A 144,179-nucleotide genomic window follows, 5' to 3' on the forward strand; every position below is an offset into this window, starting at 1 on the left:
GCAGTTATGTCAATTTTAAAAAATTCATTCTCGGGATGTGGATATCGCTGGCAAAGCCGGCATTTATCACCCATCCCTAGTTGCCCTTGAGAAGGTGGTGGTGAGCCTTCTTGAACTGCTGCAGTCCATATGGTGAAGGTGCTCCCACAATGCTATTGGGTAGGGAGTTCCAGGATTTTGACCCAGTGACAATGAAGGAACGGCTGACATATGTCCAAGTCAGAATGATGTGTGACTTGGAGGGGAACTTAGAGATGATGGTGTTCCCGAAAACCTTCTGCCCTTGTCCTTCTCGGTGGTGGAGGTCGCAAACTTGTGAGGTGCCGCCAAGGAGTCCTTGGCAAGTTGCCGCAGTGCATCTTGCAGATAATGTACACTGCAGCCGTGGAGGGAGTGATTGGGTCATACAGGAGAAGGGAAAATGGATCAACCAAAATTAAATAAGCGATTATGTCCATAGTTTTAAGCTATCTTAGCTATGGGGGATAACGTGGCACCGTGAAAGTATAATGGGGAAAACTATAAAGCCATTTTTTAATGCAGGTAAAGTCAACCTATCCTATGTGTTTAAATGTATTTCAAGGATTTGATGGTACCATCATCCAGAAAGGAAAACCTATAATGACTTGAACCTTTTGAGTATATGTTTGTGTACCTTTTCTTAAAAATGATATTCCACAAAAAACTTTTGTTGAATGTTAGCAGAATAAAATAATGAACAAAGTATAAAATGTATTGATGCAGCGCATGTCTCTTGCATTCAAGAAGAAATGGCTGGTTCTGGTTTGTATTTCTCAATATGTTGTAAATTTTATGCATTTTTAAGAGAATTATTTGCGATTGCACCTTTCTTAACCTGAATAGTCGTGTTTATTTTATGAGAGCTTTGAGAGTATTATAAATATAGTGTTTACAAAAGTATGAGTAATAAGCTTGTGTAAAGTTTTTGAAATCTGTTGGCTTCTACCCTCGGTACCCCTTGGTCAAAGTATTATTCGTAAACATTGAATAAGACTGATGTAAATACATACAGAAACTTAAGTGCATATTGATCTTGCCTAATCAGACCTCACTTTGAGTACATGCCACCCTCTTTAAAAGGTTCTCCATTACAGTACTGCTCTTCTAAAACTCAGCCCATGGCTTCCCAATTTTTAATCACACTGCATTTTATGCTAGTTATGCAACAATTACAGTATACCTCTACACAAAAACTTGCTTCCTGGGAAATAAGTTCCAGTAAAGGTGAAATGGAATTTGGGCCGTATCCTCTTATATTGAAATTATAATGAAAAATCGCTATCTATTTCCTCCTTCGAATTTGAGAGCTGTACTCTGATTCAGGTCTGCAATTTCAGAGATTCCTTTTGTATTTGGAAACTATGCACTAAACATATTTAGCTGCCCTTTTGTATGTGGAAAATATATGCACAGTAAAGGCAGACCTTTACAAACCAATTTGTTAATTTTAAAAAATGTTTTATTGAAAAGTGAAAATATTGAGCACAAAATCTGTGATTTTGATAAATGAATGTCAGTGCTGCTGCAATGTTGTGAAGTTTAATACATAGAATCATAGAATATGAACTCTATGGCTTCCTAATGTTTTAAGAACATAAATTAAGGATGAGAAAGTCTATTGAGCACATAAAATCTGATCCTTTTAGTAGTTTAATTCCAGCTTTGCCTGGAAGGGTACACCAAGCATTTATCACCCATTTGAAGATGTTCTCCCTATGTCAATTTTAAATTTACATTTCTCTTTTACTCATCTGACTGACTTTAAAGTAATATTCTGGATTTACCTAAACCTCACTTCAGTGAGGTCACCTTTTTAACCTTTTTCTTTCGACACTGTGGAGTTTGAGCTTCTCTAACCATTCCTCCTCACTCATCACCCTTACATTTCAGATCATTCTTGTTGTTTTTCTCTACACCCTTTCCAATGCATGCACATCTTTTGTGTGGTGTGGTGATTAAAACTGAACATTGTATTCTGGTGGTCTGACCAATGTATTGGAAAGCCAGACTCATTAGTCTTGCATTATCATGTAATATAATTGAATTCATTAACAGGAGTAAATTTGAGGAATATCTGTATGATAACCTAGTGAACAGCAGCCAACATGGATTCAGAAGGGGAAGATCCTGCTTGTTCAACTTTATTGACTTTTTTGAGCTAGTGTCATAACAAGTGGACTGGGTACATTGACTTCCAAAATGCATTTAACAAAAGCTCCATACACAAAGATGTTTGAGCTTAGTGGTGGGTTTTAGGATAAAACCTGGGATTCAATAGACATTGGCTGACGGGTAGACTGTGAGGAATTGGCGGTGAAGTGCAGTAAGGTAAGATGCCTCAAGGATTGGTGTGGAGACCCATATTGCTTCTATATTAGTAACTGGGATTAGGAAGTTCAGTGTACATTAGTCAAATTTGCAGATAGTATCAAACTCGGTGGGGAAAGGATTGGGGGACAGTTGAATCTGAGGAGATAGCTCAGGGACTACAAAATGAGTCAGACAAAATATTTAAGTGGGCAGAACAATAGCACATGAAATTTTAATACTAACAAGTATAAAATACTGCTCATAGGGAATAACCAAGCAACGTAAGTACTCAATGGAATGGTGCCAAAATAGCTGAGGATGAAGCTGAAAGAGATCATGGGGTTTTGGATTCAACAGGGACGATCTTCAACTTCCAGTCAAAATGGGTGCGAAATCAGGGAGCAGCCATGCAGCCCATCCAAGCCTGGTGCTGTGAGGCCTGAACCATTTTAAAGGGCTCCGTTGCAGCTCGCTGGGGTGGGTGGTCAATCCCGGGGCCAGAATTTTTTGTAGGCTCAGGACAAGCATGTCTCTCCCTGGTCCCACAAAAATGAAAATTGAAAATTTCCTTGTCTGTTTTTTGAGCAGCCTCCAGTGGTCCCTTTAAAAGCACGCTCTGCCCGTTTGTACCTGAAAATTGCAATTACAGTCCTATAATTGGCGTAGGACCCTGATTTGTATATTTAAGCATACTCCTGCCAGGAACAAGCAGGTGGGCAGCTTGCCTTAATTGAGGTGTATAAAATTGAGGGGTCCAGATAGCATGGATATGGAAGACCTATTTCCCTTAGAGAGGTCAATAACCAAGGGACATAGATTTAAAGTAATTGGTAGAAGGATTAGAGGGGAGCTGAGGAGAAGTTTTTTCACCCAGAGGGTGGTGGGAGTCTGGAACTCACTGCCTGAAGGGGTAGTAGAGGTAGAAACCCTCATTGCATTTCAAAAGTAGTTGGATATGCACTTGAAGTGCCGTAACCTACAAGGCTATGGACCAAGAGTTGGAAAGTAGGATTAGGATGGATAGCTCTTTTTTGGCCGGCACAGGCACGATGGGCTGAAAGGGCTCCTTCTGTGCCATAAATTTCTGTGAAAAATTGCATCAGGAGGGTCTCGGGTGTCAATGGGGTGGCTGAGATATCTCCCTGCTGTGCGCCCCACTCGGCCCCCCCCCCCTTCCCGATTTTCAACTGCCAGCCACCTATTTTTCAGATAAGAAGCAGGCAGCCGGGAGTTGAAAATTGCCCCCAAGGTTCAACCTCTCCAATCAAAGCTAGTAGAACAGCAGAGTACAAGTTGGAGGAAGTAAATCATGTAGTGCTATGGCCTTGACCACTGTGTCCAGTTCTGGTCATTGAGACACACAAGGGAGCCACTTAAGCTCTGCAGGCAGTTCAAAGTGGCATGAGTCTGATCCCTAGCATCAGAGAATTGAGTTATGAGGACAGGCTGGGGGAAATTTGGGTTTTTTGTCCTGGGAAGACTGATTATGCCTTTATTGAGGGATTGTAAGATAGTAAACACTAAAGAAATGGTAGATCTGGAGCACCATTTAAAACTAAACCATGACAGGACAAGAGGATGCAGGTTCAAACTAGTAAACGGCATATTTAGGACCAATGTAAAAAAGCTCTTCATGCACAATGATAGGAACGTAGGAAAGTACAGAACTATGCAGTGCATCTAGACAGCCCTAAAAACCAATAGTGAGTTGTCCACTACCTCAAATATCTATCTGATTCTGCATCCCTGGGCATTCCTTTCACATATTCACCACTTTTTAATCAAACCAGTCTGCCTACCTTCCCTCTTCTAAGCATGAGAATGTTCCCTGATTCTAAAGTTTATGGCAACATCGAACATATTACCAGGATTCATTTTATCTATTTCCTTGAGAAAATTGAATATAGTTTCCCCCAAACGTTCTCTTTTCCAGAGTAAACAAACCTATGCTCGTCATAGCTCAGGATCTCTTGTCATTCCAACTATATATCCCAAAATCTAGCTCTCTTTCCTTACTGCTGTACACTGGTGTTGATTTCAGTAAGCTGTGCAACAATACCCCCAAATTCTTGTGTTGTGCCCTAGAGTCTAGACGGAACCATTACATTTATCTTCCCACTATTTATTTCCCTTCTCTAGCCTTATTACCTTGCATTTGTCCACATCAAATGACTTGCCACTCCAATTCACCTTGGCAACCTATCCAGAACACTTTCTATTTGGTTTGCCTGTTGCTGAATTCCCAGCCTAATTTGGCATCATATGCAAATTATAGTTTTTAGGCCTACCAGAAATAGCCTTAAGTAACCCCAGGGAAGTATCAGAAAAGTTTCAATTAACTAATTGCTGACTGGGTTGGCCTCCCCCCTTAACTAGATGGAGGAGGGGAGGCACAAGATAAATTAGATAGATTAATACCAGCCAGCTAAATTAGACCTCCCCAAGGAATTTGCCAGGAGAGCTGTAAATTGTTATAACTGGATTTTTGCAGCTCTTGAAATAGACTTTTGCTTGAGGCAAGAAGAGACTGGAGTTGGGGGTGTGAACCTGCTAACCCCAGCAAGGGAAGAGGTGTTTTCAACAGGAGGATGGTGTAAATGCAGGTAGTGGTGGGGAGGAGGAATATTATCTTCACCCAGGCAGGAGAACTACTTGGACAGTACAAAACTCCACATTCCAGATGATCTCTTCACTCAGGCAATTCTCCGGAAGGTGTGTTTTTTAGACAGATTATGCCTTTGATTTGATTCACATTCATGCCTCCCCCTGCCCCTGTTCTGTCTTCACCCCTCCTTCCTCATCTAGGACAGTACAGGCAGCATGCAGCAACAACCAGAACAATCAGTTATGAAACAATTTCCTTTCCTACCCCACCCCTCCCTTCCAAGCCACCACATGTAGGAATGTTTGAGATGAAAAAGATGAGTCCTAAAAGTCCAAAATTAAGGAGTTCACCCACCTCCTGGAACCTCTTTGCCTTTTCCAACTCTCCTTACAAGTCAGATATCAATTTTGTTTCTGTCCTCTGCTCCAAATAATTGATGTACACTTTAACCAGCAGTTATCCATGTGGCATCCCATTAGAGACCCTGAATGTCAGTACTGCTCCCTTTTTTACTGATGCAGCATGTATGAGCATGATGCACATCAACTCTTGTTCAGCATGCTGTCTTGTGCAGTTAGTGTCAATTTTATTTTACTTGGTTTTGATCCAAATTTTTTTCTTGTGGTTGATTTTTTTTAATTTTGAACATATTCAGAGAAAAGAACAAACCTGAAAATCAGAAGGCCTATATATGTCGCCCATTATCCAACGCAATGAGTTAATGTACAAAGGTTCACGGGGATGAAATTGGTCTTAAGTGGAAGTGCATAACGGGTGAAAATGAATCAACAGCCTGTTTCACACCCCACCCGATTTTCTTTTCCATTCATTTCAGTGGTTGCCCATTTGCTATTGCCTGTTTTGCGTTTCACCAAAAACCGATTTTTTTTTACCCCCTCATCCATGTTAAATTTAATTTGCCATTTTTCTGCCTGTGTATTTGCTGGAAATTTAACCTTAGTCAATTTCAGTATTCAGATCATTTTTGTGTGTTGGAAACTACAGGGTTCTAAAGTAATGACCGCTGCAAGACTCCACTCAGCACTTCCTCTTAGTCGGATGCTCGTCCCATTATATTTAGCTGTTTTCTGGGTATTTTTAAATCAATCTTGTCCTACCCTGAATTCCCTTGGCTTCCTGGTCGAGTTTTTTCTGAGGGATTTTGTCAATAGTTTATTTGGACTTAAAGAAAGCTATCATAAGTAGTTCCACCATCAATTTTATTTGTAGCATCTTCAAAGGTGCTTCCCTTCTGACTCCATGCTGGCTGAGGTATTTCAGTTTGATTAATCAATAACACAGCTATTTGAATTAATGTTCAAAGATCAAAATATATGTAAGTTGAACATTGCAAAATTACATTTCACTTTCTATGGTGGGTTCTATTTCAAACAAATGCAAAGAATCAACGAACTTGATTGCAGTGAGCTAGTTTATTTTTCATAAACTAATTTTAATCCCAAATTCATCTCAGAACAGTCTAAATCATGACTATTATTTAGTTTTCTGCTTAAAAAATTGAACAAATCTTATTTCTATAAAAACTATTGCTGAAGAAAAATGAGGTACGTGGTGGCATGTGTAATCTTGGGTAGAAAAAAAGCTTTAATTTCTAAGTGTATCCACAAGTTATTGTAGAAAACAAATGCAACTATATAATTGCTTACTTAAATAGAAGTCTGCATTGGTTTTAACAAATGGTGTATCTTGAAAACTACTTATGAAATAATTTAACCAAAGTACTTAAGAAATAGGAGCAGGAGTAGGCCATACAGCCCCTCGAGCCTGCTCTGCCATTCAGTAAGACTTATCATGGCTGATCTTTGACCTCAACTTCACTTTCCAGCCCGATCCCCATATCCCTTGTTAAGTTTAGAGGAAATGTTGAAAGATTTTAGGAGCAAACAAAATGGCTTTAAGTTTCACTCTTTTAATACTTAAAAACATTTTTAAGTTGCTCAGGAATGCATTTGCAAGCACTGGCTCATATATTTCTCAAGGTATTTTGACAGAACAGTGTCATCCACAGTAATCTAACAGGCTCTCGGCATATCTTTTCAAAATCTAATTTTATGTCTGTCCATTTGAAGTGACCTGTGTCATAAAATGCTTTGAATGTATTTTTATCTTTTTTGCTATCTGTGTGATAATAGTTCATCTTCCAAAAAAAAAATTAGATAAATTCTTGATAAAGAAAATGAAACTGGCTACTATTAATATTATCAATAAAAATATATATATATATAATAGAAGTTAATATTTTGTCATTATATCAGGGGAAAATGTGTGAGATGGATTTAGTTATCACAGCTTAAATATGAGACTGTTACAATGTTTTTATTCCTTGTGCAAACTTTAATGAGAAAATTATGGAACCCTTTTATGAATGTATTGGAAATGTATTATAATCTTGTAAGCAGAAGATTTTTCCATTAAAAGGGTTTAAATAGTGTATGATGTATTTAAACATTTTGATACTTTGTCTTACTGATTAAATTTCCACTTTTATATTGGCTGCAGTTTAATCATTTAACCACATGTTTGGGACTGAGAAGGGGGAAACGTTATGGTAATGTTTCACACATAGTTAAACATACAACTGTTATCTGGGGATATTTCACTTGCTACCTCTTATTTTCCAATATTTTCTCATGATTGTGCAGAATCTTGCTTGGCTATGGTTCCATGGGTACTGGTAGGCCTCTGGTACCTCACCCATGTGCCGTTCATTATATGTGAGCCTGGTAACTGCCAGTAGTCTATTTGACATCACAACCAAGCTACATCCTGTCGAGACACTTTTGCACTTTCCAGCCAGGATCACTGGAGCGCTTGCCTGATTTCCCCCCCCACTTGCCTTGAAATGCTGAAGTTAGTTGTTGCATCTCAATTGCTCCCTTGGTTGAGATTAGCTAACTCTGGTCAGTACAGCTCACTACATCATATCGGATTGTGGTCAGTTTGGTTAACTGCCACTGATTGGAGTACATTTGCCATCTAGGTCATTGGACAGCATGTGGTGCCAGCCTTAACCTCAGATTTGTGAAATTTATTTATTGTGTGTTTACAGAAAATGCCTCTCCTGACAGGAGGCACCAAATCTCAACAAAAAAAATCCAAAGCATCAGTGAATTCTGTCAAGAAAATAACCCCCTTTAAAATCTTCAAGCAATAAGCAAGCCCATATTATAACATAAAGAAAGTGCTTTTGAAGTGTTGTCACTTATGCGGACAAGCACAGCAGCAAGGATCCACAAACAGCAGTGAGATAATGACCAGTTAACCTGTTTTTTGATATTGATTGAGGCATAAATGTTGGCTTAAACACTGGGAGAACTGCTCTTTGAATAGTGACATGAGATCTTGTATGTTTACCCGCACAGGTAGATAGGGCTTCAGCTTAACATCAACTGAAAAACGGCTTCTCTGACATAGAAACATAGAAAATAGGAGCAGGAGTAGGCCATTCGGCCCTTCGGGCCTGCTCCGCCATTCAAAATGATCGTGCTGATCGTCTAACTCAGTACCCTGTTCCTGCTTTTTCCCCCATATCCCTTGATCTCTTTAGCATTAAGAAATATATCTATCTCCTTCTTGAAGCCAAGTCATTAGATGTATTTCACTGCCTTCTGTGGTAGAGAATGCCACAGGTTCATCACCCTCTGAGTGAAGAAATTTCTCCTCATCTCGATTCTAAATGGCATACTCTATCCTGAGACCGTGACCCCTGGTTCTGGACTCCCTAGCCATCGTGAACATCCTCCCTGCATCTAGTCTGTCTAGTCCTGTTAGAATTTTATATGTTTCGATTTGTTAAGCATGATTTCCCTTTTATAAACCCATGCTGATTTGTCCAATCCCGTTAATGCCCTCCAAGTGTTCTGTTATCACATCTTTTATAACAGACTCTAGCATTTTCCCCACTACTGATGTTAGGCTAACTGGTCTGTAATTCCCTGTTTTTTCTCTCCCTCCTTTTTTAAACAGTGGGGTTACATTTGCCACCCTCCAACCTGTAGGAACTGGTCCAGAGCCTATAGAATTTTGGAAGATGGTCACCAATGTATCCACTATTTCCAGGGCCACTTCTTTTAGCGCTCTGGGATGTAGATTATCAGGCCCTGGGGATTTGTCAGCCTTTAGCCCCATTAATTTCCCTAGCACTTTTTTTTTACTAATACTGGTTTCCTTCAATTCCTCCCTCTCACTAGACCCTTGGTTCCCTAACATTTCCAGAAGGTTATTTGTGTCCTCCTTTGTGAAGACAGAACCAAAGTATGTGTTTAATTGTTCTGCCATTTCTTTGTTCCCCATTATAATTTCCCCCATTTCTGACTGTAAGGGACCTACATTTGTCTTCACTAATCTTTTTCTCTTGACATATTTATAGAAACTTTTACAGTCAGTTTTTATGTTCCCTGCTAGTTTTCTCTCATACTCTATTTTCCCCTCTTAATCAATCTCTTTGTCCTCCTTTGCTGAATTCTGAACTGCTCCCAATCCTCAGGCTTGCCGCTTTTTCTGGCAATTTTATGTCTCCTTTTTGGATCTAATACTATCTCTAATTTCTTTTGTAAGCCACGGTTGAGTCACCTTTCCTGTTTTATTTTTGCGCCAGACAGGAATGAATAATTGTTGTAATTCCTGCACACGTTCTTTAAATATTAGCCATTGCCTATCCACCGTCATCCTTTTTAGTAAAGTTCCCCAATCTATCATAGCCAACTCACACCTCATACTTTCGTAATTACCCTTATTTAGATTCAGGATCCTAGTTTTGGATTCAACTACTTCACTCTCCATCTTAATGAGGAATTCTATCATGTCATGGTCGATCTTCCCTAAGGGACCCTGCACAACAAGATTTGATAATTAATCCTTTCTCATTGCACAATACCCAGTCTAGGATCGCCTGTTCTCTAGTTGGTTCCTCAAAATATTGGTCTAGAAAACTATCACGTACACACTCCAGGAATTCCTTCCCCACAGTATTATTGCTAATTTGGTTTGACCAATCTATATGTAGATTAAAGTCACCCATGATTATAGTTGTACCCTTCTTGCATGCATCTCTAATTTCCTGTTTAATGCCCTCCCCTACATCTCCACTACTGTTTGGGGGCCTATAGACAACTCCCATCAACGTTTTCTGCCCCTTGGTGTTTCTTAGCTCCACCCGTACAGATTCCACATCGTGATTTTCCGAGCCAATATCCTTCCTCACTATTGCATTGATTTCCTCCTTTACTAACAACGCTACCCCACCTCCTTTCCCTTTTTGCCTGAACTTCCTAAATATTGAATACCCCTGGATGTTCAGTTCCCATCCTTGGTCACTCTGCAGCCATGTCTCCGTAATCGCAACTATATCATAACCGTTGATATCTATCTGCGCTGTTAATTCATCTACCTTATTGCGAATGCTCTGCGCATTAAGACACAATGCCTTTAGACTTGTCTTTTTAAGATTGCTAGTCATCTTAGTTTTATTTTGTACTATGGCCCTATTTGTTTTTCGCCCTTGTTTTCTCTGCCTTCCACTATTGCTTCTTCCCTTTCTGTCTTTTGTTTCTATCCTTGTTTCCCCCTCCTCTGTCTCCCTGCTCAGGTTGCTATCCCCCTGCCATTCTAGTTTAAACCTTCCCAACAGCACTAGCAAACACCCCTGCGAGGACATGGTCCCGGTCCTGCTCGGGTGTAACCCGTCCCACTTGTACAGGTCCCACCTTCCCCTGATCCGGTCCCAATGTCCCAGGAATCTAAATCCCTCCCTCCTACACCATCCCTGCAGCCTCGCATTCATCTGGTCTATTCTCCTGTTCCTATACTCAATAGCATGTGGCACTGGTAGTAATCCTGAGATCACTACCGTTGAGGTCCTGCTTTTAAATTTATCTCATAACTCCTTAAATTCACCTTGCAGGACCTCATCCTTTTTTTTTACATCTGTCGTTGGTATCGATATGGACCATGACTACTGGCTGTTCACCCTCCCCCTCCAGAATGCCCTGCAGCCGCTCCGTGACATCCTTGACCCTAGCACCAGGGAGGCAACATACCATCCTGAAGTCACGTTTGCGGCTGCAGAAACACCTATCTGTTCCCCTTACAATTGAATCCCCCATCACTATAGCCCTGCCACTCTTATTCCTCCCCTCCTGTGCAGCAGAGCCACCCGTGGTGCCACGATCTTGGCTCTTGCTACTTTCCCCTGATAAGCCATCCCCCCAACAGTATCCAAAGCAGTTTATCTGTTTGAGAGGAAGATGGCCGCAGGGGACTCCTGCTCTACCTGCCTAGTCCTTTTACTCTGCCTGGCGGTCACCCATTTCCTTTCTGCCTTCGTAATCTTTACCTGCGGTGTGACCACCTCACTGAACGTGCTATCCACGATAATCTCAGCAACGCGGATGCTCCACAGTGAATCCACCCGCAGCTTCAGCTCTGAAATGCAGTTAGGCAGTAGCTGCAGCTGGACACACTTCCTGCACACCCTCCGTACTGCACCGAAGAGTCAGCCTGGACTTTGTACTCAAGTCCCAGGAGTGGGGATTGAACCCACATCCTTCTGATGCAGAGGTGAGAGTGCTGCCAAGGAGCGAAACTGGCACTAATTGAGTTTGGACAGTTGATTTGGTTAACTGCCAATCATAGAATGATAACAACACAGAAGGAGGCTATTCAGCCCATCGTGCCTGTGCCGGCTCTTTGAAAGAGCTGTCCAATTAGTTTCTCTCCTCTGCTCTTTCCCCATAGCCCTGCAAATTCTTCCACTTCAAGTATTTATCCAATTCCCTTTTGAAAGTTATTATTGAATCTGCTTCCACCACCCTTTCAGGCAGTGCATTCCAGATCATCTTAACTGCGTAAAAAATGTTTACCTCTTGTCATCTCTGGTTCTTTTGCCAATTACCTTAAATCTGTGTTGTCTGATTACTGTCCCTTCTGCCACTGGAAACAGTTTCTCCTTTTTCTTATCAAAACCCTTCATGATTTTGAACACCACTGTCAAATCTCCCCTTAACATTCTCTGTGCTAAGGAGAACAATCCCAGATTCTCTAGTCTCTCCACGTAACTGAAGTCTTTCATCCCTCGTATCATTCTAGTAAATCTCCTGTCGTGAGCTGAGGGTGGGTGGAGTGGAAGAGGAAGAAAGAAGCAAAAGAAAAACTTGTTTTGGCAGCTGCTGGCCAAGGTTGTCCTGCCCTCAAAACATTTGTTTGGCAACAATTTAGTTTTTGGGGAAGGCCTTTTTTGTTTAAGAAAAAAACCCACCAGATTATGTAGTCTTTGCTAATATCGTTAAACAAGTAGGTGCAGAAAGTGAATTGTGATGATTAAGTGATCATCTTACACCCTCAATTATTTTTAGTCTTGTGTCCCCTTGATATTTGAGATGATGCTTTAGGACAGATTTGCTTCTCTTGTTCTCAGTTGAAAGAATGTCATCTGGCATGTATTTTTGGTCAGAATTTTTAAAGACAAGTAGTTTACCAATTTTTCATTGGTGATTTTCAAATGGTAAGTGGATCAGAAAGTATCTTGTGCCCAGAAGAGACAATTGCCACTGTGACCCTAAGGGTCAATTGTTAGATGCTTTGTAGTGGTATCTGTTCTTTATGTGGGGCAGGACTTTCTTCTGGCAAAATGTTTAGCCATTACGGGACCTCTTGAAACACTCCTGAAAGTAAGAGCAAGCTGGCTTAAAGAAGCTTCATGCAACTCCCCTGATGTGTGAATGCAATGCAGAAAGTTTGGAAGGAGATCTCTGTTACGGGTGAAAGGATCCTTAATGAAATGATTTTTAGGCAGTTTGATTTCTAGATCACAGTGGCCACTTGTAGGCTAGGGAAGAACAGAGGTAGCTTTACTCTGAATCTAACAAATTATATACCAGAGCTATGAACATTGATGGTGGAACTGGGTGCAAAATAGATTATATTAGCAACCATTAATGAGCACACATTTTTAAAAATCATTTTTCTATGTTGCTTTTTAGATGGAATTAGGAAATAATTAAAATTCCAAGTTGAAGGATAAAGGACGGTGTAAATGTATTGAAAACTTTCTAACAATCAAATGTTGGAACAGGCCTCTCGTGATCAAAGCCTTGAACAAATTTAATTGCTTTAACTTTGACTCGCAAATACGTTAAACACAGATTACACTTCCATGCATCCATGATCACAATTGTGAGGTTCAAAGTAGAACAGTGGAGTCACACAGTTGTCGGCAGAGCCGAAGAGGATCGCTTCAGTTACACTGACATTAAACTGGAAGATATTGTCTCATCCAGGCCTTAATGTCCGATAGCCAGTTGGAGAGTCTAGCAACAGCTTTGGATCAATGCATGAGGTTGAAGTAAGTACTGTATCTTTTTTGACTCATTCTGCTCCTCAAATTGGAAATAATTGGTGGTCATATTCAAAAAGATCACTAGGATGGCTGGTGTGAAAAGTCGAACATAGCAACATGTAGAATGAGCAAAGAGCATTGCGGTCTATCTGTTTTGTCTCCAAGTTCAAAAATGACTGTACTGTGGTCTACCTCTTGTATCTTCCCCCCCAAAAAAAATTTCAGCTCCTTCCTGAATCTGCCAACACCATCTGCTTCGCCTAACTACTGGGCAGTATATTTCACATACTCCTAGAAATGCATAGAAGTTACAACACGGAATAGGCCATTCAGTCCAACCAGTCCGTGTTGGCATTTACCCTCCACGTGAGCAAACAGTCCTGACCATATTTACCAATTCTTCCCATATCCCTTCAATCCCCCTTCATCCATCTATCCAATCTAATCTTGAATGTTGACATAGTTTCTACCTCAACCACTAAACCTGGAATGAATTCCACAGCCTCAAATCTCTGTGTAAAGAAGTTTCTACTGTTCTCTGTTTTCAAATCTCTTGCATATAATCTTGCATCTATGGTCATGCTTTCTTAACCTCTCAATTACTGGAAACAGTTTGTTCCTATCTACTGTGTCCCATTCTATCACGTTGCCCCGTAATATGTGTTGTCTTCACGTCTGTCTTTGTATTTATATTTCCTCATTCCAGGCAGCGTCCTGGTGAACCTGTGCTGTACCTTCTCTTAACCTTCAGTATCCTTTCTATAGTGGGGAGCCCAAGTCTACTAACTTATTGGAAATTGTCCTTTTAGATATCACCACCTTCTTTGTGAGTAATTAATAAACTCCTTATTCATCTTCCCTCTTCAGTATCACACTGGTACAGTAAAAGGTGCCTTTCTAGGTTGGGCATTAAGATAGGTTATTGGGGAAGGAAAGGAGCAGCTTTACCCTGAATCTAAACAATAATATAGCAGAGCTGGGAATGTTTGGTGCTGATATTGGGTGCAAAAGTAATCTTGTAGGAATGTTTAATTGCAGATAATTGCAGTCTATCTAGCTGGTCCAAATATCTTTTAAAAAAAATTTTATATTGCTAGTATTCCTCACTCTTTTAGCAGAAAACTATCTAGGATGTTCTTGATTTTCTGACATCATCCACAGTCAGTCTGTTCTGCAGATTTATCATCCTTTGTGTGAAGTAGCTATAATGATATAGTATGACATTTATAAATGTACCTGTTCTTCAGTTTGCATGAATAAATGCAAATCATTAAAAAAAATACATTTGACACTTTAATACTGAATAAATACAAATGGAAACCAAACTAAAATTCCAAGAAGAATAAAAGATGGTAAATAAACAAGATATAACCTTTCTAACCATCAAACATGAACAGGCTTCACATGAGAATTAAAGCTTTGAACAAATCAAATTAATTTTATCTTGAGAAAATATTTTGAACACATTACACTTGCAGGCATCTATGAGCACAACAACTGTGAGGTTCAAAGTTGGATGATTGGAGGTCTCTTTGTAGATCAGTGGGTAAGTATAACCTGTAGTATGGTGCTGAGCCACAGAGAGCTGAAAATCCTAGGCTTGATTACTGATGCATGCTGAGTTAGCAGGTCTAAGTAAGGGAGGTCTCTGAGCAAAAGGCGGGCAAAAAACAGCCATGATTACTCCTCCAGATTTCTATCCATTGAATGATGCTAGAAGTGCATGGGTGTTTGGTGAGGACAGGATCAGGGTTAGTTGTGATGCTTGCCAAAATTCAATAGCCTGTTGCCACTCACTATCCAGGCTCACACATAAAGATCATCTAGGTGATGAACCAGAGGGCTGCTAGCATCCATGGACTGTACGAGTAGTATATAACCTTTCACATTCTCAGGGTGTCCCAAAGCATTTCACAGCTGCTGAATTTATTTTGAAGTGAAGTCACTGTTGTTATGCAAGCAAGCACGGCAGCCAATGTGCGCACATCAAGGTCCCACAAATGCCCATGAGATAAATTATGGTGTTGGTTTATTGATACATTAGAGTGGGAGAATTCCCCTGCTATTCTTCAAATAAAGCGATGGGATCATTTACATCCATTTGATCAGATTGGTGAAAAATACTCAGAGGTGAAAAATAGTGGCAGGTAAATGAAGAAACAGCACCTTAAGGAGAGGCAATTTATTCTGGGGATATGGGCGCTGATAGTAAGGTCAGCTATTATTGTCCATCCCTAGTTGCCCTTGAGATGGTGGTGGTGAGCCATCTTCTTAAACCGCTGCAGTCCCTGTTGTGCAGGTACTCCTACAATGCTTTTAGGCAGAGTTCCAGGATTTTGGCCCAGTGACGATGCATGAATGGCAATATGTCCAAGTCGGGATGGTGTGTGACCTAGAGAGGAAGTTGGAGGTGATGGTGTTCCCATGCAACACCTTTGTTCTTCTAGGTAGTGGAGGTCGTGGCTTTGGGAAGTGCAGCCAAAGAAGCCTTAGCAAGTTTCTGCAGTGCTTCCTATAGATAGTACACACTGCAGCCACGGTGCACCAGTGCTGAAGGGAATGCTTGTTTAAGGTGGTGGATGGGCTGCCGATCAAGTGGATTACTTTGTCCTGGATGGAGTTGAGATTCTTGATAGTTGTTACAGCTACATACATCCAGGCAAGTGGAGAGCATTCCATTATGCTCCTGACTTGTGCCTTGTAGGTGTTGGAGAAGCTTTCAGGAATTAAGAGGTGAGCTACTCGCTGCAGAATACCCAGCCTCTGACCTGCTCAAGTAGCTGCGGAACTTATGTGGCAGGTAGATTGGTGAGGATGAGGTCAAAAAGTTATTCCCTCGTGTTGGTTCTCTCTCAACCTTTTGCAAGCTCAGTCTGACAATTATGTCCTTCAGGACTCAGCCAGTTCAGTCAGTGGTGGTACTACCGAGCCAGGCTTGGTGGTAGACATTGAAGTGTCTCTCCTACTTCAGTGAATGAACATTGTGTACAAATGATGGGGCAGTGATTTGTTACTGCATTTTCACTGTCTCAGGACTTTTTATGCAAAATTATGGCATTCGGGCAGCAAACTGCACTATATGTGGCAAGTGTAGCAATCTGTGGGATTTGCTATGGGATGTTGCAGTGTGCTGAATCACTTGCCCTACCCGTGAGTACATTATTACCTTTCCAGAGTTCACCAAGAAATAAAAATGCTGCCCATTTACACATGTCAAACAGATGAAAATGCAGACACAGCAACAGCAAAATGATGAAATTGGTAAATTTCTATAATGCAGTCCCAGGATCTGCTCCTCATGATATTGATTGACAGTAGGAAATGTGGACATCAGCAATCTTATTCTGGGAGAATGAGTCAGTGAACTGCAGGTTGTAAGCCTTTTTGTGCAGGGCTATAAAGTACTTGTAGAGTATTAACTATCAAGGCCAGTTTGTGAAGAAGGGCTTTTTTTAAAATTACAAAACTATGGCAATCATTATTTTTATTCTTCCTCTGTCATGATTTCTCCATGTGGCCTTTCAGTGAGAAACCAGAGCATTAAACTCATCCTGTGCTCTGGATTTATCTTTCTTAACTTATTTGCCTTGCATCCTCGTTCCCCGTGTTCAGAGCCTCCTCAAAATGTACCCTTTTGTACTTTCAGTAATCTCCCCTAGCTTTTCTATTTCCTGCTTGGTGTCCACTGCTCCCTCTATAAAACAACTCTGCATGTTCAATAGAATCATAGAATTTTACTGTGCAGAAAGAGACCATTCAGCCCATCATGCCTGTACCAGCTCTCTGAAAGTGCTATCCATTTAATCCCATTCTCCTGCCCTTTCCCCAAACCATTTCAATTTTTTTCTTTTTCAGATATTTATCCAGTTTTCTTTTAAAAGCTATTATGCATTTTGCTTCCATCATTGTTTCATGTAGGACACTCTACACATATAAAAAAAATTCTCCCAACATCTCCTTTCATTCTTTTGTTGGTGATCTGATTTACTAACCTGTGGAAATAATTTGTCCTGATTTACTTTATCAAAACCCCTCATCATTTGGAACACCTCTAGCCTCTTCTCATAACTAAAGCCTTTCATTCCTGGTGTCATCTTAGTGTATCTCTTTCACACTCCTCCATGGCCTTTATCTTCCTAAAGGAAGGCACCCAAAGCTGGACACAATATTCTAATTGTGGCGTAACCAAAGATCAGTGTAGGTTTAGCATTACCTCCGCTTTTCTACTCTATGTCCATATGTATAAAATCAAGGAATTCATATGCTTTTTTATATATAGTTTTATCAACTTGTCCTCCCATTTTTAAAGATCTGTGTGTCTGAATCTCTAAGTCACTTTGCTCTTCCACTCCTTTTAAAATGTTACCAGTTAGTGTATATTTCCTCTCATTCTTCCTCCCAAAATGTATCACCTCACATTTCTCTGCGTTAAATTTCATCTGACATCTCTTTGCTAACCGATGTCTCTAAAAGTCGCTTACAGTCCTCTTCACTGCTAACCAAGCTCCTTATTTTTTGTCATTTGCAAATTTTAACATTGTGACACCTATACCCAAGTCCAGATCAATGGTGCTAACACCAAACCTTGAGGGACATCACTGTTTATACCCAAAAAACAACTCTGTTTTCTGCCCTTTAACCAACTTCCTATCCTTGCTCCCTTTATTACCCCAATTCGGCATTTTATCAAATGCCTTTTTAACATCCATGTGCATAACATCAACTGCATTTAATTTATAAATCACTCCATTATTTCCTATTAAATTTGTTAGAATTTTTGATGCCTATCCTTATTTAACCCATGTCTTTCTGCGTAATCATTTATTTTAGCCTTTAGAAACTTACTACCCCTATTAGGTTGACTGGTCTATCATTACTTGGTTTATCCCTTTCCTTTTTTGAACAGAGGAGTTATATTGGCAACCCTAAAGTCTTCTGGCACAATGTCTTGTATAACTTTAAATTTATAAAAATGCAAGTTGTCAGTGATCCAAAACTTCCTTTTACTCTGTTGCCCACAACAAAAGTCTCTATAAAAAGGACTCGCAATGGAAGAGGTTCATTCTTTGGTGTTATGACCAAGGCTTCAACCCCATTTTGTATAAGGTTTCTCCAGTATTGGCAAAATTCCAGCAACTTAACCCTGGATTTAAGCCAAGCTCCATATCAACCTATGTATTTGTGAAAGCAGGTTTTCACCTTTCTGTGCCGAGAGTGTCCCTGGAAGAACATATCCTTGTTTCCCAATTCATGAAGATGTCTGGGAACCAATCCAAATAGACCACCAGTGGTATCTTTTTGGATCTAAACTTGCTTCCACCTAAGTGAATATACTCTTGTCATTGTACATATGCATCTTAAAGTTACTCACCCGAAAGACCATTTTTTTTGATAGATTTGGTGCTTGCAAAAGGAATGAGAGAGTTGCAGATGCCGTTGGTGAAACAACCCTATCCCATTTATCACAGGATATCTGCCATCAGATACAGTACAGAGGTCTCAGGACAAATTTATTCCCAAAAGCATGTTGCTTAGACAATTTTCCCTATTGATTACTTGGGTTTATTCCTGTAGTATATGGAGGATGCTTTCATTTGAAGAATGATCCTAGCTGGTTGGTAAAACATGTTTTGTCCCATATTATACATTATCTAGAGTCTTCTCTAAGTCTATATTCCATATAAATGTACGTAAAATGGTACACATAAGAACAGCATTTACTGGACAATAGAAAGATCTGAATTGCAATGGGATAACATTATAGCAAATCACGTGCTTGACATTATATTTGGTTCTATTAATGCCTGACATTCCAATCTTATCAATCTGATAATTAGGTAGAAATTAAAAGGCAAGTCTTAACTCAATTGGGTGCCAAATTCTTCCAAATAAATAAATTGAGACAAAATGTAGGCCATTGATGAAGCTAGTGGCACATTCTAGAAATAGATTTATTGGAACATAATATTGATTTTGTACTAAATTATGGCATTACTTCCATTAGGTGCTTGCCTTGTTACTGCACAATATTTTCAAAGTCTATTTCTATGGGGGCAATTATGGATCTTCCTTGGAATGTACCACTTGCATCAGCATGCAGCAGATTGAGTGAGATGGTTTGCTTAATTATTCTTTTCTCCTAGCACTTTATGACTATGAGCCACTCCAGCAGCCTGGCTGAAATGTGGGTGAAAGTTGCCTATAGAATCTGGTGGAGCTTGATTGACAATTCTATGAATTGAGATTTCAATTGGGGCTTCTAAATGGGGATTGACTAATGTTGTTATTCTTAACAGAGGCAGTACTACATTATCAGAGTATTTTGGATAAGACATTAAACTAAAGCCCTATCTGTCTGCTCTTTTTTTTAAAAAAAATTATTGTACTCCGGATTTGAGCAATGTTGGCAAAGTTGCACTTATTGTGCATCCCTAGTTGCTGTAAGAAGGCCTTCTAATGAGATGGTGTTGGTGGCCTTTTCTGCTTAGTAATCTTTTGTACAACAAGACATTAAGAGTCAACCACATAGTGTGGGATTGGAGTTATTTGTGGGCCAGACTAGCTAGGGTGGTTCCCTTCTCTGAAAGGCATTAGTGAACCAGTGGGTTTTAACGACAATCTAGCAGCTTTAATGCTCATTTTTCCTGGTGTCAGCCCACAATTTATCAAACTTACTGAATTCAACTTGCCATGGTGGGATTTGAACTCACAACCTCTGGGTTGCTTGTCTAGCACCATAACCACTACATTTACTATGTTAAAGATGCTATATAAATGCAAGTTGTCATTACTGTATGTAAAAGATCCCATTGCACTATTTGAAGAGGAGTGGAAGAGTTCTCTTGGTGTCCTGGCCAACATTTATCACCCCGTCAACATCACCAAAAACAGATTAACTGGTTGTCTCATCTGATGTTTGTGGGAACTTGCTGTGCACAAATTGGCTGCTTTGTTTGCCTACAAAACCATAGTGACTATTCTTCAAAATTAATTACTTATTAGTTGTGAAGCACTTTGGGATGTCCTGTGGATGGGAAAAGCACTATATAAGTGCAAGTTCTTTCTTTACAGATCGGTGATCAGTTTTATGCAGGGCAGTATGCACATGGGTTTTCATAAACTGCTATGTGATTTACGTGCTGACTGCGTTTGCAAGATAGAGGTTCTACAATGTGAGAAAAAGAGTATTACAATTGATTGTGGCATTCATTGTGAGAATCTCAGCATCGGGTGACAGATACTGTGTTATTAGTGTTGTTTGTGGTGCTTTACATATTTGATCGACCATATATATATTGTAACAAACAGTAAAAAGTCAAACACCGTTACATGAAGCTGAAGGACAGATTATCCGTGACAGCAATATTAATGGGACAGATGGAGAGAACCTAATGATAGAACCAATGGACCAGCTCAACTCGCAGATAACTTAATTACACGCTCCACTCCTGAGGATCAATTGTGTTTCCACTTATTTTGCAACTTGCCAGTAATTTATTTCATTGACAACCAACTTCTGCTGAATGGATATAGCACTTGGCAGCTGACACAGAGATTAAAATTACTAGTACAGCATAGGCAGGAAAGGTCTCTATTTTACCACTAATAGCTCTGTGGGGATAAGAACATAAGAAATAGGAGCAGGAGTATGCCATACGGTCCCTCGAGCCTGCTCCGCCATTCAATAAGCTTCTGGCTGATCTTCAACCTCAACGCCATTTTCCCACCCGATCCCCATATCCCTTGATTCCCTGAGAGTCCAAAAATCTATTGACCTCAGTCTTGAATATAGTCAATGACTGAGCATCCACAGCCCTCGGGCAGAGAATTCCAGATATTCACAACTCTGAGTGAAGAAATTCCTCCTCATCTCTGTCCTAAATGTAAGGCCCCTTATCCTGAGACTATGCCCCCTAGTTCTCCAGCCGGGGAAACAGCCTCTCAGCATCTACCCTGTCAAGCCTTGTTAGAATCTTATATGTTTCAATGAGATCACCTCTCATTCTTCTAAGCTCCAGAGAGTAAAGGCCATTCTACTCAATTTTTTCTCGTCCCGGGAATCAATCTAGTGAACCTTTGTTGCACTGCCTCTAAGGCAAGTATATCCTTCCTTAGGTGAGGAGACCAAAACTGTACACAGTACTCCAGATGTGGTCTCACCAAAGCCCTGTACAATTGCAGCAAGTCTTCCTTACTCTTGTACTCCAAAACCCTTGCAATAACAGCCAACATTCCATTTGCCTTCCTAATTGCTTGCTGTACCTGCATGTTAAGTCCTGTGTTTCGTGACCAAGGACACTCAAATCCCTCTAAACACCAACATTTAATAGTTTCTTACCATTTAAAAAATATTCAGTTTTTCTATTTTTCCTACCAAAGTGGATCATTTCACATTTCCCCACATTATACTCCATCTGCCACCTTCTTTCCCACTCGCTTAACCTGTCTATATCCCTTTGCAAACTCTGCACCCTCTTCACAGCTTACTTTCCCACATAGCTTTGTATCATCAGCAAACTTGGATACATTACACTCGGTCCCTTCATCTGAGTCATTGATAACTATTGTAAACAGCTGGGGCCCAAGCACCAATCCTTGCGGCACCCCACTAGTTATAACCTGCTAACCTGAAAATGACCTGTTTATTCCTACTCTCTGTTTTCGGTCCGTTAACCAATCCTCAATCTATGCTAATATATTACTCCCAATCCCATGAGCCCTAATCTTGTGCAACAATCTCGTGTGCGCGACATCACAGGTGAAGCAGGAGAGTCCGAGAGTATAAAAGGAGAGACCTAGAGTGGGAGGAGGGTCTGAGTGGTGAATGCAGTGTAAATCTAAGGCAAGTCATGGCAGCAGAGCTCACACCCGTGATATGCTGCTCCTGCACAGGGAAGTCATGGACACTACCAGTGTCCCTGGTGACCATGTGTGCAGGAAGTGTGTCCATATGCAGCTACTGGCTAACCGCATTACAGAGCTGGAGCTGCGGGTGGATTCATTGTGGAGCATTCGTGATGCTGAGACTATCGTGGATAGCACGTTGAGTGAGGTGGTCACACCGCAGGTAAAGATTACGCAGGCAGAAAGGAAATGGGAGATCGCCAGGCAGAGTAAAGAGCACAAGTCCCCTGGGGCCATCTGCCTCTCAAACAGATATACCCCTTTGGATGCTGTTGGGGGAGATGGCTTATCAGGGGAAAGCAGCAAGAGCCAAGTTCGTGGCACCACGGGTGGCTCTGCTGCACAGGAGGGGAGGAAGAAGAGTGGCAGGGCTATAGTGATAGGGGATTCAATTGTAAGGGAAACAGATAGGCGTTTCTGCGGCTGCAAACTTGACTCCAGGATGGTATGTTGCCTCCCTGGTGCTAGGATCAAGGATGTCACGGAGTTGCTGCAGGGCATTCTGGAGGGGGAGGGTGAACAGCCAGTAGTCGTGGTCCATATCGGTACCAATGACATAGGTAAAAAAAGGGATGAGGTCCTGCAAGGTGATTTTAAGGAATTAGGAGATAAATTAAAAAGCAAGACCTCAAAGGTAGTGATCTCAGGATTACTACCAGTGCCACGTGCTAGTGAGTACAGGAACAGGAGAATAGACCGGATGAATGTGTGGCTGCAGGGATGGTGTAGGAAGGAGGGATTTAGATTCCTGGGACATTGGGACCGGTTCTGGGGAAGGTGGGACATGTACAAGCAGGACGGGTTACACCCGAGCAGGACCAGGACCAATGTCCTCGCGGGGGTGTTTGCTAGTGCTGTTGGGGAAGGTTTAAACTAGAGTGGCAGGGGGATGGGAACCTGAGTGGGGAGTCAGAAGGAAGTAAAGTTGAGAGCAGCAAGAGAGGGAAGACCCAGGGAAAATTTACAATACAAATAGTACAAATAGTTGTTCAAGAACAAGTGAAAGGGAAAAGCATAGAGCAGCAGAAAGAAAGTGTACTTTAGACAATACAGATAAAGTGAAAACTAGAAGGCGTAAGGCAATTAACCCAGCATCAAAGCTGAAGGTCAGGCTTGGGTGTGTGGCCCAACTAAGAGTTCTATATACAAATGCACAGAGTATAAGGAATAAATTAGATGAACTACAGGTTCAAATTCAAATTGGAAGGTATGACATGATAGCTATTACTGAGACATGGCTGCAGGATGGTCAGGATTGGGAATGAAATATACTGGGTTATAAGGTCGACAGGAGAGATAGGGAAAATGGAAGAGGGGGAGGAGTAGCCATAATGATTAGAGATAAAATCACTTCAATGATAAAGGGGGATATAACGAGAGGTAAGCAGCCAACAGAGACCTTATGGGTTGAATTGAGAAATAGGAAAGGATCTAAGACTATAGTGGGAGTTGTATATAGGAGCCCTGGCAGCAGCTCTGAAGTGCTAGATTGTATAAATGCAGAGATTAGACAAGCGTGTAAGAAAGGCATAGTGGTCTTAATGGGGGACTTCAACCTTCACATAGATTGGGAAAAGCAGACTAGCAACTGTCAGAAAGGTAGTGAATTTCTTGAGTTTGAATGTGTCCGGAATAGTTTTCTGCAGCAGTATGTCCCAGAGGCAACAAGGGGGCAAGCCATATTAGATTTATTAACGAGTAATGAACCAGATTTAGTTAACAGCTTAACTGTGCGTGAACATCTATCCAATAGCGATCATAACATGATCGAGTTCAAGGTAGTGTTTGAAAGGGAAAAAAGTGAATCAGCTGCTAAGATTCTAGACTCGGGTAAGGCCGACTTCAATGGAATGAGACAGAGACTGTCCACAGTAAACTGGGCAAATCTGTTAATGGGTAAAATGACTGATGATCAGTGGGAAATGTTTAAAGAAACATTTAACGTGATACAGAATCCCTGAGGGGCAAGAACTCTACTTGCCAAAAAAAACAGCCATGGACAACTAAAGAGGTAAGTGACAGGATAAGACATAAGGAAAGGGCATACAAAAGGGCAAAAAATGGCACAGATCCTGGCGAATGGGAAAGATACAAAGATCAACAAAGGGTCACAAAACAGATAGTAAGAGCTACAAAAAGAGAGAATGAAAAGAAACTTGCAAGGGATATCAAAACCAATACGAAGAACTTTTATAGTTATATTAGGAAAAAGAGGGTGGTCAGGAACAGTGTTGGCCCCTTAAAAACTGAAAGTGGTGATATTGTCATTGACAATGGGGAAATGGCGGACATGTTGAACAATTACTTTGCGTCAGTATTTACAGCAGAAAAAGAGGATAGCATGCCGGAAATCCCAAGAAAACTAATATTGAATCGGGGACAGGGACTCAATAAAATTAACTTAAGTAAAGCAACACTAATGAAGAAAATAATAGCACTAAAGAGTGACAAATCCCAAGGACCAGATGGTTTCCATCCCAGGGTTTTAAAGGAAGTAGGTGAGCTCATTGCAGATACCCTAACTATAATCTTTCAACGTTCTTTAGATTCAGGAACTGTCCCTCTAGATTGGAAAATTGCATATCACTGCACTTTTAAGAAAGGAGAGAGAGGGAAACCAGGGAATTATAGACCAGTTAGCCTAACATCTTTTGTGGGGAAAATGCTGGAGTCTAGAATTAAGGATAGGGTAACTGAACACCTCGAGAATTTCCAGTTAATCAGAGAGAGCCAGCATGGATTTGTGAAAGGTAGGTCGTGCCTGACAAACCTGATTGAATTTTTTGAAGAGGTGCCTAAAGTTGTGGACAGGGGAATGTCAATGGATGTTATTTATATGGACTTCCAGAAGTATTTGATAAAGTCCCACATAAGAAACTGTTAGCTAAGATAGAAGCCCATGGAATCGAGGGAAAAGTACGGACTTGGTTAGGAAGTTGGCTGAGCAAAAGGCGACAGAAAGTAGGGATAATGGGAAGGTACTCATATTGGCAGGATGTGACTAGTGGAGTCCTGCAGGGATCTGTCTTGGGGCCTCAATTATTCACAATATTTATTAACGACTTAGATGAAGGCATAGAAAGTCTCATATCTAAGTTTGCCGATGACACAAAGATTGGTAGCATTGTAAGCAGTGTCGATGAAAACATAAAATTACAAAAGGGATATTGACAGATTAGGTGAATGGGCAAAACTGTGGCAAATGGAATTCAATGTAGACAAATGTGCGGTCATCCACTTTGGATCAAAAAAGGATAGAACGGGTTACTTTCTAAATGGTAAAAAGTTAAAAACAGTGGATGTCCAAAGGGACTTAGGGGGTTCAGGTACATAGATCATTGAAGTGTCATGAACAGGTGCAGAAAATAATCAAGAAGGTTAATGGAATGCTGGCCTTTATATCCAGAGGACTAGAGTACAAGGGGGCAGAAGTTACGCTGCAGCTATACAAAACCCTGGTTAGATCGCACCTGGAGTACTGTGAGCAGTTCTGGGCACCGCACCTTCGGAAGGACATGTTGGCCTTGGAGGGAGTGCAGCGTGGGTTTACTAGAATGATACCCGGACTTCAAGGGTTAAGTTACGAGGAGAGATTACACAAATTGGGGTTGTATTCTCTGGAGTTTCGAAGGTTAAGGGATGATCTGATCGAAGTTTATAAGATATTAGGGGAACAGATAGGGTGGATAGAGAGAAACTATTTCCGCTGGTTGGGGATTTTAGGAGTAGGGGGCACAGTCTAAAAATTAGAGCCAGTCCTTTCAGAAGTGAGATTAGAAAACATTTCTACACACAAAGGGTGGTAGAAGTTTGGAACTCTCTTCCGCAAACAGCAATTGATACTAGCTCAATTGCTAAATTTAAATCTGAGATAGATAGCTTTTTGGCAACCAAAGATATTAAGGGATATGGGCCAAAGGCAGGTATATGGAGCTAGATCACAGTTCAGCCATGATCTTATCAAATGGTGGAGCAGGCACGAGGGGCTGAATGGCCTACTCCTGTTTCTATGTTCCTTTGTTCCTATGTGTGGCACCTTATCAAATACCTTTTTGAAAATCCAAATATACTACATCCACTGGTTCCCCCTTATCTATCCTGCTAGTTGCGCCCTCAAAAAACTCTAATAGATTTGTCAAACACCATTTCCCTTTCATAAAGCCGTGTTGACTCTGCCTGATTTTCTAAGTGCCCTGTTAGTATGTCCTTAATAATAAATTCTAGCATTTTCCTTACTACTGATGTCGGGCTAACTGGCCTATAGTTCCCTTTTTTCTCTCTCCCTCCTTTCTTGAATAGCGGGGTTACATTTGCTACTTTTCAATCCACGGGGACCATTCTGGAATCTAGGGAATTCTGGAAGATCAAAACCAATGCATCCACTATGTCTGCAGCCATCTCTTTTTAAAAATCTACAATGTAGGCCATCAGGTCCAAGGGATTTGTCGGCTTTTAGTCCCATTAATTTTGCTAATCTAATCTTAATTACTTTAAGTTCCTCCCTCTCCTTAGACCCTTGGTTTCCCACTATTTCTAGTATGTTTTTTGTGTCTTCTACTTTTTTTTTTATTCGTTCATGGGATGTGGGCGTCGCTGGCAAGGCAAGCAATTTATTGCCCATCCCTAATTGCCCTTGAGAAGGTGGTGGTGAGCTGCCTTCTTGAACCGCTGCAGTCCGTCTGGTGAAGGTTCTCCCACAGTGCTGTTAGGAAGGGAGTTCCAGGATTTTGACCCAGCGATGATGAAGGAACGGTGATATATTTCCAAGTCGGTTTGGTGTGTGACTTGGAGGGGAACGTGCAGGTGGTGTTGTTCCCATGTGCCTGCTGCCCTTGTCCTTCTAGGTGGTAGAGGTCGCGGGTTTGGGAGGTGCTGTCGAAGAAGCCTTGGCGAGTTGCTGCAGTGCATCCTGTACAAATTGCAGCCAAAGTGCGCCGGTGGTGAAGGGAGTGAATGTTTAGGGTGGTGGATGGGGTGCCAATCAAGCGGGCTGCTTTATGCTGGATAGTGTCGAGCTTCTTGAGTGTTGTTGGAGCTACCCTTATCCGGGCAAGTGGAGAGTATTCCATCACACTTCTGACTTGTGCCTTGTAGATGGTGGAAAGGCTTTGAGGAGTCAGGAGGTGAGTCACTCGCCACAGAATACCCAGCCTCTGACTTGCTCTTGTAGCCACAGTATTTACGTGGCTGGTCCAGTTAAAATTCTGGTCAATGGTGACCGGCAGGATGTTGCTGGTGGGGGATTCGCCGATGATAATGCCGTTGAAAGTCAAGGGGAGGTGGTTAGACTCTCTCTTGTTGGAGATGGTCATTGCCTGGCACTTGTCTGGTGCGAATGTTACTTGCCACTTATGAGCCCAAGCCTGGATGTTGTCCAGGTCTTTCTGTATGCGGGCATGGACTGCTTCATTTTCTGAGGGGTTGCGAATGGAACTGAACACTGTGCAATCATCAGCGAACATCCCCATTTCTGACCTTATGATGGAGGGAAGGTCAATGATGAAGCAGCTGAAGATGTTGGGTTCTAGGACACTGCCCTGAGGAACTCCTGCAGCAACGTCCTGGGGCTGAGATGATTGGTCTCCAACAACCACTACCATCTTCCTTTGTGCTAGGTATGACTCCAGCCACTGGAGAGTTTTCCCCCGATTCCCATTGACTTCAATTTTACTAAGGCTTCTTGGTGCCACACTTGGTCAAATGCTGCCTTGATGTCAAGGGCAGTCACTCTCACTTCTGGAATTCAGCTCTTTTGTCCATGTTTGGACCAAGGCTGTAATGAGGTGTGGAGCCGAGAGGTCCTGGCAGAACACAAACTGAGCATCGGTGAGCAGGTTATTGGTGAGTAAGTGCCGCTTGATAGCACTGTCGACGACACCTTCCATCACTTTGCTGATGATTGAGAGTAGACTGATGGGGCGGTAATTGGCCGGATTGGATTTGCCCTGCTTTTTGTGGACAGAACATACCTGGGCAATTTTCTACATTGCCAGGTAGATGCCAGTGCCATGTTGCTTCCGCTGTTTAGCATGCATGTAGTCCTGAGTTGTAGCTTCACCAGGTTGGCACCTCATTTTTAGGTACGCCTGGTGCTGCTCCGGGCATGCTCTTCTACACTCCTCATTGAACCAGGGTTGATCCCCTGGCTTGTTGGTAATGGTAGAGTGAGGAATATGCGGGGCCATGAGGTTACAGATTGTGCTGGAATACAATTCTACTGCTGATGGCCCACAGCACCTCATGGATGCCCAGTTTGAACTACTAGATCTGTTCTGAATCTATCCCATTTAGCACGGTGATAGTGCCACACAACATGTTGGACGGTGTCCTCAGTGCGAGGACGGGACTTCATCTCCGTGAGGACTGTGCGGTGGTCACTCCTACCTACATTGTCATGGACAGATGCATTTGCGACAGGTCGATCGGTGAGGACGAGGTAAAGTAGATTTTTCCCTCATGTTGGTTCGCTCACCACCTGCCGCAGGCCCAGTATGGCATCTATATCCTTCAGGACTCGGCCAGCTCGGTCAGTAGTGGTGCTACCGAGCCACTCTTGGTGATGGATATTGAAGTTCCCTACCCAGAGTACATTCTGTGCCCTTGCTCCCCTCAGTGCTTCCTCCAAGTGGTGTTCAACATGGAGGAGGACTGATTCATCAGTTGAGGGAGGGCGGTAGGTGGTAATCAGCAGGAGGTTTCCTTTCCCATGTTCGACCTGATGCCATGAGATCCAGAGTCAATGTTGAGGACTCCCAGGGCCACTCCCTCCTGACTGTATATCACTGTACCGCCCCTCTGATGTCCCACCGGCTGATACTCGTTTTTTTTTAAGTCCAGATTTTATTTAATTAATTGAATTTAAATTCCCCAGCTGCCGTGGTGGGATTTGAACTCCGGATTATAGTCCATTACTAGTCCAGTAACATAACCACTATTCTACCGTACCCTGTGAAGACAGATACAAAATATTTGTTTAACATCTCTGCCATTTCCTTATTCCCCATTATAATTTCTGCTGTCTCTGCCTCTAAGGGACCCATGTTTACTTTCACTGATCTCTTCCTTTCTATATACTTGTAAAAGCTCTTACAATCCGTTTTTATATTTCTTGCTAGTTTACTCTCATATTCAATTTTCCCCCTCTTTATCAGTTTCTTGGTTATCCTTTGCTGATTTCTAAAACCCTCCCAATCCTCAGGCTTACTATTCTTTTTGGCAACATTGTAAGAATCTTTTAATCTAATACTATCCTAAGCTTCTCTAGTTAGCCACGGTTGGATCACCTATCCCGTGGAGTTTTTATTCCTCAAGTGTATGTATATTCATTGGGAATTATGAATTATTTCTTTAAATGTTTGCCATCGCTTATCTACAGAAATATCTTTTAATCTAATTTCCCAATCTACCTCAGCCAACTCGCCCCTCATACCTACATAGTTGGCCTTGTTTAAATTTAAGACCCTAGTTTCGGACTTACCTACATTACTCCCAAACTCAATACGAAATTCTATCATATTATGATCACTCTTCCCCAGGGGATCCTTTATTATAAGATTATTAATTAATCCTGTCTTATTACACAGTACTAGATCTAAAATAGCCTGTTCCATAGTTGGTTCCTCGACATGTTGTCCTCGAAAACTGTCTCGAATGCATTTCATGAACTCGACCTCTGAACTACTTTTACCAATTTGGTTTGCCAACTCGATATGAAGATTAAAGTCCCCCATGATTATTGCATTACCCTTGTTAAATCCTCCTCTAATTTCCTGATTTATACTCTGTCCAACACTATAGCTACTGTTACAGGGCCTGTAAACTATTCCCACCAGTATTTTCTGCCCTTTGTTATTTCTTAGCTCCACCCATACTGATTCTACATCCTGATTTTCTGAGCTAAGATCCTTTCTCACTACTGTCTTTATCTCATCCTTTATTATCAGGGCTACCCCTCCCCCCCCCACCTTTTCCATTTGCCTATCTTTTCTATAAGTCAAGTACCCTGGGATATTTAGTTCCCAACCTTGGTCACCCTGCAACCATGTCTCAGTAATGCTACTAGATCAAACCCATTTGTCTCTATTTGTGATGTGGAGATGCCAGTGATGGACTGGGGTGGACAAATGTAAGGAATCTTACAACACCAGGTTATAGTCCAACAGTTTTATTTGAAAATCACAAGCTTTCGGAGGCTTTCTCCTTCATCAGGTGAGTGTCGGATTCCTTGAAAATTACCGCATATATAGTCACAGAACAATGCCTGGTGATTACATATAATCTTTCCAACTGCCCGTTATCAAGGCAATCAAAGGAATTGAATAGTGTTCAGACAGAAAAACATTAGATACCAGACTACTGAATATACAAACGGCCAGAACCAAAGACAGGGAGGGAGAGAGAGAGAGAAACATCCGAAAGGAAGAGAAAGAGAGAGAATGACCAGTTGTATTAAAAACAGATAACTTTTTTTTCCCGCTGGCGGGGTTACGTGTAGTGCGACATGAACCCAAGATCCCGGTTGAGGCCGTCCTCATGGGTGCGGAACTTAGCTATCAATTTCTGCTCAACGATTTTGCGTTGTCTTGTGTCTCGAAGGCCGCCTTGGAGAATGCTTACCTGAAGATCGGTGGCTGAATGTCCTTGACTGCTGAAGTGTTCCCCGACTGGGTGGGAACCCTCCTGTCTGGCGATTCCTTGAAAATTACCGCATATATAGTCACAGAACAATGTTCATCCGTTGTCGCAGTGTCTGCATGGTCTCGCCAATGTACCATGCTCCGGGGCATCCTTTCCTGCAACGTATGAGGTAGACAACGTTGGCCGAGTCACAGGAGTATGAACCATGCACCTGGTGGGTGGTGTCCTCTCGTGTGATGGTGGTATCTGTGTCGATGATCTGGCATGTCTTGCAGAGGTTGCTGTGGCAGGGTTGTGTGGTGTCGTGGACGCTGTTCTCCTGAAACCTGGGTAATTTGCTGCGAACGATGGTCTGTTTGAAGTTGGGTGGCTGTTTGAAGGCGAGTAGTGGAGGTGTGGGGATGGCCTTAGCGAGGTGTTCGTCGTCATCGATGACATGTTGAAGGCTGCGGAGAACATGGCGTAGTTTCTCCGCTCCGGGGAAGTACTGGACGACGAAGGCTACTCTGTTGGTTGCGTCCCGTGTTTGTCTTATCAGGAGGTTTATGCGATTTTTCGTTGTGGCCCATCGGAACTGTCGATTGACGAGTCGAGCATCATTTCCCGTTCTTACGAGGGCGTCTTTCAGCGTCTGTAGGTGTCCATCGCGTTCCTCCTCGTCTGAGCAGATCCTGTGTATTCGCAGGGCCTGTCCATAGGGGATGGCCTCTTTGACGTGGTTAGGGTGGGAGCTGGAAAAGTGGAGCATAGTGAGGTTGTTCGTGGGCTTGCGGTAGAGTGAGGTGCTGAGGTGCCCGTCTTTGATGGAGATTCGTGTGTCCAAGAAAGAAACCGATTCTGAGGAGTAGTCCATGGTGAGTTTGATGGTGGGATGGAACTTGTTGATGTTATTGTGTAGTCTCTTCAGTGATTCTTCGCCGTGGGTCCATAGGAAGAAAATGTCGTCGATGTATCTGGTGCAGAGTTTTGGTTGGAGGTCTTGTGCAGTGAAGAAGTCGTGCTCGAACTTGTGCATGAAAATGTTGGCGTATTGGGGTGCGAATTTGGTCCCCATGGCTGTTCCGTGCCATTTGTGCCATTAATTCATCTACCTTGTTACGAATGCTTCATGCATTCAAATAAAGTGCTTTCAATTTTAACTTTTTAACTTTTTTTTTCCTGATGTGACCTTAGTAACTAATTACTTTGTTAAACTCTCTGTCCCTTCCTGACACACACGGCTTGTTTTTACCCAAATCGCTACTCTGGTCTACCACCTTGACTTTTCTTTTTAGATTGATAAAATTACCCTTACCTGAACCCTCCCCTATTGTGAGAAGCGATGACTTTAAGTGGCTTGCCTGCCTCACAGACATAGATACACATATGATATGCAGTCTACTCCAAGGGCACAAATGGCAGAACTGGGCCAGAATCTGGATATTTGGTACTTTTACCCAGATCTGCAAAGGTTTTAAAATATAAGCTTAAAGGAGCTAAATGCCATAATCAAATTCACTAAAACTTTAGTTATTGATATCCAGATCTTGCCTGAACAATCCATCCTAATTTTTAAAAACTTTATGTGGTGCCAACTTTTAGATGTGACATTAAACCTACCTGTTGAGGTGAACATAAAAGATGCCATGGCACTATTCGAAAAGCAGGGCATTATCCAGGTGTTCTGGCCAACTCAATCAATACCTCCAAAACAGATTAACTGGTTATTTATCTCATTGCTTTTTGTGGGACCTTACTGTCTGCAAATTGGCTGCCACGTTTGCCTACAAAACGTGGCACTTCATTGGCTGTGAAGCATTTGGGACATCCTGAGGATGTGAAAGGTGCTATATAAATTCAACCTCTTACTATTTACCAGATTTCTTCCTAACTTTGCTGAAAGCAGGGATGTTAAACGGTTAGGCTACCCTTTGTGAATTTAGAGGAATCCCACTATAACTAACACTTAAAAAAAAACTTCAGTGTCTTTACAAAGATAAACATTTGCCATTGCTTTAAAATGATGGAGGAGGCTCAATGGGCTGAATGGCCTACTCCTGTTTCTATGTTCCTGTAGATCATACACACATTCTGTCTTGACAACATTCATTCAATCAACTTATTCTTTTTAAATTCAGGTAATTAATTGAGATTTCAGAACCAAGCCCATCCCTGACTCCTTGGGTCTCTACACACTGTTGTGGTGCTTTTATAGCAAGAGTGTCCTGCTGATGGCAAGTTGAAAGCCAGTTGTTGCTGGTTTTGTGATTAAAGGTCTCCAAACTCTGAGTTCGGCTGAATGGGATCAACCTGAACCTGCTTGCACCTGTCCAAAACAAAACAGAAAATGCTGGAAGCACTCAACAGCACGGGCAGCATCTGTAGAGAGACAAGTTAACGGTATAGTATGGAACCTTCGTCAGAACTGGAAAATATTACAGATGAACAGCATTTAAAAAGGAACAGAACAAGGGGAGGGGGAAGGAAAAAAAACAAACACACACAGGTAAAGAAATAGAATGACCTGTAAAGTGGGAGATGACACTCCTGTCGGGTGAGAAAACAACTTTTAGCTGCCATTTGCACTGAAGAAATTGGAAGCTGCTTGCTGGCGATACCATCTGAAACCCATTGCCGTTCTCACTCACGCTACCTTCTGGGCATCCTGCCTCCGGTTCCCCTTGGCTGATCGCCACTCTTCAGGCACTGTCTGACATATTTGCTCTCGTCCTTTGGGTCACGTTGAGCTCCAGGTAATCAGGTGCTGCGTTCTGAAGGTATAGCTGAAAAACGCAGTCTGCCAACCACATCACATTTACAGAGCTCTATCTCCAGTTCCACAGCAGGATTCCTCCAAGACCAGAATCCTCAGATGACCCTCCACAGGCCCTTTCAAACTCCCCTTACTCAGTGAAGATCAGCAACTCCCTTCTGGATATATGGTCGAGAAAGCATTTAGGCCCCCACACGCCACCTGGGCCCTGGTCAAGGTTGCCAGCTCCCCCTGCCATGCCCTCTCTAGCTTCATGCTCCTAGCTCTTCCCCCGACTGCCCATTTCTAGGTTTGACCTGCAGGTTTGGGACTGGGTCTCAGAAACCACTCTTTCCCAGGCAAACGCACCAGCCCGCCCGGCATCTCCTGCTCCCCACATTGCCCTACAGCTTAGGCAATGTTCAGCAATACAAAGTGGACCACTGCACTCCAGTATTCAGTCAGTAATCTGAGCCATTGGCACTAGGAGCAGAAAAAGAGGATGTGGGGACAGTCTAATGCATTAATCATTCAATTTGGGTAGGAGTAGGCGGGGGATAGAGATCCTGTTTACTCTAATTATAGGAGTCATATGGTTTTGGACACCAGATAATCAAGCTCACAACAATAATGATTTTATTAGGAGCACTGCAAAATACAGAAAGAGTGTAGTTACCCAGTTCCAGAGAACTGAGATAGTACAGTGGCTTTGGAGTTCCCTGCTACTTAGGTTTGTTCTGCCAGCTCCCAACTATGTTTATACTCTTACCTTTATACTCAAACATGTTTATTACATTTATGTCCTAACCTTGCTGCCAACCGTAACCACAGGAAGTCTATTCATTGTTCTAACTAGATCCCCAAAGCTACTCTGTTATCAGACACAGATACTGCTTCCTTGGTTATTTCTCCATACAAAGACCATCTGTTGATACATCCACTTCTATACAATTGTGACAGACACGAGCAAGGATGTTTGGTTCTTATAAGATACACACGCACATTACTCACCTTAACAATGCTGACATTCTGACACTAAAAATGCAAATTTTCAATAATTCTCTATTGTAAGCAAAAATACACAGCAGTACAATAGCATACTGGCCAACTCAGCAACATCTCATCGGCTTACCCCAGGGGAGGGAGGAAAATGTATGGGAAGGGGTGCGGGGAATAGAAGAGAGTGGATGGAGCAAATTGCAAGACAAAAGGAAGGAAGGGGGCTGAATTCATGGTAAAGGGGATATAGATCAGGCGAAGATAGGGTAAGTGGATATTGAGAGGACCAGGTGGATGGCAGTATCATGGAGAGGAAAGGGGAGAAATGGAGAAAGAAGGGGAATATCGCCGGCAATGAAAGGAGGGGTAAATAAATGGCAATAGACAGAAGGGGAAATAGATGGTAATGAAGGGGAGAGGGAAAGGGGCAGAGGCCGGGAGCAGTGCTTTGGGGTGGGGATGAAAGAGAATACCAAGATTAATCGAGATAGAGTTGTGGGGGGGCGGGGGGGGGAGGGAGAGAATGTCAATGTAAACTGGGGGAGATAAAGAGTGCAAGCATGAACTCTGGCGGGGGGGGGGGGGGTGGTGGTGGTGGGGAAAGTACCAACTTGAACACGGAAGGTTTGAAGAAGGGTACCGGCTTAACTAGGCTGGAGGGGGAGAAGAGTGCCAGATTGAATTGGCGAGGGAGGGGTGAAGTGCCAGTATGAATTGGGGGGGTCGGAAAAGAGAGTGTCTGCGTGAAAGGGTGGGGAGCTGAATATGGTGTAGTGTCCCTTTGAATTGGGTATGGAGGGGGTAGAGTGCCTTGGTGAACTGGAATGGTAGAAGAGTGACATTTTGAAAATATTTAAACGTTTACTTGGTGCTCCTATCTTATTATTTATTGAATAATTGTTATGTTTTTCCCTCAGTTTAAGTGTGATGAAACGTCTTCTTGCACTTGAGTGCTATAGAAATAGAATTGTAAACAATTTTACAACACCAAGTTATAGTCCAGCAATTTTATTTTAAATTCACAAGCTTTCGGAGGCTTCCTCCTTCCTCAGGTGAACGATGTGGAAATGAAATCCTCGAAATGAAGTCGCATTTATAATTCACAGAACAATGCTTGGTGAGTACAGACAGTTTTTTCAACTGCCCGTTGCCAAGGCAATCAGTGTGCAGACAGACAGGTGTTACCTGCCAGGTCTCACAGAATATACAAATCACCAAAAAAAACAACAAACAAAAAAAAGAGATAGAGAGGTAGAAACATAGAAAAGACAGCAACTGACCTGTTATATTAAAAACAGATAACATTTGTTCGCTGGTGGGGTAACGTGTAGCGTGACATGAACCCAAGATCCCGGTTGAGGCCGTCCTCATGGGTGCGGAACTTGGCAATCAATTTCTGCTCGACGATTTTGCGTTGTCGAGTGTCTCGAAGGCCGCCTTGGAGTATGCTTACCCGAAGGTCGGTGGCTGAATGTCCTTGACTGCTGAAGTGTTCCCCGACTGGGAGGGAACCCTCCTGTTTGGCGATTGTTGCGCGGTGTCCGTTCATCCGTTGTCGCAGTGTCTGCATGGTCTCGCCAATGTACCATGCTCTGGGGCATCCTTTCCTGCAACGTATGAGGTAGACAACGTTGGCCGAGTCACAGGAGTATGAACCATGCACCTGGTGGGTGGTGTCCTCTCATGTGATGGTGGTATCTGTGTCGATGATCTGGCATGTGTTGCAGAGGTTACCGCGGCAGGGTTGTGTGGTGTCGTGGACGCTGTTCTCTTGAAAGCTAGGTAATTTGCTGCGAACGATGGTCTGTTTGAGGTTGGGTGGCTGTTTAAAGGCGAGTAGTGGAGGTGTGGGGATGGCCATAGCGAGGTGTTCGTCGTCATTGATGACATGTTGAAGGCTGCGGAGAACATGGCGTAGTTTCTCCGCTCCGGGGAAGTACTGGACGACAAAGGGTACTCTGTTGGTTGCGTCCCGTGTTAGTCTCCTGAGGAGGTCTATGCGATTTTTTGCTGTGGCCCGTCGGAACTGTCGATCGATGAGTCGAGCGTCATATCCCGTTCTTACTAGGGCGTCTTTCAGCGTCTGTAGGTGTCCATCGCGTTCCTCCTCGTCTGAGCAGACCCTGTGTATTCGCAGGGCCTGTCCATAGGGGATGGCCTCTTTGACGTGGTTAGGGTGGAAGCTGGAAAAGTGGAGCATCGTAAGGTTGTCCGTGGGCTTGCGGTAGAGTGAGGTGCTGAGGTGCCCGTCTTTGATGGAGATTCGTGTGTCCAAGAAAGAAACTGATTCTGAGGAGTAGTCCATGGTGAGCTTGATGGTGGGATGGAACTTGTTGATGTTATCGTGTAGTCTCTTCAGTGATTCTTCGCCGTAACCCTAACTTCTAGAAATAGAAGTTAGGGTTACCAATTTCTGGTTCAACATATCTCTGGACATTTCATCGCATGACCTGTCGCCTCCAACCGCCCCGCCCAGTCAAACATCCTTTTTTTCTCCATCTCCAATATTTTTATAACTAATAAATAAAAGTGTTCAAAGAAAATTTTAAAAATACTCATTTTTTTTAATGCCCCTATGACTTTTCTCCTGGGTTGCTCACAGCAGCGTCCTGGAGATTAATCTTCAATTCCTGAAGACTCCAGGGCATTCCTGGAGGGTTGGCAACCCTAATAGAAGTTATGTTCTTTACCTCAATGCTTCTTGCATTAAAATAATCTCTATTATTTACGTCTCCTTCAATAATTTTTTGGTGTTGCAAGTAAGCCTACAGACCATTATTATCTTTTTCAGCAATGGCACCTGCAGACATGTAGGTCTGCTGCGTTATACTCACTGAGTACTGACTGCCAGTGGTGCCCTGTTGCTGATGGAAATTCATGGAAAACTCTAAGAATTTTAATGGTTAATAACATCTTCACATCTTGAGACACAGAGTAAGTAGGAAAAAATAGACTTTTTTTGAAAACCAGATTTGGTGTCCGGTTTACATTTTGGAAATTTCTCGGCAGCCCACTCGAGAAAAGAAACAGATGGGTGGCAACTCTAGTGAAAATTCAGGAATTATGGTAAACAGGATGATTACTGTTTCTCTGTACAATCTCTAATCACATGTGCACTCTCAGATCAGCCATCGATCTGTTGATTCAGCTCCCTCGTGATGGTGTCACGCTGTCTAAGCAGGAAAATAACACACACAACACTGCTTTAAATGCTGTGTAGAAGTGAATGATAATTTCAATCTGGTTCCACTGAAAACAATTTGTACCAGAATGCAACATTTAGAAATATAAACAACAATTGTCCACAGCAGCATAGGGCACCATGTGAAATTGCATCTAAAAGAGGGCCACATTTGAAATTATTTCCTGTTTCTCCTGTAAATCTGCCAGAGCCTCTTTTCCCAAGGCTGGCCTCATTTAAGGAGTTTTTATTTTTAAAAAAATAGAAGGTAACACTGAAGGCAGAACAAGCTTTGTCCTCCCTTTATCAACAAAAAAATCCTACTGATGCCTTAAGGGTAATTATGGCTCTTAATTCCTCAATAAAAGTACTCTGAGTGCTTCAACTTGGATACCATGGCAACGGAGCATTCTTAGCCTGTTTCTGGATCATGTTACACTAGGCCTCAATTCATCAAAATGCATAAAATGTTGCATGGGTCACATGATTTTAAACAGCCAATAAACTGCGGCTAAGTAAATGCCCTTGACAAATATAGGCGACTGCACTAGCCTCAGCAGCAGTCTGCAGCTGGCTGGTTTGTGTGAAGCAGAGTAAGCTGGAATTTTTTTTTTGTTGCTGCGCACTGCTGATAACCTTTGCCCTTATTAATAATGGCAAGGAACGAGCTTTCAATGAAGCAGAAAGTGGAGCTTATTCTTCAAAGTGAAGGCAAAAGCCAGAGGCAGCTGGCTGAGCTGTTCAACATAGGGAAAACCCAGGTGCAGACCATCCTGAAGAGAAAAGCAGAAATACTTGAAGCCTATGAAGGCAACAGAGATACTGCTCGTAAAAGGCTATGTGTCCGTATGGAGCACGGTTACCTCAACCTGATAATGTGTCGGTGGTTTCAGCATGTCCAGTCTCAGGGTATACCGGTCAATGGGCCTATCATCCAGAAAGCAGCGCTGCACTTTGCCAAGGAGCTGGGCATCAAGGATTTTAAGGCTTCAAATGGGTGGCTGAGAAGTTTTCGCAGTCGCAACAACATCAGCTTTGAAACCTTTTGTGATGAAAGTCCTGGTGTTAACCAAGCCTGGGTGAGTAAGACTAGCTGTTAACTATCGTGTTATGAGGAGGTGGGCAATACCATCAGATGGCATTTTAACTCATGAAAACATTCCGTTATGTCTCATCTGTAGGGTTTTTCTTATTCTTGAATGAAAAATCCTACGTATCCTGGTTGCAGACCAGATATTTTTTATAAAGCAATTCTTAATGTGTGAAAATATATGTGCTGTAGGGCTTTTACACCGCATTAAATGAAAGCTTGTCAGCATCTGTGGAGACAACAGACAAGTTAACGTTTCAGGTGTGAACCCTTCATCAGAACCTGAAACACTAACTTGTCTGTTTCTCTGTCCACAGATGATGCCTGACCTGCTGAGTGCTTCCATCATTTTCTGTTTTTGTTTCAGGTTTCCAGCATCTGCAATATTTTGCTTTTTGTGTTAGCTGTGCTAGATATCATGAGTTTTACCTCCTTTACATTGCATAGCAAAAGTCTCGTCATGGTATGGTGGAACTGTGCACTGAAGCACTGTGCTGTGGAATTGTAGGGTGCAAACTGCTGGTTGTAGTTGGGTCTTTAGGGAGAGGTGGTGGTGAGGAAGGGAAGAATTTGGTGGCAGGAGAGGGCGAATCCACTCTGGGCTATTCTTGGAGGTGGCTTCTAATGGCTAATTCAAGAGTAGAACAAACAGAGGCTCACGAGTGGGTTGTCTGCCCTATCTTCTCTGTCAGGGAACAGCTTATTTCACAGGAATCCCAAACAGGAAAAAGATAAGTATTGAGGTTTTAATGCTGGATATATTCCTTGCATTCAGTGTCACTGGCCCCTCTCATAAGCAGATCTCTGGTCCCCTACGAATCAGTGTGTACCTTTTCCCGTCCAATATCTAGGTAAATGTAGCAAGCCCAGAAGGTTGAACAGAGAACCTTTATCACCTGACATCATGGGCCTCTGTCCCTTTTGCTCTCTGTTGTGCTGGGAAAAGAGCTTTCCTCAGGTGCTAGGGAGAGCAATAGCAGAGCCATTATCTGGCCATTCATTGATTTACAGTTTAGTGGGATCTTGCTCTGCACACATTGGCTGCCTTGTTTGCCTACATAACCGCAGTGACTGCACCTCAAAAGTAATCCATTGGTTGTGAAGTGTTTTGGGACGTCCTGAGGATGTGATAAGGTGCTATAAGAATGCAAGTTCACTTTTTTTCTTCCATTCTATTCCTTCCTTCCTTCCTTCCTTCCTTCTTTCTTTCCCACTGGAAAGTGCATGTGTGGACTTTGAGTGAGGATAGCTGCCTGTGATGCCCCCCATGGTGGAACAACCTGCTAACACTCATGTCCTTACTAACATTTCAAGAGGGAATGGAGAAATGATTGCACCCTTGGAACATATCCCAGCATCAATCAGCACCATCAGGGGAAAATAATAGAAAATATTGTGACAATGAGGTCCTTACTTCTCTCTGTTGTAGACTCCATATGTACTGGTACTGCTCAGTGTACTAGCAGTTACTGCGTGTTTGGCTCAATAGGAAAGCAAAGGTCACTTCAAATGTAGGTTTTCCACCCATTGATTATAATGAGCAGAAATCTATTCCCATATGTAAACTCCCAGCATTGTGGGTTCAAGCCAAAGATTTGAGCGCTTAATCTAGGTTGACACCTCAGTGCAGGACTGAAAGAGTGCTTCGCTATTGGAGATGCCATCTTTCAGATGAGACGTTAAACCATTAAATAAGTGTATTGTATAAAATTAAATCTCACTGGATTTACTGTGACTTTTCCTGTAATAAATTAGTACCAATAAAACTAGTGACAATACAGATTTTCTGTTTATTCACTTTCAACAGATTGTATCAGTCAGAATTATGAACTGACTGATACAAAACTATGTAAGATTCTCAAAATTCACAGATCCCCCAAAACTCGGAGAAAAACCCTAAAGAAAAGGACTTTGGACTCTTTTCTAACCATTTCAGGGTGATGAAATATTGGGCCTAACAGAGGGTGATTCAAGGTCAAAACCAATATTTGGTATTTTAAAAAGGCATGTTTGGGCTTGTAAAGGAAAAAAAGGCTGCAACAAGAGTTGGGATCAACCTCTGTAATAGACAGTTTGAGTATTGGAGTTAATCAAACTGTCTGGGGAACTGTGTGACCTCACTCAGCCCCTACCAGACATTTACATTTAGACAATAGACCCACGGAAGAGCAGTCCCCATCCAAATTACAGGACCCATCCAAAACATACATAAAACAAATCCAATCAGCCCACTCCATAGAAATCTCAGGCCCAGTCAGGAAACTCGAAACCTGAGCACAATGACTACAATCAAGCAAGAGCTCAACAACTCATGAAACTATCCCGAAGCCACTTCACACATTTCATAAACAAGTTACTCTTAACGAGCCAGCCAAAATCTTTCAATAAACCGGGTCAGATTTGGCGCGCAGATAAGGAGGCTTCAATTAGTATAAATGAAGGTCCATTTTCTCAAGAAGTTCAGTTCAGCCAGGAGTTCGACAGCTTGGGAGACAACAGTTCAACAAGGCGAGGGGGCAACCGAAAGAAGTTCAACAGAGAAGGTCAGCAGCTCTAGAAGCAGGCTGACACACAAGAAGAAACCAGAGCAACAGCCCCAGTGACCATCGGACACCTCGCGGCAACAAGGGCCTTACGAAACAACCAACCGAATATTACCACCAACCAACTGGGTAATATCGAGCCACCGCGACCAAAGAAAACCAACTCGGGAGAAAACCGAAGATCCGCAAAGTTTCCACTCTACAATCTATTCCTGACTTACCCCTGGGTGAGTTTTCTACTCAAAAGACTCTAAATCCTATAATTTTACGAAGAAAAGTGGGTACTCACCCGATAGATCCAAGACGCACCCTACCGTATCAGCGGACTCGCGAAGACTGACCAGTTGAAGTCCTCTACCGCGTCCGGGGTACGGCAGACACCAACCAACACATACAGCGAACCCCGAAATCGCGAACCAGCTCAACTGTCAAGGATTCGTTTGGTGAGCATTATCTCTGGTCCTTTAGAGCCCAACTTAGCTAGTAAAGTGGGATTGGGAGGGGTGAGGTATCTTTCTACTGTAATTTCCCTCGTGTGTACCGAAGTATTCCCCATTTTATTAGAGTGTTAAGATTGTTGTGTTGTATTTCCTCTCTTGAATAAAGATCAAAGTTTCTTGCACCAAAACCAGTTGTCTGCTGCACTTTTGTCACAACCCCCAAATAAGTCCAAGGTCTAGAACCAAGGGAGTGGGAGCGATTCGAACCGCTCCCACCCCCTACAACTGCAGCAGAAAGATATCCTAAAGAGCTGTCAATTTGTTGCAAAGTCACATGCAACTGATGCAATATTTTCTGACACGAATGGTGTCAATGTGTTGTGTGTTCAGAAAACAACATAAACTCACAATTCTATAGCACTTTTTAATGTAGAAAAATGTCCCAAGGCACTTCACAGAGGCGTAATCAAAAAATGGATGCTGAGCCAAAGAAGGAGACTGAAAGCTTTGTTGTAGAGCTTTTAGAAGCAACAGAGAGAGGTTCGTTAAAATTTTTCTCACCAGCAAATGCATCCTTTTATTATCTGCTGTACAGAAAGGTATCAAAGAGGAAAAAACATTGTTAGTTTGCACTGCACCTCCCCCTGTGAGTCAACAGGACATTTTTGGGATCTGGCCATTCCAGGAAGTAAATGTTCCCTAATGAGTCGATGACCCCTCTCTTTAGCCAACTCATCAGCTGCACCGTTCAGAAGTTCAATGTCATGTAAACTATCGGTGTCCGTGAGAAACAGGGATTACTGCCTCTGGAAGTCAGTGGGCAGAATGGAGACTTATACTAATGAGTTGAGGGCTTCACTGGTTAAAACACAAGAGCAAAAGACAGGAAAAAATGACTTGGAAATAGGAGAGTTATTGTGGCATTGCAATTGGCTTTACGAGATTTAATAGGCTATTATCACCCTTGTGAAATTGCATGTTAAGATTTTTGCCTACAGTTTGTAAATGTGTGACATGTTGGTGTGATTCACATCACAAAGATGTAATGCCATTGTGAGGAATATGATTCTGGTTCTTCTGGGCCCTTTCCTGTAATGGTGTCAATCCTTCCTTAATGCTGGGAGTGAAATGATACTAATTAGTTTTGTTTTTGAAGCATCACTGAATAAAACCATTAGATTGCATGGTACATTATCTCTCTGTACCCTGATGTACAGTAATTGCTTACAGTTATTAGGTAGTAATAGGCCGCAGCTATAACAGAAATCAATACTGTATATAAATTTAAAATTAAAATCAGAAACAGTTGAGTGCCTGAAACATGTCACAATCCAGTTTAATCTGTTAAAATTATTGGCAGTTTGGTGGATGCTTTGATAGACAAATTTAATTTTGAGAAATTTGAATCATACAGCACAGAAGGAGGCCATTTGGCTCTTTGACACAGCTACCCAATTAGTCCCATTCCCCTGATCTTTCCTTGTAGCCCTGCAAATTTTTCCTTTTTAAGTGTATATCCAATTCCCTTTTGAAAGTTACTATTGAATCCACTTCCACCACCCTTTCAGGCAGTGCATTTGAGATCATAACAACTCGCTGCATAAAAAAAATTCTTCTCATCTCCCCTCTGGTTCTTTTGCCATTACTTTAGATTAGATTGATTGTTTTTCTATTTTTTCGTGATTGATTGTGTTTTTTTTCTTTTCACAGAAGTTTCAGGCTAAGTTGTCAGGACATACGAGTTACTCGCCAGTGGTGCTGCCCTCGTCTTCTCCTAATGCAGGTCCTACTCTTTGGGTTGTGTCTGGCAATGAGGCAAGGCCTGTCCCAGCCAGTGCAGCTGTGGCATCAGATGCCCGATCTACCACCACGGCACCCAGCAACCCACAAAACACCAGAATGGAGTCGCATTCACCACTCAAAGCTGTACCCACACCAGCTAGCTCCAACTGCCAAAGGTCAGTAAAAGAGATACCACAATGGCACTATTTCAGTGGGGGCATTGAGATCCTTAAATGGTCATTTGGAGTTATTTTGTTGCCCGCCTTACTTATAGAATTGCCCAATAACTCGATCAATCTAATTAAAGGTCTTGTTGTCAAGCAAGTGCATGTCAGACCTGCCTGAGTGGTTCAATTATATTTATAAAAAAAGCAACAAATCACTGTTACCTGAACATGGCCAATTGTTTGAAATCTTATCGAACAGTTAGGAAACCAACTAACGATGATTGAACAAACAGCCAAAAAAAAAATCTACAGTAAACCACTGATAAGTAGGGAAAGGAGAACCGAAGGGAGGAAAAACAGAAATGAAGTATCTTGTGTCATGAAATTATCAGCAGAGAGAAACAGGGAGATTGACTTGCTGGGCAGGAGAAAATCAACAAATTAAAATGCAGCGCACGAATCAATGCACAAGAATGTTTTTATTGTGATGCTTTGAGAATAAAGTGAGAGAAAGGCACAGTCACATGCTGTGCAAGAATAGACACTGCTTTGCTAACCTGTCTAAATGAGACTGTTATGGGGACTGTTTCAATGCCTCTTGTTTTCCTATAGCTTCTCATCCTGGTGTATGTGGTTCAACAAAAGAATTGACACTAATACATAAATTCTGATTTTGCATTTTAATTTTGGTGAACGTTTTGCCCATTTTTCTTCTCTTTCTCTCCTGGTCCCTTCAAAGTGCTAACTCATCTGGGATATAATTACTATGGGTGTTAGCAGTATGCTGGTACCTTACACAAGAGGCCATCCTTTTGTGTATGAACTTAGGCAGGATGTTCAACCATTGGGAAGGTGGAGGGCAGGGGCTTAAATCACAACCAAGCCAAATCATGTTCTCAACCAACATATACACACAGGAGTTAATGGGTACCAGTCAGGAGTGAAAATTTAATCTGGGGCCTCTGTGGCTTACATGGCTCAGTACCACACCGGTCGATACATTTACCAACTGAGCCATCAGAGGCACTTCTCCCAGACATCTAATGTGATAACTGTACATCACAAGATACAGAGACAGACATTCTAATAAAAAGACATATTCATGAGCTTTACTTATTGTCAACTGGCAAGTGTACTGAAGAATTTTACTAAAAGAATGACTACTTTATAAACAAGAACTTCAACAACAGCTTGCAGTTCTGTAACGTTCATTATGTACAGAGATGTCTTAGAGTGCTTTACAGGTCGATGGTTAGTGAATGGACACCGACGGGGGAAGGAGTAAGGGAAGAGGGTCAGGAGGAGGGAAAAACATGGTCAAAGAGAAAGGTCCTCATCAGGTTTTTGAAAGCAAGGAAGGAGGTGGCAAGGTGGAGATGTTAAGGGAGGGAGTTTCAGAGGGAGAGGGCAAGGTGGAGATGTTAAGGGAGGGAGTTCCAGAGGGAGAGGGCTAGGTGGAGATGTTAAGGGAGGGAGTTCCAGAGGGAGAGGACAAGGTGGTTGAAGGAATGACCACTGGTGGTGGAATGAAAGGAGTAGTGACTGGGAAATAAGCTGGTATTGGGTGACTGGAGAATGTGCGCAGAGACGTAGGGCTGGAGGAGATCTCTCGACTTCTTTAATAGTTGGCCATTTAAAGGTGTTAACCTCAAAATTTGTTTTAAGTTTTAACATTTCAGCTGGGCTGTGTGGGTTGACTTTCCTTACAGTTTATCCCTTCTTCCATTTGGAGGAGAGTCTCACTTCCTTGATGGGCAGGAACTTGTCCCATATGAATTCACGCCCCAGTGATCTGTGGTGCTGTGTGTTATTACACCAACAATCCATGCTCCTGTACAGCCTTCCGTTGATGATAACTAACATCTTGCTTTATTGTTTTTTTGGAGGGAGGGGTGAACGCAGGGTAGGGGGAGAGCATCAGTCCGGAATCCTTCCCTGTCCTTTCATCTAACTGGCTAAAGCTTGCCTCCAGTATTGGCACGCTGCCTGTAGCACTTAAAAGCTGCATTCTGTAATCTAAGGATTCTCCCCCCTCAGTGACTTAATAGGACAGTAATTCATTTTGTTTTTTTCCTCTCAGAGAACCAAATGATTATCACAAGAATATTTTACAGCAAACAAAACAGGTAAGTTTACAAAAAATCTTCCTGTATTTACCTTTTTTAAAGTATAGTATCATTGCATAACAGCAGGCCAAGATAGGACTTTAAAAGACAGGCTATAGTAGTTATTTCAAATGATCCTAAAATAGGGAAGTGATGTTTTATTTCTCAAATCTACCCATAAACTGGCATTTTTACTCCTTCTGAAAGCAAATAAAAAAGGGTGTTGAACAATATTAATGCTTACTGCCTTAATAGTGATTTCCCCCCCCCCCCCCGCCCCCAAACTATGGTACCATCAATATGCTAAATAAGCCTGGTGAAGATACTGGATTGTGACTTATCTCCCAACAGAACCCCCCCCACTCTCCTTTTTAATTACAAATTTCTCAAAGGTGACGATGGTGCTTCAAAAGAGAAAGGTAAAATAAAGTCAAGAAAGGAATCGTCCGCGGAGAGACTGTAGATGAATTGAAATTTATTTTCTTTCACCAGCCTACCTCACAGGAAGCTTATCAAATTACAGCTCTTCAAGAGCTTTTAAAACAGATTAAGCAGGAAACAGAAGCACTTCAAAAGGAACAGGAGACTGTGAGACAGAAGCTTGGTGCACAGGTAAGACATTCCCACAGTAAACTTAGTATTTGCACATTTAATTTGATGGTGGCCAACAGGCCCTTTGCAGCTGTACTGTAGCTCAAGTGTTCCAAGTATGGCTCTTTGACTTTTGGATGAGGCCTCGGTAGGTTTGGCTCTCCAAATAGCCTAATTCAAACGTGCTGCACTCACGCATGCTGTATTTCGGGAGCGGGAAGCGACATTTTATGGGAGCGGGACAGGAGCAGAACCGGGTCTGGGATCCGGAATTCGGGAGCACGGCTAGCGTTTTCTGAAGGGAAGCAGCAGGCATCGTGGTGAGCAGGCAGCAGCATTGAGAGGAACAAAACCTGTGGATCAAAGATAATGTTACCTTCCTAACTATCAGCTTCTAACTTGATAATGGATTGTAAGGTGTCAGACTTAATAACCTTAAAATTTCTTCTTTCTAATTGGTTCATGCATTGTGGAGTGGAGAAGTAAAGTGAAACCTTTCTGAAGTTCGTTCCTTAAAAGTAAAGATGTTGAAAAGTCAGCTTGAAAAATAGAGGCTTTTGAGTAAATTTACAAGACAAACCGAGGCCGTGACTCAACCTTTCCATCAAGCTACATGGAAAATTGACCACGCAAAAGAGCTTCACTCTGAGGGTAATGTTATGAAAATGTGTGTCAGTGATATTGTTGGTATCTTGTGTCCAGATAACAGTCAACTGCAAAAGCAAGTTTCAGATCTGCAATTGCCTTGTCACACTGTCTCCTGGCGAGAAGAGCTGGATAAGAAATTGCAGGCTGCAATCCCCACGATTTCCCAACTAGTGTTCCCTGTGAACACCACTCCTCACCTGCTTCGGGAGTCAGCCCACAAAACTGCATATAGCCATCCAGAAGTGTGCGTAATTAAATCTCGCATTGGACAACCTCAGCTAGTAGTCTTTTGGAGCCAGACCAGGAAGATCCTGTACTGTATCTGATGACTGCACTGTGGAGAAGGAACTGCTTCATATTGCCACAGGAGCTGCCTTTTCATTGCAATTTGGGCTTTGGGAAAATGAGCTCACTGAACCACAACCATCCCCCCTCCCCATTCCTGTGAACTGGCTGCACTGTGGGAGATCAGCAATCCTTGTGTGCACAGGCTGACTGACTGACATTTTGGCCAGCATGCATGGGCGGAGTATGGGCATTATGAAGTCATGGCGTGACGTCACCATGCTGATAATAGATTAAAAAAATGACTAGCACTTTGTTGTCACCATTCTAACTCAATAAAATGGTGTGCTGTGGATTACACTGCATAATATCATTAATAATATTTTACGGCACTTTTTACCATAATGGAGTACTATGGATTATGGTTCTCAAGCTGACAGCAGTACTCCTGAATGCAAATTACACAACCTCTGTAGTGCTGATGTCAGCAGAGACCCACATTTGGTGCCGTTTTCCCAGGACTCGAGAGGCTGAACACTAGCGGCTCTTTGTCAGACACAATCATTTTCTTTTTTCTGCCCCTTGAAATTTGTACAGTATAAGCAGTACAAGCAAAGTGATGTACGTGCTTCTAGGAGGTACAGGACCCCATGTTGTGAGGTTTCCAATGACTCATTTAGGTGTCAGCCTTGGCTCAGTGGTGGCACTCTCACCTCTAGGTCAGAAGGTCATGGGTTCAAGCCCCACTCCAGAAACTTCAGCACATAATCTAGGCTGGTACTGAGGGAGTGCTGCACTATTGGAGATGCCATCTTTTGGATGAGACATTAAACCATCTGCCCTCTCAGGTGGACATAAAAGATCCTATGACACTATTCAAAGAAGAGTAGGGAAGTTCTCCTGGTGTCCTGGCCGATATTTATTCCTCAACCAGCAACTATAAAAAACATGATTGGGTCACTGATACAATTGCTATTTGTGAGATCTTGCTGTGTGCAATTTGGGTGCCGCGTTTCCTTCATTACAAGAATGTCTACACTTCAAAAGAATTTCATTGCATGTAAATTGCATTAGGACATTGTGAGGTCGTGAAAGATGCTATATAAATGCAAGTTTGTTCTTTCTTTCAATCAGTAAACGCTCTACCTAGTGTGGACCCGCACCATACAGACCAGAAAGATCCTAAGCTCAATTCCTACCACAATTGGCCACAGTACCCCTGGGCTGGGTGGGGTAAATAAGCCATGGTCCTGATCTCTGTCCAACGACCCTTAATGGACATCAGGTAAAGACAGGCTAAGGCTCACATTTCCCCGAGTCAAATAGTTTTCCGACGGTCACTCTCTGGGTTAATACATGAAAAATGGCCACTTGGGTGACGTACCAGAGGACTGCCAGTACCTGTGGAACCATTTGCCCCCTCCCCACTTGCTTTAGTCAGTGCCTTTAGGAGAGGAGAGAACGAAATTGGAAAATTGATGCATGTATTTGTAAGTGAGAAGCAGATAATCCTGAAATCTTGAATTTTCAAACAGATTGATATGTATTTTGACCTCCAGTGACTTCAGGTAAATAACCTGACTGTAATATGTCACTTGTGTTTTTCTTTCTGTCTCAGACATTTCATATTACATTGTTTGGTCAGCCAAGTCCTACTCAACCTGAAGTGGCGTCAACTCCATCGATTGCAAAATGGGCAGTCACCAGGAAGGAGATTGCGCCAGTCACGGGCAACAACCCAACTACAGCGGCACCAGGTGCTTCAAACTCAGCATTCACAGGGCGGGGGAAAGCCAGCCCAAATCATCTGGTATCCTCTGAGAGGGCTCCTACCAGGTTAGACATTATCTACAGTTTAGTAGATAAAGGATGTATCTCGCTGCACCTGCAACTTATTCATATCATCGCAATGCAATTAATGTTAAGTCAATTAAAAGTGAGTCCAGAAAAAGATTCTTCACACAAAGGGTTGTGAGAATCTGGAATGCATTGCCTCAGAAGGTCATGGACACAGAATCAATTGCAGCATTTAAAAGGAAGATAGATACTTAACAACAACAACGAGTTGCTTTTATATAGCGAACGTCCCAAGGCGCTTTACAGGAGTGTTATCAGACAAAATGTGACACTGAGCCACATAAGGAGATATTAGGACAGGTGACCAAAAGCTTGGTCCCAGAGGTAGGTTTTAAGGAGTGTCTTAAAGGAGGAGAGAGAGAGGCAGAGAGGTTTAGGGAGGGAATTCCAGAGCTTAGGGCCTAGACAGCTGAAGCAGACATACACATACACACACACACTCCAACAGGGTCACAGATGGGTGATCAGGAGTGGGAAACCTAGCTAGCTGAGGTCTGTTGCAGCACCCCAATTGCTACTGCTGAGATGTACTAACTCAAGACACACCAAGAATTCACCAGGATGATACCTGGCACTAAGGGACTAAGCTATGATGAAAGACTGGGTAAATGTAGCCGGATGAGTAACAATGTAGCATGGCATCATGATCATTACTTCATCATTACTTATTAGGCTGCTGTGGGAGCTGTTGACATTGTTATTGATACATTGGTATCCGTCTGCAAGTGAGAGAACCTTTGTTTACATAATGCCTTATCATCTTTCTCAGGAGCAGCCTGAAACACATTATAGTGAAGTCGCTGTTTAAATGTAGGCAAATGTGGCAGCCATTTCAAACACAGCATGGTCCCACAAACAGCATTGAGATGAATAAGCAGTTAATCTGTTTTTGATGGTGTTGGTCGAAGGAAAATGTTGGCCAGGACACCAGAAGATCTCCCTTGAATAGTGCCATGAGATCTTTAATATCCACCTCAATAGGCAGATAGGGCCTTGTCTAATATCTCACCCAAAGGATGAATCTGACCATTCAACATTCCTTCAGCACTTCACTGAAGTGTCATAAGAACATAAGAAATAGGAGCAGGAGTAGGCCAATCTGCCCCTCGAGCCTGCTCCGCCATTCAATAAGATCATGGCTGATCTGATCCTAACCTCAAATCTAAATTCATGTCCAATTTCCTGCTCGCTTCCCGTAACCCCTAATTCCCTTTACTTCTAGAAAACTGTCTATTTCTGTTTTAAATTTATTTAATGATGTAGTTTCCACAGATTCCTGGGGCAACAAATTCACAGACCTACCACCCTCTGAGTGAAGAAGTTTCTCCTCATCTCAGTTTTGAAAGAGCAGCCCTTTATTCTAAGATTATGCCCCCTAGTTCTAGTTTCACCCATCCTTGGGAACATCCTTACCGCATCCACCCGATCAAGCCCCTTCACAATCTTATATGTTTCAATAAGATCGCCTCTCAATCTTCTGAACTCCAATGAGTAGAGTCCCAATCTACTCAACCTCTCCTCATATGTCCGCCCCCTCATCCCCGGGATTAATCGAGTGAACCTTCTTTGTACTGCCTCGAGAGCAAGTATGTCTTTTCTTAAGTATGGACACCAAAACTGTATGCAGTATTCCAGGTGCGGTCTCACCAATACCTTATATAACTGCAGCAATACCTCCCTGTTTTTATATTCTATCCCCCTAGCAATAAAAGCCAACATTCCGTTGGCCTTCTTGATCACCTGCTGCACCTGTATACTAACTTTTTGATTTTCTTGCACTAGGACCCCCAGATCCCTTTGTACTGCAGTACTTTCCAGTTTCTTGCCATTAAGATAATAACCTGCTGTCTGATTTTTCCTGCCAAAATGCATAACCTCACATTTTCCAATATTGTATTGCATCTGCCAAATCTCCGCCCACTCACCCAGCCTGTCTATATCCCCTTGTAGGTTTTTTATATCCTCCTCACTCTCTACTTTCCCTCCCATCTTTGTATCATCTGCAAACTTTGATATGTTACACTCGGTCCCCTCCTCCAAATCGTTAATATAGATTGTAAAGAGTTGGGGATCCAGCACTGACCCCTGCGGAACACCACTGGCTACTGGTTGCCAGTCCGAGAATGAACCATTTATCCCAACTCTCTGCTTCCTGTTAGAAAACCAATCCTCCACCCATGCCAGAATATTACCCCCCAATCCAGTGATTCTTTATCTTGAGCAATAATCTTTTATGTGGCACCTTGTCGAATGCTTTCTGGACGTCTAAATACACTATGTCCACTGGTTCCCCTTTATCCACCCTGTACATTATGTCCTCAAAGAACTCAAGCAAATTTGTCAGACATGACTTCCCCTTCGTAAAGCCATGCTGACTTTGTCCTATTAAATTATGTTTATCCAAATGTTCTGCTACTGTCTCCTTAATAATAGACTCCAAAATTTTACCCACCACAGATGTTAGACTAACTGGTCTATAATTTCCAGCCTTCTGCCTACTACCCTTTTTAAATAAGGGTGTTACATTAGCAGTTTTCCAATCTGCCGGGACCTTTGCCGAGTCCAGAGAATTTTGGAAAATTATTACCAAAGCATCCACAATCCCTACTGCCACTTCCCTCAAGACCCTAGGATGTAAGCCATCAGGTCCAGGGGATTTATCCGCCTTGAGTCCCATTAATTTACTAAGTACCAATTCCTTAGTGATTTTAATCGTATTTAGCTCCTCCCCCCCCCCCTGGAGTCCCCTGTTTGTCCAGTGTTGGGATATTCTTAGTGTCCTCTACCGTAAAGACTGAAACAAAATATTTGTTCAGCATTTTTGCCATGTCCATGTTTCCCACCATTAATTTCCCGGTCTCATCCTCTAAGGGACCTACGTTTGCCTTCGCCACCCCTTTTCTTTTTATATAACTGTAGAAACTCTTGCTACCTGTTTTTATATTTTTTGCTAATTTATTTTCATAATCTATCTTCCCTTTCTTAATCAATCCTTTAGTTACTGTTTGCTGTCTTTTGAAGACTTCCCAATCTTCTATCCTCCCACTAAGTTTGGCTACCTTATATGTCCTTGTTTTTAGTCGGATACTATCCTTAATTTCTTTACTTAGCCAAGGATGGCTGTCATTTCTTTTACACCCTTTTTTCCTCAGTGGAATATATATTTTTTGAAAGTTGTAAAATAACTCCTTGAATGAACACCACTGCTCATGTACTGTCTTACCCTTTAATCTATTTTCCCAGTCCACTTTAATCAATTCCGCTCTCATACCATCATAGTCTCCTTTATTCAAGCTCAGTACGCTTGTTTGAGAACCAACCTTCTCACTCTCTAATTGGATATGGAATGTAACCATGTTATGGTCACTCATTCCAAGGGGATCCTTAACTAGGACATTATTAATTAATCCTGGCTCATTACACAGGACCAGATCCAAGGTTGCTTGCCCCCTTGTAGGATCAGTTACACACTGCTCAAGAAATCCATCCCTAATACACTCAATAAACTCTTCCTCAAGGCTGCCCTGCCCAATTTGATTTGTCCAGTTAATATGATAGTTAAAATCCCCCATAATTATAGCTGTTCCCTTATTACATGCCCCGACTATTTCCTGATTAATACTTCTTCCAGCAGAGTTGCAACTATTAGGAGGCCTATATACTACGCCCACTAGTGTTTTTTTCCCCTTATTATTCCTTATTTCTACCCAAACTGTTTCATTATCCTGATCCTTTGTCCCAATATCATTTCTCTGTATTACAGTGATTCCTTCCTTTATTAACATAGCCACCCCACCTCCCCTTCCTTCCTGCCTGTCCTTCCTGATTGTTAAATACCCTGGCATATTTAATTCCCAGTCGTTGTCACCCTGCAGCCATGTTTCTGTAATGGCCACAAGATCATACCCATACGTAGTTATTTGTGCCGTTAACTCGTCCATTTTGTTACGAATGCTACGTGCATTCAGATAAAGAACTTTCAAATATGTTTTGTGACACTTAGTTCCTGCTTTTTCCTTTTTTAACACTTTACCTTTTACTCCATACCTTCTGTCCCTTCCTGACACGCTTTCCTCTGTCTCCCTGCTCAGGTTCCCAACCCCCTGCCACAGCTTTGATGCTGAGTTAATCGCCTTACGCCTTCTAGTTTTTATTTTATCTGTCGTGCCTAAAGTACACTTTCTTTCCGCTGCTCTACGCTTTTCCCTTTCACTTGTTCTTGAATAACTGTTTGTACTATTTGTATTGTAGATTTCCCCTGGGTCTTCCCCTCTCTTGCTGCTCTCAACTTTATTCCCTTCTGACTCCCCGCTCAGGTTCCCATCCCCCTGCCACTCTAGTTTAAACCTTCCCCAACAGCACTAGCAAACACCCCCGCGAGGACATTGGTCCCGGTCCTGCTCAGGTGTAACCCGTCCCGCTTGTCCAGGTCCCACTTTCCCCAGAACCGGTCCCAATGTCCCAGGAATCTAAATCCCTCCCTCCTACACCATCCCTGCAGCCACGCATTCATCCTGTCTATTCTCCTGTTCCTATACTCACTAGCACGTGGCACCGGTAGTAATCCTGAGATCACTACCTTTGAAGTCCTGCTTTTTAATTTATCTCCTAACTCCTTAAATTCACCTTGCAGGACCTCATCCCTTTTTTTACCTATGTCGTTGGTACCAATATGGACCACGACTACTGGCTGTTCACCCTCCCCCTCCAGAATGCCCTGCAGCTGTCAGACTAGGTTATGTGCTGAAGTCCTGGAATGGGGCTTGAATCCACAACTTTCTGACTCCGAGGTGAGAGTGCTACCAACTGAGCCAAGCTCACGCTTGTATGGTGGTAAAAGCATCACAAAAACTTCCAGTGATCAGTTATGGAAAGTATAAACTATTAAACTTGTGTAACAGGTTTAAAAGTCACAACTATTGGTGAAGTTAATTTATATTGAGTACTTGGGTGAAATTATCTTTATTTTATGCTTCCAGCAACATGAATCCAAATCTCCTCTCAAAGCCCAAAAATCAGAGTTTGAAAGGACTAAAGGTGGACGATGCCGCCCAGGTTCTATCTACTCGTGCGGTGGCCACAACAGGAGTCTCAAATGGACAAGGAGAAATCAAAATGACCAATTCATCGGGTGTAGGGTGCATGGAAGAACATGAGAGAATGGTCCCTCAAGAAAAGCACAAGCAGGAAAGACTTGAAGTGGATATTGACTTGTCAAGGGTGAAATCTGAAGTTGAGGATCGTTCCAGTGCAGGTTTTGTTCATGATGATGAAAGCTTTCCTAGTGGGCCTTTTCAGCAACCATTTAATGCAGAGCCCAAGGTGCTACCGTTCTGTATAAAAATAGTAAAAGAAGACCCAACTGATTTTGATGATGAACGAGACCCTCACGCCGGCTGCCTGTTCCAACAGGAACAAACACAGCCACTCTTAAAGCCCTCTTTTAAACACAATGATCTCCACTCCCCACCATTGGACAAGTTGGCCACACCAGACAACAGTCAACTGGAAATCCTGAAAACATTGTTAAAACTAACAACTAAAGAAAGGGACAGTTATAAAACGCAAAATGACACTTTGTTGAGAAGAATACAAGATTTGGAGAAACAGCTTTTAGAACTTACTCAGAAGAATATTAAGAAAGATCTTTGTCATAATTGGACACAGTCTGACTTTGAACTAATTAGCAACAATGCAGCCACTCCAGATGAAATCTGTTAGCAAACAAAAGGATTTGTGGATGTTTGAGGAGTTTCTGTGTTGCCTGCTGAGTTTTCATATACTAATTACTAATATTGGTCCTTTTTAAATATGTCAAAAACAGGATAGTATTTTTATTTATTTAATTTTTTTAAAAATAAAAAGGACTAACTTCCAGTTTTGGTAAGATGAGGATAGAGGAGGAAGATTTCCACTAATCATTATTTATAACAAAATCATAACCAAGTATATGAAGAATGCATTTACAATTATAGATTAAATAATGAAGAGCAGAAATCTTCTAGCGTAAAGAGATGCTTTGATGAGCTAGTCCAAAGTGTGGCTGGTTAGCATAACAAAGGAAGATCTTTCACACAGTGTTATTTGTAATTTGAGTTCCAGAAAGAAATCAGAATGATCACCCCACCTCTTTATCCAGGAGTGCGGGCTGTTTTCTCCACATATGGCACTAATTTGTGTTAATTTCCTAAAAATACTTCTGATTTGAAAATAGCACTAATTCTAGCTTTTGAAATCTGGGCTAAAAAAGGAGATAATGCCTGACTACTCCAGTTTAACGGGGAGAGGAATTTTGTTTCAGCTTGTTCCTACTTGCAATATTGGGTTGCTGTCATGTTTTAATGTGTAAATAATTGGCGAGTGCTGATTCTTAATGTGTCTTATTGATACCTTGTTAAAGGATAACTTGCCACATTTTGTCATTCTGGATAAACTGGAAGGTCATTCATTGATATTTTTGGTTTTTGAACTCAAAAGTTTGACCCAGCCAAGTGGCTGGTGTGAGAAATGACACAGAACTCAGTTAAACTTTACGCAGAGGAAATGTTAGGAGTGAGGTTTAAGAATACAGATTGCAAATTAAATTAAATGGAGCTGTTTTTACTTTTTAGCAGTGAACCACATCAAAACGGGTTACAATGTGTAGCCTTGAGTGAGTGTCATTCTGAATGAGTGAGACTTAACCGGTCTGCAGGCTTTTGCATGGTGTGGAGTAAGGAAACATTTTACTTTTATTATTTATAACCATGCCCCGAAGAAGTTCCTTTTGCATCATTTAATTGATTTTTGTAAGTCTGTAATAAACTCCCATTGTACATGAGCAAAAAGTAACAATATTCAAAGATTCCTAAAAATTCACAGATGTTTTTTGTTGGTTAAATTCCTAACACAAGAATTTAAGCAAAGGAACTTCCTTGTTACACTTCTGGAGATGAAGGACAAAATTGTGAGCCCCATTTGTTTACACTTAAGCAACGTATGTAGGTTTTGATACCAGGAAAAGGTAGATTAGAATTGAGGTGAAAAATGTCTTATGAAGTACAAGCATAGGACTGGACGGTGCAAAGATATCTCTGGGACTTGAGTGCCAATTCAGCCTAGGCTGAAGACTGTAAGTCTCCTTTGTCTATTACCTATGAGGATCCTGTATGAAATGACTTAGGGCATTCTCAATCCAGTTACTCATGGGCATGGAACTGCAGAACAAAACTGCCCCTAATTTGGTACTAACTGACAATTTAAATCAGAGAGGCCACAGAACGGTTGTTGTGGGAAATAGATGTCACATTGCTGCAATAGTGGGTGTTCTTTCAAGGTTGAGCCCAGAGCACATAGTTGGGGCAAATCAGATGGCGCTCTACTCTGTATCTAACTGTGCCACACCTGAGCTGGGAGTGCTTGCGGTTCGTACTGGTTGCTTGGAATGGAAAAACGCTCCATTTCCCAGCACTAACATCCTTCATTAGCACAAAATTTGCAAGAAGAATAAATAACAAAAAATACAAACTACAGGAATTTAACATGAGTACAAGTAAATATTTATCAAATTTCTCTGTGCATTACATACGTGGATTACGTTAAATTTAAGTATTTTGGAGCACTTTTTCTTACGATGATTTTATAAAAACATGTCTATTATGTATTTTTATGCTAGGATAAATAAAACATGTCAAAGGTTAATTAAAATATTTTGACAGTTGAAGTTTCACAGGTCCAACTCTATGTTTATTTTGTGCATTTGGAAGATTATCAGGAAGTTATCGGGTTGCAGATTTCTGTAATACAGCCATATATTATTGTGTTCATTGGGAAGGTTCCCTGATGGCTGGTGAGTATATCTAGTGCGTTGCTGAGTCATACAGGCCAGTAAAGACCCAGTTTTGATCCCCCTTTTGTGCTGAGTTAACTGACCTCAACTGTAGTGGCAGTAGGAGCCTCAGTGCACCAGGGTTAGGAATGGGTTTCCCACACCTAATCACCACCTAGTGAACCCTGCTGAAACTGCACATATGTAGCCATTGAGTGATGCCCCTGTAGTCGAGTAGCCTGCTGCCAGTCACTCAAGGCTGACATGATTAATGGCCACTTTAAGGAAGGACCAGTGGCTTCTGTGGAACTGTACTTCAGCAAGGAGTTAACGCCTTGAGAAGAGACAAAGGGGAGGAAAAAGATTGTAACAAAAACAATACACAGTCCGCTTGTTCAAATTCTGACATATCAGAAGATACACCAGTCAACAAAGGAGCACTAGAAACACTAACAATACCACCATTATTTCCTCCACCACTGGCTGCACAGGACCAACACATCCAATATTTCACACATTTTAACAGCTCATTTTCAATACAGTCACTACAGTTGTTAGATAGAACATGCGGGTAAGTGAAACTAACTCTAAGAACAGGCAACTTAATGACACGAGCAACACAAAGTCTAGGAAGCTATAGCTTTGCTAGTCTCTCTGGTGTGGTATAGTGCTACAGACAGAGGTATTCTCCTTTCTTGAGACATGGTTAAGCAATCTTTCTGTCCACAATTTAGGAATTAAATTGACCAGGAAAATTACATGGTGGGGAAAGTGCCAGTTTATGTTGTTTAGTTAATGCATTCATTAGAGCGAAGTAAGTTGTGTGCATTGATTTTGTGCATGGACAGATGTATGTGCTATCAGTGAAAATCTTACTTGTCACATACTGACACTGCAAAATAAATTAGAGCATGTAGTGACACCAATTACATACATCAATGGGAAACAGCGCAAGGAGTTAAGAGAAGAATAATATTGACTCTTTAATGTTTTAGAGGTTTTTCTATGTTTAAACAAATGAAAAGCCTTCAGCTAGGACATTATTTTCAATTTATGTACTACCCAACTGAATTTAAAAATTACAATTTTTTTTTGCTGTAACCCAAATGAAATTTTGCAAGAAAAATAATTAGGTTAATTATAAAATCCTTCATGCAGCAGCAATCTCATTGGAAGTAGCATATCGTATCCCCCAGGGGGATGTTCTGCAGGCTATTTAATTTCAAAGCAATCAAAATGTTAAAATTATTCCAAAAGGCACTTGTGAATGAGCAATAATAATAAAAAAGACATTCAACTGTTTCCACCTCATTAGTGCAAAATGAATTATGAGGAGATGAGGTCAGGTTTTAAAGGTTTTCAGAAATAAATCAGTGGATTAGATTTGATGCAGTATTTAATTTTTTTAAAATAAGCACAATAAGTTGACTGCACAAGGTTCATGCTCTTTTCCATTTTGTATTGTGACATGTTGAATTCCAAAAAGATTTATCTTTTGTCTTGCCTTGTAATGAAACAATGAATTTCCTGGTATGGAAGTTGTTACATTTAGACTTCTTTAATATTACATTCATAGGCTTAAGCTCAGGGGATTTGTATAGAGGGTACGGACTTTCTGACTGCAAAAAAATAGTTACTGCAGCGCTTTTCAATTCTGGCAGTGAGAGCCATGCTGAGATATGGTTCCATCGGTAGCAGTCACCCTCTGATACACTGCCCCAACTGACCATACCTCATATGTACCTAGATGGAAACTGTTGGTAGGTTATTTAACCATGGGGAGATATCACAGCTGAGCCCAATCCTGTCCTCACCCAATGACCAAACACATGCACTTTCCAGGGATCACTGGAAAGTGATCAGGAGCAAGAACCGTGGCTAATTTTTCCACTAGCTAACCCCATTGCACTGAGGCCAACGGTATCAACCAAACTACTGTCCTGGTCGAGATCGGCCACTGCAGCACAGACAGGAGATTGAACTGTGGTCTGTGGCTGCGAAGTGGACTGGATGGTGCATTTTTCTGCTGACACATTGGGAGCCTCGAGACCTTGTATTCAATTTTTTTTTCTTAAAATGAAAAAGGAAAATCTGGCCTGGTGGTGAAATGGGGGCTGGATATTAAAAAAAAGCTTAGAATATCTTTTGAAATCCACTCCCAGTTGCCATGGAAACTTGAAGCTCACCCTACTGAGGAAATGACTCCAGCTGTCTTCACAACAAAAGAAAATCAAGAAGAATGAGAGTACATTGAAAATGACTGGCTCTATATTTGGACTGTCGGGCACCTTTGACAGTTAATGCGGTGTTAAGTGTATATATTTACCAACAAGCCACAATCGCTGAATATTCAGTGTTGGTTATTTATCCTAATTTACCTCCCTACCATGGTCAGTTAGCCTATGCAAATAAACACAGCTTCTAGCACTCAGGCAATGAAGGGTGATGAATGACAACTGCAAGGCACAAAGAAGAGCACATTTCATTGATACTGAACTTATTCCAATGAAATACATCAATACAGAACAGTTACATACTCATAGGGAAGAAGGGTAACTGAAAGAAAAGACTAATATGGACAACAATGGAAGCAACGGGGGAATAGGGCAAAAAAAAGGTTGTTCCTAAAATGTGAAGCTACGGATAGTGCATAGCACCAAGATGATTATAAAAACTAGGCAAAGAGGTTAAGAAACTGATCAAGAAAGGAAAAAAAAAGAAAAATGGTTAAGGTGGCAGGGAATATTAAAATAAATGTTAAATACTTCTATCAATATCTTAACAGCAAACAGGTGAGAAATGAAATAGTGGGCCATTGGTAGTTACATATGGTAACATGACATTGATGGTGCAAGGAGTAGCAAATATACTAAATGAATTCCTCTTCACTGTGCTTACGGACAAGAACGTGGCTAGTCCACCCAGCAGGTCCTTACCACTATCTTTAGGGAATCGTTAAAAAGGAGTCACAATCAGGGATTGAACAATATAGCTAATGTAGCTAATACAGCTCTAATCTTTAGAAAGGGACACACATAGTTGTCTGTTGTGGTTAAAGTATTAGAAGGCATCCTGAAAGAGGGGATAATGAAACACTTAGGTGTGGCATGGTAAGAGGGGACTAGCAAGAAGTAAGTCTGACCAAACAAACTTACTGGAGTTCTACGAGGAAATTATAGCAATGGAAGTTTTGTTGATGTGATATATTGAAATTTTGGCAAAGACTTTTGATACTGTGCTACAAAAGCAATTAGTCCACAAGATAGGTGGGCAGGAAGCTTCCAAAGTGCACTGCAAATTGGCTAAACCGAGGGTGATTGCAAATGGAGCTGCATGGACATGGCAAGGGTTACTAGCACGGTGCCACTGGGATCAGCACTGGGCCATTGTCGTTTACAGTGTCTATGAATAATTTGGAGCTGGGGACAGAAACAATGCTGTCTAAGTTTGCAGTTTACATAAAATTGGAGATGGCTTTCAAATAATAGGGAAAAGGCAAAGCTAATACTAAGGGATCTGGATAGGTGGGGAAGGTAGAAAGATGACTGGCAAAAAGCAATTAATGTGGACACATGCGAGGTAATGAGATTAGGGAAAATACGTAAGCAGTGGGAATATAAACTAAATGTCTCTAGGCTACAGGCCACAACACAGGAGAGGGATCGGGCAGTATTGATGGATGCATCACTGAATCCAACAGTGCAGTGTGCAGCAGCAGTAAGGAAAGTTAACTGGATCTTGAGATGTCAAGCCACAGGGGTAGAGCACAGATCCCAGGAGACTACAATGAGTCTGTACAAGGCATTGGTACAGCCACACCTATAGTATTGTGTACAATTCTGGTCACTGTACAACAGCAAGGAAAGCCAGGCACTAGGGACAATGCAGAAAAGGGCAACTAAACTGATATCCAGTTTAAGGCAGCTTTTCAAAATGTAATTGTTCTCGGGTTGTGGGCATCCTGCCACCTTCAAAGATTTGTGTACATACACCCCCAGGTCTCTCTGTTCCTGCACCCCCTTTAAAATTGTACCATTTTGTTTATATTGCCTCTCCTCATTCTTCCTACCACAATGCATCACTTCACACTTCTCTGTGTTAAATTTCATCTACCATGTGTCTGCCCATTTCACCAGTCTATGTCCTCCTGAAGTCCGTTACTATCCTCCACGTTGTTTACTACATTTCCAAGTTTCGTGTCATCTGCAATCTTTGAAATTATACCCTCTATACCCAAGTCCAGGTCATTAACATACATCAAAAAGAGCAGTGGTCCTAATACTGACCCCTGGGGAACACCACTGTATGCTTCCCTCCAGTCTGAAAAACAACCAGTCACCTCTACTCTCTGCTTTTTGTCCCTCCATACTGCCACTGTCCCTTTAATCCCGTGGGCTTTAATTTTGCTAACAAGTCTATTAAGTGGTACATTATCAAATGACTTTTGAAAGTCCATATACACAATATCAACTGCATTACCCTTATCAACCCTCTCCGTTACTTCATCGAAGAACTCAATCAGCCATTTTCTTTTTACACTAATAATTCTGCACAATTTCAATTTTTTTTCAATTCAGCTTTATTGAGGTGGATTAATTCAGAACACTTTCTAACACCTTCTCAGTGAATTACACTTTTAAAACCGTTAGTAAAATCACAAAAAATGTTATTCTAGCTCTAGGACCATACTGTGGCTCAGGAAATTAATCTCAAACAAGAAGAACATTTGTGTCAGTTGGATTTCTCCTGGTATCCTAGTGGGCCAGTACATTACAGTGTCCTACACCATCCCTTACACAATTTTTTTCTTTGTAAAGCAGGTAGGGCTTGCCCCTTACAGTGCCAACATTTAATTTTCTTCCACTGCCTGTGGGCAAACTACACACAGATTACGTGAACACACATTTCTCCAATGTTAGCAAGTGGACTGCAGTTCCCATAGAAATAGGTGTTTTGCCATCAGTGTCCACAGTTGGTTTACCTAACCATTAAACTTACAGAATTAAAGTTAAAACTTGAAAAATGATCAACTGCCCTGGGTCCTTCATTATAATGATCATAATTTGTGTACACAAAGTAAAAAAGATGCAAAGGTGTGGGCAACAAGCTTGTAATATTTCATATTGGTTATAACAATATGCAATGGGTTTGTGTTGTGCATGTAGACGGATTTGTACACATTTGTGAGCATGAACACATTTTTTTTTGAAAAGTCCATCCCCATTTTAAAAACATTCGTTATATTGTAACCAGTTTGTTCCAAATATAATCCTAACAGGATAAGTTCTTTTTGTGTCATATAATCACTGCAAGGTGTAAGATTATTGAAAAACTACATCGACCTGTATAAGTCTTGCAGCTAATGTGCATCTGTCGCACTTCAGAATGTCACATTTCAAACTGTCAAAATTATTAAATAAGGAGAAATAATGCCAGTAATTTATTGAACCCTAAGGACTGGAGCTGAGGATTTACAACCAGTTGTCAATCTACAGAAATTTATCGCAGCAATTGGGCACTAATTTGACTTCAGAATGCACCTATTTAGACTACTTCCCTACAGGGAATATCTGAACAGTATTCTTAAAGGGAAATGTAAGAGATAGACGCAGAGTACATCAGTACAGGAACATATGTAAGAGCCACACAAAGACACTGAAAACATACAAACAAAAGAGGAGATAAAGGAGGAAAGACTTGCACAAGAAAAGAAACAATAGGAAAACAGAACTAGACAGAATGATAGACACCACAATGAGAAAAGTGTATCAGAGCTTTACATATAGAGAGTGCAATAGGGAACGAGAAAGATCAAGAGGGAGAAGGAATGAGAGACAAAAAAAAATGACATAAATAGAACTAGAGAACAGGAAAGAGCCAGGCAGACAGGTACAGGAAGAAACATTTTTTTTGTGCATGAGCAATGCCACAGAAGGTTTTACAGTGTATAATGCTCAGGTCACAAGAAAAATAGCATATCCTCTAAGTCAATAAGGGGAAAGGGGTGATTGGTGCACGGGCAAGACATCAGCAGAAAGATAGGGACGAGCACATAGTGGCCTCATGGCCTTTTCTCATCCTGGAAATAGAAACACTAACACATATCTAAATATTATTAAAATCGGTATGTCCTGTCCTTGCTCCCACTGAAATGTCCCGTGTCACCCTTTTGCCTGTGATACCTGTAGCAAATACTAGAACAGGATTTTCCAGTGTCAGTGTGACACTCTGTTCTGTGACTGTTTTGAGTCTGCATGTGGTTGTAGGCTCTGGCCGCCAGGTGGCAGTGTGGAACAATTTTCCAATCCTGAAGAGGAACTGTCAGCCATCTTCATTTACCTTACACTCAGGTTAAACATTAATAATTTATTACTATCCTTTAAAAAAAACATTAAAACAATAATGACACCTTCTGGCTTTTGAAACACACCAAGTTACATAAAGCTTACTTCAGCAGCCGGATAATACTCTTGTTCCAAAAACACACAAGTGAGCCAACGCACTATTCATTTCATCCATGGCTTAGCAGTTGCACAAACCGAACTGTACAATTAATGAAAAATAACATTTCACCGCCAAACCTGGCAAGATAATTAAATCAACCCCCACCACAGACGCCTTTTCACAGCAACTCTCTCCCCCCACGGGCCTGCTGAACTGTGACTTCCTCTCCTGCTGGTGGCGCTGTCGAACACGCTCTTTTTTTTTGTCAGCACGGTAGGGGGCCCATCTTGGCGTCTCGGCCACCGATTCTCGTTGGTAATCATGAGAGAGAGAAAAAAAAGTCAGCTTGGAAGCGCGCGCGGGAAAATCGCTTGTGGCAGAAAATTGGAACGTTGACCCGGGAAAGGTATTGTTCTCCGAACTTTAAAACAGTCAACAGATTCCCGGGCTCGAGCCCATGGCACGCGGGTTACACAGCTTCTGTATGTAAAGATTAATATTTAAATTAAATAATAATTTTTTTTTAAAAGTTGCTAATTTTGGGATGTAACTAAAAGCGAGCAGCAGGGCTTGTAGCTCCCCTTGTCACATAATGGATCAGTTCAATGGACCAAAGCGGTGCTACAATTTAGCAGGGCTTGGTTTTTATAGTTTCCATTATTTCTCCCCCCCCCCCCCTCACAGTCATTTACTAACAGTTTGTAGTAAAGTCCGTTCTGACTTTTAAAAATGTTTTTATATATCAGTGCAATGACACCTTATTCTGGAGTGAGCCCTTCTTGTTAGTTTTGTAAATTAAAACAGCGTTCCAGCTTTATTCTGCGAATGACCTTTATAGAATTCTTAGAAAGTTGTGGTTGTATTAAAAATGTTCATTTTTTAAAATTCGGTTGTTTGAAATAAGTTGATGGATAGGTCATTGTTGATAATATACTGTTCATTTCTGGCTTGCATGAGGTGTTTCCCTGTTCTCAATGGGCCTGATCGTTTGCAGAGTTTGAAAATGTTAATATGCCATTGAGAATTGTGGCCTGAAAATTGGCTGACATGATGAATGCTAACTGAAGGGCTGCACACTGAGTATTGACAGCCCTGTGAAGGTTGAACAAAATGTAATTGGAAATGCTGCATCAATAAAGAGAAACTACAGGTTACTGCTTGGGCTGTAACACCCTTAATTGTATCTCCTGAGAAAACTGACCATTTTTAGCGAGGTGGTCCTCAAATGATTAAAAGTGCTGTTGGAAGGAATGAGTTAAGGATGCATTAGACAGTGTCAGCAGATGAAGCGTTTGGAATGGATGTACTGCTGAGTTCAATAGTGCTGTAATAGACCTGATTTTCGAAACTTGCGCACTTGCCAGGAGTGCGTAATGGCAAATATATTGGGCATGATGTCCTAATGTACTTGCTTGACGGGTGGGATTTCATTCAGGGAGAGGAAGAGAATGTTTAGAAAACAGGTCCTTCAATCTAGTATTTCTCAGGCTGGTTAAGAGCTTCTTCCCTCCCCCAGTCATCCCTCTGCCCCTGCCCTCCTTCCAATTTTGTCCTTTTTTTCTCTTCTGCAGGTGATGATACCTGCTGCTGTATGGTTCCACCAGCATTGGCAATCCTCTGGTGTCTATTCTGGGTATGCCTTCTTCATGTGTGAATCTAGACAGTGACTGTCAGTGGGCTATCGACTGGGGAGAGGGTCACAAGCTCGACATTCTCACCTGAAATCCCAATGCCACACACACACACACACACACACACACACACACACACCCCTCCTAGCAGTGGGGTGTCACTGAGTAGCATTCAGGAGCAGGAACCCTGGATGACTTCTCGCTTTCCCCCTCCTTCCCTATGACCCCGGGGATGGGGGGGTGCACTCTAAGGCTGATTGTACCCTAACTGTTGCTCCGGCTGAGGTCAATTAACTCAGCTGAGACCATGAATCAAACCTGGGACTTTCTGGTCTATGTGGCTCAGGATCACACTGGGTGGTACTTTTATCTACTGAGCTATTGGGCTGCCAGTATATTTAAAGAAGCTCAAGATGTCTGATGTCTTCCCTTGAGAAAGAATTGAGCAATGTTTCAGTCTTACTAAAACCACACAAAGATCCAATGACGTGCTCCAGCCTACATCTCCATACTCTCTCCTCATTGCCTAGTTTGAGGTTCTGACAGTGAGGGTGTACCGCAAGAAATAATTCACTCAGATTAAGCGAACTTTGTAAAAGTCTGCTGTTGTGCCAGCTTGCAGATATTCACCTTCACATTTGGTGTTAGTGAGGGAGGTGACTGGAGGATGACAGAAGGATCTCCAGATGTGGAGGAGGTGTCCTGTCAAATCGTGGCGCTAGCCCCCCTCCCCCACCCACGCTCGATTTGAAAGTTTAGACAATACATAAGAAGTGCAAAAATGAAAAGTGAATCTTTTGTCAGCCGAGCAGTATAGCAAAAAGATGCTAATGAGTGATGCAGAGTGAATGTGGAAGTTAATGGAGGGATGCAAACAGATTAAGGCCAACTGTGAGAGACAGGAAGTTATGGTGTTAGCTCAGGATATTTGGGAAGAGATGGATCTAAAGACTTGGATGTTGAGCTGATGAAAAATGGGAGGGTGGGATGGGATAGCTCAGGTGTGCAGTTGGTCCATTTGAATTTAGGTAAAGGGACTGTCTCTCAGCACTTTGGTTTACACTGGCTGCGGTCTGATTATGACTGTGAAAAACACACTGTTAAAAAGTGAATTTCCTGAGAATTTAAACATTTTCATGTTAGCAAAGAACTGCCTGGTTTGTATACCTGTAAAATTACTGAGGCCTAATATTGGAAATGCATTTAAAATAGCATGAAGCTGCAGTTAACTAACTTTTACAATATCTTGCTGGCACCATTGGGAATGGGAGAGCAGAGAGAGTGATGGGTAAGAAATCTATAGGGTGCCAAAGAGGTAAAGAAAGAAATTGTATTTATATAGCACCTTTCATATTTCAGGATGTGCTTCACAGCCGGTGAATCACTTCTGAAGTGTCGTCACTGATTGCAATGTGGCCAAACGTGGCTGCCATTTTGTGCATTGCAAACAGCAACTTTTTTTTTATTCGTTCATGGGATGTGGGCATCACTGGCGAGGCCGGCATTTATTGCCCATCCCTAATTGCCCTTGAGAAGGTGTTGGTGAGCCGCCTTCTTGAACCGCTGCAGTCCGTGTGGTGAAGGTTCTCCCACAGTGCTGTTAGGAAGGGAGTTCCAGGATTTTGACCCAGCTTGAGATGAATGACCAGTTAATCTGTTGTCAGTGATGTTGGGAGGAATATTGATCAGGACATCAGGTGAGCTCTCTGCTCGTCTTTGAACAGTGCCTTGTGATCGTTTACATACACTTAAGCGGGAGGATGGGGCCTCAGTTTAATGACTCATCTGAAAGACAGCACCTCCAACAATGCAGTACCCACTCATTACTGCACTGAGGTGTCAGCATGGATGATGCATTCGAGTCCTGAGGTGGAGCTTGAACCCACAACCCTCTGATTCAGAGGCAAGAGTGCTACCAACTGAGCTGAGCTGATACTACATCTTTTTCCAGCCAAAAAAATAGCAAGTCCAGCAGTATGAGGTTCAGCAGCTCCAAACCTGTTAATGGTTTAAAGCTGCAGTACTGAAGGTCAAGACATCCTGGGTTTTTGAAGTCCAACATGGGCAGTGAGTCTTCTGAAAACAAATATGCAGATGTCAAGGATTTATGGTCTGTCACTTGAGATATGTAAAACCTCACTTGTAACTGGAAACTAAATGTAAATATAGAGCAAATATGGTGACAATGGCAGCTACGATTTATACTGTAATGTATAAGGGGTGTCACTCTACCACAAACTCTTTTCTGAATAACTCACAGTATAGCTGTCAGAGTATAATTGCCAAAAAAACAAAATACCACAGATGCTACAAATCTGGAATAAGGACAGAAAATACTGGAAACACACAGCACACATCTGTGCAGAGAGGAAGGTGGGGTTAACGTTTCAGGTTAGTGACTTTTCTGAGTGTTTCCAGCATTTTCTGTTTTTATTCCAGAGTGTAAATGCCCGTCTGTCTACAAGGTTTGTTGCCAATCTGAGACTCGACGCTCAAAAAATTGGCAGAAACCCCGAACTTGCGTAAAACTGTTATTCAGTGTTTGCAAATGCAGCATCTCGCTGAAAACTTTGCGTGGAGGGTAGGGCTGAGTAGAACGATCTTTACTCTGCAGTTAACCATGGGCCCGGGAGTACTTGATGCTCACACTGGGAATGTCCATCATTTCCCAGTGCTGATGCCCCTCACAATGAGGACACAAATACACCAAAAATCAAATCTAACAGGTTCCTTTGCCATTTTTGAAATCTCTTTGCAAGAATCCAAAGGCTAACGTCATTCAGCTTCACAGAGGTTGATTTGGAGTTCAAAGGAAGCTCGCTTTTTTTTTTCTCTGTGTTAAATGACCACTGAAGTGTAACTTTTCTCTCCCACCCCCAACTTTTCTTTCTGCCTCCCCCCCCCCCCCCCCCCCCAATCGCTCAGCTTGAGAAGCATGAAGTTCGTCACCTGTGAAATAGCGTGGCATAACAAAGAACCCGTGTACAGTGTCGACTTTCAGCATGGACCAGATGGAAGGATTGATCGACTGGCCTCCGCAGGAGTTGACACCGCAGTTCGGGTAAGTACTTTCAGGGCGTAGATTTTGTGAAGGTGGGAAAAGCAACTCGGCTGTTTAAAATGGTTTATATGTTTGCAAAAAAAACCAAGTTGGTAGCGGTTGGAACAATTTGGGATGTTGGGCTGTAATTGGATGGGTTTGTATGTTGGATATTCAGCCCCCACTCCCCTTTAAATAAGGACAAGATAAACACATTTAAAGAAAAAGGATGACAAATTCTCTTCATCTCCTCCCTCCTTTCTCCATGTTGTCTCCTTTAATAAAAGTTTAATCTGCAGCATCACAGTTGAATTATGATGCAGCTTTATTGAAACAACCCTGTTGGTGGATCAGCTCAAGTGCGTTGAAGACCAATGCAATTGGTTCTCTAACGGCTCGGCTAGCATAACGCTAAGGCTTCCCATTGGTGCAGGCCTTTTTGTTTTCCGGCTCTCCTGAAGGTGCCAACTTGATGGGGTAGTGGCCCGTGAACAGAAGCAGCCTCTAATCTTTACTTGAGTTGCCATTGTTCATGTACAAGTACACACAGAGAATGCCGGCAGGATATTTGACTACAGCAGATGGCATTGCAAACTTTGTTAAAACCAAGAACTAGCTGTATTATTTAATTAATTAAAAAAAATATGTTTTGTTTTTTTTCTCTCCTTGACTCCCTGCTTAGGGTATGGTTTTTTGGTGTGTGGTCATCCTCCAGTACCATGCCCAAGTGGCCATTATTCATTTGTGAGCCTTGACAGTTAGTGTTGGCAAGATATAACTGCCCTTGACATCAAGGCGGTATTTGACCGAGTGTGGCACCAAGGAGCCCTAGTAAAATTGAAGCCAATGGGAATCGGGGGAAAACTCTCCAGTGGCTGGAGTCATACCTAGCACAAAGGAAGATGGTCGTGGTTGTTGGAGGCCAATCATCTCAGCCCCAGGACATTGCTGCAGGAGTTCCTCAGGGCAGTGTCCTAGGCCCAACCATCTTCAGCTGCTTCATCAATGACCTTCCCTCCATCATAAGGTCAGAAATGGGGATGTTTGCTGATGATTGCACAGTGATCAGTTCCATTCGCAACCCCTCAGATAATGAAGCAGTCTGTGCCCACATGCAGGAAGATCTGGACAACATCCAGGCTTGGGCTGATAAGTGGCAAGTAACATTCGTGCCAGATAAGTGCCAAGCAATGGCCATCTCCAACAAGAGAGAATCTAACCACCTCCCTTTGACATTCAACGGCATTACCATTGCCAAATCCCCCACCATCAACATCCTGGGGGTCACCATTGACCAGAAACTTAACTGGACCAGCCACATAAATACTGTGGCTACAAGAGCAGGTCAGAGGCTGGGTATTCTGCAGTGAGTGACTTACCTCCTGACTCCCCAAAGCCTTTCCATCATCTACAAGGCACAGGTCAGGAGTATGATGGAATACTCTCCACTTGCCTGGATGAGTGCAGCTCCAACAACACTCGAAGCTCGACACCATCCAGGACAAAGCAGCCCGCTTGTTTGGCACCCCATCCATCACCCTAAACATTCACTCCCTTCACCACCAGCGCACCGAGGATGCACTGCAGCAACTCGCCAAGGCTTCTTCGACAGCACCTCCCAAACCCGCGACCTGTACCACCTAGAAGGACAAGGCAGCAGGCACATGGGAACTACACCACCTGCACGTTCCCCTCCAAGTCACATAGGAAACATAGGAACAGGAGTAGGCCATTCAGCCCCTCGTGCCTGCTCCGCTATTTGATAAGATCATGGCTGAACTGTGATCGAACTCCATATACCTGCCTTTGACCCATATCCCTTAATACCTTTGGTTGCCAAAAAGCTATCTATCTCAGATTTAAATTTAGCAATTGAGCTATTATCAAGTGCCGTTTGTGGAAGAGAGTTCCAAACTTCTACCACCCTTTGTGTGTAGATATGTTTTCTAATCTCGCTCCTGAAAGGTCTGGCTCTAATTTTTAGACTGTGCCCTCTACTCCTAAAATCCCCAATCAGCGGAAATAGTTTCTCTCTATCCACCCTATCTGTTCCCCTTAATATCTTATAAACTTTGATCAGATCACCCCTTAACCTTCTAAACTCTAGAGAATACAACCCCAATTTGTGTAATCTCTCCTCGTAACTTAACCCTTGAAGTCCGGGTATCATTCTAGTAAACCTACGCTGCACTCCCTCCAAGGCCAATATGTCCTTCCGAAGGTGCGGTGCCCAGAACTGCTCACAGTACTCCAGGTGCGGTCTAACCAGGGTTTTGTATAGCTGCAGCATAACTTCTGCCCCCTTGTACTCCAGTCCTTTAGATATAAAGGCCAGCATTCCATTAGCTTGACTGATTATTTTCTGCACCTGTTCATGACACTTCAATGATCTATGTACCTGAACCCCTAAGTCCCTTTGGACATCCACTGTTTTTAACTTTTTACCATTTAGAAAGTACCCCGTTCTATCCTTTTTTGATCCAAAGTGGATGACCTCACATTTGTCTATATTGAATTCCATTTGCCACAGTTTTGCCCATTCACCTAATCTATCAATATCCCTTTGTAATTTTATGTTTTCATCGACACTGCTTACAATGCCACCAATCTTTGTGTCATCGGCAAACTTAGATATGAGACTTTCTATGCTTTCATCTAAGTCGTTAATAAATATTGTGAATAATTGAGGCCCCAAGACAGATCCTTGCGGAACTCCACTAGTCACATCCTGCCAATGTGAGTACCTACCCATTATCCCTACTCTCTGTCGCCTTTCGCTCAGCCAACTTCCTAACCAAGTCCGTACTTTTCCCTCGATTCCATGGGCTTCTATCTTAGCTAACAGTCTCTTATGTGGGACCTTATCAAATGCCTTCTGGAAGTCCATATAAATAACATCCATTGATATTCCCCTGTCCACTACTTTAGTCACCTTTTCAAAAAATTCGTTCAGGTTTGTCAGGCACGACCTACCTTTCACAAATCCATGCGTGCTCTCTCTGATTAACTGAAAATTCTCGAGGTGTTCAGTCACCCTATCCTTAATTATAGACTCCAGCATTTTCCCCACAACAGATGTTAGGCTAACTGGTCTATAATTCCCTGGTTTCCCTCTCTCTCCTTTCTTAAAAAGCGGAGTGATGTGCAATTTTCCAATCTAGAGGGACAGTTCCTGAATCTAGAGAACTTTGAAAGATTATAGTTCGGGCATCTGCAATGTGCTCACCTACTTCCTTTAAAACCCTGGGATGGAAACCATCTGGTCCTGGGGATTTGTCACTCTTTAGTGCTATTATTTTCTTCATTACTGTTGCTTTACTTATGTTAATTTTGTTGAGTCCCTGTCCCCGATTCAATATTAGTTTTCTTGGGATTTCCGGCATGCTATCTTTTTCTGCTGTAAATACTGACGCAAAGTCATTGTTCAACATGTCCGCCATTTCCACATTGTCAATGACAATATCCCCACTTTCAGTTTTTAAGGGGCCAACACTGCTCCTGACCACCCTCTTTTTCCTAATATAACTATAAAAGTTCTTTGTATTGGTTTTGATATCCCTTGCAAGTTTCTTTTCATACTCTCTTTTTGTAGCTCTTACTATCTGTTTTGTGACCCTTTGTTGAACATAAGAACATAAGAAATAGGAGCAGGAGTAGGCCAATCGGCCCCTCGAGCCTGCTCTGCCATTTAATAAGATCATGGCTAATCTGATCCTAACCTCAAATCCAAAGAACACAAGAAGTAGGAGCAGGACCCGGCCACTCAGCCCCTGGGCCCGCTCCGCCACCCACAGGGCCTTGACCGATCCGAACTCAGCTTCATGTCCAATTTCCTGCCCGCTCCCCGTAACCCCTAATTCCCTTTACTTCTAGGAAACTGTCTATTTCTGTTTTAAATTTATTTAATGATGTAGCTTCCACAGCTTCCTGGGGCAGCAAATTCCACAGACCCACCATCCTCTGAGTGAAGAAGTTTCTCCTCATCTCAGTTTTGAAAGAGCAGCCCCTTATTCTAAGATTATGCCCCCTAGTTCTAGTTTCACCCATCCTTGGGAACATCCTTACCGCATCCACCCAATCAAGCCCCTTCACAATCTTGTATGTTTCAATAAGATCGCCTCTCATTCTTCTGAACTCCAATGAGTAGAGTCCCAATCTACTCAACCTCTCCTCATATGTCCGCCCCCTCATCCCCGGGATTAACCGAGTAAACCTTCTTTGTACCAACCTCGAGAAGAAGTATGTCTTTTCTTAAGTATGGAGACCAAAACTGTATGCAGTATTCCAGGTGCGGTCTCACCAATACCTTATATAACTGCAGCAATACCTCCCTGTTTTTATATTCTATCCCCCTAGCAATAAAAGCCAACATTTATCCCAACTCTCTGCTTCCTGTTAGATAACCAATCCTCCACCCATGCCAGAATATCACCCCCAATCCAGTGATTCTTTATCTTGAGCAATAATCTTTCCCATTCGCCAGGATCTGTGCCATTTTTTGCCTTTTTGTATGCCCTTTCCTTATGTCTTATACTGTCCCGTACCTCTTTAGTTGTCCATGGCTGCTTTTTTTGGCAAGTAGAGTTCTTGCCCCTCGGGTATAAACCAATTCTGTATCATGTTAAATGTTTCTTTAAACATTTCTCACTGATCATCAGTCGTTTTACCCATTAACAGATTTGCCCAGTTTACTGTGGACAGTCTCTGCCTCATCCCATTGAAGTTGGCCTTGCCCAAGTCTAGAATCTTAGCAGCTGATTCACTTTTTTCCCTTTCAAACACTACATTGAACTCGATCATGTTATGATCGCTATTGGATAGATGTTCACGCACAGTTAAACTGTTAACTAAATCTGGTTCATTACTCATTACACTAAATCTAGTATGGCTTGCCCCCTTGTTGCCTCTGGGACATACAGCTGTAGAAAACTATCCCAGACACACTCAAACTCAAGAAATTCACTACCTTTCTGACAGTTGCTAGTCTGCTTTTCCCAATCTATGTGAAGGTTAAAGTCCCCCATTGAGACCACTATGCCTTTCTTACACGCTTGTCTAATCTCTGCATTTATACAATCTAGCACTTCAGAGCTGCTGCCAGGGCTCCAATATACAACTCCCACTATAGACTTAGATCCTTTCCTATTTCTCAATTCAACCCATAAGGTCTCTGTTGGCTGCTTACCTCTCGTTAGATCCCCCTTTATCATTGAAGTGATTTCATCGCTAATCATTAAGGCTAATCCTCCCCCTCTTCCATTTTCCCTATCTCTCCTGTAGACCTTATAACCTGGTATATTTAGTTCCCAATCCTGACCATCCTGCAGCCATGTCTCAGTAATAGCTATCATGTCATACCTTCCAATTTGAATTTGAACCTGTAGTTCATCTAATTTATTCCTTATACTCTGTGCATTTGTATATAGAACTCTTAGTTGGGCCACACACCCTAGCCTGACCTTCAGCTTTGATGCTGGGTTAATCGCCTTACACCTTCCAGTTTTTACTTTATCTGTAGTGCCTAAAGTACACTTTCTTTCTGCTGCTCTACACTTTTCCCTTTCACTTGTTCTTGAACAACTGTATGTATTATTTGTATTGTAAATTTCCCCTGGGTCGTCCCCTCTCTTGCTGCTCTCAACTTTACTCCCTTCTGACTCCCCGCTCAGGTTCCCATCCCCCTGCCACTCTAGTTTAAACCTTCCCCAACAGCACTAGCAAACACCCCCGTGAGGACATTGGTCCCGGGTGTAACCCATCCCACTTGTCCAGGTCCCACCTTCCCCAGAACCGGTCCCAATGTCCCAGGAATCTAAATCGCTCCCTCCTACACCATCCCTGCAGCCATGCATTCATCTGGTCTATTCTCCTGTTCCTATACTCACTAGCACGTAGCAATCCTGAGATCACTACCTTTGAAGTCCTGCTTTTTAATTTATCTCCTAACTCCTTAAATTCACCTTGCAGGACCTCATCCCTTTTTTTACCTATGTCATTGGTACCAATATGGACCTCAACTACTGGCTGTTCACCCTCCCCCTCCAGAATGCCCTGCAGCCGCTCCGTGACATCCTTGACCCTAGCACCAGGGAGGCAACATACCATCCTGGAGTCAAGTTTGCGGCTGCAGAAACGCCTATCTGTTCCCCTTACAATTGAATCCCCTATATCCCTGCCATCTTCTTCTTCCCCTCCGGTGCAGCAGAGCCACCCCTGGTGCCACGAACTTGGCTCTTGCTGTTTTCCCCTGATAAGCCATCTCCCCCAACAGTATCCAAAGCAGAATATCTGTTTGAGAGGGGGATGGCCCCAGGGGACTCCTGCTCTACCTGCCTGGTTTTTTTACTCTGCCTGGTGGTCACCCATTTCCTTTCTGCCTGCGTAATCTTTACCTGCGGTGTGACCACCTCACTGAACGTGTTATCCACGACAGTCTCAGCATCGCGGATGCTCCACAGCGAATCCACCCGCAGCTCCAGGTCCGAAATACGGTTAGCCAGTAGCTGCAGCTGGACACACTTCCTGCACACATGGTCGCCAGGGACACTGGTAGTGTCCATGACTTCCCACATAGTGCAGGAGGAGCATATCACGGGTGCGAGCTCTGCTGCCATGACTTGCCTTAGACTCTCAGACTCTCCTCCCGCTCTCGGTGTCTCCTTTTATACTGTGCTCACCTCTCTGACTCTCCTGTCTCACCTGTGACGTTGCACAGTAGTTTTCTCTTGTTGCAGGTCTGCTGCTGCTTTTATTCCCCAATCTCAGTCTTCTGCTGCTCAGGTCCAGTGCTGCTCTGGGGAAAAAGTTAGGAAAAGCAAGGCAAAGCAGCACCTCCTTCCCCCACTTCACCAAACTCTCAGCAAATCACTCTGTGTTGGCCGCACTCCGTGCTGGTTGCACTGACAGGCCCCTGTATTTCTACAGTTTGTGACTCAGATGAGTCGGGCCTGCCCCACCTTCAGGAACCAGTTTAATCTAACACATCATCCCAACTTGGAAATATATCGCCGTTGCTTCCTTGTCGCTGGATCAAAATCCTGGAACTCCCTTCCTAACAGCACTATGGGAGAACCTTCACACGGACTGCTTCGGTTCAAGAAGGCAGCTTACCACCACCTTCTCAAGGGCAATTAGGGATGGGCAATAAATGCTGGCCTTGCCAGCGACGCCCACTTCCCATGAATGAATAAAAAAAAATTTGACTGGGATGTCACAGTCTGAGTCCAGTTTTGTCCTCTCTTGTTAGCCACATGCATGCTCTTTACAGCAGGGTGACTGGATAACAATAGGTAGTGGGAGCCTTGGTAGATTTCCCCCCACTCTGACCTAGGGATGTTGAAACCCATTGTAGCACCCTTGCTGGTGCCCTGGTTGAGATCAGTCAATTTAACACAGCTCAGGGATTTAACCCAAGACCCTCCTGGTCTGTGTGGCTCTGGTACTCACTGGATAAACTTGCTGAGCAATTGGGGAGCTGCAGCTGTTTCTAACACCATAATTTTCTTGCAGATATGGAAGGCTGACAAAGGCCGTGATGGGAAAGCGGTCGTAGATTTTTTATCCAACTTAATACGTCACACAAAGGCGGTGAACGTTGTACGTTTCTCACCCAACGGTGAGATTCTTGCGTCAGGAGGAGATGGTAAGTGAAACTTATAGATCAAGTGAGTATTAAAAATGTGTATCTGAAACTGATCAAATTTGAAAGCCTGACTAAACCAATAATGCCAAGACAATTAATTGTAGCTGTTGGGCCATTACGTGGTAGTGGACACTTGTGTGGACGGAGGCTTGGTCAATGAGTAAAGTTTTGGTAATTGCTGATTGCTTTGGGACTGGGATATATGGTTCCGCTATCTGTGTGCAGCCAGAGTACCTCCTGTAGTACATCATGAATGTTCCAGTTGCTTGAGTGCATTGCAATAGGGCCGACACCTGCTGGAGTCTTTTTGGCCTCAGCTATGGAGAGAGAACAGGAACATTTTCTCAGTGATTGCCCAATCTTGCACAGCGTCAGAATCCAGCCAGGCTATTTTGGGAGTGGGAACTCTGGCTATTATTCCTCGCCCTCAAGGGCTTGGGAATTCCACGGCCACATTTATGTATACTCCCAATGTCACACTGGGTGAGTTATTGGCTACCTCAATACAGATCAAGGATTGAAGCAGGGGCGCTCCTGGGTCGTACTGCTCAGTGTGGTGCCACATGGTGCGTTTACCCACAGGCTTCAGGGGGAGATCTAAAATTAATTTCTAATCCTTCAAGTAAAACTGTTCTGAATTAATTGTGTAACTTTGTACTGTATTGATTCACTGAGATGATTAAAAGGACCCAAATGCCTTTTTGTGTTTAAAAACCAAGTTTCCGTCCTTGTACCATAGACGCTCTAATATTGTTATGGAAACTGAATGACAACAAAGACATCAAAGAATCGGAACAAAACCTGTTTGAAGAGGACGCTCAGTTAAATAAGGAGAATTGGACAGTACTCAAAACATTACGGTAGGAAGAGATCTCACATTATCCTTAGCCCTTCACTCTGGTTTCTCAGTTTACAAGAATGTCTTGTAAATTGATGTAAACTGACAGCACTGCTTCTTTATACAAGCATTTTTTTTTCACTGTCGGCCTAAAAATAAGAAATGCTTTGTGGGCGATCCTTGGAAAAACTGGGATACATTCTTACACATCTTTATTACGCAACATAACTTCATCTCGTGTCAGCCAGATGAACAGTAAATTTACTATACTAAAAAAAAAAATTTCAAACGGAATATTACAACAGGAGGGAAAGAGAGTGAGAATGAGAGAGATCTTGGCAGAACACAGAGAAGAAAAAGTGCAACAAAGGGACAAAAATCACAGAACAGGCAGCAATTTTATTGTATTTCATAATTCCCCACCCCCTCTTTGTAAGCGCTGTGTTTTCTATTTTAAACTTTCTTAACCAGTCTTTATTTTAGATTCCTGTGTTATTAGTTTAATTAGAAGTCTTTCATGTGGAATTTCGTGAAAAGCTTTCTGAAAGCCTAAATAAACTAGATCATAGAAACTGTCACTACTTCTTGATCATAAGCATGTTCCAAGTCTTAAAAATGAGTTAGGCCTGACATTCAACTATGAAGAGCCATATATATATATCTATCTCTCTTCATAGTCTCAGTTTTTAGACTTAGAACATGCTTATGACTTTTTATATATATATATATATATATACACATATATAGTTTCTGGATTTTGTTTTTATTTATCCTGTTTACCTAAATATACTTTGTTTTGTATGCTTTTCTTGTAGAGGGCACATAGAGGATGTGTACGATATCTGCTGGACAACTGATGGGAATTACATGGTGTCTGGATCAGTTGATAACACTGCCATTATGTGGGATGTCAATAAAGGTGGAAATGTAGTTATTAAATTTGTTCAACTGTAAATATTCTAAAAAGAATAAAAAAGCGATTGAGTTTTTTCACCTCCCACTTATCCTCCCTGTCATGCACCAACTCCCCTGTCTGGGAGGTTAGGGAGTCTACCTAATGACATCCTTAGGCTTCTGTTGATTCAGCTACTAAGAGATATATGGAAATAGCCAGTATTGACTGGGAAGTGGTTACTTGCAGCTTGTTGTTCCCTCTATTATTGTTACTTATTCCCACCCCCTTCTTCCACAAGTGTGACATTTTCAGCACCTATCAACCTGTGAATGAGACTACCATTTTAATGCCAAATTGTGGACGGTTTTGCATTATGAATTCACCCAACACAGCCATTAGAAACTAAACTATTTCTTGTAGGGCCTTTATAGTTGCCTGAGAGAAGAGACTTTCACCTCTTTAGTTTTGCTGGATTCAAGCCAGGCCCGAGAGGTGACAAGGTGATGGTGTAATTTTCTGTGCCAGCCATCCATCTATCCATTTTTTTTTTTACTTCCCACCAGATATTTTTCCTTCTCCCTCCCTGCGGCAATGACGCTTTCTGACAACATGGCTGTGATCAGAAGTTGGCTGTGTGAAGAATTGAATATGGCATCTTGGATAGGCTGTGTTCCCCCATTTCCCTAACATATGTGCACAAAAATGCATCTCTGTTTTGAAAATGCATGAGTAGTAAGCATACTCTGATAATCAGTTCACAAATATCGTGTATTAATTCTAAAACAATTTTTGAAATGCTTACTGTTAGAGATTAGTAGACTGTATCTTGCACTGAATTGTTACCTATAATTCAAGTGTTTGTGTCAAATTTTTCAGGGGCAAAGCTGTCAATCTTTAATGAACACAAGAGCTATGTGCAAGGTGTTACTTGGGATCCTCTAGGACAGTACATTGCTACACTTAGTTGTGACCGGTAAGATGGCTGAAATTTTCCTTATTCTTCCTCTTTCAGGTAAATTCCTGATTAAAATTCTTGCAGTAGATTACAGAGTTTATAACCCCTTTTAAAAAAAAAAAATGTGAAATTTCTAAATCCTATCCCGCTCTTCCCCCTCCCCGCCCCACCATCCCTAAAGTTCCCTCTTATTCTGGTACCATACTCAGTCACATGTGGATGATCTTGGTAACTGCACCCAAACTTCTGATATTTCCCCCCTCCTCCCTCTCTGTGAGCACCTCCCTCTGGTGACCTGGCTGAGATTGGAACCCACCATATAGGAAAATATTGGGTGCTTCTATCTTCATTTCAAAGAGAACATTTTTTTTCTTCTGTTTCTACCAATTTTCTTTACTCTCCTTTGCCTATTGAAGGCATTGACTCCTTGAAGGAGCCTGGTTCCAGAGGTATGCTGGCTCCCTTTGGTACTTAAGCTGCATGGGCACTTTGCCTGTACGAGCATTGACAACGTGGGCATGCTATTTGATTGAGTTGGGGGGCGGGAGATAACTCAGTTGAGTCTGATACTATGCTCACCTAGCGTTGTCACATGCCCACTTCCAGCAAGAAGTCACTGGACAGCCAGCAGGACTGTGGGTCCTGCTCATTTTTATGTCTCCTAACTTAAGGGTATTGAGACCAATTTTGGCCCCCCTACTGCCACCTTGGTTCAGATCACCTAACACTGCAGAATGGGGATAGAACCTAGAATAACACTGGCCTGTACGGGGATGATTGTGCAGTAAAGATATGGCAAACCACCTCGAGCTGATTAGTTAAAAGTGAACGGTATCTTGAGGATATATTTTCAACCATCCCTGTTCTTTCAGAGATTAAAAAAAAAGTTTATTTTCTGCTCCTCCTCTCCTCGTCCCTGGGTAACGCTGATATGTTTTTGATCTTCATCTTTTGGATTTGTTCGATAACTGACAAGTATGGGCATCAGCCCTCACTAGCTCGACCACAGGTACTGGAGCTCCTCACGAGCAGCATGGTAAGCAACGCAACTCGCCATAAAATGTGGGTTTATTGCCACCATCCTCCTGAACATAGCATGAATATGTACTGTACCCCCTTTGAATTATGGTTCCACCAGTTGGAGGTACAGAGTGTCATCAGCATCTGCTTGCCTCTACCAACATAACTGTGACAGGCACCAAACCATGGATGTGCGAGTGCCTGTTTCCAGCTCCAATAATGCCTTCCAACAGCTGTCCTCTCACCTCTGAGGCTTCTTTATCAGCTGTCTCAGCATGGCGGAAGAATCTATGCCTGGCAACATGTAGCATGTTAGATAGACATCCAAGTCTAAATCGCTTGTTTGTCACCAACTGCTTAATCTAGTAAGGAGGTTTGACAAAGCAGTATACTCGCTGTGCAGCTGATGTCCCTCTCCAGCGTGCTCAGTGACGGGTCGGTGTATGCTTGAGTTCTCTTTTCCTGCACCTGTTTCCCCCTTTTGTCACAAATCCACCTTGTTGTTTGTCCCTGAGTCTTCCACTATTGCAAGTCCAGGGTTGCTGAACTATGTCTTGTATATCAGGAAAATACCCTGCTATGACTGTATTCTAATAGTTAACAATGTGATCAGTTGTACTTTTCTAATTCAGTTAACACCAGTGTCAGCGAATAATTATATCCATCTGGTGTCTTAATGGGTAATGTAGATAATTTATCAGACACAGTTTTTCCAAGATTCCAGTTACTTGGTGAGTTTTGGTTTACCGTATGTAAGATCAATGTTTTCACCCTTGATGCCCAAGTATTTCCGTAATTAACACCCTGATATCAACGTGGATTAATTTCAAAGCCATATTAATGTCGGGGTAATTTTTGTGATTTTCAATAACAGTTCATGTTGATTGCCTTTAATATTTAATTTTTCTGGCTGTGGAAAGTAACAGCAGTTTGAATATATTTCTTTCTATTTCTCAGTGTTTGGGCATAAATTTTATTTTTTTTGATTTTATGCATAACAGTATTACAGTTCAAATCAATTTCTGAATAAATACAATGTATTTAAAGCATAACTTTAGCTTCCTTTGTTTAACAGGGTTATGCGAGTATACAGCACACAGACCAGGCGGGTAGCCTTTAATGTCAGCAAGTTGTCATCTGGTTGCGAAGGGGAGGTAAGTTATTATGTAAGAGAGCTTTTTTCAGAAATTCGCCATGTAAAGTCCTGTTAATAGCTAATTCTTTAAGTACATGCGTGGCACATAGGCCAGTGTTACCCTTTCTTTCCCACCTCCCCCTCTGTGGCTCCATGTGAGACTATTGGCAGTTAGCTGACTGGAAGTACATGTGGCGGGGCGGCTGAGCTACCTGTTTTATTTCCTGGTCTCAACGTAGCTTTCCAAATCTGAGATATTACCTTTTATTTCTATCCTTTGCTTTCTGCTGTCCAACTATCTCTCTATTCATGTTGCCACGTTCCGCTTAGTGAGACCGAGCTGCAGCTCCTAGTACAGGTCTCAAACTATAAATCCTCTGATCCAGTGGTAAGAGTGCTGACACAATTTCAAGGGACTTTTTCCCCCCCCTGCACTGCCCCCAAGACGCATTGCATTGCATGGAAGTTGTGGCATTTGGTTCATTAGGCCTGAGCTGTGCTATTTGTTCAGCTGGATCTATCTACTGTATCTCTTTTCCCTATTCCTTCCTGTGTCGTTATATAATAGAACTCGTTGATCTCCTGTGGCATTGCACAAGGGGAGTCGAGAGCAAGTGTAGTCTACAGGTGAAGCAGGATTAGAGGGTGGGGGGTAATTGGAGCAGGTTGTGCAGATTATATAGAATTACATAGAATTTAAACCACAGAAACAGGCCATCCGGCCCAACTGGTCAGTGGCAGTGTTTATGCTCCACACAAGTCTCCTCCCACCCTACTTAATCCAACCCTATCTGCATATCCTTCTATTCATTTATCCCTCATGTATTTACCTAACTTCCCCTTAAATGCATCTATGCTCTTCGCCTTAACTACTCTGTGTGGTGGCAAGTTCCACATTCTAACCACTCTCTGGGTAAAGAAGTTTCTCCTGAATTCCCTATTGGATTTATTTATGGCCCATAGTTTTATACTCCCCCACAAGTGGAAACATCTTCTGTACGTCTACCCTATCAAACCCCTTCATAATTCAGTCATACTTTAAAGTCAAACATTCGGTCCTTATTGTTGGGAGTATAACGACTGGCTCCCACTAATTTCGGTGGAAATCCCAGAGGATTTGGTGTAAATATAATAGAGTGGTCAGCATGGATTTCAGAAGGGAAAGTCCTGCTTGACCAACTTCATTGAATTCTTTGAAGAAGTAACAGAGAGAGGGTAATGCGGTAGGTGTAATCTATTTGGATTTTCAAAAGGCCTTCGATAAGGTACCGCATTATAGACTCATGGCTAAGGTTATAGCATGTGGAGCCCCTGATATATTACATCTACTGCATTACCCTCTTTCTGTTACTTCTTCAAAGAATTCTGTAGCAGAATGGCTAGCAAGCTGGCTACAAAATAGAGAGTAGGAGTTAAGGGTAGCTACTCAGACTGGCAAAAGGTGGGAAGTGATGTTCCACGGAGATTGGTGCTAGGACCACTGTTGTTCATAATTTACATGAACGATTTGGACTCGGGAATTGGAAGTACAATTTCAAGATTTGCGGACAACACGAAATTGGGGGTTGTAGTTAATACAAAGGAAGAATGTGTTAAAATGCAAGGAGACATTAATAAACTTGCAGAATGAGCGTGTAATTGGCAAATAATTTCAATATAGATAAGCGTGAGGTGGTGCATTTTGGTAGGAAAAATAAGGAGGCCACATACTGCTTGGATAATAAGAGTCGCAAAGGGATCTCTGGGCACCCATACACAAATCACTAAAAGTAGCGACGCAGGTTAATAAAAAAGGCAAACCAAGCACTGGGGTTCATTTCTAGAGGGATAAAATTGAAAAGCAGAGAAGTTATGTTAAACTTGTATAGAACCTTGGTTAGACCACACTTGGAGTACTGTGAACAGTTCTGGTCCCCATATTATAAAAAGGATATAGATGCATTGGAGAAGGTGCAAAAAAGATTCACAAGGATGAAGGTGCAAAAAAGATTCACAAGGATGATACCCGAACTGAGAGTATATACTTACCAGGGAAGACTAAATAGGCTCGGCTCTTTTCTCTAGAAAAGAAAAGGCTGAGGGGTGACCTGATAGAGGTCTTTAAGGTAACGAAAGAGAAGCACTCAAAGGAGGAAGTAATAGATGGGTATGCTGACAGGGATAGATGAAGTAGGGAGGGAGGAGATGCGTGTGGAACATAAACACTGGCATTGACCAGTTGGCCTGTTTCTGTGTTGTAGACTCAATGTAAACGACCGTTTTTCTGGGGTTTCTGCCGAAGTTATGCTGGGAGATCGAGGAACCCTAGCGGAAATTCAGGTGTTTCTCTGCCGTACAGGCTGAGGTGCTGGGAGATGCGAAACTGAACGAGCATGCGCTTTCATTGCCCGTAACATTTAACGAAGCTGACAGGAAAGCCTGTTAATTCTGGTGTCATTTGAATGCTGCACTATCTGCTTTTTACCACTAGAGACACTGCTGACAGTTATTATGTATCTGTGGGGACCTCTTGTGGCAGAAAACTAACTCTGGAGCACTATAGTATTGAATGAGGAGCCTCCTAATGAGTTTCAGGGCCTGTGTTGGGGCTCTCTTTATTTCCCCCAAGTACCCCTGATAAAACACACGTCACCAGGTTTTCCCATTAACGGTATAAAGACAATGGACAAGGGCTGTACAATCATATTGTGTTGCCATCTGTCTCAAGTGCACAACTACTTTGTGCTATGGCTGTGCAATGATATCTTTTTAACAATTTTGTTAAGCACTGAGGGACTTTTTTTTAATGGGATTTATTTTTTTCAATTTACTTGTCTTTGGCCCGCACCTTTGCAGGTGAAGGCTCCAGCTGAGCTTCCTTTCTAAGCTTGAGGCAGCCCCTCTGGTACTGTGCCTCAGTGGACATTATTTACACATGGGCATGAACACTGAATGTCAGCAGGCGACTCCAGCACGGGTCATTCAATAGAGACCACGAACTCTGTGTGCTATTTTTAGAATTTTTTTTCTCTTCACTGCCTTATCTTCTCCTGAGCCAAGCCCAGTTTTAGCACCTCCATGCCACCTCAGATTAAATTGACTGACTCGGTACAGACCAGACGTTGAAATTGGGCCTTTCTCGTCTATTTTGTTTAGTGTCACGCCGCGTTATGCATTTACTTACTGAACCATGGATGTCTGTTATGAATGATGCATCTTTCCTTCTGTTTGAGACTGCATAAATGTGCACCTCTGTGAATAGGATCATCCATTAAACTAGAAATACCTATGGCTGAGGATATGTGGCTATCTTTGTGCCTCTTGTGAAGCACCTTGGGGCATCTTTCGGCGTTAAAAATGCAATATAAATGCAAATTGCTGTTGTATTCTTGGCATTATCATTTATTGAAATCAAGATGATAACGGTTAGGGATTAAAGACGACGTTGAAAGTTTTTGATTTGTGCAGTCGCTGTACTAAAGCACCCATCACTCTAGCCCTTGGTAGGCTCCACTAACTCCTCGTGTCCCAGAAAATTGACTTCAAGATCCTTGCACTCATTTTCAAATGCCTCCAGGGCCTTGTCCCTCCCTACCTTTTTGTGATCTCATCTTATACTGACTTGTCGATCTCTACCTTTGTGATCTCCTCCTATTCTGGTTTATTTCTTGTTTCCTTCTCCTTTCGCTCCACCATCGATGGCTACTTCTTCAGCCACTGTGTCCCCACCCTCTGGAAGCCCTTCCTCAATAGCCCAGAAATTGCAGGAACGGGGCATCTTGTGGCGAGTGCCACGAATTAGATTTTTTTACCTCACCATTCAGATCGTATTATTCTTGCGCCGGGAGGTCAACGGGGCATCTGGGATCTCATGAACGACGGTTCCAATGGTCTATCTCCTTAACCAATTAAATTTTAGGATACAGAAAGAAACAGCAAACGACGGAGAAGGAAATAGGGTGAATTAGAGTCAGATTGGATACAGAAAGAGAAATAGAGAGGGAAAGAATGATTGGATTAAGAGAGAGAAAGAAAAACCAAGAAAAAAATGTAAAATTTAAAAAACCTCTAGGGACAATTTACTACCTGCAGGAGGTGAGACTCCACAGTTTCAATTGTTCCCTTTCTGGGCCCCCAAGGTTGAGCGGCATTGTAGGAACATAAATCACATCATTAACAGGGCCCTCACACCGTGAAATAGCAGCCGTAACTTTCTGCAGCGCAAATCCAGCAATTTCTTGACACTCGTAGAGAAGTTGACGGCGAGCTCCCGTTTTTGCAAGGCCAACAGCGGAGCGGCACATATCACCCAGCAATTTGTGGTGATTTACAACTTATGGCGTGTCACTTCCTCGCCACAAATTGCTGAGTTTTTTACTCACTAATAATGGTGGGTGCTGTGAACTCGCTGTTATTTTTCTGGCAATTTCTGGGCCATTATATGTGACTTCCCACCTTCCTGCCTTCAAAAAAAATCCTTAAAACCGTTGCTTTTGACCATGTCGTTGCCCTCCTCCTTACCCCTCGCTCCGTCCTGCTTGGTGTCCACTCATTATCCACTGTGGTTTAAGTGAACCTCTGTAAATGAGAAGTGCTATACAAATGGAAGATGTTGGTTGTTAGAAAGAATTACTTCAGGATTGTTCAGTTGCTAGAATTAGAGTTCATTCATTCATATTTTGTTGTTTTGAACTAATGGCAGACTAAGAGCTATCGAATGTTTCACGATGATGGCATGAAATCGTTCTTCCGTCGACTCACCTTCACACCGGATGGTTCTTTGCTTATCACTCCAGGTAAGCACCTCTGCAATGCTTGTTCATGCTTTGTAGAGTGATGGAAGAGCAGTTACTTCTAGAATCTATGAGTAATGCCCAAGCAACTCTTTCAAAACTAGTTGCAGTCCTTATTATTGATAGGTCTTTTATATCCATCTGTAATTTAATCCCATGTTCTTTTGTTTCATCATGGAGCTGAAGAACTTCCCTCGAAGGGTCAGTGATCAAATGCACCAGTTGGTGTGGTATTGAGCCACACCGAATAGGAAAGTCCTGGTTTCATTCCTTCCCTGGTCAGTGCTGAGGTACCTGATCTCAGCTAAGGCGGCAATAGTGGGGGTACAATCGGATCTCACCAGATGAGAGGAGAAAAATAAGCCAAGACTTCTGTTCCCAACAGCTCTTTAGTGATCTGTTTTGTAGACTGCACGTTTGTGGATTTTGGGTGATGACAGATACACTCCCCACCTGCTCTCCCCGCCCCCCAGCCTGGAGATATTCGCTGTGTGGAGTCACACGTGGAGAATGCGCACTTGGACACGGTATGGGAGGGCTACTTTCACCTGTGGAATTGTACCCCAATGTAAATCAGTGCCTCCAGGAGAGGAGAGGCGGGAAGAAAAACACTTTGCGGGGTTAAAGGGACTCTGCAGTGGGTGTCACGGCTGATCCTGCTTTGGGGCGTTACCTTGCTCAAAACGGCCTTTGGCTGACTTGCCAGTGCTATCTACAGAGTAGGAACTGCAAGCTGCTGGTACATCATCCTGCTGTCATTTTGAAGGGAGTGTACAACGTAGAACAAGGTTATTTTTAAACAAAAACTGAATGGCGTCGAGGGTCTTGTAGAGTGCCCAATCACCAATAAGTACTGTTTCACGAAAACTCAAATGCCAGATTGGAGCATTAAAAGACTGCTTTGAATTATAAAGCAGTTTTATTTACAAGCACCCTACAAAGGGTACAGAAGTAATTTTCTAAACCATAAGCAGCATTCAGCAACTATCGAACTCTCAAAAAGCAGATGCAGCAACTCAGGCTCCCTAAAAGCTGCTGCCTCACCCAGTATTGGCTTGCACCCCCAGACTTCCCTACAGAATTGTTTACAGTTTGTCACATGACTGCCATGACGCAAACTAAGTTTCTTTATAGGTCTGCAGCATATGTTACAGGACCATTAGCAACCAGCAGATGGTAGCACTCTCCTTGGCTTGTAACAGTGATGATGGTTGATGACAATACTGTATGCAACAAAATAAGATTTGTAATTCAAAGTTGGCTTAAAAAGGTGCCAGCAAAGCACTGTATCTTGTTAATCACTGGACTCACAATGCTTAGGTGACAGAGGATACATTTCCTCTTGGGAGACTAGCGATGAAGTGCTAGCAAGCATCTTGAAAGAGTCAGTGAATGTTGGTGAAAGGTATCATCAGATTGGAAGCCAGCTGCTAAGAGTACCCAAATTCAAGAAAGCAGACAAATCTAATCCGGGCAACTCCAGACTCACGAGTTTAAAATCAGTATCTGGTAAAATGATGGAATTGACTATCAGGAACAAATGTAAGGAGGCCCTGTATGAGAATAATCTAATAAATGCAAGCCAACATGGCTTTAGAAGGGAAGATTTTCCATGACTGACCTTGATTTTTTTTTTGAGGAAGTGACATCCTAAGTGGACATTGAAAGCCATATGGCATGGTGTATATCTGAAAAAAGCCTTTGATAAAGCTCTTATTGAAAGTGAAAGCAGTAAGAATTCGAGGTAAAACCTGGGCGTGGATATGGAATTGGCTGAAGGAAAGAAAGAAGTGGATACTTGATAAGGGAGTGGTGTCAGAGTAGGGAAAAGCACAGAGTAGAGTTCCCAGGGTTTGGTGCTGAGGCCCCTACTGTTCCTAATCTATAATAATGACTTAGACGTAGGAGCCCAATGTAAACTGGTTAAGTTTACAGATGATAGGGGTATAGTTGAAGGATGAAGCAGCCAGGAACCTACAAAAGAAATTAGATAAAATTAGCAGGGGTAAATCAGTGGCAGATAAAATTCAGTACAGATAAATGTGAAATACAACACATTGACAGGAAAAATGGATGTTGCATGTATACTATGGATGATAGCCAAAGGTGAAACAGAAAGGGATCTGAGTGATAGATTTGGTACTAAACATGTTAAATTACTGTGGAGCAGCATTAAACAAAGTGAATAGATTGCTGAATTCTGTTGTTTAGTCACTAGAGGATATGTTCGAAGCCATCATGGTGAAACTGCAGTGCCTTGGTCACCTTGAAAACTACGTTTAGTTTTGGTCAACAAGATGAGGGAAACATTCAAGCCATGGAGCCAGAGCAGAGAAGCGCCATAAAGCTGTTGCTAGTGTCAAAACAATTGAATTACTGTATGAGCAAAGTGTGGGGAAACTGGGGCTCTTCAGTCTTGAAAGAAATTGACTGAGAGTAGACCTTATAGAAGTATACAAGATATTAAATGGCATAGATAAAGTGAACCTGGAGCAATAGTTCAAGGTATGCCAGGATACTAGAACAAGATAGGTTAAGACGAATGAAAGGAAAGATGCAGGAAGTGCTTCATATTGATCAGAGTACGGTAATGGAGGCAAAAATCCTCCAGATGGGGAATAGAATAGTAAGGGGTAGAAATTGGTAAAATGGGTGCAAAGCATACCTGCGCAGGCATTGGTTCCGCTGCTAAATTCATGGGGCCCATTTCTTAGGTTGGCGCCTAAAACAGACATTAAGCCCCTTGAATATGTAAATTAAGGACTTAATGCTTGTTAAGGAACCCCTTTTCAGAATTAATCAGCGATGAGCGGGGCAGGCGTTGGACATCCCCTGACTGCATTGGCGTCGCAATCAGCCTCTTCCCCCCCCCCCCCCCCCCCCCCCCACCATAGCCTGCTCCAACTACCCCCCCCCCCCCCCCGCTTTCTGGGACTTACCTGAGGGCCGCTGCAGGAATCGCAGCGGCCTGACATTGACGTCCACTTTGCCGTCGAGCTGCCTGGGGGCACACAGCAGGCGTCCGCAGCTCATCTATCTAATTTAAATGAGACCCGAGGCCCAATTTCGATCGAGTCACGGACCTACCTGTTCTGGGGCGGGGATCGTTTCCTGTGCCCAGTTCGTACCAGCAGGCCAACGCTATTTCTATCCCTAACATTTCAGGCTGCCGGTGTCGGCATTGTGCACTCCTGTATCGGGTACAGCCAAGATACTGGTAGTTAAAGTGGATAACCCCCGAAAATGGGCGCGGGGATGCGGTGCGCGATTAACCGGTCGTCATGATGCAGGCAGCACTTAACATTCGTGCTGCCTGATGTTTTACATGATTGCTGCATGCAGCCTGCACCTCTTAAAGGGAAGGTTGCAGGAAGTGGTGGAAGTCAGTGGTGAAGTGAATCTGTGCTGCAGTATAGTGCAGCATGGTGATGATGGGAACTCTGGAATTTTTAATGAGCAACAACTTGGCTGCACAAAGTTTGCAGGACTCTTATATGTTCAAAATATAAGATATGGGTTTGAACGGAGAACAGAAATTGCACACATGAAACACAGATGCAGGTCCCGTCCTTATGTTTAAAAACGGTTGAATTCCTTCAAAACATTGAACAAAAGTTGCTCACAACTACATCCCACATCCTCCAATCTGCACGCCAGACCCTGCCAATCTGCCGATCTGAGTTTGTACCGGGCCTGCGAGATACAGTGCACCAAGGTTCTTTGATGATGCACTAGCGGCCTTGATGCAAGAGCTGGACAGAAGGAGGGGCATCCTATATCTGCAGGGGGGCAAGAGGCCCTCCAGACATATGCACCACAAACATGGATGCAGTGCAGGAAGAAGTACAATGATTTGACATGAGTGGTCAAGGTGAGTGAGCTGAACTGTCAAGTGGCGTCTCCTACCAACTGCACCACTAGCCGTATCAACTCCAGAGAATTATCTTTACTGGGTAGAGAATACCATGTGATGCCAGTCAGCCATTTGGGTGACGTCGTGAATTTAGATAGTGGCTGAAAACCACTGGAAGGTCCGTTCCCTGAATATAAAATGCCCATTCTTTCTTCGAAGGACATTGTAGGGGACCCTACTTCTGTTACTGGTGCTTCTGCTTTTCCAAGAACCGTTTGCTGCTGTCTTTGTTCTGCTGTTTCTTCGCCTATTCTTCAGTTTGTGATTTACTGGTTTGAATTGGTATAATTTTATATTTTCTATTTTTAAAAGGACTTATTAAATCTAATTTGTTTTAATTTTTTGCTGTGGAAGGGAATATAGGGCTGGTTTGAGCACACATTGGAGAATCTGGCATGGAAGTCAACCCTCCTGAGTTCTGGAAAATCTTGAGTTTCACAAATCAGGTGGACTGATCTCAGTCCCTCATTCTTCGAGCCGTTTGCCCGTTGAGTGAGGCTCAGTGCAGGGATTGAAGCCTTGCAAAATCAGCTCTTGTATGTGTTTGAATAATATTTCTTACAATGTTGTAAGAGGAATTGTGTCAGAGTTTACTGGTTTGTTGGTGTTTAAATTAGCATGGTATTTTCTGTGTGCATGTTCAAATTGGAATGCTTTTTGTTTTCCATCTTTTGCTCAATGTTGAGAGCTCTTTTGAATAGATGCAAATTTTCTTAGGCCCTGTTGTACAAAACAAAGTTTAGCCTCTGTTACTAACAGAATTTATTTTTAGAAGCTTGCGATATGGATAGACCTGTTTCAAAGTCCACGCCATCTGATCGCTATTGATCCAAGACTGCGCTGCACATTACTGCGCGCGCCCACCGTTAAAGAGTTTGGTGCCAAACTACAGCAGTACGGAGCAAAACTCTGCTGCACGTCATGCGATGTGGTGTTGGGTCATGTTCGCAAATCGACCACAGACCATTCGTCCTCAAACACACAAGGGAAGGGCGGCTGAGGCTCTGGAATATGGCAATAGGAAGAAGCGACATGCCGTCTCTTCAGACAATCACTGTGCCACAAGTGGAGCGGATAAACATTGCACGAAATTTTGTGAAAATGTTGTAGGAGACAGACCTTCCGTTAGAAAAGGTGGGACTGTTCTGTGCGAGCGTTTCTACGAACCCATGCCCAAAAGTAACGGGGCTGTACTGTATGCACAGTCACTGAGAAACTCCCAATGTGTATTTGGCAGAGGAAGAGGAGGTGCAATTGAAGCTTGCAGGCAAAAAAGGATGCATCCCTGTTAATGAAACAAGTGATATGGATCGTAGAAAATTTTTTGACATTGTAGCTGCATTTGCAGAGAAAGACAATACTGGATGGGTAGGTCTATTTCTCCTAGAGAAGGAGTTTTTAGCAACTATTATGTATAACTCTGTTACATAGGTCATTTGTGTTTTAATTAAATATGAAATTTCACTTGAAGATGCAATGGTTTATCATACAGACAATGCTTCATACATGAGAGGGAAAAAATTCTGATGCTGTGTAGAGATTACAGCCAAACTGTATCCATATCATTTGTCTTGCACATATTATGGACTTTGTTGCTGCTCTTGAGAAACCGGTCTAGGTAACCTGAAAATGGTTTGTAAATTGTTTGCACTGCCAAGTACCAAGAAGGGGTGATATCTGCAGCATCTTCAGGATATGGACTTCAATAAACCGGCTATAATGCCTCCAGACCCTTTTTCCACCCGTATTTTGAAGCTATTATGCACCATCAGGACCACATTGTACTGAAAAAATTACTTTCATTCAGAAGAAAATTGAAATGATGACGACCTCTTGTGAAGTGGTTATTAGCATTCAGGTGAGATTGTGCACTTTTCTGGCCAACTAACGTGAAATGCAATTGAATTTATATGATCTTCATGTGTTTTGTTTGTTCTTCATGTGATTTTTTTTGTTTTATTTTGTAGGATTTCTCTGCATTAAGCTTCATGCACTGAAGCATCAGTTGGAGTTGACCTTTCAAGCTGAGAAAAAAATCGCAGCCTGCTGGGCATATTTGAATCCTATAAACCAATAGCCACGGATGTAGTCCACATGCTTGGAGGAGCTTTTACTGAATCTGGAAATGAAAAAATAATTTGCCCCTGTTAGCTGTGGAATGTGTTGAGAATCGGTCACAGGGCACTGAAATTGCCCAACAACTAAACGAGGAAAAATTTGCAGAAACCTGTAGTTTGGCAGCAAATTAAAATGTACGCCAGGAACCGAACAGATATGGGGTATGCCTGCCTCAAGGCCATAGGGATCTTTGCTCCTTTCAAGATGGTATTCTTTTCGCACAAAAGAGAAGAGTACAGTGCTTCTCAGATGGCAAGTTATTCCCGTTGAGGGAATTGAAACTTAGTTTAAAGGAAATGTAACCAAATCATTTCACAAACCAGTGGCTGCCAAAGGCCTGGCTATCTGGTGGAGTGTGCAAGTGCAGGTGTGCAAGATCTTTTGACTCAAGCATTGGCCTGTATCAACAGTTTTTACTGATTCTGCTGATACAGAGCAAAGCTTCAGCTTACAAAAAACACTGCACTCAGGAGAAGGACCCTCTCCAAGGACAGCATTGGAATGTTAGTATTCCTTTGTTTCAACGCCGAACTAAAATATGCTGGCCTTTCGTGGGAATTGAATGATTGTCTGGCCTGAGCACAAAAAGCTGTTGAAAACATTGGCAGTGTTCAAATTGAAATCATTACAACTCGCACTTTATTATTTGATTAATATTCGATTACAGCAATGGGTGAGTTAATGTTTGATGGTAAATACAGTGGTGTGAACAGTTGGAAATATTTTTAATAAAAATTGCTGCTGTTGCACTTTCCTTTATGTTGGGCAGATGGAGCATGTTTCAGTGCGGAAGTATCTGGGGAACAGTGATCATATCGTTAGATTTAAAATAGTTATGGCAAGGACAAGGAACAATCAAATGTGAATATACTTAACTAGGGGAGGGCAAATTTCAGTGAGTTTAAAAAGGGATCTTGCCCAGGTCAATTTGGAATCAAAAATTGGCAGGCAAAACAGTGATTGAACAATGGGAGGCTTTCAAGGAGGAGTTGGGTCGGGTACAGAGTAGACACATTCCCGTGGTGGGGGGAGGAAGAAAGGACAAAGGACATCCAAAGCTAGAACTCCCTGGATGATTAAAGATATAGAGATTAAAATGGAACAGAAAAAGGAGGCATATGACTAATGTAAGGTTCATAATACAGTAGAGAACCAGGCTGAATACAGAAAGTCCAGAGGAGGCCTAGGAAAGGGAACGCGAGGGGCAAAGAGAGAGTATGGGAATAGATTAGCGGCTAACATAAAAGGGAAACCAAAAGTCTTTTATAAACATATAAATAGTAAAAGGGTAGTCAAAGGAAGCATGGGACCGATTGGGACAAAAAAGGAGATCTTCTTGAGGCAGAGGGCATGGCTGAGGTCCTAAATGAATACTTCGCATCCATCTTCACTAGGGAAGAGGATGCTGCCATTGTAGCAGTAAAGGAGGAGGTAGTAGCGATATTGGATAAAAATAGATAAACAGGAGGTACTTAAAAGATTGGCAGTACTCAAAAGTAGGAAAGTTACCCAGTCCAGATGGGATGCGTCCTAGGAGGAAAGTAAGGGTAGAAATTGTGGAGGCTCTGGCCCCAATCTTCGAATTCTCCTTAGATATGGGGATGGTGCCGGAGGACTGGAGGATTGCAAATGTTACATCACTGTTCAAAAAAGGAGAGACTGTTATAAACCCGGCAATTACAGGCCAGTCAGCCTAATGTCAGTGGTGGGGAAACTTTTAGAGGCAATAATCCAGGACAAAATTAATTGGCACTTGGAAAAGTATGGGTTAATAAATGAAAGTCAGCACAGATTTGTTAAAGGAAAATCGTGTTTGACTAACTTGATTGAGTTTTTTGATGAAGTAACAGAGAGGGTTCTTGAGGGTAGTCCGGTTGATGTGTATATGGACTTTCAAAAGGCATTTGATAAAGTACCACGTATAAGGCTTGTTAGCAAAATTAAAGCCCGTGGGATTAAAGGGATAGTGGCAGCATAGATACAAAATTGGCTAAGGGACAGAAAGCAGAGAGTAGTGCTGATCGATTGTTTTTCAGTCTGGAGGGAAGTTTCCAGTGGTGTTCCCCAGGGGTCAGTATTAGAACCTGGACTTAGGTGCAGAGGGTATAATTTCTAAGTTTGCAGATGATATGAAACTCGGAAATGTAGTAAACAATGTGGAGGATAGTAAGAGACTTCAGGAGGACATAGACAGACTGGTGAAATGGGCATACACATGGCAGATGAAATTTAACGCAGAGAAGTGTGAAATGATATCTTTGGTAGGAAGAATGAGCAGAGGCAATATAAACTAAATGATACCATTTTAAAGGGGATGCAGGAACAGAGAGACCTTGGGGTGTATGTAAACAAATCTTTGAAGGTGGCAGGACAAGTTGAGCAGGTTTTTTAAAAAAAAAATGCATATGGGCTCCTGGGCTTTATTAATAGAGGCATAGAATACAAAAGCAAAGAAATTATGCTAAACCTTTTTAAACACTGGGTTCGGCCTCAGCTGGAGTATTGTGTTCAATTCTGGGCACCACACTTTAGGAAGGATGTCAAGGTCTTAGAGAGGGTGCAAAAGAGATTTACTAGAATGGTACCAGGGATGAGGGACTTCAGTTATGTGGAGAGACTGGAGAAGCTGGAGTTGTTCTCCTTAGAGCAGAGAAGGTTAAGGGGAGATTTGATAGAGGTGTCCAAGATCATGAACGGTTTTGATAGAGTAAATAAGGAGAAACTGTTTCCAGTGGCAGAAGAGTCGGTAACCGGAGGGGACAGATTTAAGGTGATTGGCAAAAGAACCAGAGGCGAAATGAGGAAACATTTTTTTACGCAGCAAGTTGTAATGATCTGGAATGCATTGCCTGAAAGGGTGGTGGAAGCAGATTCAATAGTAACTTTCAAAAGGGAATTAGATATACTTGAAGAGAAAAAATTTGCAGGGCTTATGGTAGAATGAGGGAAGAGCAGGAGAATGGGACTAATTGGATAGCTCTTTCGAAGAGCCGGCACAGGTACAATGGGCTGAATGGCCTTCTCCTCTACTGTACCTACTATGATATATAAATATGTTTGGAATACCTAGCAGTTTGCCACAGAATTGGGTTGGGCTTATCGCAGAAGTTCTAGGAACACTGGATAAAAACGCAGGTTAGATGCAGCGTGCAAAACCACTTCTACTCTGCCAGTAAAATGCGCCATAACTCAGCCTGCAGTTCAGAAAAGCACCACTTAACTGCGTGATTTCCTGGGGAGAGGTGTTGAATTCTTCCTGTATGTCTGAAGTGGGATTGGAGCTGAAAGAATGATATTCTACCCCTACCTACTATACCATCCAGACTGACACCAGTACATTTAATTCTGTATGTTTAGTTCTTGTTGGCAGGACGTAGCTTATCGATGAACCAGTGTCTGCTGTTGTTACTGCTACCTACTGATTCTTGAGCCTTAACTTTAAGCCATAAAAATATTTTGTGCACGAGACCTAAATCCCTTCACCAATGTCATCGTGATATGCTTTGGTATTTGTTCCATACGTGGCCATACATAACTGTCATTTTGCAGCAATCAAGAAACAAAGACTGTTTATTTTCTGCTTTGCTTAAAATAAACAGGTGAATGGTGAAATTTCTGTTGCAGAATAAATAGTTAGGCAGCAGCCGGCCTAATCAGCAGTGTAATTGAGTAATGGCGTTGTAATTAAAATGACAAAGAAGTTGGTACCATTTTGGTTTTGCTGCCTTTTGCTTTTTTGAAGGACAATATTAAAGCTTAGATGTGGGTAGAGGAGAGGGGAATGCAAAATTAAAACTATGCTGCAGTTTGTTTCTTTCAACGATAAGTTTACCCATTCATAAATCTGCCATAATGAATTCATTGTGTAGTTGTTCTTGCCAGCTATTCTTCCTCCACTTTTAACGTTATCCAACATTTCAAAATATGCTGCTAATTTTGTGCAAAGTTCTCTGTTAATTAGAATGATTCCAGAACAAATAATTTCTGGAGGCAATTTCACATTTTTAGTTACTGTTTGAGTCAAATTAACTGCAGACATAGAAACAGAAAATGCTGGATATACAACAGAGAAAAGATGGGGTAAACTCTTCTGGCGGGACCCAGTTCTGATGAATAGCCCGACCTGAAAAGTTAGCGCCTCTCTTTCAGTTGCCTGCGACCTGTACATTTCCAACATTCTCTGTTCAGATTTCCAGCTTTTGCGTTTTATTTTATCTTTTCTCCGCAGAACCTGCTCACTGGTTTTGTACTTCCTCTTTCAGCTGGCTGCGTTGAAGCTGGAGAGAATGTTACTAACACAACATATGTATTTTCCAGAAAAAATTTGAAAAGGTAGGGGCTTGCTTTATTATTACAATGTTGAATGTTTGCTTGAAATTTGTACGGTAACTTCATAAATGCATTTCTTTTATTTAAAGGCCCGTAGCCCATCTGCCTTGTCCTGCTAAGGCCACTCTGGCTGTTCGTTGCTGCCCGATATTTTTTGAGCTAAGGCAAAATAAAGTAGAAGGTGAGTCTGATAAAGCATGATGTGGAGATGCCAGTGATGGACTGGGGTTGACAATTGTAAACAATTTTACAACACCAAGTTATAGTCCAGCAATTTTATTTTAAATTCACAAGCTTTCAGAGGCTTCCTCCTTCCTCGGGTGAACGTTGTTGGAAATGAAATCCTCGAAATGAAATCGCATTTATAAATCACAGAACAATGCTTGGTGATTACAGACAGTTTTTTCAACTGCCCGTTGCCAAGGCAATCAGTGTGCAGACAGACAGGTGTTACCTACAAGGTCTCCGAATATACAAATCACCAAAAAAAAACAGAGATAGAGAGGTAGAAACATAGAAAAGACAGCAACTGACCCGTTATATTAAAAACAGATAACATTTGTTCGCTGGTGGGGTAACGTGTAGCGTGACGTGAACCCAAGATCCCGGTTGAGGCCGTCCTCATGGGTGCGGAACTTGGCTATCAATTTCTGATAAAGCAGTATGAGCACTAATTGACAAGATCTGATTTTATACAACACTGCCAGCTATAATTGCAATGTGTTTAATTTTTTTTCCTTTACTGCCTACACCAACAATTTTCTCCCTCTTCTCAGTGAAGTCTGTAACTCACGTTTGGGGATGATTCGATTGGCGCCAGAAACTCTCTTGATACTTTTCATTGGCTTTCTTATTCTTGTGTAAGCCTAGACGAGGTGTATTGCCAGGCTATTCAACTTATAAAAACACTGGGATTGAGAATATTCATCAAGGGCTCCAGGTAAATCCTTAAGCCCTTCACCATAACTCCTTGTCAAGGAACTGTCTGGGGCCTTCTGTCCAGTCCGTGCCGAGGAGTTAATGATGCCAAAGTTTGACTCACCGAACTGGCTTACATCAACCAGTTTGGATTATACTAGCATTTACATTACCAATTTCCCATCAGGATCCACACAAGCTACTGAAGGAATGAATTAACCCTTTCTTGCCAATTATCAAAGCAGTCAGACAACAAAGTCATGGGGCTCAATTTTAAAACTGAGCCAGGAAGGGGGCGGGTGAGTCAAATTAAGGTCGGGAAAGCCATTAGTACGGGTTTCCCGGGCGTCCTTACGATTTTGATGTTTGGAGACCAGCCAGGGAGAGGACTTCTTCATGTAAGTCTGCAGGTAAGTCTGTCTTTGTGGGCATAGGTTGGCATGGGGGGTAGGATCGGGTCAGTCACGAGGTGGGAGGGTGCCTGGATCGGTGGTCTGCGATTGTAAGGGGGGGAAATTGGAGTGGCAGGGAGGAGGATCGGGGGCCTGCAATCGGTGGGGGGGAATCCGTAATCGTTGGGGGTTCGGTGCAGGTAGGCTTGTTATGCCTGTGGGAAGTACTCCTGCTCCTCCGGGCCCACAAGCTGTGCCTTTCCAGACACCTATCTGTTAGTCTCGGGCCTTCTCGCCTCCTTTCGCGAGGCATAAAACAGAAGGCCCGGGAATCCCGGCCCCCGGGGTTGAAATTGCAAAGTCCAGAAAAATGGTGGCCCGAAGCCTCCTTGAAAGGTTTAAAGGCCCGGCCCGCCTCCTGGGAGCAGGTTGGTTGCCCGCCCCGGTGAAAACCGGAAATGGGTGGGTCTGAAATGGTGGCAATTTTAAATGCCCCCCGCCCCCAACCCCCAACCCACCTGTTTGTCAATGTTAAAATTGAGCCCATGAATTAACATTTGTTTATTAAGTTTAGAATCACAGTTAGCAGCATTTAAACATTGAATATGCAAAGAAAGTAGCAGATAGGGTTAATTGACGAACCAAGAGGTTGTAAAGGCAGTTCAGTTGTGTCACCGTAATTCAGCATTAACTGCTTGCTGGTTTTAAAGTCACAGTTGAGATCAGTGTCTGAGATTAGTTTAGGATTAGACACTTTAGATAGCTGACAAGTTAACAACATTAGATATCCAATCTACTGAACAGATTAAAGTTTATGGAAATGAAATTCATCTTAGACAGCAAAGTAACACGGGCAGTAGTGCATTGGCAGCTTGTCTTACACTCTGACTTCAATGGAAACGAAAATCAGCAATGAAACTACTGTCTGTTCCTCAGGGATCCTCTGTTCCAGGGTAAATTCACCATCTGCGCTGATAGCTGCATCTGTACCAGCTGGCTTAAATCTCACCTGCCATGATCTCCGAGAAACTTGCACAACTAAGTGACGTACTTACACCTGCCTGTACCTGGCTAATCCAGCTGCACAGTCTTAACTTCTGTACCCTTTCTCTCTGTCAGAGATGCCCTTCTACATACACTTTCTATTACAAAGACTACTACAAGAGCTACTAAAAGAACTAAAGCTAAACTAAGAAGGGGAAAAATTTGCAGGGCTATGGGGAAAGAACAGGGGAGTGGGCCTAATTGGATAGTTCTTTCAAAGAGCCGACACAGGCACGATGGGCCGAATGGCCTCCTTCTGTGCTGCATCATTCTATGATTCTAAGAACTAACGGCTGAAGATTTTAATTCTATTGACCAACCTGAGTGACGTGTGATAGAACAGTTCAGCCCTTTTGTTGCCAGTCACCGCACACAGCAATGTTTGAACTCCTGATGACCTCCAAATTAATGAAACACCGGTAGCTAGACGTGCCAGGTCACTCGTTTACTCCCTAGTTGCTTAAGTCTTTGCTGACAAATGGTCTCGCAACGGTCCAGATTGTGTTCTCTTTAACGAGCCGTCTCCGGGCCTGTGGTCTTGCTGGCTTGTCTTCCATCACTGTTGAGGAATGTATAAGCCTTCATAGTTTAATTGCATCTGGAGAAGAGAGACACTCTATGGATTAATGTGATGGACTTATCAATAAGTGGCTCTCGTTATAAAAGAACTGATCGGCTAGTTGTGAAGCCTCAAAGGGATTTAAAAATTCAATACTGGTTGTTAATGCAGAGGTTGAGGGGAAATCTTCCAATCGTATGGTTTGGAGTTGCAGGCTCACTTTTTAAAAAAAAAACAAATCACACCACCATAAAGTGAGCCAGTGTACCCAGTCTTCATTGCAATTTAGTGACTCCCTGCTGGGAGCTTGCATGCATAGACCCCCGGGAGAGGACAGGACCAGAATTGGAAGTGATTCACCCTTGTGGTTAAATAGTTAGTTGACACTGCCAAAGCTCACATATGTGCATTGATCATTTGGCGGAGGTGCCAGAGGATGGAGCGGGCCTGTACACCCCAGCAAGGAGTTAACGTCTTGAGGGAAGACAATTGGAGAAAAACGAGGGCATAATAATATTTGTTTATAATCATGGAAACCTTTTCATGTAATTTATTATTGTTACAATTATGAATACAGAAAGTGTAAAGGTACTAATCAGCAAGCAATACAACATTCCTGGAAAGTATGAAGTAAAAACAGTAGAAGCTGGAAATGCACAGCAGGTCAGGAAGAGAAAGATATGTTAATTCCGATGATGGATCCAACCTGAAATATTAACGATTGACTGAACTGAGCACTTCTAGTATTTTCTGCTTTTATTTTAGATAGATTGAGCTTGTTTTATTTATGCAAAGCAGTTTTCTAACCCTGTCTTTACTTTATCTATTTGTAGAATACATAATATTGTTCTTCTCCCCCCAACAAAATTATAACCTAAGTTTTTGTGTTTAGGTGAGTCATCTAAGAAAATGAACCTGTTGAACTTACCATATCGACTGGTGTTTGCTGTAGCTTCTGAAGATTCCATACTCTTGTATGACACACAACAAACGGTCCCCTTTGGTTATATCTCAAATATCCATTATCACACCCTGAGTGATATAACATGGTATGGAAATGTTTACAACGGGAGCTCTCTGTATACAATTGCATATAATGTTCCATTTTGTTTATGTTGCTTTTGAATCCCAGCCCAGTGCACTTTGAGATCACAAGATGTGATTGTATTAATAAGGGTTTTCAGACCATTTCATCTCATCCTCTTGTAATACTAAACCTTCCATCTTCCCATTACAGTATTCTTAAATAAGCCCAGTGTCCTAGCCTCAACCAGCCTTCTTGGCCAGCTGGTTGATAGATTTTTGAACACTAAGGGAATCAAGGGGATAGGGCAGGAAAGTGGAGTTGAGGTAGAAGATCAGCCATGATCTTATTGAATGGTGGAGCAGGCTCGAGGGGCCGTATGGCCTACTCCTGCTTGTTATAAACTGGATAGTCCGATGTTGAAGGGTAGAACACTAGAGCCTGGTCTTGAGTTGCTTCCAAGGCTTTATGCACAGAGCTCCACGTTACCCAAACCACACCCTAGATAAGCTCTCAAACATATGGATACAAGAGAGCCCCAATTGACACACACCACCTAAATACAATTAACACTAATTGATATAAATCACATGGATACAATTAACACTGCTCCTATTTCTTATGTTTGGCCCAGCTGTTGATTGCCCTCTGTAAAGATCTATTCCTGGTGTTTGTTCAACTGTGCCCTTCACAACTCCGAACTTGTGTCCTTTTGTTCTGCTGTATCCAAGTGTTGTTATGGGTTTACTTTATCTCGCTTAAACATCAGATTCATAATACAATGGAGAACCAAGGTGAATACAGAAAGTATAGAGGAGATATAAAAAAGAAAATAAGAGGGGCAAAGAGAGAGTATGAGAATAGATTAGCTGCTAACATAAAAGGGAACCCAAAAGTATTTTATAAACATATAAATAGTAAAAGGTTAGTCAAAGGAAGGTGGGACTGATTGGGGACAAAAAAGATCATCTTGTGGAGGCAGAGGGCATGGCTGAAGTACTAAATGAATATTTTGCATCCAGAAAAGGATGCTGCCAATGTAGCGATATTGGATAGGATAAAAATAGATTAAGAGGAAGTACTACAGAGATGGAAATTGTGGAGGCTCTGGCCACATTCTTCCAATCCTCCTAGATATGGGGACGGTGCCAGTGGACTGGAGGATTGCAAATGTTACACCCCTGTTCAAAAATGGGGAGATTGATAAAGCCGACAATACAGGCCAGTCAGCCTAATGTCAGTGGTGGGGAAACTTTTAGAGATAGTCCGGGACAAAATTAATTGGCACTTGGAAAAGTATGGGTTAATAAATAAAAGTCAGCACAGATTTGTTAAAGGAAAACCATGTTTGACTAACTTGATTGAGTTCTTTGATGAAGTAATGGAGAGTGTTGATGAGGGTAGTGCGGTTACATATGAATTAAGAGCAGGAGTAGGTCATTCGGCCCTTCGAGCCTGCTCTGCCATTTGATAAGATCATGGCTGATCTGATTGTCACCTCAACCCTACTTTCCCATCTACCGACTATAACCTTTGACTCCCTATTTAATCAGGAATCTATCTAACTCAGCTTTAAAAATATTCAATGACCCTGCCTCCATCGCATCGCCACTGATGTTGAGTGTATGGACTTTCAAAACGCATTTGATAAAGTACCACACAATAGACTTGTTAGCAAAATTAAAGGACAGTGGCAGTGTGGATACAAAATTGGCTAAGGGACAGAAAGCAGAGAGTAGTGGTGAACGGTTGTTTTTCAGACTGGAGGGAAGTATACAGTGGTGTTCCTCAGGGGACAGTATTAGGAAAACTGCTCTTTTTGATATATATTAATGGCCTGGACTTAGAGCATAAGAAATAGGAGCAGGAGTAGACCATGCGGCCCCTCGAGCCTGCTCCGCCATTCAGTAAGATCATGGCTGATCTTCCACCTTGGTATAGAGGGTATAATTTCAAAGTTTGCAGATGACACGAAACTCAGAAATGTAGTAAACAATGTGGAGGATAGTAACAGACTTCAGAGGAACCTGGGAGTGAATGTACACAAATCTTTGAAGGCGGCAGGACAAGTTGAGAAGGCTGTTTTTAAAAAAAAAAAATGCACAATGGATCCTGGGCTTTATTAATAGAGACATAGAATACAAAAGCAAGGAAGTTATGCTAAACCTTTATAAAACACTGGTTAGGCCTTAGCTGGAATATTGTGTTCAGTTCTGGGCACCACACTTTAGGAAGGTTGTCAAAGCCTTAGAGAGGGTGCAAAAGAGGTTTACTAGAATGGTGCCAGGGACGAGGGACTTCAGTTATGTGGAGGTGACTGGAGAAGCTGGGTTTGTTTTCCTTAGAACAGAGAAGGTTAAAGGGAAATTTGATAGACGTGTTCAAAATAATGAAGGGTTTTGACAGAGTAAATAAGGAGAAACTGTTTCCAGTGGCAGAAGGGTCGGTAACCAGAGGACACAGATTTAAGGTGATTGGCAAAAGAGCCAGAGGCGACGTGAGGAAACATTTTTTTACGCCTCGTGTTGTAATGATCGGGATTGCACTGCCTGAAAGGGTGGTGGAAGCAGATTCAGTAGTAACTTTCAAAAGGGAGTTGAATAAATACTTGAAGGGGAAAAATTTGCAGGGTTATGAGGAAAGAGCAGGGGAGTGAGATTAATTAGATAGCACCTTCAAAGAGCAGGCACGATGGCCCGAACGGCGGCCTCCTGTGCTGTACCTGCTATGATACTATGTGAGGCCCCTCTGAGACGTTTCTTTTTGAGGCTAAAGTCCTGTCACTTATTTAGGTGTAAACCTGTGTCTACCTCTTGGTGGCTCAGTAGTTTAAAAAAAAAGTATTCCTTTGACATCTGACCCAGACTTGCCCTTCACAACCTTGAACTTATGCCCCCTCACCCTACTGCCTTGGTGTATCTGAAAATATTGTTTAGAATATGCTTTGTCTCATTAAATGTCATATATATCTCTAAGATCTCCTCTTAGATGTTGCTTGGAGTTGAGAAGAGACGAAAGGAAGTGGTCTGATAATGGAAAATGGTTAAAGAATGAGCTAGTTGTGTATTTCCTGATATTGTGGTGAATTGTTATTGTGGGCCCTATCACTCTCATGTTGATTATTTTGCTAATCATGAACGTTTAATGTAATGCAATAATAAAGGACACTGCTGTTTTTTTTAAAAAGTCACTTAGGTAAACCGTTATGAGATCCTTGACTACAGTTTCGAATACACATCCTATCCACTGGAAATGTTCAAGATTGTTTTTTCAGAATTGTTCTTTCAAATTGTATGTTGCCTGTAAATAGTCCAAATGACTTTCATCCAAGTTGGAGTGAAAGTTAACAATGAATTTTAGGATCAATTGGAAATTGTTCATAAAATCAACTCTTAAATAATTAATTTGTCCAGGAATAATTCTGAGAAAACCACTCAAAACCTAATCGCCCAAAATGTTCAACTGTGGGTAGAACTGAAAAATAAGAAGGGAGAGATCACTTTGATAGGATTGTACTACAGACCCCCAAATAGTCAACGGGAAATTGAGGAGCAAATATGTAAGGAGATTACAGACAGCTGCAAGAAAAATAGGGTGGTAATAGTAGGGGACTTTAACTTTCCCAACATTGACTGGGACAGCCATAGCATTAGGGGCTTGGATGGAGAGAAATTTGTTGTGTATTCAGGAGGAATTTCTCATTCAGTATGTGGATGGCCCGACTAGAGAGGGGGCAAAACTTGACCTCCTCTTGGGAAATAAGGAAGGGCAGGTGACAGAAGTGTTAGTGAGGGATCGCTTTGGGACCAGTGATCATAATTCCATTAGTTTTAAGATAGCTATGGAGAATGATAGGTCTGGCCCAAAAGTTAAAATTCTAAATTGGGGAAAGGCCAATTTTGATGGTATTAGACAGGAACTTTCAGAAGTTGATTGGGAGAGTCTGTTGGCAGGCAAAGGGACGTCTGGTAAGTGGGAGGCTTTCAAAAGTGTGTTAACCAGGGTTCAGGGTAAGCACATTCCTTATAAAGTGAAGGGCAAGGCTGGTAGAAGTAGGGAACCTTGGATGACTCGGGAGATTGAGGCCCTAGTCAAAAAGAAGAAGGAGGCATATGACATGCATAGACAGCTGGGATCAAGTGGATCCCTTGAAGAGTATAGAGATTGCCGGAGTAGAGTTAAGAGAGAAATCAGGAGGGCAAAAAGGGGACATGAGATTGCTTTGGCAGATAAGGCAAAGGAGAATCCAAAGAGCTTCTACAAATACGTAAAGGGCAAAAGAGTAACTAGGGAGAGAGTAGGGCCTCTTAAGGATCAACAAGGTCATCCATGTGCGGAACCACAAGAGATGGGAGAGATCCTAAATGAATATTTCACATCGGTATTTACGGTTGAGAAAGGCATGGATGTTGGGGAACTTGGGGAGATAAATAGTGATGTCTTGAGGAGTGTATATATTACAGAGAGGGAGGCGCTGGAAGTCTTAACGCGCATCAAGGTAGATAAATCTCCGGGACCTGATGAAATGTATCCCAGGACGTTATGGGAGGTTAGGGAGGAAATTGCGGGTCCCCTAGCAGAGATATTTGAATCATCGACAGCTACAGGTGAGGTGCCTGAAGATTGGAGGGTAGCAAATGTTGTGCCTTTGTTTAAGAAGGGCGGCAGGGAAAAGCCTGGGAACTACAGACCAGTGAGCCTGACATCTGTAGTGGGTAAGTTGTTAGAGGGTATTCTGAGGGACAGAATCTACAGGCATTTGGAGAGGCAGGGACTAATTAGGAACAGTCAGCATGGTTTTGTGAGAGGAAAATCATGTCTCACGAATTTGATTGAGTTTTTTGAAGGGGTAACCAAGAAGATAGATGAGGGCTGTGCAGTAGACGTGGTCTACATGGACTTTAGCAAAGCCTTTGACAAGATACCGCATGGTAGGTTGTTACATAAGGTTAAATCTCACGGGATCCAAGGTGAGGTAGCCAATTGGATACAAAATTGGATTGAAGACAGAGGGTGGTTGTAGAGGGTTGTTTTTCAAACTGGAGGCCTGTGACCAGCGGTGTGCCTCAGGGATCGGTGCTGGGTCCGCTGTTGTTTGTTATTTATATTAATGATTTGGATGAGAATTTAGGAGGCATGGTTAGTAAGTTTGCAGATGACACCAAGATTGGTGGCATTGTGGACAGTGAAGAAGGTTATCTAGGATTGCAACGGGATCTTGATAAATTGGGCCAGTGGGCTGATGAATGGCAGATGGAGTTTAATTTAGATAAATGTGAGGTGATGCATTTTGGCAGATCGAATCGGGCCAGGACCTACTCCGTTAATGGTAGGGCGTTGGGGAGAGTTATAGAACAAAGAGATCTAGGAGTACAGGTTCATAGCTCCTTGAAAGTGGAGTCACAGGTGGATAGGGTGGTGAAGAAGGCATTCGGCATGCTTGGTTTCATTGGTCAGAACATTGAATACAGGAGTTGGGATGTCTTGTTGAAGTTGTACAAGACATTAGTAAGGCCACACTTGGAATACTGTGTACAGTTCTGGTCACCCTATTATAGAAAGGATATTATTAAACTAGAAAGAGTGCAGAAAAGATTTACTAGGATGCTACCGGGACTTGATGGTTTGACTTATAGGGAGAGGTTGGATAGACTGAGACTTTTTTCCCTGGAGAGTAGGAGGTTTAGGGGTGATCTTATAGAAGTCTACAAAATAATGAGGGGCATAGATAAGGTAGATAGTCAAAATCTTTTCCCAAAGGTAGGGGAGTCTATAATGAGGGGGCATAGATTTAAGGTGAGAGGGGAGAGATACAAAAGGGTCCAGAGGGGCAATTTTTTCACTCAAAGGGTGGTGAGTGTCTGGAACGAGCTGCCAGAGGCAGTAGTAGAGGCGGGTACAATTTTGTCTTTTAAAAAGCATTTGGACAGTTACATGGGTAAGATGGGTATAGAGGGATATGGGCCAAGTGCAGGCAACTGGCACTAGCTTAGTGGTATAAACTGGGCGACATGGACATGTTGGGCCGAAAGGCCTGTTTCCATGTTGTAAACTTCTATGATTCTAACTTTTATTAAAAAAAAAATTCAACTGACAGTTGAATATGTAATTTTTTGGGACGTTCCTGTGGAATTTCAGTTTGAGCCTCTAAGCAGTTCAGGTGGTTTTTAAACTGAGAAGTTCCCTGGTTTTTTCCCCTTTGTTGTATTAAATACATTTTAAATGGACAGTTTCTGAGGAAAGTTGCTGAAATTTTTGCTTCAAATCCTTTTAACTAGGTCGAGAGATGGGACTTTCTTCACTATATCGTCCACAGATGGATACTGCTCCTTTATCACGTTCGAGAAAGATGAATTAGGTGTCCCTCTGAAAGAAAAGCCAGTGCTCTCCATGCAGACCCCGAGCATCTCCGAGAAGAAGCTGAAGAAGGGTCAAGCAAACAGGATGACTCCTGTAACCGCAAAGCAGACAGAGTGCAGCACTCCCAACAGAAATGTGGATCAAAATGACTCTGCTACCCCTACTCAGCTGAAAGCACCCGCAGCAGCAATCCCTGCTAAAGAGCCCCCCAGTACTCCTCTCTCTACCAGAGCTTCTCCAGCCTTATCGGACACAAAACCTCTCCAGGCTGCTGCTCAGGGCAACAAAACCGCTCAGTCCAGGAGGATCACTTTGAATACGCTGGAGGCCTGGAGTAAACCCAACAATGCACCAGTGACCAGGTAAAGCTGAACCGCAGCTCAAGTGAGAAAACATTAATCGTAACTCCCCACTGTTCTTACGGTCACTTCCCTCAACTTCTTTCCTACTTCTTATTGAGGTCAACTGCTCGAAAGCGCCTTGGGCGATTTTTTTTTTTTGTTATGTGAAAGGCAAAATTTTTTTTTTTATTCGTTCATGGGATGTGGGCGTCGCTGGCGAGGCCAGCATTTATTGCCCATCCCTAATAGCCCTTCAGTACGTGGTGGTGAGCCGCCATCTTGAACCGCTGCAGTCCGTGTGGTGAAGGTTCTCCCACAGTGCTGTTAGGTAGGGAGTTCCAGGATTTTGACCCAGCAACGATGAAGGAACGGCGATATATTTCCAAGTCGGGATGGCGTGTGACTTGAAGGGGATCGTGCAGGTGGTGTTGTTCCCATATGCCTGCTGCCCTTGTCCTTCTAGGTGGTAGAGGTCGCGGGTTTGGGAGGTGCTGCCGAAGAAGCCTTGGCAAGTTGCTGCAGTGCATCCTGTGGATGGTACATACTGCAGCCACAGTGCGCCGGTGGTGAAGGGAGTGAATGTTTAGGGTGGTGGATGGGGTGCCAATCAAGCGGGCTGATTTTTCCTGGATGGTGTCGAGCTTCTTGAGTGTTGTTGGAGCTGCACTCATCCAGGCAAGTGGAGAGTATTCCATCACACTCCTGACTTGTGCCTTGTCGATGGTGGAAAGGCTTTGGGGAGTCAGGAGATGAGTCACTCGCCGCAGAATACCCAGCCTCTGACCTGCTTTTGTAGCCACAGTATTTACGTGGCTGGTCCAGTTAAGTTTCTGGTCAATGGTAACCCCCAGAATGTTGATGGTGGGGGATTCGGCGATGTTAATGCCGTTGAATGTCAAGGGGAGATGGTTAGACTCTCTTGGAGATGGTCATTGAATTGGCTGAAGACTGGCTTCTATGATGGTGGGGATATCGGGAGGAGGCCGAGATGGATCATCCGCTCGGCACTTCTGGCTGAAGATGATTGCAAACGCTTCAGCCTTGCCTTTTGCACTCATGCTGGACTCTGCCTTCATCGAGGATGGGGATGTTCACGGAGCCTCCTCCTCCCGTTAGTTATTTAATTGTCCACCACCATTCACGACTGGATGTGGCAGGACTGCAGAGCTTTGATCTGATCTGTTGGTTGTGGAATCGCTTAGCTCTGTCTACAGCATGTTGTTTCTGCTGTTTAGCATGCATGTAATCCTGTGTTTTAGCTTCATCAGGTTGGCACCTCAATTTTAGGTATGCATAGTGCTGCTCCTGGCATGCTCTTCTACACTCTTCATTGAACCAGGGCTGATCCCCTGGCTAGTTGGTAATGGTAGAGTGAGGAATATGCCGGGCCATGAGGTTACAGATTGTGCTGGAATGCAATTCTGCTGCTGGCCCACAGTGCCTCATGGATGTCCAGTTTGAACTGCTAGATCTGTTCTGAATCTATCCCATTTAGCACGGTGGTAGTGCCACACAACACGTTGGATGGTGTCCTCAGTGCGAAGACGGGACTTCGTCTCCACGAGGACTGTGCGACGGTCACTCCTACCAATACTGTCATGGACAGATGCATCTGCGACAGGTAGATTGGTGAGGATGAGGTCAAGTAGATTTTTCCCTCGTGTTGGTTCATTCACCACTTGCTGCAGGCCCAGTCTAGCAGCTATGTCCTTCAGGACTTGGCCAGCTTGGTGATGGACATTGAAGTCCCCCACCCATAGTATATTTTGTGCCCTTGCTACCCTCAGTGCTTCCTTCAAGTTGTGCTTAACATGGATGAGGACTGATTCATCAGCTGAGGGAGAGCGGTAGGTGGTAATCTGCAGGAGATTTCCTTGCCCATGTTTGACCTGATATCAAGAGATTTCATGGGGTCCGGAGTCAATGTTGAGGACTCCCAGGGCCACTCCCTGACTTTATACCACTGTGCCACCACCTCTAGTCGGTCTGTCCGGCCGGTGGGACAGGACATACCCAGGTATGGTGATGGAGGAGTCTGGGACGTTGGCTGAAAGCTATCATTCTGTGAGGTGAGGTGAGAGTGACTGCCCTTGACATCAAGGCAGCATTTGACCGAGTGTGGCACCAAGGAGCCCTAGTAAAACTGAAATCAATGGGAATCGGGGAAAACTCTCCAGTGGCTGGAGTCATACCTAGCACAAAGGAAGATGGTAGTGGTTGTTGGAGGCCAATCATCTCAGCCCCAGGACATTGCTGCAGAAGTTCCTCAGGGCAGTGTCCTAGGCCCAACCATCTTCAGCTGCTTCATCAATGACCTTCCCTCCATCATAAGGTCAGAAATGGGGATGTTCGCTGATGACTGCACAGTGTTCAGTTCCATTCGCAACCCCTCAAATAATGAAGCAGTCCGAGTCCGCATGCAGCAAGACCTGGACAACATCCAGGCTTGGGCTCATAAGTGGCAAGTAACATTCATGCCAGATAAGTGCCAGGCAATGACCATCTCCAACAAGAGAGAGTCTAACCACCTCCCCTTGACATTCAACGGCATTACCATCGCCGAATCCCCCACCATCAACATCCTGGGGGTCACCATTGACCAGAAACTGAACTGGACCAGCCACATAAATACTGTGGCTACGAGAGCAGGTCAGAGGCTGGGTATTCTACGGCGAGTGACTCACCTCCTGACTCCCGAAAGCCTTTCCACCATCTACAAGGCACAAGTCAGGAGTGTGATGGAATACTCTCCACTTGCCTGGATGAGTGCAGCTCCAACAACACTCAAGAAGCTCGACACCATCCAAGATAAAGCAGCCCGCTTGATTGGCACCCCATCCACCACCCTAAACATTCACTCCCTTCACCACCGGCGCACTTTGGCTGCAGTGTGTACCATCCACAGGATGCACTGCAGCAACTCGCCAAGGCTTCTTCGACAGCACCTCCCAAACCCGCGACCTCTACCACCTGGAAGGACAAGAGCAGCAGGCACATGGGAACAACACCACCTGCACGTTCCCCTCCAAGTCACACACCATCCCGACTTGGAAATATATCGCCGTTCCTTCATTGTCGCTGGGTCAAAATCCTGGAACTCCCTTCCTAACAGCACTGTGGGAGAACCGTCACCACACGGACTGCAGCGGTTCAAGAAGGCGGCTCACCACCACCTTCTCGAGGGCAATTAGAGATGGGCAATAAATGCTGGCCTTGCCAGCGACGCCAACATCCCGTGAACAAATTTAAAAAAAAAATATGGCTATGTCAGGCTGTTGCTTGACTAGTCTGTGGGACAGCTCTCCCAATTTTGGCACAAGTCCCCAGATGTTAGTCAGGAGGACTTTGCAGGGTCGACTGGGCTTGCTTTGCCTTTGTCGTGTCCGGTGCCTAGTGATCCGAAGCTGGGTGGTCCGTCCGGCTTTATTCTTATTGTGACTTTCCGTAACAAGATAATACAACTGAGTGACTTGCTAGGCCATTTCAGAAGGCAGTTAAGAATGAACCACATTGCTGTGGGTCTGGAGTCACATATAGGCCAGACCGGATAAGGATGGCAGGTTTCTTTCCCTAAAGGATATTAGTGAACCAGATGGGTTTTTACGACAATCCGGTAGTTTCATGGCCACCATTACTGATACTAGTTTTTTTTATTCCAGTTGTTATTTAATTGATTGAATTTAAATTCGCCATATAAATGTAAGTGTTAGATTGGCATTTATGTCCACTGCTGATCTTAGCTAGAGGCAGGAGGGGGGAGGGGGAAAGGCAGGACGAGTAACAGTGAGGTTCACTCTAGCTCTGCTGCTCCAGCATGGCAGCTGCTGGTAGAAAAGCATTCGAAGAGTCCATTTTTCTTGCCTGCTTTCTCTAGTCTAGGGAGGGGAAATGACTGAAAATGTGAGAGAATGGGAGAATAAATATATTGCCAGATCTATTTGAATTTGGTTTCACAATTTGCTTGTACCATACCCGCTATACAATCATATCCTCTGTACTCTACGTAGCTGCTGATGGGAGAAGACTGCCTGTGTGTGCACGATCCACCAGAGACTAAGGGCACACCCCACCCACCACCATCGGGCTTTTAAACAATATTGTGCTGACTGGCACTTCAATCGGCTCCACATTTCAAAGGAGCAGGGCAAACGGAGCTTGGGACAGCTGCATGCAGCATAGTAGCACCGTGCAATGCCTACTGACCCATGTCTGTTTCTTAGAACCGACTGAAGAAAGGAAGTCGTGAAGAGGAGCTGTTTTGGTCTTGAAGTTTTGTGCATTTTGTGATGGTCGGCTGGTTATGCTGTGCTTTTGTATTTCTGGGTGCTTTCAGTCAAAACCTCTGACTCTTTCCTAGGCGAATCTCACTGACTCCTGTGAACCCAAGTTCATCCCAGGTGACAGCAACACCACCCTCAACACAAACAGAAAAAGTAGCACGTGGTGAGTATGTGATTCCATGGTGAATGTGATTCTCTTTGGCCAGCAACCAACCAAACTTGAAGCATGGCCTTTATCATTGAAACTCTTAAGAGCAGCTGGCTCCAGTTGAAATTCTAGCACCAGCGTGGGACTGATGAGCCAAATGGCAGTTTCCTGTGCTGTAATTTCAATGATTGTGATTTTTTTTTGTCATATGTTGATCAAAGTGGTTAAGACTATATTTAACTTTCGGAATAGTGTTCCAGAAAATGCTTTAAAATAGTCTAATCAAACTCGGGTCAGGCTACTTTGTTTTAAATCTACGGTACCTGGGTAATTTGTTCAATGCCTGGTGTATGCCGAGTTAGCTGCTTTCAGTCAGGGTAGTGGTGTATGACTGGCCCCCACTTCCCTGGACTGTGAAAGGGAAAATGAATCAGCCAGAGTTCCTCCTCCTGACCATGCTGCAACATGCTAGTGTGTGGTTCAGATGAGGACAGGCTTGGGCCGGGATGCCTGCTGACGTTCACTGTCACAGTTCACATATGAAAAGTGGCCACGTTGATGAGATACTGGAGAGCAGCTGGTGCCTGATGAGAGTCACTGGTAGTGGTGGTGGGAGAGAGAGAGAGAGAAAGAGTCGAAAGGGAGAAACTGTGGTATTGGCGGGGGCTGGGGAGGGGAAGGGGAAGTTGCAGGAATTTAGTTTTTGAGGTTGGAATAATTAGACGCGGATGCAGCAGCTCTGCCTGAACCCATCCAGGCAATCTTTAATCACGTACCTTAGTTTGGGGAGGAGCCCTTCTGTTGAAACACTTCTTACAGCTGCTGGAAGGAAATGGATGTTTCAACGGAAGGACTCTCCAAAACAAGTTATGTGAAGAAAGAATTCCTGTGTGGGTTCAAGAATAAATTTTCTCCTTGGGTAAAGCTGTCATTGAGTTTTCTCCACCACCTTGAGGGCATTATCTCCTTGCTGGGATATGGTTCCATCGATGCTGGGTGCTCTCCAGTTGTTTGCTGAAGTAGCTGTTATTCGCGTTGTGGCCTTGATGGAGAGTGTCGCCAGGTTATTCGACTGGGGAGGCATTGTAGCAGAGTTCTGTCCTTATCTGACATCGACGTGTGTGCACTTCTTTGTTGGGCCAAAGTTACACTTTATAATTACAAAAAATGTTTTAAATGTTTTAGAGAGACCTTCTCCATCAAATGATCCTTCTTGCAAGTCACCAGATGCTAAACGCTCCAGATCTGAAAATACACAGAGCCTCAGTCCCACTGCTTTGGGTAATGTGAAAACCGAATGATGATTGCGGGAAGAACAGTGTGCAATCTGATAACAAATGAACATTGCTCGGACCCTTTTTAAAACATGTTCTTTGTATAAAATTCTGTAACGTGATCTGTTTTGGTGTGATGCTTAGATGTATATGTGAGCTGGAAATTACATTGTAAGTCATGTATAGGACCTTTAATTTCCTGTTTTTTTTGTTACAGGTTTAAATGTGTCATAATGTCCTCTCCGCATTGGTGGTATTAGGCTGTTTCTGAATGTGAATAGTCCTGTTTTAGTTAATCATTGTACAAAGTATGAATTATGTCTTTAAAAAAATTAAAAGCTTTTTCTGTTTAAGTGCTGGTGGAAATGTGCATTTGATATTCCAATTCTCTAAGAAAAGATTTAACTTTATGTAGTGCCTTAATTGCATCTCAGTTATATCTTCCATGTTTCACATATACTTTGAAGTGCAGTGACTGATATGTGGGCAAATGCGGCAGCCATTTTATGCACAGTAAGATCCCACAAACAGCAATAAGATGAATGATCAGATAACCTGCCCAGCAATGTCAGTTAATAAGTGAACTCAAAGCTGCACTACATTCCCATTCCAAAGCAATGTTTTAAAATGAAACTGAGTGATACAATTATTGATGCTGCTTTGTGTTTTGCTATGTATTGTTTGGGTGTAGATTTATAGCTGCACTTCCCAGTGTGGTGAGCTGTTACTGAGAGTGTTGCAAGGTGAAAACCAGTGACTTCGTCCTCCCCCCTTCCCCCCCTCCTACCAGCAAGTTGTCCCAGGTTTCAGAACTACCAGTAGCTGACTCATAAGTATAGGAGCAGATTTGCAAGTATTGTCCTTTTTTGGGGTGTGGGTTAGGAAAAGGGGCAAAAATCATTTAGAGCTATAAATAAGGCTACATTAATGCTGGGTAACCTTTTGAGGAATACAGTAATATCTTGTGAAAGAGAAAATTAAACTGCAGCAATTTAAGGGCATGAAATGATACTGCTGCACAGTATTCCAATACTGGCAAGAATCAGAAGGATGAGGCACATAATTAGGGAATAAGAATGGGCAAAAAAGGAAACCTGGAGCCAAAATACTAATTTGAGGGAAACAATATGGTGGAGCATTTCTTGGGTTATTAAAATTGTTTATTATTGGTAAGTTGCCTGTTGTTAGGGTTAAATCTGACTGGGAACTTCTACTGCAGTGCAAGCAATGATGGCCACGTGTTGACTGTTATCCTTGCTGCTGCTCTCTCCGACTTTCTCTGAAGACCATGATACCTCACCATGTCAAAAAGATGTGTTATCCCCTTCTCATTAATTGGACTCCAGTGCTAAGAAATCTGGGGGGGGAGGGGAACGCAGCAACAGCCACGCAGGACTGCTGAACCCCTGAAATTCAGGAAGCTGCCAGTCTGAGCAAAAACAGCTGAAGCAAGTTGGAACCTGGTCTCTAGGAGGCCAGGGGCAGGCAGTAGCATGTGGAGCCAAGAAAGTTGCAGCATAGCAGCCCCTTGCACTACATGAACGTTACAAACAAGATTTTATTTTTTAGCTTGTTTTCAGGATGTGGGTGTCCACAATGCAGACTAGATTCACATATAACCAGACTGGCTAGGTGTGTCAGATTCACTTCCTTTCCTTCACTGTCCTGCAAGCACCCACGCCATGGGGGTAATTTTGACTTTGGGTGTTAGTGTAAAGCGGCCGATATCGATTCATTCGCCTGTTATACATCTATCCCGGTTTTACTTTTTGGAAATGAAAATCAGACGAAATGTATAACTGGGCAGGATCGATATCGTCCAGTCAAAATTACCCGTAAGAAGTTCCCATGCAAAGCTGTGGAAGACCTATAAGTGCGTTAAGGGCAACAAAGCCTCACACAGATCCACCAGCTCCAGGCCAGGACAACATACCACAGCCAGAGAGTAATCTAAGCAGCTGTCACATACTGTCTCTAGACCCCCCCCCCCAACCCACTGGACTCCTTGTAATAATGTCTGCTGTGTTCAGAGGATTTGTGGTGAAGATGACTAACACCTTGATTGCCATATGTATGAAAGCAGCTCCCTGTAGGCGGGAAACCATAGGATTGGCAGGTGTGAATTATTGAAGTCGAGGACTGTTTCTTCACACTGGAATAGTACATGGCGCATGTGGGCTGCAACAACCAAGTCATCACAGAAACTGGATAATCTTGACAACTGAACGAAGAAACCAGGTCAGAAACTTTGGAGTCAAGGGAACTGCAGAAATTGAGACAGTCAACTCCAACCGAACAATCTTCAGTAAGCTACTGGAACTTAATCCAGTTGACCTAGTAGTCGAGTGAGCATACTGGATATTTGTCCTCCCTAACCCATCCCAAACCAACTGTGGCCAAATATCTGAACGATCAAGACAAACTCAACTGATCCACCAGTGTCCTTTAGGGAAGGAAATCTGCCATCCTTACCTGGTTTAGCCTTATTGTGACTCCAGTCCCACACCAACGTGGTTGACTCTTAGCTGCCCTCTGAAGTGGCCTAGTAAACTACTTAGTTGTATCAAATTGCTACCAGTGGTTTAAGAAGGCCCACCATCACCTTCTCAGGGCAACTAAGGATGGGCATTAATTCGGCCTTACAAGTGAAGCCCACATCCCGAGAATGAAAAACAAAGCAATCCTGCAGAGGGCCAGAACCAAAAGCTAGCTCACCTGACAGGGCAGCCACATATGGAGAACTTTCTCCCCAGACTTAAGGAAATAGAAGGAATTTATAGGATTAAAGCATACACTGCAGAAAAACATCCGGTATTCCATACATTACTCAACCTGGCTCTGCAGCTCCATAAAAGATGCTACTGAATCCTTCACAACACATCAGGACACTGATCACTTAACCCTTCTTAACTGTAGTAGCACAGAACTAAATTTCCTGGCAAAGTGTAAAAAGAGAGGGAAACCGGATGCTCCAAAGGTTGACAGTGGAGGCAATAACTTGATCACGGAATAACTTGATCAAGGATCTAAGGAACTCCACGGAATAACTTGATCAAGGATCTAAGGAACTGCTGCAAAATCATTGGCCTCATCCAGATCCCAGCCTTAATGGGGTGTTGTCTCCAGGCCCAACAAATATCAACTCAAAAATACATCCCTCTAGGCTTTACCTTGCACACAATGTGATCCTCGGTACTTGCCCACTGCCAGTGATTGGCTGGTATGTCAGCAGTAACCCCACACAAGTTGCATACCAGGCACTTCACTCCACCTGAATAGGTTAATTGTCAAAGCCTTGGCATAACCAATACTCACCAGTTTCTGACTGGACAAGCACAGTAATGCCACTACCAGCACTTGGAAATCAGCTTCTAGGGTTGTCAACGACAGCAACTCAGCAAAGCTCACTTATTGCCACCGTGTACTGCGTATACAGTAAGAACTGGAATTTATATAGTACCATATCACATTGTCGCTAAGTGCTTCACAATCAATGAATGATACCATGTGTACAATATGCCCTGCTTGCAATATGCCAACATGTAACTAATGAGCGTAATAAAAAAAAGTATATCTGATTAAACCCAATAATCATCCTCCGAAAGCTGATTAAACTGTTTAAAGCACGTACTGCAGTTCTCATGTGAAATGCACAGCTGCTTTCCCTGTTCTGTGCAAGGAGGACGTCACCTTCTCCCTGTATCGGTAGGAAGCATCAACACAGAGCACCCCTTTGGTTGCCTTTATCACACACGGGGTATTTTTTAACTTTCAAAGGTGGCGTAAAAGGGCCGATATCAGATTGGCTGTCCATTATACACCTTGCTTGATTTTCCTTTGCGTTGAAGTCAATGGCAGCCAATCCAATGTCGCTGCAACACACCACCACCGAAAGTTAAAATTACCGCCAGATAGTTGAACAAAATTCCAAGGAGACAGGCACAGAGCAGACAGCTAATAATGCCTATCCACGCCTTTTAACATTACAGTTTATAGAAACAGTCAAAATAAATAGACAAATACTTATTATTTGTTTAAAGTATAGTTGTTCCTTCCAAAATTGTTCTCCTGATTAAATCTGAAGTTTTCTGACTATGCACATTGTTTTATTTTTAACCCAAATAAATTCCCTGCCAATTTCAGATTTTTTTGACCTAAATTGAATAAAAACTGAAACCCAAAAAACAGAAGACAATTACTGTATAGAGAAGGCAGTGATGGTTGCAATAATTCCTGAGTTGTGTTAACTATCTAAATAAGAACAACACGAAAGTTTTTAGTATTTTGATCTCATAAGCACTCCTTTACAAAAATGATCCAATGTATTGTTTTACCCCAGCAGTTTCTTCTGTCAAAATGGTGGTGACTTAGGCTATGGTACAGTTTCACAGGAAATCCCCTGGTACTTCACCCATGTCGTCATTCTTTATGTGTGTCTGATTGTCCTTATGTGACATACACATCTGTGCATATTTCCAAGTACGGGCGGGTCATTGACTTGAAAAGTTAACTGTTTCTCTCTCCACAGATGCTGCCTGACCTGCTGAGTGTTTTCCAGTGTTTTCTGTGTTTATTTCAGATTTCCAGTATCTGCAGTATTTTGCTTTTGTCACAGGAGCAGGAGGTCTGGCTGAAATTATTCTTTTTCCTTCTTGATAGCTCAGGGAAGTTGGAGGTGATTCTAATACCATCACCCTGCCCTGGCTGAGATCAATGCACCAATTCAATCCTGGGGCCTTCTGGGTTTATATGGCTCAATTCATTCACCATTGAACCTGCAGGAGCAACCCAAACCAAGCTTAATCATTTCCACAACTTAGCTAGAGTGTCTGCTCCAATACAAACTGGTGCTACAAGGAGCTTTGTAGTTTTCAGATTCTGGAATCTGACCTTAATATTTTTAAGAAGGCGGCTCACCACCACCTTCTCAAGGGCATGATGTGGAGATGCCGGTGATGGACTGGGATCTCCACATAGAAGGAGATCTTGAAACATTTGCCTGAGGAAGGAGAAAATCTCCGAAAGCTTGTGAATTTAAAATAAAATTGCTGGACTATAACTTGGTGTTGTAAAATTGTTCTCAAGGGCAAGTAGGGATGGGCAATAAATGCTGGCCTTGCTAGCAATGCCCACATCCCCAGAATGAATTAAAAAAAAATAAAGGTGCTTTTATACTTTATAGGATCATTGACCCTGTTTTGGGAAAACGACCTCTGTGCATCACTCTCCCTATTAGTTCTAGATTTGTCATATGCCTCTTTTTAAGTCTCATTTTAATTTTAATTTTGGTTCTCATCTAAGGAACTCCAGCTTTTATTGAACCACCTTTGCTTCTTCTGGGAATATGTCTAGTCTACCCTACCCATTTCGTTTTCGAATGTTTTTCATTGTTTGTGCATTGTCTTATTTGCCAATTTTCCTTTTCAGTTTATCTGGACCAGTTCCCTTAATATCACACAGGCCATCTTTTATTTTAATGGATTTGTAAATATGAAATCTTGAGGGCAGATGTGGCCAGTGATGCAATTAGGTTATTGTGTTGAGGTTATATCTTTATTCATTCATAAAACAAATAATTATCTTGCAGGACTGTACAGAGAGATAGTACCCCTTTAAACTGTACTATTGAACTGAGGTCATATGATAGCTCCCTGTTGTATTAGATGCTGAATTAATTGATCTCATCTGTCATGGTGATGGCACATTACAATTGTCTTCAGTATCCCCAAAATGGGGAGCAGAAAAATGAGCCAGAGTTCATGATCCTGGTTAAAAACAGGTTCACATTTTGATTTGAGGCCCTTCATCAGCCTGAAATGTTAACCTGTCTTTTATCTTTTGCCGATGGGCCTGTTGTATATTTCCAGCATTTTGTGTGTTTTTTAGATTTCTATCATTTTCAGTCTATCTTTTTGTCTCTCATGTCCTCGATTGCTATCTGGCGACCGCTGCTGGAACTGCATGTGCGGAGACCGGATGAGGACAGAATTGGGCTGAGGTGTGATGTCTTTGTGTGTGGAGGGTGGGGTTGGGGTGGGGTCCAATGATTTATATAGATTTCAACAAAAACATCATCAGATCCTCCTGGCTTTGCAAAGCTTCAGGGACTCCACTGGGAAAAATGTACTCTATCAAAAACATACAGCCATTGTGGTCAAAAGGCCTACTGATACTCTGTGATCATGCATGAAAAATAGGCACTTGGGTCAGACAGCTGGAGGGATGGAAAGGCCTATGTCCCAGCATGAGTTACCAGCATCAGAAGAGGATGGGAAAAAAAAACAACTGTCCTGATAAGATAAGAGGAATACCCTTGAGCTGATCCAATTATCTACTTTTGAACTGATATAATGATCTTGAATATGAGTAGGATGGAACATTATTTTTACACTTCAATCATGTGAACAAGCCACGTAGTTCCCGTGATGCAGAGAAGATAGGAGTATGAAAAAATGTGTTTAATATTCCCAGCCCTACCACTCAATAGCAGGAGCCCACTGAAGCAAAGTTCAAAGTTGATTGCATACATGAGAAACGAGAGACTTTGTGTGTTTGCTTTGTTGTAAACTGTCCTTTGGATTTATTGCCTCCTGGTGCTGCATTTCCCTGGACATTGAGATAAAAGTGCGCTATCATTAAAGATGAAGGATTTTCGCACTGCTGGGTATTTGCTTATGCTCTGTTAATCCTCTTTTGATCTCTAAGTGCTGACGTATCCATTTTTGTGCACCTGGCAATGATTTTAACTACTGCCCATAGCTTTCCAGATACCGGCTGCAAATCATGTCCTAAAACTGCTTAAGGACTGTCTATTGGATCCACACTTTTCTCTTTGTTTTAAGAGCAGGGCTGGTTCCTTGCTGATTTGGCAACCTGAGGAAGGCAGTTGCATCGAGGAAAAGTCATGGGAGAATGGGGAACCTTTTCCTTTCAATTGGGGAGCTTAAGACTGTGTACTACCCAAACCCGTGACCTCTACCACCTAGAAGGACAAGAGCAGTAGGCACATGGGAACAACACCACCTGCACGTTCCCCTCCAAGTCACACACCATCCCGACTTGGAAATATATCGTCGTTCCTTCATCATCGCTGGGTCAAAATCCTGGAACTCCCTTCCTAACAGCACTGTGGGAGAACCGTCACCACACGGACTGCAGCGGTTCAAGAAGGCGGCTCACCACCACCTTCTCAAGGGCAATTAGGGATGGGCAATAAATGCTGGCCTTGCCAGCGACGCCTATATCCCATGAACGAATAAAAAAAAACTATCTGCACCATCAGGTTTGAAGTGTAGAATTTGGGTTGTCCTTTATTTTTAACTATGTCCAAAACCAGTTAGATGATGGGGTTGGTCTGGGGTGGGGTGGTTCAGGAAACAAACTATTTATAAATTGTCTTTAGGTCATTTATTTCAGTTATCGTGTAGCCTCAGCATTCATGGAGTGTATTTACTTCAGTGCTGCTCCTCTTCTTGCTGGTGGTGCTAAACTTTATTTGGAAGCCCAATTTAGTTTTGCAGCCATGGGAACAGTTCAGGTCAGTCTGGTTTTGATAGGTTAGCGTAAACCTTACGAGACTGGGTGAAAAATAATCCATGACCAGTTTCTATTAAAAATTTTTTTAAAACAGACACTGTGCTCAAAAATGGACCAGGTGGTGACCCCCATGTAGAATCATTATCATTAGTTTAGCTTAATGCTTACAGTCAGAATAAACAAACATTGTAAGGTTGAATGAAATTTGTTCAGCATACCATGATCATGAATGCATGCCCCCTTTAAAAAAACATTTAAAACTACCAACAAAAGATGTACAAAGTGTTTCACTTATTGGCTAAAAAAAAGGTCTACTTCTCTCTGTCCCACCCTTTGCCCCCAACCCCGAGCTTTAACCATCAGCTTACAGTAAGGGTTGCCTCCTGCCCATCTGGGACCAGACAGTCACAGTTTTGAGTGAGCTATATGAACATTTTGACTATATATGAACATAATACCAAAAGTCTGTTTTCTTTAACTAGGAGCCCATTTATCCACTTATTTCTATTCTCTGATGTGAGCTGGTTATCAAGATTTTCAATGAATAATAGTGTTTCTTCTAGCTTTCTCCCCCTTCGTTCTCAAGGTGCTGACTCTAGTTAAGTACCATTCCATAGGTGCCCAAATGACTATCCTTTGTGTGTGAGCCTAGATAGTGAGTGTTCATAGACTATTCAACCGTGGAGGGCATCCTGTTCTCACCTAATGTCCACGTGCACTTTCTAGCAGGGGTCATTAGGTAAGGTTCAGGAATGGGAACCTTGGCTGTTTTTTCATTTGCCCAGCTCAGAGGTATTGAGGCCAATTGCAGAGCCCCTGCTGCTGCTCCAGCTGGGGTCGCCAAACTCAGCATAGACCAGGCGTAGAACTTGGGACCTTCCTACTTCTTCCAATAAACTTTCATCAGTAGCAAAAAGAGATCAGAACTCAAGCCACAATTCCACTGTTTACCCCATCCCCGTTCTACCTTCTACCCTATTATGAATTGAACAAGCGCCATCTCTGTTAAACAAATGAACAGGGTAGTGATTCATTGAGCAATTTTATTTGTCCAGAATGCAGAGGAGGACGAATGAAATGCATCTGAAAAGTGGCCTCTATTTGCAGATTCTGCTCAATGCCCTTTAAACTGGAGACAGTGAGTAACCCGCTGTTTGAATTGGCACATGGACAATTCCCCTGTTCTTTCTCTATCATTGGGTTGACATTACTGAATTGCTCTTCTTCTCACTGAATTCTCTGCATTGTTGATTTCCACACATTCTGTAAATTCGAATTACACACTGCATCACAATCTGTCCTCCTACTCTCATTTCCATTATTGCTTCTTGTCTTTTATAAATCCATGATTGCTTAAGATTTTGTTAAATTACTATGATACATAAGGTTAAATCTCATGGGATCCAAGGTGAGGTAGCCAATTGGATACAAAATTGGCTTGACGACAGAAGACAGAGGGTGGTTGTCGAGGGTTGTTTTTCAAACTGGATGCCTGTGTCCAGCGGTGTGCCTCAGGGATCGGTGCTGGGTCCGCTGTTATTTGTTATTTATATTAATGATTTGGATGAGAATTTAGGAGGCATGGTTAGTAAGTTTGCAGATGACACCAAGATTGGTGGCATTGTGGACAGTGAAGAAGGTTATCTAGGATTGCAACGGGATCTTGATAAATTGGGCCAGTGGGCCGATGAATGGCAGATGGAGTTTAATTTAGATAAATGTGAGGTGATGCATTTTGGTAGATCGAATCGGGCCAGGACCTACTCCGTTAATGGTAGGGCGTTGGGGAGAGTTATAGAACAAAGAGATCTAGGAGTACAGATTCATAGCTCCTTGAAAGTGGAGTCACAGGTGGATAGGGTGGTGAAGAAGGCATTCAGCATGCTTGGTTTCATTGGTCAGAACATTGAATGCAGGAGTTGGGATGTCTTGTTGAAGTTGTACAGGGCATTGGTGAGGCCACACTTGGACTACTGTGTACAGTTCTGGTCACCCTATTATAGAAAGGATATTATTAAACTAGAAAGAGTGCAGAAAAGATTTACTAGGATGCTACCGGGACTTGATGGTTTGACTTACAGGGAGAGGTTAGACAGACTGGGACTTTATTCCCTGGAGAGTAGGAGGTTAAGGGGTGATCTTATAGAAGTCTATAAAATAATGAGGGGCATAGATAAGGTCGATAGTCAAAATCTTTTCCCAAAGGTAGGGGAGTCTATAACGAGGGGGCACAGATTTAAGGTGAGAGGGGAGAGATACAAAAGGATCCAGAGGGGCAATTTTTTCACTCAAAGGGTGGTGAGTGTCTGGAACGAGCTGCCAGAGGCAGTAGTAGAGGCGGGTACAATTTTGTCTTTTAAAAAGCATTTGGACAGTTACATGGGGAAGATGGGTATCGAGGGATATGGGCCAAGTGCAGGCAATTGGGACTAGCTTAGTGGTATAAACTGGGCGACATGGACATGTTGGGCCGAAGGGCCTGTTTCCATGTTGTAACTTCTATGATTCTATGATTCTATGATACACTTGAACTCTCAGTAGATCAGCAAAATGATTTAGTTTTTATGCAAGTTTTCTATTTCACTAATATGCTGCAGTTGACTTTATAATTTTATTTTTATAATTGATTCCATCCATTGTATTGCATTCTTAAGTGGACAGTTTCATCCTTTAACCTGGCCACAAGTGGTAGCACTCTATCGGGTTCAAGCCCCATTCCAGGACCTGAGATTAGGCTGACACTCCTGAGGAAGGGCTGTACTGTGTTAGGTACCCTCCTTTGAATGACATGTTAAACTGAGCCCTTGTTCTGCCTGTATAAATGGATTTCCCATCCTCCTAATCGTCGAGTTGAGAATCCCTACGTGGTCAGTTTTCGGTAAAATATTAAAATGCCTACGTGGCAAAGAAGCAGAATGCAAAATGGTTAGAAAGGGTTAATTAGTTAGTAACTGAGATTGATACAAGTGGCCTGGCCCTCCTGCTGGGCCATATGTTTGCTTAGTCAGCAGGCCTGCATTGTCTTATCAATGATAGGTCTTTGATGTGAGTCAAGGACTGGTCTGAATGTCTCCATGTTTATGGCAGATCAATATAGGTAACGAGCTTAGCCAAAGTTGAAAGACATTCCAGGTTGGGAGATAAGGAACAGAAGGAACAGGGAAGAACATTCCAAGTTGGAAGGTGAGGAAGTATCCCCTTTGATGTCTAACAGCAACATGGTCAGCACATGATGATTTATGATTGGCCGGAAATAATGTAACCTCGCATGGCAACCTATGCCTGGCTTATGATTGGTGTTGACCCTCGTTAAGTATGTTCCAACCCCTATTGATTAGTATAAAAACGTGTGGATTTCTGTATGTTGTTGTTCTTGCTCTGCCAGCATAGAGGGACTCTATCAGGAGTCCAAATCAATGCTGCAGACTAAGAACCCTGCTATTAAAGATGTGTTGAATTTTAAAATGTATTCGACTTCAGTTATTACTGAACCAGACTGAGGGGAAAGAATCCGGATCGTCAGAGTTGCCTGACGGGGGAGCATTTTGCAATGGCAACTCGCTGATCTAATTCAACTTAAGGGTTGACCCTGAAAATGACATGGGACCGATGCTGACTATGCCCTATCTGATTTCGGTTTTAAAACACAACATTCATAGGAAATTTAAAATGGAAAAATGGCCAAAGAGAATGAAATGCGATAGAGGCGGAAAGACAAAAAAAATTGGATACTTCAGCCAGTTGATCCCAATAACCTGCCTGCCCCCGGGCTCCTCCTGCTCTGCTGCCCTAACTTCACCGTAAATGTGGTGGAAATCCCATTTACGTGCACAAACTGGGATTCTGCAGCACCTCAAGTGAACCTGTGGCAGCTGAACCCGAGCAGCTCAAAGGAAATTCCCAGCCTTAGTGAAGTACAGTGAGGAAAACATCCCAACAGCTGTTTCATCAGAAATCCTTGATAAGTGAAGATTCTAATCCTTGATAAGTGAACATTCTGGATATATGTCAAACAATTCTGTGACAAACCATTTGTTCAAAAGAGTTTACTGTATTTTTGAAGGGGATATTTTTACTGCTTTCTGGTATGGTGTCTGAACAGAGAAATATGATTCTCAGTACATGGGAAAGCTGCCTGCTCTTCAGAGAATTTCTGCACTAAAACTGCTAGGCATTTTTGCTTTCAACTTTCTCCCTTATGAGGGAGTGTTGCACTGTTGGAGGTACTGTTTTTCGGATGAGACCGAGGCCCCGTCTGCATCTCAGGTGGATGTAAAAGATCCCATGGCACTATTTTGAAGAACAGCCGGGTCGTTCTCCCCAGTGTCCTGGCCAATATTTATCCGTCAACCAACATAACTAAAAACAGATTATCTGCTCATTATCACATTGCTGTTTGTGGGACCTTGCTGCATATTGGCTGCAGTGTTTCCTACATTACAACAGTGACTACACTTCAAAAGCAATTCATTAGCTGTAAAGCGCTTTGGGACGTCCTGAGGTCCTGAAAGGTGCTATATAAATGCAAGTTATTTCTTTCTTTTTCCTTTCCTGAAGGCATTGACTTTCACTGGGATATGGACCCAAGGGCACCAGCCATTCTCCAGAATCTTGTGCAAGTGGCCATTCTTTATCCATGAGCCAGACAGTGAGATTCTATTCAACCACAAGTGAGCCTGATCCTGATCCCGATCTCCTGCTTTGCCCTCTGTCCACACACTTCCACTTTCCAGCATGATTCACAGGGTGACAAACAGGTGCATGAAACCTGTTTTTTTTTCTTCTCTCTGTATTGTAGCACCTCAACTGAGATCAGCCAACTCAACACAGACAAGGGATCGAAGGAGCAATCTTCCTATTCGATAAAGTTCATTTCCTCATTAAACAGTGCAATTCCTAACTGCAGCAACAGGGCAGTTGTAGTCTCAGGCATATTTAACACTAGCTAATTTTATATTTCATTTCTTCAGGTTTTGGTGACAAGGAACCATATTGATTTAACCCCCTGCCCAATATTTAATTATACTGACATGGAATAAGGAATATTTAGGAGATTCTGGCTTCATGTGATTTTTAAAAATTATCCTTAAGCCGTTCCACTTGTTCCTGGTAGCTAATGCTTCAGTGGAAAAATATTTTCTATAACAGAACTGCAGTAACTAGATAAAGTCTCTTAGCAACAGCTGAATGCCACCTTTAATGAGGAAGGAGCAAGAAGGCGAATCATCAGCAAAATATGATTCACGGAAGCTGTGCCGTCATGGACTGCATAGGAAATCACATGATCTGTTTGATGGGCAGGAACCTGTACAATGAGTTCCAGGAATCTGAACAATGAGTTTCATTAAAACCAGCATTTCCTTTAAACCAAACTCTAAGCTATTTGTATTTGTTATTTTGTTTTATTGCCCAAACTGCTCACTGTGCATATTTGTGTTGGGTTGGAGGCCTGTGACTGTGTTGCACTTTCCAGTAGACTTCACCTGGCTTCTGTAGTGTCGCCCATTTACAGTTGAGTACCTTGTGAACTTGCAAACAGTGTCAGCTGTGCCTCAGCTGGTAGCACTGTCACCTCTGAGTTAGAAGGTTGTGGGTTCAAGTCTGACTCCAAAGACCTGAGCACAATAGCTAGGCTGATGCTTCAGTGCAGTGCTATGGGAGTACTACACTGTCGGAGGTCCTGTCTTTCAGATGAGAGGCTATACCGAGGCCCTGTCTGCCCTCTCAGTTGGATATAAAAGATCCCATGGCACCATTTAGAAGAAGAGCAGGGGAGATCCCCCTTGGTGCCCTGGCCAATATTTATCCCTCAACCATCATCATTTAGACAGATTATCTGGTTATGATGTCATTGCTCTTTGTGGGACCTTGCTGTACGCAATTTGGCTGTCGCGTTTCCTACACTCCTACACTTCAAAAGTACTTAATTGGCTGTAAAGAGCTTTGGGACGTCCTGAGGTCGTGAAAGGTGCTATAGAAATGCAAGTCTTTCTTTCTTTACTTTCAAATTGCAATTAGCACTTTTTTAACCTTCTACACCATGTCAGCCGTATGTAATGAGACAATGACTCATTCAAAAGAACTGCAGTGCGTAGTGTACAACAGTGACTTGAGAAACATGATGTGGAGATGCCGGTGATGGACTGGGGTTGACAATTGTAAACAATTTTACAACACCAAGTTATAGTCCAACAAATTTATTTTAAATTCCACAAGCTTTCGGAGGCTTCCTCCTTCCTCAGGTGAACGGTGTGGAAATGAAATTTTCGAATCCTTCGCATTTGAAAATCACAGAACAATGCCTGGTGATTACTGCCCATTGCCAAGGCAATCACAGTGAGCAGACAGAAAGGTGTCACCTAAAAGGCCACCGAATATACAAACCCCCCAAAAAAAAAGAGAGAGAGAAGGAAGACAGTCAATGACCCGTTATATTAAAAACAGATAACATTTGTTCGCTGGTGGGGTTACGTGTAGTGTGACATGAACCCAAGATCCCGGTTGAGGCCGTCCTCATGGGTGCGGAACTTGGCTATCAATTTCTGCTCGACGATTTTGCGTTGTCGTGTGTCTCGAAGGCCGCCTTGGAGAATGCTTACCCGAAGGTCGGTGGCTGAATGTCCATGACTGCTGAAGTGTTCCCCGACAGGGAGAGAACCCTCCTGTTTGGCGATTGTTGCGCGGTGTCCGTTCATCCGTTGTCGCAGCGTCTGCATGGTCTCGCCAATGTACCATACTCTGGGGCATCCTTTCCTGCAATGTATGAGGTAGACAACGTTGGCCGAGTCACAGGAGTATGAACCGTGCACTTGGTGGGTGGTGTCCTCTCGTGTGATGGTGGTATCTGTGTCGATGATCTGGCATGTCTTGCAGAGGTTACCGTGGCAGGGTTGTGTGGTGTCGTGGACGCTGTTCTCCTGAAAGCTGGGTAATTTGCTGCGAACGATGGTTTGTTTGAGGTTGGGTGGCTGTTTAAAGGCGAGTAGTGGAGGTGTGGGGATGGCCATAGCGAGGTGTTCGTCATCATTGATGACATGTTGAAGGCTGCGGAGAACATGGCGTAGTTTCTCCGCTCCGGGGAAGTACTGGACGACGAAGGGTACTCTGTTGGTTGCGTCCCGTGTTAGTCTTCTGAGGAGGTCTACGCGATTTTTCGCTGTGGCCCGTCGGAACTGTCGATCGATGAGTCGAGCGTCATATCCCGTTCTTACTAGGGCGTCCTTCAGCGTCTGTAGGTGTCCATTGCGTTCCTCCTCGTCTGAGCAGACCCTGTTTATTCGCAGGGCCTGTCCATAGGGGATGGCCTCTTTGACGTGGTTAGGGTGGAAGCTGGAAAAGTGGAGCATCGTGAGGTTGTCCGTGGGCTTGCGGTAGAGTGAGGTGCTGAGGTGCCCGTCTTTGATGGAGATTCGTGTGTCCAAGAAAGAAACCGATTCTGAGGAGTAGTCCATGGTGAGCTTGATGGTGGGATGGAACTTGTTAATGTTATCGTGTAGTCTCTTTAGTGATTCCTCACCGTGGGTCCATAGAAAGAAAATGTCGTCGATGTATCTGGTGTATAGTGTTGGTTGGAGGTCCTGTGCAGTGAAGAAGTCCTGTTCGAACTTGTGCATGAAAATGTTGGCGTATTGGGGTGCGAATTTGGTCCCCATGGCTGTTCCGTGTGTTTGGGTAAAGAACTGGTTATTGAATAAAACAAAATAACAAATACAATTGTGATCCAGGATGAAGCGGATGAGTTGTAGGATGGCGTCTGGAGATTGGCTGTTGTTGGTGTTGAGTATTGATGCTGTCGCAGCGATGCCGTCATCGTGGGGGATACTGGTGTAGAGTGCCGAGACGTCCATCGTGGTGAGAAGTGTTCCTGGTTCAACAGGTCCGTGGGTACTGAGTTTTTGTAGAAAGTCTGTAGTGTCGCGACAGAAGCTGGGGGTTCCCTGTACGATGGGTTTCAGGATGCCCTCGATGTATCCAGAGAGGTTCTCACACAGGGTTCCGTTGCCTGATACGATAGGACGTCCGGGTGTGTTGGCTTTGTGTATCTTTGGGAGGCAGTAGAAGTCTCCCACGCGGGGAGTACGTGGGATGAGAGTGCGTAGGATGTTTTGAAGGTCTGGATCGAAGGTCTTGATCAGTTTGTTGAGCTGATGGGTGTGTTCTTTGGTCGGGTCTGTGGGTAACTGTCTGTAGTGTTCCTGGTTGTCCAGTTGTCGGTATGCTTCTTTGCAATAGTCCGTTCTGTTCTGTATGACGATGGCTCCTCCTTTGTCCGCTGGTTTGATGACGATGTTGCGGTTGGTCTTGAGAGCGTTGATGGCGTTGCGTTGTGCTCGGGTGACATTCTGGACTCTCTTCCGAGTGCGGCTGATGAATCTGGCATAGACGCATTTCCTGACAGCTTGAGCATACATGTCAAGCTGAGGGCAGCGACCCTCTGGAGGAGTCCAGTGAGACTCTTTCCTCTTCGGTTGCTGTACCGCGGATCCCTCTGTCTGCTGTTCCGGATCGTTGATTGTCTCATTGGGTTCGCTGCTGAAATCTTGGGGTTTGTGGTAGAATTCCCGGAGCCTCATTCTCCTGATGAATTCCTCTGTGTCTGCCGCGAGACTAGTGGGGTCCATTTTGGTAGTGGGGCAGAAATTGAGCCCTCGACTGAGAACTTCGATTTCGTCTGGTTGAAGGGTGTGGTCGGACAAATTGACGATAGACTTCCCTGTGGTTGCAACCGTGGTACCATGGGAAGCTTGGTCGATGCTGGTGGTGATGCCGAGTTTCTCAAGCTTCCTGCTCTTGGTTTTCATGTAGGCAGCGTAGTTCCGTTGCCTCGTCTGTTTGGCGGTATCTCGTAGCTGGTCTGCTGTGTCCTGAGTACAGGTTGAGAGTATGGACTCTATCTTAGTTTCGAGGTTGCGGTGTCTGCTGTAGAGTTGGTGTATGAGATGGTTGCGGAGTGTGCGAGAGGTACGACGGCAGAGTCTCTCAGCGTAATCCGAGTTGTATGTGGACTTGAGTGGGTTCGTGATCTGTAGTCCTTTCGGGATCTTGTCTGCTTTCTTGCAGCTCTGTAAAAACTGTCTGCTCACTGTGATTGCCTTGGCAACGGGCAGTAATCATCAGGCATTGTTCTGTGATTTTCAAATGCGAAGGATTCGAAAATTTCATTTCCACACCGTTCACCTGAGGAAGGAGGAAGCCTCCGAAAGCTTGTGGAATTTAAAATAAATTTGTTGGACTATAACTTGGTGTTGTAAAATTGTTTACAATTGAGAAACATGGGCAGTGTAGCCTTGGAATGGGGCAGGGCTTCAAGGTTCAAATAATAGATGGTGACAGACATATAGGTACAAAAACAATTTATATACATAGAATTAATTTGTTCCCTAATTTGTTACCACACTTTATGAAAAAGATACATGACAAATGTAATGTCTGGATTACATGCCTCCTAGTCTCATCCTGACAATGCCCCTATGCTTGCATCAGACACACATGAGATGTATTCCAGAGTAAGGCTGTTGTTACGGCCGATAGCAAGTGGCCATCCCCAGCTTTTGTACTGAATGTTCCTCGCTTTCTCCCTCCTTGGTTTGACTTTGCTGTGTTGACGTAGTACTCAGGCCTGTAGACCCCTCCCACAATTTCAAGTGGTGTGTGGTAGGGAAAAGCAAGTGACACAGGGGCTGAAATGGAAGGGGTTGTGGCCGAGAAAGGGGGCCAGACAAGGGATCGATCAAGAATGCCCGATCACTGTAATTCCCAGCTGCAGCAATCACTACTCAAACTCTCCATACTCTTCAGGCTCAAGAAATTCCTCACTTCCACTGGTTCAGCCAATCCCAGCAACCATTGCACGTTACGGGGTAGAAATTGGTCACCATTGTGCCCATTTTCCATCCGGAAAACAGTCAAAAATGACCAATTTCGCAAGGCTATGCCCTGCCCTGCACCCCAAGGGTGCCTGACAATGCACCCATATCGAAGTTTTTAATCCTTACACAGAGTGTGTCGTGGGTATTGCTTGGTTGGCATCTGTTGTCTATGCTTGTCATAGAATTACATAGAATTTACAGCACAGAAATAAGCCATTCAGCCCAACTAGTCTATGCCGGTGTTTATGTTCCACACAAGCCTACTCCCACCCTACTTCATCTAACCCTATCTGCGTATCCTTCAGGCAAATTGCCTCACACAGCCAGGTCTGCCCTGAAAAACATTGCAAGAACCCTTCAGCCTGCTGTCCCTCTCTGTATGACCACTGTCGAGCGAGAGCGACTCCGCCATGAGGAACTCACCCAGCTCTCAGCTCGTGCACCAATGACACCCTCCTTTGGCCTGGATTTTCCTCGGAGCGGCAGTGTTCTGCCGGGGCGTGACTTCCTCCTGCCACTCCAACACTGCTGCAATCCCTACCCATTTTTCCGGGCTGCAGGAGCATTAATAAACATGGATGGCAGGCTCCCAGTGAAACTTCTGCTGCCAAGGAGATTGTGGTGGTGCTGCAGTGGGGACCACAAGAGACGGGTCAGGGGGAGCCTAAAGGAGTAGGAAAGCCCCAAAGATGGCAGGAGCTGCAGCATTACAGGCTTTGGCAGATGCTGAGGCCTACATGGGTAACAGCGTGGGGGCTAAATTGGAGGAGACTTCTATTATGCCCTCTCCCTCCGTTGTTGCACTTTGGAGGCATTACCGCGGCCACCCCAGGCCCTACCACCACCTTCCAACAGGCAGTCCCGGGAAACGGTGGTGACAGGGACCAGCAGGAGAGAAATAAGGTGGGAGGTCGGGCTCCGTGCCCCTGCTGGCAGTGGGTAGGGACGGGGTGACCGGCAGCGGTCCCAGAGGCGTGTATGGGCAGGAAAATTGAGGTCAGATTTTTCCACCATTTCTGCTATTATTCCACCCCCCCCCACACCCATCTGATTTTGAGGGGATAACGGAAGTAAATCCAGCCCTTTCTGTCCTCTCCTCAAGCAGGCGAGGTACAGAGGCCACCTTGTTGTGAATGAGGCGCGGTGTTGACCTGTTATTGTGCTGTATTGAGCTCCACCCCCCACTGATTATTCTCTCGATAAAATTATCCTTGTAGCTCAGACTGAACTACAAGGTCAAATCTCTCCACCTGCCTCCAGCAGCTTTCTCGCGCAAAGGTCGGTGAGCTAAATTTCCGTCAGTTCTGCTTTCAGGCTACCCTAGTCAGCAGTATATTAAATGAACCTGCCATTCCGCACCCCACCCCCCTTCCCCCTGTTCTTGGAGGCAATGCAGCAGGTTCTCTGTCTCAAATATCCTGATACTGTTACAGTATCAGTGGATGGACTAAGGAAAATATTGTGTACTGTGCTAACAAATACTTCCACTTTATAGAACAAATTTAAAAAAAAATCCATTTTACATTTTCTGAGGAGGTTCTGGACTCCTTGTTCAAAAGATTGAATTTTCCAGTCATCTGTTCCGCTCAAGCCAATTTAAGGTGTATTCATACCATAGATAACAGTCTGAGACTGGTAGCTACAGCATAGGTTCAAGCCAAGCATTAAATTTTGTTTTTAGTGCTTGCCTTCTCTATTCTCTGAGCATGTGTGTTTATATGTATGCAAGGAGTTCTGAGCCTAGCTGTTATGTTCAAGTATTTTGATGACGGAATCAACAGCATCCACACTCTCAATGAATTTTTTTAAAATTCTGGATCGGTTTAAAAGAAGCAAAGCTAAAATTCCAATATAAAATCTTCCTCAGTCTTTTTTGGATGACATTTTTGATGCGATGTGGACCATTATTCATTGTATCCAATTTTCATTTCTTGCCATTCTTTTTAGGCCATTGCTGTGCTTATAAAAGTCCTGGACTATTTGTAACTTTAATCATGACCCAAGCCTTCTTGTACACTTGTGCCTGGTGCTGCAGTTTAAATAGTTCAATTTTGGAAAAAAGTGGTTGTCTTTGTGTTTTGCTTTCGTCTCCACTTTCCTCCCTTTACTGCTGTCATTACCCAACGTCACATTCATTAGCCCAGGTTAAGTCTTTCATTTTTGTTCATTGAGCGTGGTATATTTAAACAATTTTAACTAACATCTGGCCTCCAGAATATTCTTTTGCATTTGTTTTTCTTCACCTGAAAGCGTTGGCTCATGCCGGGGTACTGTTCCATGGGTGCCGACGGCCCATCAGTACCTCACCCGAGGTGATCGTTTTTACACTTCACACTTTCCATGAGGGCTCACTGCACATTAATCAGTACTGGGAACCATGCTGAGTTTTCCCATTCCTTGCCCAGCTGTAGAACTCCAATTGCTGTCCCAGCTGAGATCAGCTAACTCTTCACAGACTAGGAATCGTATTTGGGATCTTCTGCTCTGTATAACTTAACACTAGTACCAGAACATTCAGCGTCAACGGGCGCATCACTGGCCAAAATACCTTAATGCCTGAGAGTCTACAAGTAAGCACTAAAGTTGTTAAAATTACATTGTGCAGAAGGAATGCAAATTTAATTAGATAATGAATGTAGAGCACATCAATAATCTGCACAAAGAGACACCAAATAGATTTTGCTATGAAAGCAAAAGATGCAAATAAGAATGACCTCAGTGCATGTGTAACTAAAAATGAACCAGTATGTTAATACATAATGTGAAACAAAAGCTCACACTGTAACGTACAATGATGCTATGTGTCTTTTTATGGGAAGAATGTGGCGTTCATTTGTAAATAGATGGAGAGCACTTTATAGAGAGAGAGTGAGTCACTAAATAAAAGCTTCTCTCCAAGACTGATGGAAATGTAAAACAGATCAAGAAAACACCAGTTCAATATACGGTGGTGAGACATGCTTGACCAATATACTTTGGAAAGAATTAGATGTTATCTTTGATAATAATTTAGGCTCCTTTAATGTGTTTCCACCAGTGACACCCAGCAATATCCCTCAATCTCCTCCATCAATCTCAGGGCTGTGCTAGACTCTCAATGGTTTGTCCAACATAAAGAAACAGATAAGTCAAAATTACCTTCAGCTAAATGTCAGCAAAATTGAAGCCATCCTTTTGCAGCTCCCACCAGCATTTACCTGTCTCTGGCTTTGATTCCATCAACCTCCCCAGCTGCCACCTCAGACTAAGTCCAGTATAGAATCTTCGCGTACTGCTCAATCCAATACTGTGTCCATTTTGTTCCCAAAAGTGCTTTCTTCTACCTCTGTAATATCGCCCACCCTCCATTGCAGCCAAAACCTTAGTCAATACTGTACCTTTATCACCTCAAGGCTTAATTTCTTTAATGCTCTCTTATTTGGCATCTTCCCCTCCAACTTCCACAAATTGCAACTCATTCAGAAAGCTAGGGCTTGCATTCGTCACTTGCACGCAGCACTTTGGGACCTCCTAAGGACGGGAAAGGCGCTGTATAAATGCAAGTTTGCTCTTTCTTTCTTTCTTTCTCCTCATTCTTGCTTTCAAATCCCTCCATGGCCTTGACATATCTAACTCACCAATTTGCTCTAACCATATGTTCCCACACACACCCTCTAATCCTCTGACACCAGGTTACTCCTAGTTTCCATTCCCTTTGATCCACCATTAGTATCTGCTCTTTCAGAGGTTCCAGAGCTACTGGAACTACTTATTTAAATCCTTCGACCATGTTACCAATCTTCCTGCTGTCAAACGCTTCCTCACAACCTTTTTCCTTGACCACAACATTAGCCACCACTCTAAATTTTCCATTCTCCCTTTCCCTTATGGTCAGTGTCCATTGTCTTGTAAAACGCTTTGAGACACCTCCTGTACATGCGGAGTTGACAAGATTTATCCAAGAACTTGTCCAAATATATATTCAAATGAATACAATGTTGGGTTCAACTGATTCTCCATCTGCTCGGGAGAGGGTTGAGGGGAGACCATATGATATCCCACATTTTTGGTTGTTTCTATCTTGGTTGTATTTATTTACTTACTTTTTTCATTTACCTCAGTTACCTTTCCTTATCAATATCAATCTTATCATTTATTATTGACCAATCCTGTCCTCAGTTAAGGTTCACAGCTATGCATGTTTTGGTAGGAGCCACTCTTCTCCTCAACAGGCCAGGAATGCAGAGGCCAACTTTAGCAATCCTACCACCACTCTAACTAAGATCCGTTAACTCCACTTTGACCAAGGATCAAATTTGGGTTTGTATGGCTCAGCACCACGCCAGCTAGTGCATTCATCCACTGAGACATTGGGAGATCTGTTTATTTCTTCTTTTACTCGTTGGGACACGGAAATGCTAGATTGCTTGCGGTATTTGCATATAACAAAATGGTTCATGCCAACATACATTTTCTGAGTTAATGCTGTCAACCGAGAGCCTTGCCCGTTGACTGTATATATCGGGAAATTGTGGGTGCACTGCCCACAGTTTTCTGCCCATCATGGAGGAGAATGCTCCTGCATTTTAGCTGCCCCTCCCACCCTGTTTCCATTTGGTGGGTAGGGTTAAAATTCCCCCCAATAATTCAAGTCCATTAAAGGAAAGTACATTATTGGCAGTGGGTGAGATAATGATATTATTGTAGACAGTTACACTTTGGCAATGATAGTTAAAGTCAAACAACCTGCCTGAATCTACATTATCCATTACTCACATTTTAAAAACAGGAATCACATGTCTCCTTTCAGTTATCTTTTACCTTATGAGAATATGTTCAGTTCTGGGAGTCTTTCTGCATTACGTTAGAGCGACGAAATCCCAGAATTCTCTACCACAGAAGGCTGTGGAGGTCAAGTCACTAAATATATTTAAGAAGGAGCTAGATAGATTTCTAGACACAAAAGGCACCAAGGGGTATGGGGAGAGAGCGGGAATATAGCATTGAGATAGAGGATCAGCCATGATCATATTGAATGGCGGAGCAGGCTCGAAGGGCCGAATGGCCTACTCCTGCTCCTATTTTCTATGTTTCTATGAATCATCTCTAAAGCCATTCCTTTGAATGTCCTTTGAAGGTAGGAAGGTAAAAATTCTGGTCCCCACTGGAATAATGCACTGTTGGGAAACACAGATCTAGTTGTCTGGTGCTGATCCTTGCTCTTGCAGTAACTGTGTGGAAGGCGTATTATATATTTGAGAACTATGCAAATGAGGGTTAACATGGCCAATGTGTGAAATCTTGGAGCTTATGATGCACACCCACTTTATGTTCAGCACGCCCATTGAAAACACTCGTTAAAGGCCAGTCATGTTGTTGCCTGAATGCAAGTGACTTCTTAAAGTTGCAGCTCCAAACTGTTGAATTGCGATAGGTTTCAAAGTTAAGTGGAACAAAAACAGAAAATGCTAGCAATACACAACAGATCCATCAGCATCTTTACAGAGAAAAGAGAGGTTAACATTTCTAGTGCAAACATTCAGAAGGGTTGCTCCTGAAATGTCATTCTGTCATTGGCTGATGGGAGCCAAATAGGATGGCTTCAGTTGTGCCTACATTAAGCTGGAGGAAGTTGTGACTCATCCAAGACTTAATGTCGGCAAGCAAGCGGAAGATGTATCGCAATGCAATGTATGGTCCTGAAGCTGGAAGAGGCACATCTTCTATTGAAGAGTGTTAGGCCTGTTGGGCTTAATGCACTTTTCATGTTCTCAAAAACTCATAGGCTCTTATTGACTCATAAATCAAAAAGTCAACTTTCTGATGAACATGCAGTAATGATATTACAGTATAAACCCCAGAATTCCATAAACTCCATGAACAGCATTGAAATAGTTAAGGATGAATTTGAAGAAGATCTAGGAGTCTTAGTAGATCCGAACTCAACATTTCCAATTAATGCAGAGCAGTAATGAACAAAGGCAATAGAATATTGATGTATATAGCCAAAACAGTGGAATACAAGTTCAGAGCAAGCCATGATCAAACTGTATAGCGCTCTGGTTAGATCACATCTTGAGTACTGTGTCACCATGACACAAAGGAGACATTCAAATGTTGGCAATTCGAAGAGCAGGGCATTGCTATGGGAGCTGATAATGCAATCTTCAGCACTCAGAGCACTGCTTTGTATTGAGTACTGGTTCCCTGCATTATGGAGCCCCTAAGGTCTAAAGGATACCTGATGCACACAGCACATAATCACACAATCTGGAGGAGCCTCAGATGCTCAAAGCCTGTGTTCTGCCTCTTGTTATGTGCAACCTTCTCCTGCAAGTAGAGAGATGTGTGATGTCCAAGTGCCCAGGCCAGCCACTTTATGTGAATGTATAACCTTGCAGCACTCAGGTTCCCTGTGCTGGTAGCACACTTGATGTTATTGTTTGGAAAAGTTAATGGGTCATATGGTCAATGCATTGATATGGAAACATTACACAGTGCCCAGGATCAACAGGAGCATGCCTATGCATTTAGACAGATGAACAATTGGCAAGGTGCAGTGCAGTTCAGGTGCATTGCAATGTCACATCACATATCTGCGCACTTACTTTGACAACCTGATGTGGCCCAGAAAATTTCTTCTTTACCTGTTCCAGGTTATGGTCACAGGTAAGACAGCATTCACTCACTCTATCACCTACATCCATGCTGCTCCCATGTCGATCTTTATTGCAGAGTGGCCCTCACCTCCAAATAGAGTCACCCTTCTCTGGAGGAGCTCTCGCTACATGAGCAATGTCGCTGAATGATGTCGTCCTCTTCCTTTGTCTGCTCCTGCCATCTTACTCCATCAGTTACAGGATAGCATTTAGCATGACCAGCAGCCCTTTAAAAACTGCTGACACTGGCGGATCCACCTTATGGCTTTCCCAGCATGTCACATACTGAGTCCTGGGAGCCTCGAATATTTATTCCAATGAGCTAACCTTATAGAGTGAGGTCAGCAGGAAGCACTACAGGTCCACGCAGTCATTTGGACCACATTATCTGCCCTGGTGTCCCACCTAACATTCCTTCAACCAACACTACCAAAAACAGGTTGGCTGGGCATTCAATGTCTGCAAATATGGTTGGTGGCACCTTGGTGGGTGTGGCCCATCAAGCTTTACTGGCCGATGATTACCCTGGTATACTTTCTTTCATGCAGTACCACTTTCAACATCACATACTGTGATTGGGGTGCTATTGAAGAACCATGCAGCACAATAGTTAATCAGGCAATCACCTGTACCTGTTCCATGGTGCCTGCTGTCAAAACCTACCTCGAGAATTGGAGCCTCAGCACACACTGCTTCCTGCTAAGGTGAGGCACATGCACCGCTGTCCATAGATGAGGGTATGAGGGTATGGAACAATTCTGGTGCAACCTGACCTTCCTGGCAATTCTTTTCCTCTTTCTCCTCCCTCTTCCAAAAAATTCAAATGTGGGCATTCCCATTGGGAAACCCACTAGTGGTGCTAATGCAGCTGGAAGACAAACAAAATAAGCTGCAGAGCAATTATTACAAAGTCTTAGGAAAGCTTAATGGCCTGTTTTTACCTGTGGCTGTCTCTTAGCAACCCACGATGCCTATTATGTATAACAACAACCATTTGCATTTATATAGTGCCTTTAACATAGTAAAACATCCCAAGGTGCTTCACAGGAGCCTTAGCAAACAAAATTTGACATTGAGCCACGTAAGGAGATATTAGGACAGGTGACCAATAGCTTGGCCAAATAGGTAGGTTTTAAGGAGCATCTTAAAGGAGGAGAGAAAGGTAGAGAGGTGTAGGTAGGGAATTCCAGTGCTTAGTTCCTAGCCAGCTCAAGGCACGGCCGCCAATGGTGGAGTGATTAAAATTGAGGATGCGCAAAAGGCCAGAATTGGAGGAATGCAGAGATCTCGGAGGGTTGTAGGGCTGGAGGAGGTTACAGAGATAGGGAGGGGCGGGTCTCCATACCTTTTTCTGGTCCATCACACCTGTGAATTGGGATACATGGGGTTTAACCAACACAGGAACTGGCTCCCTGAAGGTCATTGAGCTACTCAACTATAGCGCATTGCTAGAAGTAATAAGTAATGACACAGTTAAGGTTATTACCATGAAATAAGGTGGATCAGGAAAATAGATTTGCAAGTTCCAGCTGACCAAATATTCATAGTGCTAACACAATCAATGGTGCTCATTGACCTACATTGGCTCCCGGTCTGGCAACGCCTCGATTTAAAAATTCTCACCCTTGTTTTCAAATCCTCCCTGGCTTCGCCTCTCCCTATCTCTGTAACCTCCTCCAGCCCTACAATCCTCCAAGATCTCTGCGCTCCTCCAATTCTGGCCTCTTGCGAGGTCAAAATCCTGGAACTCCCTTCCTAACAGCACTGTGGGACTGCAGCGGTTCAAGAAGGCGGCTCACCACCACCTTCTCGAGGGCAATTAGGGATGGCAATAAAATGCTGGCCTCGCCAGCGACGCCCACATCCCGTGAACGAATAAAAAAAAAAAAAATTCCTGATTTTAATCGCTCCACCATTGGCGGCCGTGCCTTCAATTGCCTAGGCCCTACGCTCTGGAATTCCCTCCCTAAACCTCTCTACCTCCCTACCTCTCTCCTCCTTTAAGATGCTCCTTAAAACCTACCTCTTTGACCGAGCTTTTGGTCACCTGTCCTAATATCTCCTTACGTGGCTCGGTGTCAAATTTTGTTTGATAATGTTCCTGTGAAGTGCCTTGGGACGTTTTATAACATAAAAGGTGCTATATAAATTCAAGTAGTAGTTGTTGCTAGTGTTAAGGGCGTCACTTTGATGCTGGTAAAATGTGTGAAAATTTCCTGCTGACATCGACTTGGCTAAAGCAGAGTTTTTCTTAGGATGCTCTCAAATCCATTTGACAACACGTACCACGTCTGCAAAGTGTTAAGAATAACACTTAATGTTTTAAAAATATAACCAATTCTGATGACACGAGCAAAAATAACAAAAGCTCCATTAGTTTAAATGGAGTAAATTTTCGACTTTACCCCAGCGTGTTTTCATTCAGTGACGTTCTTTGTGATAATTGTCACTCCTAATATAACTTCAATATTAACAGCAGTTGAAAAGGAAATTCTCTCTATTAACATATATATCAATCTAAAAGTATTTTACAGATTGGCCTATGTTGAAATGTTAGCAGATTAATTACTTTGCATCAGGATTTTAGAAGATCACTCTAATACAGTGAAATGCATTGAAGAAACTATCTACATTAATACTAACATTTTGTTTTCCAGTGTTGTGTAAAGCTTTCAAACTTCTCCTTAGCTTTAGAATTGACTAGATTTTACTAAATTTATAGCTTTCTCTGTCTTGATACTTCTGTCATGAATTTTTGAATGTTTGTAACAATTTCTTTACTTCCAATATGAAATTCTTATTGCCGAGCTGGGATTATTATTGATGTGGAGATGCCGGTGATGGACTGGGGTTGACAATTGTAAACAATTTTACAACACCAAGTTATAGTCCAGCAATTTTATTTTAAATTCACAAGCTTTCGGAGGCTTCCTCCTTCGTCAGGTGAACGATGTGAAAATGAAATCCTCGAAATGAAATCGCATTTATAATTCACAGAACAATGCTTCAGTTGCTGTCTTTTCTATGTTTCTACCTCTCTATCTCTGTTTTTATTGAAATTACTGTGTCCTTTCTCTGACAGAAGCGTCTGCCTGGAAATCCTGGCAAGTTTGATTCCTAAAAAGATTCCTTGGTTGATTTTGGATGATAGACATCAACAATAAAATAGGCCACAAAAGCCTTGAGCTACTAACTTTTAATAACAGGTAGGTGGCAGCATTCTGTCTTGTGCTGTCCTAAAGGCCCTATTGGATTTACACTGGTTATTCTAAAGGGGTTAATCAGTCATTCTCTAACTTTAAATTTCTTTTTAGCATCTCTCAACCCTTTGAAGACTGAAAGAATTGAGTGAAATAGTTCCTCCTTTGACACTCGGGGGGGTGATTTTAAACCCCAAGAACGAGTGGGTTGGGGGCGGGTGGGAGTTGAAAATAGTTGTTTTTTGGGTCGCGACCACAACCCGGCTTTATTTCCGGGTTTAACGTCGGCACGTAAATGTACAGGCTTCCCACCGGGAATGCAAAGTCTGAAAATCTTGCGGTCGCGACCCAAAAAAAACAACTATATTCTTACTCCCACACGCTCCCAACCCACCCGTTCTTGGGGTTTAAAATCACCCCCTTGATTTTCTATAATGTGCCTCTGAGTATTACTAATATATGAATATAAATGTACATTGTACAGCTAAAGGGGGATTTCTAAACTTGAAATATTTTACACACATACACAATTTGGTTCTTCTGTGAGCACTCCGAGGGTTCATTGTGTTACTTTTATTTTTAAAAGTACTATTTTTTGGCTCGTTGGGTTTTAACTAGAGGGCAGGCGGTGTCAAACTGGTTCAGCTGATGGGGGCTTGTTAATTGTATTTGAATCTCAATAGACAGAAAGATACTTTTCTTCCAAATAGAGTGTGAATCCTACCTAGCTCCAAGCTTGTGGAATATAGATTAACCAATGGAAACATAAGACAATAGACAATTGTGAATCAGTTCTATATTAAAAAAAACTAAATTGTAACATCTTCTAATCTCTGAGCTGTGTTACCTTGGTAACGATGGCATATTGTGAATTACTGAAGTATTGATCTCAAAGAAACTCTTCTCTAAAAGATATAAAATAACTGGAAGACTATACATTACTACAGGCAGGGAGTGTTTGAGTTAACAAGCATCTCAGTGATATCTGAATAGAAGATTTGAGTTTCAAGCCAATTGGGGAGCTGGTCACAATTGTTATCATTTTGCAGAGAACGTGCCTGTGGACGATGGGCAGTAATTAAGGTGTGCAGGGGTCTATCAGTCAGAGAATCAAGATGAGCTATGATTCTGGCTACTAGACTGATACTTCTTTCGAAAATCCTAGCAGCAATCAAAATGGTTCCCCTTCCGACAGAACTTAAGTTGATACCAATATCAAAATAATAGTTTATTTTTGGAAGAACAAGGTAAATCAGGTGGACAAAGAAGAGGTTTAAAAAATATTTGAATAATGGTCATTTTGAAGAGTCCTTTACAAATTCAGTAAGGTGATTTAATAGATGCTGTGGTGGTGTGTTTGGTTTGCATAATTTCAAAAAGCTCATAAAATGTAAATATTAATTTATCTATATAATTAAAAGTCTTTCATAAAGCACACTTTAATGATTGGTTATATGACATCTGTTATGCTTGGAATCTGGATTTCATGCCTTAAATGTTTGTCATGCTTCAGTTAAGCGTTCGGATGTGCTCATATATTTGATTACTACCACAACCAATCCAGGAATGAGAAACCGTTTGCCAAGAAACCAACCAATCAATTCTCTCAAAATTCCTGGGCGGAAGAGGGGGGAAAGCCCAATTTCTGTCTGAGGGTAGTCGAGAATTTGGGCGGAACTTGGTTATGCCAGGATTTCACCCAATTTGGCTCATGTGGAGCATAAACACCGGCATAGACCTGTTGGCTGAATGGCCTGTTTCTGTGCTGTGAAATTCTATGTAAAAATGTCTTGTGTCCTTTAAATTCTGGTTGAGGAACTTCTGCCTAAGCCCTTCCCACATTTCAATGGGATGTGTGTGAGGGAGTTTCCAGGCTACGCTGGGAATGTACGTTACACTGATTGTAGGTAGTTACTCTTGGATGGTTGTCCATTTCTCCTTGCGTGCAGTACATTTGTCATAGTGCTGCTCACCTTACATGCTTTCTGAGCTGCCGCCTCTGATTCCACTGCCCTTCCTAGTGCGCTGGTATATTAGGACAATTATTCATAGCTCATTGTACAGTATTGGACTGGATTAAAATTACTTTGTGAAAGTGACTGCTATTCGAATCAACAGTTGGAAAAGATGCAAAGAGCAGGAAGAGCTGAAGGAGGGTAACAAAGCACTAACCAAAACTGGGCCAGAAATGGTCTGAAAATTGTTAATTCAATCTTCTCTTTAAATGTTCTTTAAATGAACTTCTGTACAAATATTTCAGGAGGACATAGACAGGTTAACAGAATGGGGTGACAGGTGATAGATGCAATTTAATACAGAGAAGTGTATGGTAATGTATTTGGAAAAGAAAATCAAGGAACGGGAGTATAAATTCAATAAAAAAATATTGAAGGGTGTTGAAGAGGAACAGAGAAATTTAAGGAGGGAAATACATAATTCCTTGAAAGTGCGAGTGCAGATACAGAAAGCTGTGGCTTTTATAAATAGGGGCATAGAGAACAAGAGCAAAGAGATCATGATGAATTTGTACAAGGGAATGATTAAGCCATTGTGTGCAGTTTTGTGCACCCATTATGCAAAGGACATTAAAGCCTTAGTGAGTGTACAGCAAAGATTCACCAGGATGATACTAGGGTTAAGAAACTATAATTATGAGGATGATCTTGAGATACTGGGCCTGTGTCAACAGGAGCAGAGAAGTCCACCTACTTCCACCTCGGTAACATCCCCGCTTCTGCTTCTACCTCAGCCCATCTGCTACTGAAACACTCATTCATGTCTTTGTCATCTCCAGCTCTCGACTAATTCTGACGCTGTCCTGGCCGCCCTCCCATCCTCCATCCTCTGTAAACTTCAGCTCTAACAAAATTCTGTTGCCTGTATCCTATCTTGCACCAATCTAGCTCACCTGTGACCCTGTCCTCACTGACCTACATAAGTTGCTGGTGCCCCAAAACATTTAATTTTCATCCTCTTCCAGCCATATAAACCTTCCTGAACTCTCTGTTTCTCTGACTCTGTGCATCTCTCCTCCTTTTGCCCCACGTTTGGTGTCCATCCTTTCAGCTGCCTACACCCCATGCAATGGAATTCCTTTGCTGAACCTCTGCATCTCCACTTCTCTTTAAGAGCCTCCTTAAACACATCTTTTTGATAAAGCTTTTGGTCACCTCTCCTAATTTTTCCTTCTTTGGCTTGGCATCCATATTTATGATTACATCTTTGTTAAGTACCTTGAGATGTTTTTCTATGCTCCACCATTGGCGGCTGTGCCTTTAGCTGCCTAGGCCCTAAGCTCTGGAATTCCCTCCCTAAACCTCTCCGCCTCTCTACCTCTCTCTCCTCCTTTGAGTCGCTCCTTAAAACCTACCTCTTTGACCAAGCTTTTGGTCACTTGTCCTAACATCTCCTTTTGTGGCTCGGTGTCAAATTTTGTCTGATTGCGCTCCTGTGAAGCAAATTGTTGTCGGATGGTGAGAACAGCCGAAACATTAGTGCCAGGAATTTCCTCGGGGTTCTTCCAATCGGCCGCAGTAACAGTCAAAGCTACCCCAGGAAATTCCCGGCGTAAAATTACTGTGTAGCCATGTTTTCTGGTTTGACATTAGAATTTAGAATCTCACTGTACCTCTTAGTGTGTTTAAAGAATCACTGAGCTCAGCATTGGCGTTGACAGACAGAGTAACCAATAAAAAGCAAAATACTCCAAATGCTGGAAATCTGAAACAAAAACAGAAAAAACTGTAAACGCACAGCAGGTTAATTAGCATCTGGAGAGACCAATCAATTTACTGGACTCGTACCCTACATTAGAACTGAAAAACAAGTAATGGACAAGTATGTTAATAGATTCGGAAAAAAAGTGAAGGGAAGAGAAAGAAACAGATAAACAAACACAGAGTGGAAGTATCAGTGGAATGATTGTTGGGTGTTGTAACAGATCATTTCAGTCAAGTAATGGATAGAAGCGTTAAGGAGAGAAAGGACAGATGCATAGCTGACATAATGGGAGACAGAAGGAAAATGAAAGGATATGGGACATGGAAAACAGGAAAGCTGTGGATCAGGTTTTTAATTAAAACACAAGATGCTGGCTAAGAACAACGCGTTCACCAGCTCCGAAAGGAGAAAGATTAGGCACTCGGAGCGGAGCTACAGGCGGGAGCGGACCTAGGAGAGAGCGCGGGACTCGGAGACTACTAAAGGCCCAGGCTCGAGGGCCTACCCGCACTCGGAGCGGAGCTACAGGCGGGAGCGGACCTAGGAGAGAGCGCGGGACTCGGAGACTACTAAAGGCCCAGGCTCGAGGGCCTACCCGCACTCGGAGCGGAGCTACAGGCGGGAGCGGACCTAGGAGAGAGCGCGGGACTCGGAGACTACTAAAGGCCCAGGCTCGAGGGCCTACCCGCACTCGGAGCGGAGCTACAGGCGGGAGCGGACCTAGGAGAGAGCGCGGGACTCGGAGACTACTAAGAGGCAATCGGTGAAAAAAACAAGGATTGACGTCACAGGACAGCGGGTAGGTGATTGGCGAGTCGATAAAGGGAGCAGCGGAGGCCTGAGGTGAGTAATTAAACTCACCTACGTGAGTCTTTTTCCCCAGCGGGGAGGGAGCTTCGCGGGCTTTCTCAAAGGCAGGGGGCGGGGCCAATTCATTGGTACCCGTATATAGGTGGAGCGGTTGCTAAACCCGAGACACTACACTAGTAGTGACTCCCACCTCCTCTAACCTTTTGGGGGGTAGAGAGAATTTAAAGGGTAGGTTCGTTTTTATATTTTGTTTCCAGGGACTTAACTCCTGGACC

General features: G+C 42.8%; 3 protein-coding genes and 1 pseudogene across 6 annotated transcripts in view; all 4 read left to right on the forward strand.

The window, feature by feature from the left end:
• The window catches only part of morc3a (MORC family CW-type zinc finger 3a), a 63,189-nt gene extending 55,745 nt beyond the window's left edge, over positions 1-7,444 (forward strand). For all 3 annotated transcript variants that reach the window (XM_067993270.1, XM_067993272.1, XM_067993271.1), the window contains exon 19: positions 1-7,444. This exon is cut by the window's left edge and continues 4,597 nt beyond it. The gene's annotated coding sequence lies outside the window, so the exon portion shown is untranslated.
• A 30,845-nt stretch (positions 7,445-38,289) lies between these two features.
• On the forward strand, positions 38,290-56,938 carry LOC137327444 (MORC family CW-type zinc finger protein 3-like). Its single transcript, XM_067993273.1, has 6 exons — positions 38,290-38,823; positions 43,528-43,775; positions 45,847-45,892; positions 46,364-46,483; positions 49,014-49,231; positions 54,232-56,938. The coding sequence occupies exons 1-6, from the start codon at positions 38,398-38,400 to the stop codon at positions 54,971-54,973; spliced, it is 1,800 nt and encodes a 599-aa protein (XP_067849374.1). The 5' UTR covers positions 38,290-38,397; the 3' UTR covers positions 54,974-56,938.
• Positions 56,939-63,826: 6,888 nt separating this feature from the next.
• Positions 63,827-112,464, forward strand: chaf1b (chromatin assembly factor 1, subunit B). Of its 2 annotated transcripts, none has more exons than XM_067992378.1 (14): positions 63,827-63,909; positions 68,060-68,195; positions 75,684-75,816; positions 76,556-76,676; positions 77,470-77,573; positions 78,426-78,522; positions 80,600-80,678; positions 85,341-85,434; positions 95,725-95,794; positions 95,881-95,972; positions 99,597-99,753; positions 106,007-106,450; positions 110,787-110,872; positions 112,043-112,464. In XM_067992378.1, exons 2-14 carry the CDS (start codon positions 68,070-68,072, stop codon positions 112,156-112,158), a joined length of 1,719 nt encoding a protein of 572 aa, XP_067848479.1. In that variant the 5' UTR covers positions 63,827-63,909; positions 68,060-68,069; the 3' UTR covers positions 112,159-112,464. The 2 variants fall into 2 exon arrangements, with proteins under 2 accessions (XP_067848479.1, XP_067848480.1); XM_067992379.1 differs by lacking the exon at positions 63,827-63,909 and adding an exon at positions 63,914-63,985.
• On the forward strand, positions 90,128-90,559 carry LOC137327003 (CGG triplet repeat-binding protein 1-like; annotated as a pseudogene).
• Positions 112,465-144,179: the final 31,715 nt, after the last annotated feature.

The sequence above is a fragment of the Heptranchias perlo genome, chromosome 11 (assembly GCF_035084215.1).
Source record: "Heptranchias perlo isolate sHepPer1 chromosome 11, sHepPer1.hap1, whole genome shotgun sequence".
Lineage (NCBI taxonomy): Eukaryota > Metazoa > Chordata > Chondrichthyes > Hexanchiformes > Hexanchidae > Heptranchias > Heptranchias perlo.

Coding starts and splice junctions, on each gene's coding strand:
- LOC137327444 (XM_067993273.1), top strand. CDS start 38,398: ATGGCAAGGAACGAGCTTTCAATGAAGCAGAAAGTGGAGCTTATTCTT. Junction 43,776..45,846: donor GCTAGCTCCAACTGCCAAAG/GTCAGTAAAAGA, acceptor TTTTCCTCTCAG/AGAACCAAATGATTATCACA. Junction 46,484..49,013: donor GACAGAAGCTTGGTGCACAG/GTAAGACATTCC, acceptor TTTCTGTCTCAG/ACATTTCATATTACATTGTT.
- chaf1b (XM_067992378.1), top strand. CDS start 68,070: ATGAAGTTCGTCACCTGTGAAATAGCGTGGCATAACAAAGAACCCGTG. Junction 78,523..80,599: donor GCTACACTTAGTTGTGACCG/GTAAGATGGCTG, acceptor TTTGTTTAACAG/GGTTATGCGAGTATACAGCA. Junction 80,679..85,340: donor CATCTGGTTGCGAAGGGGAG/GTAAGTTATTAT, acceptor AACTAATGGCAG/ACTAAGAGCTATCGAATGTT.